Source organism: Oncorhynchus tshawytscha, linkage group LG04 (genome assembly GCF_018296145.1).
Source record: "Oncorhynchus tshawytscha isolate Ot180627B linkage group LG04, Otsh_v2.0, whole genome shotgun sequence".
Lineage (NCBI taxonomy): Eukaryota > Metazoa > Chordata > Actinopteri > Salmoniformes > Salmonidae > Oncorhynchus > Oncorhynchus tshawytscha.
In genome coordinates this window covers 50,061,478-50,205,656 of record NC_056432.1, presented here as the reverse complement: position 1 = coordinate 50,205,656, position 144,179 = coordinate 50,061,478, and the positions used below count along the sequence as shown (strand labels likewise).

Genomic DNA, 144,179 nt, shown 5'->3' with positions numbered 1-144,179 from the left:
GCGCCGGAAGTGATGGCTGCCGTTTTGCGGGCTTCTAACCAGCTGTGCTATTTTGTTAGTTTTTTCACTTCGTCTGTAACTTATTTTTAGACTTATTTTGTACATAATGTTGCCGCTACAGTCTCTTATGACCGAAAAGAGCTTCTGGACATCTGATCAGCAATTACTCACCTCGAACTGGACAACGATTTTTATTCAACGAGTCTGGTTACGCTGATGTGCCAACTTCTGTCTGTAGCGTTCTGAACCGTTTGAGCTACAAACTAATATGACCCCACAATGGAAAAGGGAGGCTATAGTAGTAAAGGCCAAATTCCATATTATATCAAATAATTTTTTATATACAATACTTTTCAAAAGTTTGGGGTCACTTAGAAATGTCCTTGTTTTTGAAAGAAAAGCTATTTTTTTCATCCATTAAAATAACATCAAATTGATCAGAAATACAGTGTAGACATTGTTAATGTTTTACTATTGTAGCAGGAATATCTACATTATGGAATATCTAAAGGCGTACAGAGGCCCATTATCAACAACAATCACTCCTGTGTTCCAATGGCATGTTGTGTTAGCTAAACCCCTTTGCAATTATATTAGCATAGCACCAGCATTTGTGGGTTCGATTACAGTCTCAAAATGACCAGAAACAAATAACTTTATTCTGAAACTGGTCAGTCTATTCTTGTTCTGATAAATTATGGTTATTCCATTCGAGAAATTGCCAAGAAACTGAAAATCTCGCACAACGCTGTGTACTACTCCCTTCACAGAACAGAGCAAACTGTCTCTAACCAGAATAGAAAGAGGAGTGGGAGGCCCCGATGGACAACTGAGCAAGAGGACAAGTACATTAGAGTGTCTAGTTTGAGAAGCAGACGCCTCACAAATCCTCAACTGGCAGTTTCATTATATAGTACCCGCAAAACACCAGTCTCAACGTCAACAGTGAAGAGGTGACTCCAGGATACTGGCCTTTTAGGCAGAGTTGCAAAGAAAAAGCCATATCTCAGACTGGCCAATAAAAAGAAAATATTAAGATGGGCAAAGGAACACAGACACTGGACAGAGGAACAAACATAAGAAACTAAAGAATGACACAAACTGAACGACTAAAAAGCACTATAAGGAAAAGCAAAGCTAAAAATATGTGTTTTAAGATCACATTAGTGCCAGGTGACCTGAGGGACCTACTGGGTACATAACTTAAAAGGCATGTCTGACGTATTGGGGTGCACAATTGTGGATTGATTTAAAAACCAATAGAAGAATCTTCAAATTAAAACTCAGAGTGCAGAGACCTTAAAACTGTAATGTAATGTGTGGGAAGCTGAAATACAGCAAGAAATATCAGTAGAGACATAGCATGACATCTGCTCTGAGGCCCACCTGTTCAAACTACCTGCAGGGAATTTAAATGAAAGAGTATTACAAGATTCTTCAGAACACCACATATAACAGGTAAAATGGGTCCTTCATTCTCTAGGAGGAACAAGTGAACAACTATACAGTGCCTTGCGAAAGTATTCGGCCCCCTTGAACTTTGCGACCTTTTGCCACATTTCAGGCTTCAAACATAAAGATATAAAACTGTATTTTTTTGTGAAGAATCAACAACAAGTGGGACACAATCATGAAGTGGAACGACATTTATTGGATATGGCCGTGCAAAATTATTCAGCCCCTTTACTTTCAGTGCAGCAAACTCTCTCCAGAAGTTCAGTGAGGATCTCTGAATGATCCAATGTTGACCTAAATGACTAATGATGATAAATACCATCCACCTGTGTGTAATCAAGTCTCCGTATAAATGCACCTGCACTGTGATAGTCTCAGAGGTCCGTTAAAAGCGCAGAGAGCATCATGAAGAACAAGGAACACACCAGGCAGGTCCGAGATACTGTTGTGAAGAACTTTAAAGCCGGATTTGGATACAAAAAGATTTCCCAAGCTTTAAACATCCCAAGGAGCACTGTGCAAGCAATAATATTGAAATGGAAGGAGTATCAGACCACTGCAAATCTACCAAGACCTGGCCGTCCCTCTAAACTTTCCGCTCATACAAGGAGAAGACTGATCAGAGATGCAGCCAAGAGGCCCATGATCACTCTGGATGAACTGCAGAGATCTACAGCTGAGGTGGGAGACTCTGTCCATAGGACAACAATCAGTCGTATATTGCACAAATCTGGCCTTTATGGAAGAGTGGCAAGAAGAAAGCCATTTCTTAAAGATATCCATAAAAAGTGTCGTTTAAAGTTTGCCACAAGCCACCTGGGAGACACACCAGACATGTGGAAGAAGGTGCTCTGGTCAGATGAAACCAAAATTGAACTTTTTGGCAACAATGCAAAACGTTATGTTTGGCGTAAAAGCAACACAGCTCATCACCCTGAACACAACATCCCCACTGTCAAACATGGTGGTGGCAGCATCATGGTTTGGGCCTGCTTTTCTTCAGCAAGGACAGGGAAGATGGTTAAAATTGATGGGAAGATGGATGGAGCCAAATACAGGACCATTCTGGAAGAAAACCTGATGGAGTCTGCAAAAGACCTGAGACTGGGACGGAGATTTGTCTTCCAACAAGACAATGATCCAAAACATAAAGCAAAATCTACAATGGAATGGTTCAAAAATAAACATATCCAGGTGTTAGAATGGCCAAGTCAAAGTCCAGACCTGAATCCAATCGAGAATCTGTGGAAAGAACTGAAAACTGCTGTTCACAAATGCTCTCCATCCAACCTCACTGAGCTCGAGCTGTTTTGCAAGGAGGAATGGGAATGTCAGTCTCTCGATGTGCAAAACTGATAGAGACATACCCCAAGCGACTTACAGCTGTAATCGCAGCAAAAGGTGGCGCTACAAAGTATTAACTTAAGGGGGCTGAATAATTTTGCACGCCCAATTTTTCAGTTTTTGATTTGTTAAAAAAGTTTGAAATATCCAATAAATGTCGTTCCACTTCATGATTGTGGCCCACTTGTTGTTGATTCTTCACAAAAAAATACAGTTTTATATCTTTATGTTTGAAGCCTGAAATGTGGCAAAAGGTCGCAAAGTTCAAGGGGGCCGAATACTTTCGCAAGGCACTGTACATTCTGGTCATGTCCAAAGTTGAAAGTGTATTGGGATGATGTTTATACAGCTTTAAATGAGGTGTACCATGTAGAAATACCACAAATAAAATCAAATTGTATAGGTCACATACACATGGTCAACTGTTCTGCCTGCGGCTATTGAACACTGACCTGTTCACCGGACGTGCTACCTGTCCCAGACCTGCTGTTTTCAACTCTCTAGAGACAGCAGGAGTGGTAGAGATACTCTCAATGATCGACTATGAAAACTATGTTCTGTTATAATATCCACCCGGCACAGCCAGAAGAGGACTGGCCACCCCTCATAGCCTGGTTCCTCTCTAGGTTTCTTCCTAGGTTTTGACCTTTCTAGGGAGTTTTTCCTAGCCACCGTACTTCTACACCTGCATTGCTTTTAGTTTGGGGTTTTAGGCTGGGTTTCTGTACAGCACTTTGATATATCAGCTGATGTAAGAAGGGCTATATAAATACAGTTGGGCAAAAAGTATTTAGTCAGCCACCAATTGTGCAAGTTCTCCCACTTAAAAAGATGAGAGGCCTGTAATTTTCATCATAGGTACACTTCAACTATGACAGACAAAATGAGAAAAAAAATCCAGAAAATCACATTGTAGGATATTTTATGAATTTATTTGAATATTATGGTGGAAAATAAGTATTTGATCACCTACAAACAAGCAAGATTTCTGGCTCTCACAGACCTGTAACTTCTTTTTTAAGAGGCTCCTCTGTCCTCCACTCGTTACCTGTATTAATGGCAGCTGTTTGAACTTGTTATCAGTATAAAAGACACCTGTCCACAACCTCAAATAGTCACACTCCAAACTCCACTATGGCCAAGACCAAAGAGCTGTCAAAGGACACCAGAAACAAAATTGTAGACCTGCACCAGGCTAGGAAGACTGAATCTGCAATGGGTAAGCAGCTTGGTTTGAAGAAATAAACTGTGGGAGCAATTATTAGGAAATGGAAGACATACAAGTCTCCCTCGATCTGGGGCTCCACGCAAGATCTCACCCCATGGGGTCAAAATGATCACAAGAATGGTGAGCAAAAATCCCAGAACCACACGGGGGGACCTAGTGAATGACCAGCAGAGAGCTGAGACCAAAGTAACAAAGCCTAACATCAGCAAGGGCATTGAAGATGAAAGATGAAACTTGGCTGGGTCTTTCAGCATGACAATGATCCCAAACACACCACCCGGGCAACGAAGGAGTGGCTTCATAAGACGCATTTCAAGGTCCTGGAGTGGCCTAGCCAGTCTACAGATCTCAACTCCATAGAAAACATTTGGAGGGAGTTGAAAGTCCGTGTTGCCCAGCAACAGCCCCAAAACATCACTGCTCTAGAGGAGATCTGCATGGAAGAATGGGCCAAAATACCAGCAACAGTGTGTGGAAACCTTGTGAAGACTTACAGAAAACATTTGATCTCTGTCATTGCCAACAAAGGGTATATAACAAAGTATTGAGATAAACTTTTGTTATTGACCAAATACTTATTTTCCACCGTAATTTGCAAATAAATTCATTAAAAATCCTACAATGTGATTTTCAGGATTTATTTTCTCGTTTTGTCTGTCATAGTTGAAGTGTACCTATGATGAAAATTACAGGCCTCTCTCATCTTTTTAAGTGGGAGAACTTGCACAATTGGTGGCTGACTAAATACTTTTTTGCCCCACTGTACATGTGATATGGGTACTAAGATATGTAAACATTATTAAAGTGGCATTATTTAAAGTGCCATTGTTAAAAGTGACTAGTGATCCATCTACTAAAGTGTCCAGTGATCGGCTCTTAATGTGGGCAGCAGTCCCTCTGAGTTAGTGATTGCTATTTAGCATTCTGATGGCCTTGAGATAGAAGCTGTTTCTCAATCTCTCAGTCCCAGCTTTGATGCACCTGTACTGACCTCGCCTTTTGGATGATAGAGGTGTGAACAAGCAGTGGCTCAGGTGGTTGTTGTCCTTGTTGTCCTTTTTGGCCTTCCTGTGACATCGGGTGTTGTAGTTGTCATGGAGGGCAGGTAGTTTGCCCCCGGTGATGCGTTGGGCATCACCACCCTCTGGAGAGCCATGCGGTTGATGGCGGTGCAGTTACCGTACCAGGCGGTGATAAAACCCGACAGGATGCTCTCGATTTTGCATCTGGAAAAGTTTGTCAGGGTTTTGGGTGACAAGCCACATTTCTTCAGCCTCCTGAGGTTGAAGAGGTGCTGTTACACCTTCTTCACCACACTGTCTGTGTGGGTGAACCATTACTTTAAGCACACTATGCTTGTCTATTGTTGTGACTTTGATGACCAATTTATGCAGAAATACAGAAATCCACACTGTCTGTGTGGGTGGACCATTTCAGTTTGTCTGTAATGTGTACGCCTAAGAACTTAAAACTTTCCACCTTCTCCACTGCTGACCCTTCAATATATATATATATATATATATAGGGGGTGCTCCCTCTGCTGTTTCCTGAAGTCCTCGATCATCTCCTTTGTTTTGTTGACACCCTGGTGACTCTCCTGTGGAGTCACCAGGCACTTAGTGGGACTGTAATTTCAACAGGACAATGACCCAAAACACACCTCCAGGCTGTGTAAGGGCTATTTGACCAATGTCATGACTGGCCTGTGAGGATCAGGTTACAATGGATCGAGGTTCTATAGAGATATCCCTCCCTCCCGCAGAGGCGAAGAGGTATAGAGGGATTGATGGGGTGGAGGAGTTTATGACCTCACACCCATTGTAAATCATGAGGCAGCAGCCCAAATCCTTCCTAGTCTCTAATGTGAGAGACTGGAATGTGTGTGCCTTATGGAGAATCTACCTCAGAACTGTAACATGCAATAAATGGACATTGGGACATTATATATCATCAGCGAAAACGGTAGTAACAATGATACATGGAATATGAAAATTAATGTCATTTTTGTTATGTTATTAAAAGTTAAATGACAACATTATAACTAAAACATTGTAACTTGAAGAGTTTTCATATGTTCAGGATGTTAATATACTATGCGTTGTATAGAAAATATACAGATTAAAGATAATGGTTTTATAATGATGAACTGTGATTATAGTTGTCTAAACGAGATCATAGTAAGTTCTAATACCTTGTCTTGTAACGAGCTACACCCCAGGGAACCCAGATAAAATGTTATAAAGACGGAAACGCCCCTTTGTGACCCGAAGGTATAAAACATGTGATTTAAGAATTTACATGCAGACTTAGTTTACCACGCGCTGCAGCCGAGGTTTACGACTAGTCGTGACCTCAAAAACGCAACACGAGGTTGAAGACAAAGAAAATGTATGTTTCTAAGAAGGTGAATTCAAGGAGGTCCAACCGGTTATTCTCTTCAAATCATTGGTTGTCTACACGGCCTTCCTACCCAAGCTGGGAGAGTCGACGCGGCTGATTAGCCTCATAAGAAGACTACTCTCACAGAACGAGTGCAAGGAAACAGACAACCAAGATGAAGGACATTGTGACATTGTGTGGACAATCAGAGACTTACACCCGGTAACGAACGAGACACGGCCATCGAAAGAAAAGGGTGTCAGCCAAACCTATCCCACTAAGCGGAACTTGGTCCACGAAGAGATACCCAACGGAGACCTTCAATTCTTAAATACATTCATTATAATTCTGACCCATAAGAGCGGCAGTTCGGGGCAAGGTGTTAGGGCTAAACAAAGCATTGTTTACAAATGTATCCAAGTGTGCTTTTCTCTCGTGCACTTTATCTCTCTCTTTCTTTAAATCACCATCTTGTGTAGCACGTGTCATATTGTGTTGGTCCGCTAGGGGCCTGTTGCCATTGTGTTAAGTCCTAATTATTAGCCTAGACTGTGTGTGTGTTTGTTTATGGGTCTTAATTATTTATATACTAACAAGCTAAATGATAACATAACTCAATTTGTGTGGTACGGAATGATTTAGTGAGACCTGGGTTTGTGCAGATTTACCAATTATGCGATGCTCGGAATGAGACTGATGAAAATAATTCATCAGTGACTGCTATGAAATCAATATTCTTTGAGTTAAATCAGGAAATGGTAAATCATTAAACAAACTTTTCCTGTGGTGCCCCTTACTGAGTTAATGGTTACATGATTAATTTAATCACGTAATTATAAACATAATTAATTATTTGATGAATAGCATGTCATCACATTAACGATAACAACGTCCTGACACCAAGGAGCGTGATGGAGTGCAGCATCAGATGACCTGGCCTCCACAAACACCCAACCTAATTGAGATGTTTTGGGAAGAGTTGGACCATAGAGTGAAGAAAAAGCAGACAAATGCTCAGCATATGTGGGAACGCATTCAAGACTGTTGGAAAAGCATTCCAGGTTAAGCTGGTTGAGAGAATGACAGCTTTGCACACTCTTGGCAAAGGCAAAGGGTAGCTACTTTGAAGAATCTCCCATGTAAAACATATTCTGATTGTTTAACACTTTTTTGGTTACTATATGATTCCATATGTGTTATTTCATAGTTTTGATAAATTCTGGAATGAGTAGACACGTCCAAACTTTTGACTGGTACTGTACATCTATTTCACTCCCTGCTTGGACTAAAGTCATTCATTCATAGCTTTTTTGTCTGTGTTGTGTACCTGTTTCACTCTGTGGTTAAAGGCGGCAGAGCTAGAGTGAGGTTTGTCAGACCATGAGTCATCACGAAAATCCGTCTTCTCATGTAAACGTCTGAAGCATCCGAATGGTTTGACCTACAAACTATCATGACCACTCTCACGAAGGGGAGACTCTCATGAACACGATGTTCTCTGTTTTTCTCTACGACCCACACAAGTGTCACGGGACTTGTTTGAAGGTAACTAGTACCGTTTTTTTTAAACAAAAGGAGGTATGAAGGTAGTTTTGAGCCTACCCCAAAAAAGGGGTTAAATATATATATTTCCTGCGTTTTTTTATATCTCATATATTTAGGACAGACAATTCAGAACCTTGTGTCTCTAGATTTTCTTTTTACTGTCCTTTTAGCCATTTATGCATGTGTTATTCAATGCGTTTCTATGGGCTTTAGTAGTAAAGGCCAAAATCAATACTTCATCAAATAATTTCTTTATGTATTTTTTTTATTCCTAAAGGGGCCCTAAAACTTAAAATCAAATAGCTAAATGATACGTACAGTGGCAAGAAAAAGTATGTGAACCCTTTGGAATTACCTGGATTTCTGCATAAATTGGTCATCAAAGTCACAACAATAGACAAACATAGTGTGTTTAAAGTAATGGTTTCACCCACACAGACAGTGTGGTGAAGAAGGCGGAATAGCACCTCTTCAACCTCAGGAGGCTGAAGAAATTTGGCTTGTCACCTAAAACCCTGACACACTTCTACAGATGCACAATACTGATGTTTACATGTCTTGCACTACTCATCCCAGATGTATATAGTGTATTTTATACCATCTATTGCATCTTGTCTATGCCGGTCGGTCATGGCCCATCCATATATTTATAACATCTGCTAACCATGTCTATGTGACCAATACAATTTGAAGCTCAGTTGTTCAATAGTTATTCCATTCCCGAGCCCAGCTCAAGAGTAGATATGCGTAAATATTTGTAGCTGTTTGAGAGGTGCACCAAAATAGAGCAGGGATGGGAAGATCTGATAACTCAATGTCTATACCTGGCTAATGGAGCTTGGATACCCCCTTCCCCTCAACACACACACTGGTCCCCCATGGAGAACCTTCTTCCATGGCACCTCTGTGCAGTCAGCCCACAGTATTCTGCCCCCTCTCTGATTGCCAGAGTGCGCCCCTGTGTGTCTTAGATGCGTGTGTGTTGGCTGCCAGCCAAAAGTCAAGTGATTCCTCTATGATGTCGGATGCATGCTCTTCCCACAAAGAATGATCCCACTTTAATGTGCGCCCGTCTCCCTTCTGACTCCCATCTTCCTCCATTTTCCCATATCACCATCCCTGTCTGCCATCTCACTACGGTCTTTCTCACTGTCTCCTTTTCCCATCTCCCTCTCCTCTGTTCTCCCTCCTCCCTTGCTTCTCCTGTCTCTCCCATCCCACTACCATCTCTTTCATGTCTCCTTCTTTTCCGATCTCCCTCTCTATCCCCTCTATCTTTTTCCTCTCATCTTCCTCCCTTCCCTATCCTTTTGTCTCACAATTATCTCCATTCCTTGACCTCCCATCTCATCTTCGCTCTCACTTCCCTTACTCCTCTCTCTCTCCCTCCTCCAGTCTGTTGATTCCTTCCCACTCTCAGACAGAGCGGCTGTGACAGGCAGGTGGCGGAGTCTGATTAGATAACCTGTGATGAAAAGTCAGATAAAGCACCATATGCTCAGCTACACTTCATCTGGATTTGGGTGACAACAGAAGAGGAGGAGAATGAAAGGGAGGATGAAGAAAGAAATTGGGTCACACTTCAAGCAATAATGACTTTATAATGCTCTTGCGCAATCTCTACTGCAGCACGGAATAAATCACAGACGCAACACCCTTCAAAGATAATAACTAAATGTCCCCCCACCCCGACCTACCCCGCCTCAACACCCCACACAATAAGGATTTACTTAAAAATGTTTTTTTTGACAAAATAATCTGATACCTAACACTACCGCCCTCCACCCCACCCCTCAATAACATTCAGAATTACTTTACCTCATTGGCGTTCAAACTAAGATTGATCCGTAGAAAATATGTTGTGCGGGAGATTAGGGGATAAGGTTGGGCAAGTTTCCATTACTGGATTCGACTGGTCCTAGTCTCTCATTGCCATACCTCCAAAATGACATCGTTGTCACACATCCCTTGGAGGTCTGGAGAATTTTGTATTGCAAAATTGGTTTGAATGGTCCGCTGGCTCCCAGCAGAAATATTTTGATTGGATGTTACATTTCAAGAACCCTCCCCCACATTCCCGTTGGTGCTATGTATTATGTTTGTCACTGTTTTCAGACCAGGAAAGACACACTTTGCGGAGTTGTTCCGTATGCTAGTTTTCAATATTGCAGAAAACCTGGAGGAAAAACATAATTATGTTTTGCCTGAAGTGTGCTCCACACTCCAAAGGAGTTCTGAGGTTGTCCCCATAGGAGAACCCTTATTTAACCAGGAAAAGACCCTTGGGGTTATAAACCTCTTTTTCGAGGGGGATCTGGCAAGAGGTCAGCAGGAAGCAGTCAGCGAGTACATTAAACACAAGAACACAATACAATACATTAAAAACAATGACAATGGTCAACATTTCTGTGGAGAGGGTTCTACCTGGAAACAAAAATGGTTCTCCTATGGAGACAGATGAAGAAACCTTTTTGGTTGTAGTACCTTTTTTTCTTAGACATACAACAACATACTTTGATGTGGTTTTAATCAGCGATTTCCCGGTCATTCTCACCAAAGACTGTAAAAAGATTAACACTGGGTCTCCACCCCTATTTTGCTATATTTCTGCCATGAATTTCCCCAGGCTCTCTCGTATTAGGGAAGCCTGGTTCTCGACTAGGTCCATTTATAAGGATAAGTTATTAATGGGCAACCAACGTGGTGGTGGTGGTGTGTGGATGCATGAGAGTGTGTGAGTGTGACAAACAAGGAATAGAAGGTCATCCATCATGACTGTACTCTAGAGCATGGCAGAGGAGAACAGGGAAGATTAATACAGCTCTGAGTACTACCACGGCTCTCCACTATTCAATACAACATCACTAAAGGCATTTCCACACATCCAATATTGTGGTGGTGTGTGTGTGTGTGTGTGTGTGCATGTAAGTGTTTGTGCATGCACAGGAGTGTTGGTGGTGGTGTGTGTGTTTTTAAAAATTTAACCAGGAAAATACCTTTGGTGTTATAAACCTCTTTTTCGAGGGTGATCTGGCAAGAGGTCAGCAGGAGGCAGTCAGCGTGTGCATTAAACACAACACAATACATTAAAAACAATCACAATGGTCAACATTTCCCTCTATCAGAGCTTTAAACTCAAGTGATACCCTCTCCTCCAGTTTTAAAGTATTTTGCAGCTTGTTTCAAGACCAAGGATATACTGTATAAGTGAGGAGCACAGAAAAGTAGGCAATAGTCCAAGCACTGCATTGTATGCCAAGATGTATCAATGTTTTGGCCTTCTTGTAGGAAGGGAGGGGCACTTCACCATGTCGTATAGATCACAATGTTGAGTGAGTGGTCTTGCATTTGTTAAAAATCTATGCGCCCCGTGATATACAGTGTTAAGTATCTTAAGGGCCCTGGCTGTAAGGGCGCTGGCATGTAAACAAAGTCACCATAATCAAGCACAGATTTTTTTTTTAATCTCTTGGACAAGGTCTTTCCTGACTGACAGAGAAACAGTATTTATTCCTGAATTAAAAACCCAACTTAAATATCAGCTTTTTGGATATCGACAGCTTTAAATATCAACTGGTTTGGGGATAGAACACAATTATTTTAGAGAAAGTCTTTCAGCTGGGAATTCACCAGGTTCTCCAGAACTTTAACATGCACATGAAGTTTAGATATAGGATGGTGATTATTCAACTAGGGACAGATCTCCAGCTTTATGCAGAGGTGTGACGTATGCGGCTTTCCAGATTTTTGGATGCCATTTGATTTAGAATTTTAAAACCACTTGAAGTATCAAAAAGAATATGTAAAACATGTATTTGATGAAAAATGTGTTTTGGCCTTACCGCTATTAGCCCATACAAATGCATAACTGAATAACTGATTCACTACATGGAACAACAAATAGTCCCAAAATAGCATCAAAAGGAAGTTTGTCTGTCCTATATCTGAGAGTTATATGAATGATGAAGCATTCTTTTTTTTATTTCTTTTTTTACATGTATTCAACCCCTTATTTTTGGCAATAAACAGTCTCCATATACATACATTTCAATTTCAACTGGTACTGGGGGACCTTCAGACAAATCTTGTGAGGCCTGTGGCAAAACAACTGACATGTATGTGTTGCTGAGAGCCTCTTCCCATAGAGGGGTAATAAATATCACCAATATCACACAGACCCAGGCAGTATAGGAGCATCATGGCAAAAACTTATATCATTTCTACCCTCAGACCACGAGGCTATTGAATCGCCACCACTAGTCAGCTACCTGACCCCCCTTACCTTACCTGTTACTCCCCCTATGGACCTTCTTCTTCCCCTATGGACTTTACTCTGCCCCCACATTCATCACTGTTGCAGTTGTTAATGTATATTATTACTTTTTGGTTATATCACCAAATGATCATGCTGCTGCTCTCCCTATGGACATTCCACCACACCCCCTCAACAGTCTTCTCTGCATCCACCCCTATTGAAATGTATTTATTCATCACTGCCACGGTTACTATTATGTATATAGTGCTATTTCTATTTCTATTGTTTTATTACCATTTTCATTATTTTATTTCACGAGTCCTGCTTGTTGGAGCTCAAAGCCTAACATTTTCGCTATAACATGCAATCAAACCTGCAACCCTGTATATGCGATAATTAAAATCTGAATCTCTGAATATGAAAAAACCTTTAGGAAGCCAGTGCGATATATCAGTTCCGAAAGTAATACCTTACAGGAGCAGTATTATTTAATGAAAAGGCTCATTGTGTCACGACTTCTACCGAAGTCGATGCCTCTCCTTGTTCGGGTGGTGCTCGGCGGTCAAAGCCATCGGTCTTCCAGCCATCATTGATCCATTATCCATTTTTCATTGGTTTTGTCTTGTCTTCCTACACACCTGGTTTCAATCCTATTCATTACCTGTTGTGTATTTAACCCTCTGTTTCCCATCATGTCTTTGTCAGAGTGTTTCTTGTTTCAGTTTTGTGTTGTTTGTATTTGGTGAGCGAAGGGTCCTCGTACCCAATTTGTATTTATGGTTTTGTTGTTTATTAAATTACTCCATTTACCGAGGTTATTCTCCTGCGCCTGACTTCCCTGCCACCTACACACACACACGTTTTTCCGGCGCCGACAGAGATGGCTGCCTCGCTTCGCGTTCCTAGGAAACTATGCAGTTTTTTGTCTTTTTACGTGTTATTTCTTACATTAGTACCCCAGGTCATCTTAGGTTTCATTACATACAGTCGAGAAGAACTACTGAACATAAGATCAGCGTCAACTCACCATCAGTACGACCAAGAATATGATTTTCACGAAGCGGATCCTGTGTTCTGCCTTTCTACCAGGACAACGGAATGGATCCCAGCCGGCGACCCAAAAAAACGACTCCGTAAAAGAGGGAAACGAGGCGGTCTTCTGGTCAGACTCCGGAGACGGGCACATCGTGCACCTCTCTCTAGCATTCTTCTCGCCAATGTCCAGTCTCTTGACAACAAGGTTGATGAAATCCAAGCAAGGGTAGCATTCCAGAGGGACATCAGAGACTAACATTCTTTGCTTCATGGAAACATGGCTCACTGGAGAGACGCTATCGGAGGCGGTGCAGCCAGCGGGTTTCTCCACGCATCGCGCCGACAGAAACAAACATCTTTCTGGTAAGAAGAGGGGCGGGGGCGTATGCCTTATGGCTAACGAGACGTGGTGTGATCACAGAAATATACAGGAAGTCAAATCCTTCTGTTCACCTGATTTAGAATTCCTCACAATCAAATGTCGACCGCATTATCTACCAAGAGAATTCTCTTCGATTATAATCACAGCCGTATATATTCCCCCCCAAGCAGACACATCGATGGCTCTGAACGAACTTTATTTGACTCTTTGCAAACTGGAATCTATACATCTTGAGGCTGCATTCATTGTAACTGGGGATTTTAACAAGGCTAATCTGAAAACAAGACTCCCTAAATTGTATCAGCATATCGATTGCGCAACTAGGGCTGAAAAAACCTTGGATCATTGTTACTCTAACTTCCGTGACGCATATAAGGCCCTGCCCCGCCCTCCTTTCGGAAAAGCTGACCACGACTCCATTTTGCTGATCCCTGCCTACAGACAGAAACTAAAACAAGAAGCTCCCACGCTGAGGTCTGTCCAACGCTGGTCTGACCAAGCTGATTCCAAGACTGCTTCCATCACGTGGACTGGGATATGTTTCGTATTGCGTCAGATAACAACATTGACGAATACGCTGATTCGGTGTGCGAGTTCATTAGAACGTGCATTGAAGATGTCATTCCCATAGCAACGATTAAAACATTCCCTAACCAGAAACCGTGGATTGATGGCAGCATTCGCATGAAACTGAAAGGGCGAACCACTACTTTTAATCAGGGCATGGTGACTGGTAACATGACCGAATACAAACTGTGCAGCTATTCCCTCCGCAAGGCTATCAAACAAGCTAAGCGTCAGTATAGAGACAAAGTAGAATCTCAATTCAACGGCTCAGACGCAAGAGGTATGTGGCAGGGTCTACAGTCAATCACGGACTACAAGAAGAAAACCAGCCCAGTCACGGACCAGGATGTCTTACTCCCAGGTAGACTAAATAACTTTTTTGCCCGCTTTGAGGACAATACAGTGCCACTGACACGGCCTGCAACGAAAACATGCGGACTCTCCTTCACTGCAGCCGAGGTGAGTAAAACATTTAAACGTGTTAACCCTCGCAAGGCTGCAGGCCCAGACGGCATCCCCAGCCGCGCCCTCAGAGCATGCGCAGACCAGCTGGCCGGTGTGTTCACGGACATATTCAATCAATCCCTATACCAGTCTGCTGTTCCCACATGCTTCAAGAGGGCCACCATTGTTCCTGTTCCCAAGAAAGCTAAGGTAACTGAGCTAAACGACTACCGCCCCGTAGTACTCACTTCCGTCATCATGAAGTGCTTTGAGAGACTAGTCAAGGACCATATCACCTCCACCCTACCCGACACCCTAGACCCACTCCAATTTGCTTACCGCCCAAATAGGTCCACAGACGATGCAATCTCAACCACACTGCACACTGCCCTAACCCATCTGGACAAGAGGAATACCTACGTGAGAATGCTGTTCATCGACTACAGCTCGGCATTCAACACCATAGTACCCTCCAAGCTCGTCATCAAGCTCGAGACCCTGGGTCTCGACCCCGCCCTGTGCAACTGGGTACTGGACTTCCTGACGGGCCGCCCCCAGGTGGTGAGGGTAGGCAACAACATCTCCTCCCCGCTGATCCTCAACACTGGGGCCCCACAAGGGTGCGTTCTGAGCCCTCTCCTGTACTCCCTGTTCACCCACGACTGCGTGGCCACGCACGCCTCCAACTCAATCATCAAGTTTGCGGACGACACAACAGTGGTAGGCTTGATTACCAACAACGACGAGACGGCCTACAGGGAGGAGGTGAGGGCCCTCGGAGTGTGGTGTCAGGAAAATAACCTCACACTCAACGTCAACAAAACTAAGGAGATGATTGTGGACTTCAGGAAACAGCAGAGGGAACACCCCCCTATCCACATCGATGGAACAGTAGTGGAGAGGGTAGCAAGTTTTAAGTTCCTCGGCATACACATCACAGACAAACTGAATTGGTCCACTCACACAGACAGCATCGTGAAGAAGGCGCAGCAGCGCCTCTTCAACCTCAGGAGGCTGAAGAAATTCGGCTTGTCACCAAAAGCACTCAAACTTCTACAGATGCACAATCGAGAGCATCCTGGCGGGCTGTATCACCGCCTGGTACGGCAACTGCTCCGCCCACAACCGTAAGGCTCTCCAGAGGGTAGTGAGGTCTGCACAACGCATCACCGGGGCAAACTACCTGCCCTCCAGGACACCTACACCACCCGATGCTACAGGAAGGCCATAAAGATCATCAAGGACAACAACCACCCGAGCCACTGCCTGTTCACCCCTATCATCCAGAAGGCGAGGTCAGTACAGGTGCATCAAAGCTGGGACCGAGAGACTGAAAAACAGCTTCTATCTCAAGGCCATCAGACTGTTAAACAGCCACCACTAACATTGAGTGGCTGCTGCCAACACACTGACTCAACTCCAGCCACTTTAATAATGGGAATTGATGGGAAATGTAAAATATATCACTAGCCACTTTAAACAATGCTACCTAATATAATGTTACATACCCTACATTATTCATCTCATATGTATACGTATATACTGTACTCTATATCATCTACTGCATCCTTATGTAATACATGTATCACTAGCTACTTTAACTATGCCACTTTGTTTACATACTCATCTCATATGTATATACTGTACTCGATACCATCTACTGTATCTTGCCTAAGCTGCTCTGTACCATCACTCATTCATATATCTTTATGTACATATTCTTTATCCCCTTACACTGTGTATAAGACAGTAGTTTTTTTTTTGGAATTGTTAGATTACTTGTTGGATTATTACTGCATTGTCGGAACTAGAAGCACAAGCATTTCGCTACACTCGCATTAACATCTGCTAACCATGTGTATGTGACAAATAAAATTTGATTTGATTTTGATTTGAATCTCTGACCACCAATGAAGTCAGCAGGAGAAGGTACCCCTACCATGGAGGTGGAGGAGCGCGTCATGGAACATACGGCGATGATTTCCAAACTGAGCGTCGCCATGGATTGCGTTGTCCAGAATATGGACCGCTGGGAGACACAGGGAGTTTTCCCAGCACCTCCACCAGCAAAACCGGGGTCTCCCCTGAATGCCCCTTTTCCACCTGAACCTAACAGGATCCAGCTATCCATGCCACAAGGATACGACGATACAGCTTCCGGCTGCCAGGGTTTCCTTCTCCAACTAAGCCTGTACCTGGCCACGGTCCACCCAGCTCCATCGGACCGTGAGACGAGTTTCGCCCTCGTCTCATGCCTTGCTGGGAAAGTCCTGGAGTGGGCCAGCGCTGTGTGTGGAGGTGCAGCATTGGAAGATTTTGAGGAGTTCACCCGCTGTTTCCAGACAGTATTCGACCACCCACCTGAGGGCAGAGCGGCGGGTGAGCACCTCTACCATCTGAGGCAGGAGAAGTGGAGTGCCCAGGAGTTTGCACTGGAGTTTAGGACCCTGGCTGCCGGAGCTGGATGGAGCAACCGGGCCTTAATCGACCATTACTACTGTAGTCTACGTGAGGACGTCCGTCGGGAGCTGGCTTTAAAAGACACCACCCTCACCTTCGACCAGCTGGTGGCCCTGTCCATCCCTGGACAACCTGCTGGCTACTCGCGGACATCCAGATCGGGGGTCTGGTTGTTCCTTCCTCCCGCACACCCTCTCCGATATCTATGGAGCTGGGAGGTGCAGTGCACAGGGAGAACGGAGGGGTTTCCCCCTCGTGCACCATATGTGGCCACAGAGGTCACACTGCTGGTCGGCGCCGGGTTGGTTCCTCTGGGTATCGAGGCGACAGGCAGGGCACTCTGGCGTCACCCCAGGTGAGTAGGCACCATTCTCATCCAGAGCCCTCTGTTGCACATATGTTTGTCTCTGTTACCGCATTCCCAGCATAAGGCGCTAGTAGATTCAGGCGCGGCTGGGAATTTCATTAATAAAGGATTAGCTCATAGTTTAGGGATTCCCATTTTTCCTGTAAATATGCCTTAGTCGACCATTAGGGTCAGGGTTTATCTATCAGGGAGGCCACAGCTCCCTGGAATATGGTAACGCAGGGGGGGTCACAGGGAAAAGATTTGTCTTTTTCTCATTGATTTTCCTGCATATTCTGTGGTGCTGGGCCTACTCTGGTTAGCTTGTCATAACCCTACTGTTTCGTGGCCACAGAGGGCTCTTACGGGGTGGTCCCGAGAGTGTTCAGGTAGGTGTTTAGGGGTTTCCGTTGGTGCTGCTACGGTGGAAAGTCCAGACCAGGTTTCCACCGTGCACATCCCCTAGAATATGCCGATTTGGCTCTCGTCTTCTGTAAAAAGATGGCAACTCAATTACCACCCCATCGACGGGGGGATTGTGCGATAGATCTCCTGGTAGACGCTGCACTTCCCAGGAGTCCGTGTATCCCCTGACGCAAGCGGAGACGGTGGCTATGGAGAAATATGTCTCCGAATCCATGTGTCAGGGGTACATTTAGCCCTCCATTTCTCCCGTCTCCTCGAGTTTCTTTTTTGTGAAGAAGGATGGAGGTTTGCGCCCGTGCATTGATTATCGAGGTCTCAATAAAATCAAGGTGAGGTATAGTTACCCGCTACCTCTTATCGTTACGGTGATTGAGTCAATGCACAGGGTGCGCTTCTTCACTAAACTGGATCTCAGGAGTGCGTACAATCTGGTGCGTATTAAGAAGGGAGACGAGTGGAAGACGGAATCTAGTACCACCTCAGGGCATTATGAGTACCTAGTCATGCCGTATGGGTTGATGAATGCTCCATCAGTCTTCCAATCATTTGTGGACGAGATTTTCAGAGACCTGCACGGGCAGGGTGTAGTGGTGTATATCGATGACATTCTGATATACTCCGCTACACGTGCCAAGCATGTGTCCCTGGTGCGCAAAGTGCTTGTTCGCCTGTTGGAGCATGACCTGTACTTCAAGGCTGAGAAATGCTTGTTCTTCCAAGTCTGTCTCCTTCCTGGGGCATCGGATTTCCACGTCAGGGGTGGAGATCTAGAGTGATCGCATTGCAGCCGTGCGTAATTGGCCGACTCCCACCACGGTAAAGGAGGTGCAGCGATTCTTAGGGTTTGCCAACTACTACTGGAGATTTATCCGGGGTTTTGTTCCGGTTACTGCTCCCACTACCTCACTGCTAAAGGGGGGCCAGGTGCGCTTGCAGTGGTCAGCTGAGGCGAACAGGGAACCTGAAGGCTCTGTTTACCTCGGTTCCTGTGTTGGCTCATCCGGATCCCTCTTTGCCGTTCATAGTGGAGGTAGACGCATCCAAAGCTGGGATAGGAGTAGGGCTTTCTCAGCGCTCAGGTACGCCACTGACGCTCCGCCCCTGTGCCTTCTTTTCGAAGAAGCTCAGCCCGGCGGAACGAAACTATGATGTGGGGGACCGGGAGCTGTTGGCTGTTGTCAGGGCCTTGAAGGCGTGGAGACATTGGCGTGAGGGGGCTAAACACCCTTTTCTCATCTGGACTGACCATCGCAATCTGGAGTACATCCTGGAGGTGAGGAGTCTGAATCCTCGCCAGGCAATGTGGGCCATGTTTTTCACCCGTTTTGTGTTTACCCTCTCTTGCAGACCAGGCTCCCAGAACGTGAAGGCAGACGCATTGTCCAGGCTGTATGACACAGAGGAGCGGTCCATGGATCCCACTCCCATACTCCCAGCCTCTTGTTTGGTGGCGCCGGTAGTGTGGGAGCTGGACGCGGACAATGAGCGGGCGTCACGTGCTGAGCCCTCTCCCCGTGTCCAGCTGGGCGTCTGTACGTTCCGTCTGCTGTCCGCGACCGACTGATCTATTGGGCCCACACGTCACCCTCCTCTGGTCATCCTGGGATAGGTCGGAGGGTGAGCTGTCTTGATGGGAGGTACTGGTGGCCCACTTTAGCTAAGGACGTGAGGATTTATGTTTCCTCCTGCTCAGTGTGCAACCAGAGCAAGGCTCCTAGACACCTGCCCAGAGGTAAGTTACAACCCTTACCCGTTCCACAACGGCCATGGTCACACCTATCGGTGGATTTCTTAACTGATCTTCCGCCTTCACAGGGTAACACCACGATCCTGGTCGTTGTGGATCGTTTTTCTAAGTCCTGTCGTCTTACTATGTAATTACTATGTATAATTAATCACATCAAGGGTGAGCTCACCGTTGATCAAAATAATCGAGTAAAACACTTTCTAGAAATCGAAAGTAATCCGACATGATTAGTTTCAGTGCGCAGCCATGCTTTTTTCCCTTACAAAAACCAAAGATAACAAGAGAAGACAAGATGTTTGGTCTTTTTATAGTATGTATGTTGAAGGGGTGTGTCGTCTACCATCGTTGACATCCCACCATTCACTTCCTGAAGTTCTCAAAAAAACGAGTGAACCCTTACTCACCTCATTTTGTTATAGCATCTTTGGTCCGACAGATGGTTACGTGAAACCCAGAATGCATTGTATGTCAACAAACATGGCTCCACACACAGCTGTAATTAGCTTAGCTCATGATAATCAGTACAACCTTCAAAAAAAGTATTTTACACACAATGTCCCCATTACAATCTATGCAATAATCGGAATGCATGATTTATTACAGGAAATTGAAAAACATGAGAATACAGTAAATATCAATAATTACCACAAAACATTTTCTGATAGTGATTTATTGATACAAATGGCATGTGCAGGCAGTCAATCACGTAACCTCTCACTGCCACTCTGAGCCATTAAGTGTTGTTTATGTATGGAGCTAGTGAACTAAGCTGTAGCATTAGTAATGTCTTTCAAAAGGAGACAACTCACAAGTGCGCACATTCTGGAGGTTTACAAAAAATTATGACAATGAGTCTGAAAGTCAGAAATCAGATTCTGACAGTGAGGAGCTGCCCCCCAGCCATTGAGAACACTGAATCTGAGGACCCCTTGACCACTGACAAAGTCCCAGATGCTGGTGATGGAGGCAGACTGACAATGGAAGGAATACAGGAGTTCTGTGGTTGCTGGGAGGCTGCCAGCCATTTCACCCCTCCTGGCCCTGCTGTTTGCCTTGATGAGTCCCAGTCTGGAGTGCAACACCCCTTGCCATTTCCATCTGAGGCAGAGTGCTTCAAGTTCTTTCTGACAGGAGGTGGTGGGAGACATAGCAGAGACCAATCACTATGCCTTGGAGCTACAGGAGAAGAGAGCCAGGAGTCGGGGGACAACCATGTATACCTTCCTGGTGACAGTCTTTCTCATGGGGATAGTAAAGAAGAACTCCCTAGGAGAATACTGGAGCACAGATCCTGTGTTTGCAACTCCCTTCTTTGTCACCCTCTTTTCCCAAGACTGCATTTCATGAACAATGCTAGTAGTGCCATCCGAAATTACCCATTATACAAAATAAGAAATGTTAACAGCTGGCAGTAAAGTGGCATGACAAACGAGATATCCATGTCCTCTCCGCTGTCCATACAGCAACCATGTCGGCCACAGGGAAGGTGGACCACCTGACGGGAGAGAGAAAAATCAAACCAGACTGCATGCTTGACTATAACCTCAAAATGGGGGCAGTGGATAAGGCGGACATAATAAACAGCTTTGTGGAATGCACTCAGAAAACAACCAAGTGGTATAAGAAGATTTTTTTTTTTTTAATCCAGGGTAGCTTCAAAATGCAACAAGCCAATACTTCTGACGCAACTAGCATTGTTTTACAGAGCTAATAGAAGAATGTAACTAGCTACATAAGCACATTTGAATATAACACCATAAAGGTCAGGAAATTAGGAACGTTGCCTTGGTTACGTCCGTGGTTATAAGGAATATACACAAATATATTATGCTCCATACACACAGTGAGCTACAGTAGAAACGGTATAACACGACATACAGAAAGTATAACGTAATAAGGCACTTACTTTGATAGAAACAGTCTGGATTTGAACATGGGTGTCTGTAGTGACGTCTTTAGCACTGAGACGCTGTGCCCCTTGGGAGTCATAAGGCCAGGGTAGCTTCAAAATACAACACATGCTAATACTTCTCTGATGCAATTAGCATTGTTTTCCAGAGCTAATAGAAGAATGTAACTAGCTACCTAAGCATTGTGTATAACACCATAAAGGTTATGAAATGAGTAGCATTACCTCTCGTGTCTGCAGTTATAAGGAATATACACAACAATGTTATGCTACAGTAGAAACGATATAACACGACATGCAGAAAGTATTTTAACGTAATAAGGCACTTACTTTGATAGAAACGCACACATCTCCCAAGTTATTATTGGTAACGAAAACAACTATGACTGTGATGCAGGCAACAGACGGAAAATGTGAACACGTGTGTGCAGGACGGGAGATGAGCAAATGTCTGCAGACTTGAACTGCACTAACAATTGGGAAGTGTTTGGGAATTTTGTCCGGGTCAGAAATGTCAAAACAATTAATTGGTCCGCAAAAGTAAAAATGACTAGTTTTATGTGAATGAATAAGGCGGATCACACCTCATTTCAAAATGTTATTAGATAATAAAAAACTTGTTAGAAAATAATTTGAAATTTACAAATTGAAAACAGCCTATAAATAAAAACAGGCTGCGTGCCTTGGTTTGAAGGCAGCGCAGATTAAATGTACGGTTGCGTAACCATCACATTCTGGAATGAAGAGAATGTTCCTACATCCCCATAGAGACTGCCAGAGGACTGGACAACAGGCCCTCCAATTTTCATACTGAACTCTGTCTGAGCTTTCCAATCTTTGGGGATCTCAGACGATATGAGAGGTTGTGCAGGCTAGTAATAAGGGTTGCAACAATTTCGGCGGATAATTTAGAACGAGAGGGTCCAGGTTGTCTAGCCCAGCTGATTTTTAGGATCCGGATTTTGCAGCACCTTTCAGAACATCAGCTGTCTAGATTTGGGTGAAGGGGGGAGCTTGGGCAAGTTGCTGCAGGAGGTGCAGAGCTGTTGGCCTGGTGGGGGTAGCCAGGTGGAAAGCATAGCAAGCCGTAGAAAAATGCTTATTGAAATTGTCATAGATTAATAGGTGGTGACAGTGTTTCCTAGCCTCAGTGAAGTGGGCAGCTGGGAGGAGGAGCTCTTATTCTCCATGGACTTGTGTCCCAAAACGTTTTGGAATTAGTGCTGCAAATTTCTGTTTGAAAAAGCTAGCCCTAGCTTTCCTAACTGACTGTGTATTGGTTCCCGACTTCACTGAAAAGTTGCATATCGCGGGGGGCTATTCGATGCTAATGCAGAACGCCACAGGATGTTTTTGTGCTGGTCAAGGGCAGTCAATTCTGTGGTGAACCAAGGGCTATACCTGTTATTAGTTCTACATTTTTGAATGGGGCATGCTTGTTTAAGATGGTGAGGAAAGCACTTTTAAAGAGCAACCAGGCATCCTCTACTGGCGGGATGAGGTCAATATCCTTCCAGGATACCCGAACCAGGTCGATTAGAAAGGCCTGCTCGCTGAAGTGTTTTAGGGAGCGTTTGACAGTAGAGGGGTGGTCATTTGACAGCAGACCAATTAAGCACACAGGCAATGAGGCAGTGATCGCTGAGATCCTTGTTGAAAACAGCAGAGGTGTATTTGGAGGGCAAGTTGATTAGGATGATATCTATGAGGATGCCCGTGTTTACGGATTTGGGGTTGTACCTGGTAGGTTCATTGATCATTTGTGTGAGATTGAAGGCATCAAGCTTAGATTGTAAGATGACTGGGGTGTTAAGCATGTCCCAGTTTAGGACACCTAGCAGCATGAGCTCTGAAGATAGATGGGGGCAATCAATTCACGGGCACAGCTGGGGGCAGAGGGAAGTCTATAGCAAGCGGCAACAGTGAGAGACTTGTTTCTGGAAAGGTGGATTTTTAAAAGTAGAAGCTCAAATTGTTTGGGTACAGATCTGGATAGTAAGACAGAACTCTGCAACTCCGCCCCCTTTGGCAGTTCTATCTTGTCGGAAAATCTTATAGTTAGGGATGGAAACTATAACAGGGTCTTCCTAAGCCAGAATTCAGACACGGCGAGGACAGAGTGTGCTAAACAGTGAATAAAACAAACTTAGGGAGGAGGCTTCTAATGTTAACATGCATGAAACCAAGGCTTTTTTGGTTACAGAAATCAACAAATGAGAGCACCCGGGGAATAGGAGTGGAGCTATGCACTGCAGGGCCTGGATTAACCTCTACATCACCATAGGAACAGAGGAGAAGTAGGATAAAGGTATGGCTAAAGGCTATAAGAACTGGTCGTCTAGTACGTTCGGCACAAAGAGTAAAAGGAGCAGGTTACTGGGCGCAATAGCATAGATTCAATGCATAATGTACAGACAAAAAGGTATGTCAGGATGTGAATACATTGGAGGAAAACCTAGGCATTGTGTGATGATGAGAGAGATATATCTCTAGAAACATTTCAACCAGCTGATGTCACTGCATGTGAGGGAGGTGGAACTAACGGGTTGGCTAAGCCATATTGAGCAGGGCTAGAGGCTCTACAGTGAAATAAGACAATCACTAACCAGAACAGCAATGGACAAGGCATATTGACATTAGGGAGAGGCATGTGTAGCCGAGTGGTCATAGGAGTCCAGTGAGTAGTTAAGCTGGCTGGAGACACGGCGATGCAGACAGCCAGCAGGCCGGGGCCAGCAAGCTAGCAGAAGGGCCTTAGAGAGACATCGCGACGGAGGAAATTCTCCTGGCAACAGGGGTTTTCTGCATCACATATTTTCATTATACACAGAAAATTGTAGGGAAGCCCTACAGTAACTTACACAATGTTGAAGTTCACTCCAACATGCACTAGTCAATCCATCCAAAACTCTGAACTTATTATAACCAGATCAAAAACAGCTATCACCCAGAACCCTGTCATCTCTCACCCACCTTCAGGGGGGTCAATCTTAACCAGATGTATCCGGTTCTCAGGGGAAATTGAAAGAGCCTGTGACCCGACTGAGGCTTTTGGACGTTAAGGCAACACTCCATCTTAACTCCTCCTCCACATTTACTGGAGTGGTTGAACAGTGCAGAATAAAACCTCCAGGCAGCTTTTTTCTATGTTCAGGAACAGAAAAACACTGCTCAGGCGTTTCTTTTACACCTGCTATGTTAGACTCTCTCACCTAACAAGCTGACCACACCACTCACGCTCCAAAATAAATGTACACATACATGTTATTCAATCATTTAATCTGAACTGCTCGTACATCCACAAGAGTCTGACTAGCCAGGCGTTAAAATACAAATTGCTCCTATTTTTGACGCATGACACGCTGCAAGTCCTGCCTCTCCCATCTCCTCATTGGTTTTTAGGAGGGCGACCTACAGGCACAAAATGTACTCGGCAGCAACTGAAGATGAAATATACTTAAATCAGGTAAGGTATGATTTCATTACAAGCAATGGTGATGTTGTTTAGCCTACCCTACCAAATTAAACAGCATTCCGTGGTTACATTCAACATGTGATATATTTAAGTACTTAGAAAAATGTCAGTTTTTGTGCATAGAAAATTTCACAAGCACAAAAAGTAACATTTTCAGCCATCCCAACACCGCCAGTATTTAATATTGTCTATTTGAAAGTAACCTCTAAATGCATTTATACATACAAGACCTCCATTATAGCCAATAGAAAAAAGGCTGAGTGCTGAAAAACAGGTGGGGGGGGTCCACCACCACACAGAGGCTGAAGAGATGGCCCTCAGTCAAAACAGTGGGCGACCTATTGCTGAAGGCATCTCTGGAGGAAGCGCACGAGTGGCCAGAAAAAGGCCATTGCTTCAAGGAAAAAATAAGCAAACACGTTTTGTATTTACCAAAAGGCATGTGGGAGACTCCCCAAACATATGGAAGAAGGAACTCTGGTCAGATGACTAAAATAGAGCATTTTTGCCATCAAGGAAAACGCTATGTCTGGCGTAAACCCAACACCCCGAGAACATCATCCCCACAGTGAAGCATGGTGGTGGCAGCATCATGCTGTGGGGATGTTTTTTATCTGCAGGGACTGGGAAACTGGTCAGAAGGATGGCGCTAAATACAGGAAATACAGGAAAATTGAGGGAAACCAGTTTGTCTTCCAGAGATTTTAGACTGGGACGGAGGTTCGCCTTCCAGCAGGACAATGACCCTAAACATACTGCTAAAGCAACACTTGAGTGGTTTAAGAGGAAACATTTAAATGTCTTGGAATGGCCTTGTCAAAGCCCAGACCTTAATCCAACTGAGAATATGTGGTATGACTGCTGTACAGTGGAACCCATCCAACTTGAAGCTGGAGCAGTTTCACCTTGAAGAATAGGCAAAAATCCCAGTGGCTAGATGTGCCAAGCTTAAAGAGACATACCCCAAGAGACTTGCAGCTGTAATTGCTGCAAAAGGTGGCTCTACAAAGTATTGACTTTGGGGAGGTGAATAGTTGTGCACGCTCTAGTTCTTTGCCTTTCATGTTTGTTTCACAATAAAACCTATTTTGCATCTTCAAAGTGGTAGGCATGTTGTGTAAATCAAATTATAAACCCTGCAAAAAGCCATTTTAATTCCAGGTTGTAAGGGAACAAAATAGGTTAAAATACCAAGGGGGCGAATACTTTCTCAAGCCACTGTATATGTACATTCATCCTTTTGCCAGTGTTACCTCAGTGACGCCCACCCATCCATATTTGACAACTTAGCGCACTGATTTTCTTGTAGCGGTACAATTCTTTGTAATTGACTGCCGTTACTTTTTCAGATTCTTAGGTTGTCCTTCAGACATTATTTGAAGGTGACTCGGTTATATATTTTAAAAAATGAGGACTTCACACTTGTAAAAAGCAAATTCAAATTAGGTGGGGCACTTTCTGGGTAAAGTTATACATTTATCTGTCTAATCCTCATCTACCAGTTACTGATGGTGTAATCTGTCTGGTGAAACCTGCCATAACAGACCTCCATGCAGTTGTAAGTACACTTAATACTCCAGATTTTTCATAATGGGTTAGAGTAGAACACAAATTGTTAATTTTCATTACAGGAGGATGAAGACACCTTGTCAGCTGCCACAGAGGGAAGATCGAGTCCTATTGAGGTTTACACCTTAAAAAACATGTAACAGTTGACGATAGTGTTGTACCATAATAAAACTTGCACCTTTTACTAACAGAGCAATGCTGGAAATTACAATCAGGAAGAGGGTCCACCCACCTCCACAGCACAACTTACCTCAGTAGGATGTTGTTCAGCATTGGCCCATGACTTAATGAAATTAAGTAGACCTGGCACTGTGTTTCTATAGTTCCATGTGAAACAGCTGTACAAGGTGTACTTGGATAAATAAATTGAAAAATTATATTTAGAAATTGACCACAAGGCTACAGATGCAAAATATAAAAACTGTTGGAACAGCAGTTAAAAAGGTGGGTGATGTGCCCACAGGTGGATGATTTTACTTTTTTGAACATAAATATTAACTACTGTACTGCATGTGTGTACTTGCAGGAAATGAGGACGACTTCCTAAAAAGCAAGGCAGTCTATTTGACACTGGGGAGGTGATGGGCCAATCAGAAATGACGGTAGCATATCGTCTTTGACTGCTCTTCCATCTCGTGCATCAGCGGGGTGGTCAGGATCGTTCACTGGTTGAGTAGGACATTGTTCTCCAATTGTGGGAATGTTGTGGAGAACCACACATGCCAATGTCACATGCCCTTTCTGGGGTGACCTTGAGCCTACGAAGGCACTGGAACCGAGCTTTGAGCATCCCAATGGTCATCGCTACCCTGGCTTGTGTCCTGCAGTGAGCCAAGTTATGTTGCTGCGGGCCAGGCTCAGGATCAGGGGTCAGCAAATAGGACTGGCAGGGGTACCCGGTCACTGAGCAGGTAACCATCAAACTATGATAATACAGTGTAGTTTGTTGCAATAGCAGGAAACAAAATTGATTATAATAGGATAGCTATTTAAACTCACCACGGGAAAATCTAGCTCTCTGTACACTCGTGAAAAACTTGCGAGTCATGCAGACCCAGGCCACATTGCTTCCATGTTGCTGATGTGGGCTGCATCACATCACACAGATCTTCAGTGCAGAACAGTAATTAGCTGTACTGTTTAGTATCTTTCATTTGGAATGCTAAAGGCTACTATTTAGGCCTACCTGCACATTAATGCTGTGGAAAGACTTCCTATTCACAATCTCCATTTACTGAAGGAGGGTCTGTCTGACTTGGGAACACCACAAAAATGTACAGTAAATGTTTCAGTGGAAGAGTCACATTTCTGACAGCCCAACAGACGGTTGCCTTGGAAATATGCTTAGCGTCACCGATGTTATATAAACTCCCGCTGGCCAAAAAAGTGCAACAAAGAATTTGTTCCCGAACTGAGTTCATGTCCACGATGTGTCATATGAACGTTATGAGGGCTGAGAATATTGTTCAGATGAATGAATCGATTGTGCAGAAAAACAGAAATACTCAAACAGATAATCAGGGAATAAAACATCCAAGCGGGGTCTGATCACTCTCTCCTGATGGTGATTTCGTGCTTCAATATCAACTGGCTCTTCAAGAAAAGGACACGCCATGTCTGACACCTTCAGTCTGCAGCCTATTGCTAAAGAGGAGAAACTCTGCATTAGTTGAAAACCTGCCAGCGAGCAGGTTAGCTTCACGGAATATGTTGCCATAGTAACCGACTCAGAGTTAAGCTGAACTGGCTTTGCGAAACCAAAAACCCAGAGTTCACTTCAACTGAGTTTTCACTAAACCCGCTTTCTGAAACAGGGCCCTGGTTGCCATTCCTGCAGTCAGTATGCCAATTGCACGTTCTCTCAACTTGGAACATGTGTGGCATTGTGTTGTGACAAAACTGCACATTTTAGTGCCATTTTGTCCCCAGCACAAGGTGTATCTGTAATGATCATGCCATTTAATCAGTTTATTGATATGCCACTCCTGTCAGGTGGATTGATGATCATGGCAAAGGATAACTGCTCACTAACTGGGATGGAAACATTTATCCACAAAATCTAAGAAATAAGCTTTTAGTGCATATTGTAATGAAGTGCTATTTCCTATGCAAATGACCAGCTTACTGCTATTGCATTGCTATAATTGAGACAACACATAGCAACGTATTTTCACAGTAAAACATGTTAGGCCTCATAACAGGATATCTCTCACAGACACACTCACTTTAACCATCCACAACACTGTCAAAACAGGAGACATCCTAGCCACAGGTGCTAGCCTGCAAGGACACACAGACTTGCCAAGATAAGAACGCACACACATTACACACACTCACTGCGAGGACACACAGACTTGACTTGCCAAGACAAGAACGCACACACATTACACACACTCATTCCCTCTCCTCTGGATGGGCTCCAAAGACAAAGAACTCTGTCGAGAACCAATGGGATACTGACACCAGGCTGGAGGAGACTGTCTATCATCTACGAACAACCTACTAGGAGCCAGGACTACTAGGAGCCAGGACTACCAGAATCTACCTACGTCATTTCAATGTATAAAATGAACTGTACGATTGTGACCTGTCTCTCTTTTTTCCAATGGTTCGTTTGAGAACTTGACGAAACGGAGCCGTGCACGTAATTGCCAGATATCATTACTTTGAATAAACGGCCTTTACTATACCGTATCCGCCTTGTCCAGCGTCTCGACTTGGTCTCGTTTCTCATATACCTATTCATCAACAATATGGAACATTTCTAGGATCTTTTATTTCAGCTCATGAAACCAACACTTCACGTTGCATTTATATTTTTCAGTGTACAATCTGGTCCGGTTGCAGCCACTAGACCTTATTTACATGCCAAGCAAAACGTCTTAAAGCACGCTTTACAAGTGTCACAAACGGCTGCTCCAATAAGCCCCTTCTGGTGAACGAGAGGCTTGAACATTATTTGAAGTTCAGTTCATTGCGCATTATGTACTCTAATTAAATGAGCCTAAAGACTTGTTCTTTTGACTGAACGAGTCAAAGATCCGAGTCAGTAAAACAAGCCGAACTTCCCATCACTACTGGGCAGGGGAACACCACCAACATGTACTTACTGTATAGCAAAACCCTGACTGATACACAAACCCCACTATTGCGTAAAGGCTGATCATTTGTCCATCGCCCAAGTTGATCCTTTCACAACAAAAATTTATACATTCACATAATTATTCCTTCTCACATAATTATTTTGGAATTGCCCACTGATAGGGATTAAAGAACTATAAGAATGTGGTCAAATACGGCTGAAAATGTAAGATCTCTTGCTACAAGGAGTAAAACATTTAAACGGTCACTCGGTTGGACCTTCACCCCTACCTTTTTCAGCCTTGAACATGAAGAACAATTCAAGATATTTGTCAAACTTTATTTATAAAACAAAAAGACATAATCCATACAAACATTCACCACACACCTCACCTTCATTGGCAATGACGGATTGCATACACCTCTCAAACACTCCATTTGTGCATTTGTCCTTTACGCCACCAGCATCCCTTAAGAGAGCAGACGTCTTTTGACGATTGCACCCTTATTGAACTATTTCGTCATTGTCAAGCCAAACGTGATGTTTGGCATGACAATTTCATAAGGAGTTGGCAAGAGCAGAAACAGACTGGCACTCAGGCTAGTTTATTGTTGGTTGCCCTTGATCTTCTGTAGTCTCTTCATGAGGTCAGCTAGGTTGCCTGTGGAGCCGGAGTCAGCGGGCCGGGTGGGGCTCTGTGGGCGACGCTGGTCTTGTGATTGGCGGTTGTGGAGGATCTGGGACATCTTGCTCTGGAGCACATCCATAGAGGGGGCCACGGGGGGCTTGGAGAGAAGAGTGGCGCACTCGTCCTCACCCTCCCTCTGCTGAGGCTACACGAAAGGGGGAATAGGAGAGAAATCCACTCACTATTTACAATAACAGCAACAATCAAACTACTAGAACAGAAAATGTTTTAGTAACCACATTTCCATCCACAGTTCATGTGAGTGAAGTGATATTGTACATACAATTTTAATAAAATCACAGATGGGGTGGAAACAGGAAGTTTGTATAAAAAATATATTTAAAAAAGACAGTATTTGTTCGTCATGGTGGGGTCTGTGTGTCAGTAAAATGTATTATGCGGGAAATGGCAGTGGAAATGCCTTTATGTGCAAATATTGATAAAATAACCATATCGAGGTACATTTGGAGTCACACGATGATATGGTGTGTGGTCCACCCACTACGACTCAGAAAACCATGCAGTTAAAATTAAGCTAAGGATGAAATAAATTATGATTAAATACATTTCACAGGGTGGTGAAAGTTCAGTGATGAGCTTGATGCTGCTTTCCAATAAATCGAGGGTCTTATTTTGGTGACATGATCGATGCTTGACAAATAAAATTCTCACTCTTATCCATAATCTCATGTTGACTAGCCAATCCGCACAGCCCACCCACACTACCCGTTGGGTAGAACATAGGTGCCAAGACCAGAGTAGGCACGTGCTATTTAACGCAACAGTTTGTAACAATTTTCTCTTTTTTCTTTAAACGTTTATTTTTTAATCGGTAGAGTTGAAAATGTGATGGAAATGCATTGAACTTCAAATTTTTTAGTCTGTACTTGAAAACTTAAGTAAAAAAGTACATTGTGTGCACTAACATCACTGATTTTTATCTGCAACAAACCCATTTGGTGGGAAAATGCTGATATTTTCTTTGAGGATTATAGATTATTCACATGAAAATCTGTCACCAATTGGTCAGATGTTGCTTGCAAATAGGGATGTTAATTGTTGACTGTAAACCATCTGAATACATGTAATCGATCATGTTTGTCACATAGGTGACTTTGAATAATGTAGTCAAATTAAATAAGAGTGTTAATTCGCTATAAAAATCCTAATTATCAAACACCCACCGCATACAGAGCATTAATTAACTGGAACATCACCTGTCGGCAGCGAGAGCTCGCAGCTCCTCAACTGCTTGCTGCGTGGAGCAAAATGCATTCCTTTAAGCCTGGTCCTTGTGCAACATTTCTAAATGCAATCTAGTGTGAAAACAGTTGATGGTTATCATTTAAAAAGTGGGATCCCGTTCCATTGTTACTATATTTATTTCTCAACTTGTAATATCAAGCAAATTGCACTGTTTTATAACCTGAGTAGCTTATCTGGCATGGTTAAAATTAAAATGGAACCACGGGGGGGGCACCCTCTAGTCAGCATATCAGTGCAAAGGCAATACGGTGGGGTATCAGACAGACAACGTGGTCACTGAAAATAACTCAACCCCCCGTTACATTAATTTGTTTTATGCTACAATATTTTTTCCAGTTGGAAAAGCTGATTATGTACAATTTGCCAATAGGCTAAAGTTCTATGGGATAACCTACTACTGTAAGCGAGCAATTTAAAATGTTTTACATTGGCCATTTCATTTGAGTAGTTGAATGTTCAATAATTGCTTCTTGACTGTGATATTGATTTTGTCAAGTTTCAGCTCTATGAAAAATGGCAGTGCCTTGTACGCACGCATTTGTATTTTCTGAGGGTCATGTAATTTTACTATTTGGTTGTTAACCCACTAGAGTTGATTGAATAAAATAAAAAAACATCAAAATCCGTAAGTGTATCTGCGGTGAAAAGTGACGAAGCAAGAGCGGTGTTTGTCAGACCATGAGACATCCCGAAAAATTCTTCTTGCAAAAGTCTTATTGCAAAAACTTCTGTCGCGTCCGAACGGTTTGAGCTAAAACTTATGACCAATTTGGAAAGGGGAGATTCTCACAAACATGGGGTTCTCAGTTTTGATCTAAAACTCCTACAAGTGTCATGGGACTAGTATGAATGTAACCGATAACCGTAAAAAAAAAAAAAAAAGGTTTTAAGTACGACTACCCAAAAAAGGGGGTCAAATGTGTAAAAATATACATTTCCTGAGTTAAAAAAAAAAATATATCCTAGATTTACAAATGTGTTATTCAAATGATTTCTATGGGCTTTAACTTCTTGGATATAGGGGGCGCTCTTTTAATTTATGGATAAAAAAACGTGCCCGTTTTAAGCACAATATTTTGTCACAAAAAGATGCTCGACTATGGATATAATTGACAGCTTTGGAAAGAAAACACTGACGTTTCCAAAACTGCAAAGATATTATCTGTGAGTGCCACAGAACTCATGCTACAGGCGAAACCAAGATGAAACTTCAACCAGGAAATGGGCAGAATTTTTGAGGCTCTGTTTTCCATTGTCTCCTTATATGGCTGTGAATGCGCCGGGAATGAGCCTGCCCTTTCTATCGTGTCTGCAGCATTGTGACGTATTTGTAGGCATATCATTGGAAGATTGGCCATAAGAGACTACATTTACCAGGGGTCCGCCCGGTGTCCTTTGTCTAAATTGGTGCGTAATCTACAAGCTGCACACAGTCATCCAGTGATTGAGAGGAGAGAGGAGGCTTCCACGAATGATATATCATGAAGAGATGTGAAAAAAACCTTGAGGATTGATTCTAAACAACGTTTACCATGTTTCAGTCGATATTATGGAGTTAATTTGGAAAAAAGTTCGGCATTTTGATGACTGAATTTTCTGGGTTTTTTTGGTAGCCAAACGTGACGCACCAAACTGAGCGATTTCTCCTAAACAAATAATCTTTCAGGAAAAACTGAGCATTTGCTATCTAACTGAGAGTCTCCTCATTGAAAACATCCGAAGCTCTTCAAAGGTAAATGATTTATTTGAATGCTTTTCTGGTTTTTGTGAAAATGTTGCCTGCTGATGCTAACGCTAAATGCTCCGCTAGCTGTTACACAAATGCTTGTTTTGCTATGGTTGAGAAGCATATTTTGAAAATCTGAGATGACAGTGTTGTTAACAAAAGGCTAAGCTTGAGAGCTAGCATATTAATTTCATTTCATTTGCGATTTTCAAGAATAGTTAACGTTGTGTTATGCTAATGAGCTGCGGGGATAATTACACTCCTGGATACAGGTTTTTTTCGTAGCTCAACGCGATGAACAAAAGAGCGATTTGTCCTAAACAAATAATATTTTTGGAAAAACTGAACATTTGCTATCTGAGAGTCTCCTCATTGAAAACATCTGAAGTTCTTCAAAGGTAAATTATTTTATTTGAATGCTTTTCTTGTTTTTGTGAAAATGTTGCATGCTGAATGCTACGCTAAATGCTACGCTAGCTATCAATAATCTTACACAAATGCTTGTTTTGCTATGGTTGAAAAGCATATTTTGAAAATCTGAGATGACAGTATTGTTCACAAAAGGCTAAGCTTTCATTTCATTTGCGATTTTCATGAATAGTTAACGTTGCGTTATGGTAATGAGCTTGAGGCTGTATTCACGATCCCGGATCTGGGATGGCTAGAATCAAGAGTAGTAAAGGCTGAAACCAATATTCCATCAAATGTTTTTTTATTTTTTTTATACCTACAGTGCCTTGCGAAAGTATTCGGCCCCCTTGAACTTTGCGACCTTTTGCCACATTTCAGGCTTCAAACATAAAGATATAAAACTGTATTTTTTTGTGAAGAATCAACAACAAGTGGGACACAATCATGAAGTGGAACGACATTTATTGGATATTTTAAACTTTTTAACAAATCAAAAACTGAAAAATTGGGCGTGCAAAATTATTCAGCCCCTTTACTTTCAGTGCAGCAAACTCTCTCCAGAAGTTCAGTGAGGATCTCTGAATGATCCAATGTTGACCTAAATGACTAATGATGATAAATACAATCCACCTGTGTGTAATCAAGTCTCCGTATAAATGCACCTGCACTGTGATAGTCTCAGAGGTCCGTTAAAAGCGCAGAGAGCATCATGAAGAACAAGGAACACACCAGGCAGGTCCGAGATACTGTTGTGAAGAAGTTTAAAGCTGGATTTGGATACAAAAAGATTTCCCAAGCTTTAAACATCCCAAGGAGCACTGTGCAAGCGATAATATTGAAATGGAAGGAGTATCAGACCACTGCAAATCTACCAAGACCTGGCCGTCCCTCTAAACTTTCAGCTCATACAAGGAGAAGACTGATCAGAGATGCAGCCAAGAGGCCCATGATCACTCTGGATGAACTGCAGAGATCTACAGCTGAGGTGGGAGACTCTGTCCATAGGACAACAATCAGTCGTATATTGCACAAATCTGGCCTTTATGGAAGAGTGGCAAGAAGAAAGCCATTTCTTAAAGATATAAAAGTGTCGTTTAAAGTTTGCCACAAGCCGCCTGGGAGACACACCAAACATGTGGAAGAAGGTGCTCTGGTCAGATGAAACCAAAATGGAACTTTTTGGCAACAATGCAAAACGTTATGTTTGGCGTAAAAGCAACACAGCTCATCACCCTGAACACACCATCCCCACTGTCAAACATGGTGGTGGCAGCATCATGGTTTGGGCCTGCTTTTCTTCAGCAGGGACAGGGAAGATGGTTAAAATTGATGGGAAGATGGATGGAGCCAAATACAGGACCATTCTGGAAGAAAACCTGATGGAGTCTGCAAAAGACCTGAGACTGGGACGGAGATTTGTCTTCCAACAAGACAATGATCCAAAACATAAAGCAAAATCTACAATGGAATGGTTCAAAAATAAACATATCCAGGTGTTAGAATGGCCAAGTCAAAGTCCAGACCTGAATCCAATCGAGAATCTGTGGAAAGAACTGAAAACTGCTGTTCACAAATGCTCTCCATCCAACCTCACTGAGCACGAGCTGTTTTGCAAGGAGGAATGGGAAAAAATTTCAGTCTCTCGATGTGCAAAACTGATACATACCCCAAGCGACTTACAGCTGTAATCGCAGCAAAAGGTGGCGCTACAAAGTATTAACTTAAGGGGGCTGAATAATTTTGCACGCTAAATGTCGTTCCACTTCATGATTGTGTCCCACTTGTTGATTCTTCACAAAAAAATACAGTTTTATATCTTTATGTTTGAAGCCTGAAATGTGGCAAAAGGTCGCAAAGTTCAAGGGGGCCGAATAATTTCACAAGGCACTGTAAAGGGGTCTTACAATTCAAAACTCAAATCGCTAAATGATCCATAGTACAGCCATCTTAAAATAATTCCATATGCAGTTTAGAACCCCCCCTCTCCCCATATTACACTAAAGAATTCACAGGTTAATGGGGGTCGGTTAGTCAGCAGCAAAATTTACCGGAATTTGCATCCCTTCTTGCAAATACTGTACCTTGTTGTTGTTCTCCAGGCCATGCAGCTGTCGGAGTATCTTGAGTCGCTCCTGGTAGACTGAGGGTCTGAGCTCGTCTCTGCCAGGAGTAGGCTCCAGACCAACACCTAATGAGGATAAATAATAGGTTAGAACAGGTTGTGTTGAGAAGCATGTGTGTGGACCTGTGGTGAGGGGCTATATCCTCTATGCCTACCCTCTCTGTTGTGTGTACCTGTGGTGGGGTATGGTGTCCTGGCCTTGTCTCCTCTCTCTGTGCAGAGTGTGTTCAGGCTATGCTCTACAAAGGTCTGAAATGTCTGTGGGAGCTTCTTCAGGTGGGAGGCAAGGTCCACCTCAGGGTGTCTCTGCTTAAACTCCCACAGCTTAGACACACCCTATATACACAATTAAAGAGAGTCATGCTGTCAGGGAAACACTATGGCAGAGCATAGAAAAACACAGACCAATCACACTGGGTAGGAAGTCTCGCTCTCTCACACACACACACACACACGGCTGATGCCAAACCAATCATCCCTAACCTAAGGCCTATATTTTGTAGATAACGTTCTTGGCAAGTTTGCCATTGGGTTACATTGTCTGACAGTAATTACATGGGAATCTGAACCTCACCTCTTTGCTGTTCTCCTTGGAAGAGATCTTTTTGAAGATCTCCCCCAACACCTCTGCATCCTTTGATTTGGGAACCTTTTAAGAGACGACAAATAGAAGATATGAGGCTATATACTCAGGAACAAGCAGCATTCAGAGTATCCTTGATGGAAATGTAAAACCATCTGTCATGAGGGAAAGAGAGCCCGTGAACAAACTAGATGTGTAGGAGTGTACCATGTGTGCAGTCTCTGTGTCTGTCTTGGCAGACTTGACAACCCTCTTCAGATGAGCCTCCAATTCAGACTCACTCTTGTCCTCAATCAGTGACAGGTGATCCAGGATCTGTTCATGGAAAAGACAAACATTCAACACAAACAAACATCAAAACTATTGGGATAAATGTTGAAATCAAATTTTTGTAAAGGTATCGCGCATGTAATCATGACATAATTGGGCAATCACGAAGGCCAACAACCTGAGTAAATTGTCTGCATGTGCACCATCACGTTTATGTTTATTTTGTCCATCTACGATAATGACAGATTAAAATACCTGTGAATCAATTATATTAATTTGGGGGCAGGTGGAAACACACATGAAACATTAAAATGGACACTTAGCTAGTTTGTGTCCTGGGAGAAACATTGTGGTGTTATTTTACCTGAAATGCATTTGGTCCTTTGTAGAATTTTGACTCAGTCATACAAAAACAAACAATTAAGCCACATAAGGGGAAACCTAGTTAGTCATCTTTGATTAATCTCCTCGTTCATCTTCCAAGCATCCACGTGAACACCAATGAGTAGATGGGACAGGCGGGACTTGCAGTGCTCCGAGTGTCTCAAATAGCACCAAGATATATTTCTGTTTTGCAACAGGTGGTTGCTGACACGCGCAAGCAATGTACATGCAATGAATAACATGTACACGTTAAATTGTGGTTAGGGTGTAAGGCACAGAAATTTAAATAAGCAAATTATGAGGATCCAATGGTGTTTATAAAAGCAAATTACTGTACATGTCCAAAAGTATGTGCTCGAACATATCATTCTAAAATCATGGGCTTTAATATGGAGTTGGTCCCCCCTTTGCTGCTATAACAGCCTCCACTATTCTGGGAAGTCAAATTCTGACACCGATCTTGACAAACCATTTCTGTATGGACCTTGCTTTGTGCACAGGGGCATTCTCATGCTGAAACAGGAAAGTGCCTTCCCCAAACTGTTGCCACAAAGTTGGACGCACAGACACGTCTAGACTGTCAATGTGCTGTAGCTTTAAGATTTCCCTTCACTGGAACTAAGTGGCCTAGCCCGAACCATGAAAAACAACCGCAGACCATTGTTCCTCCATCAAACTTTATAGTTTGTCAGACTGCCAGATAGATAGTGAAGCACGATTCATCACGCCAGAGAATGTGTTTCCACTGTGCCACAGACCAGTGGTGGTGACCTTCACATCACTCCAGCCGCCGCTTGGCTGTGTGCGGCTACTTGGCCATGGAAACCCATTTCATGAAGCTCCCAATGAACAGTTCTTATGCTGACTTTTTTTCCCCAGAGGGAGTTTGGAACTCTGTAGTGAGTGTTGCAACCGAGGACAGACGATTTTTACCACTACAGCGTCCCTGTTCTGTGAACCACCACTTTGCGGTTGAGCCGTTGTTGCACCTAGACGTTTCCACTTCACAACAGCAGCACTTAGTTGACCAGGGCAGCTCTAGCTGGGCAGAAATTCGATGAACTGATTTGTTTGAAAGGTGGCATTCTATGACGGTGCCACATTGAAAGTCACTGAGCTCTTCAGTAAGGCCATTCTGCTGCCAATGGTTGTCTATGGAGATTGCATGGCTGTGCGCTAGATTTTATACACCTTTAAGCAACAGGTGGCTGAAATAGACGAACCCACATACACTATATAAACAAAAGTATGAAGATGCAAAGGGGAATCTAATAGTGTGTGTGCCAACCGTGGGCCCTGCCAGGCGGCAGAGTGTGTGTAGCAGAGTTTGGAGCGTGCGGTGGGGCATGTCAGTCTTGAGCTTCCGCAGGCGGTCTTTGGGGAAGAGCTTCATGAAGTTGTGCACATCCAGCAGGATCTTGTCCAGAGTAAGACTGCTTATGGTGTCTGGTAGGAACTTGATCATACGCCATAGACACTACACACACAGAGAGAGGGGTTTAGATTACATACACAAAATCATACACAGGTCCTTGATGGCTTGGAGCTCGAACTCAGTGATGTACTTGGTGGTGCAGACACCCAAGCACATCACTGAGACTGAGCTCCCTGCCATCCAGGACCTCTCAGGCAGTGTGAAAGGAAGGCCCAGAAAATTGTTAAAAACTCCAGCCAGCCTGTTCTCCCAAATTCCGCACAGCAAGCAGTACTGGAGAATCAAGTCTAACACCAACAGACCCCTGAACAGCTTCAATACCCAAGTCATAAGACTGCCAAATAGCAACAAAAAAAAACACGTAATTTGCTTACACACAATCTATGCTGCTGTTACTCGAACATACACTGAGTATACAAAACATTAAGAACACCTTCCGAATAATGAATTTAGCTTTGCGCAACACCTCCCTTTTGCCCTCAGAAAAGCCTAAATTTGTCATGGCATGGACTCTGCAAGGGGTCGAAAGCATTCCACAGGGAATGTTGACGACAAAGCTTCCCACAGTTAAGTTGGCTGGACGTCTTTTGGGTGGGTGGACCATTCTTGATACATGGAAATTGTTAAGTGTGATAAAGGCCAGCTGCATTGCAATTCTTGACAGTCAAACCTGAGAGCTGATTGTCCTATATCGTGGAATTGAATGCTTTAGCAGGATTCTCTTCACAATTGGCTGTGACAATTGCAGCTCAAATGGGTGCAACTTTTGCTGACAATTCAATACATTTAGGAAACAAGACACATTTTAGAAGGATGGGATCCACCCAAATCATTTGGGTTCCTGGATCCTTTCACAGCATTAAGGCTGCATTAATCCCTACCATTGTGTCGCTGAGTCATCAATGATTTAGCAAATGTATTATACCAGGGGCATTGGTAGACGATGTGAGTAACCTAATTTATGTCCCTCTAACTTCCCTAAATGCCTCTGCTGATCCTACAGCTATTGTATGGAGCAATCATGCGTCTACAATCATGTGCCCTAGTAGGAAGGGCAAGTCACCTTCCACTAACAGAAATAACATGAGAATATCTACTTCTGCTAAGCTTCCCAATAAAGCAATGAAAACAAGCAAGCATCCAAGAAAAGTTCTCAAAATAGCCCACATGAACACATGTAGCTTAATAAGTTAAGAAACAAGGTTCACAAAATCAATAACTTGCTAGTAATAGATGACTGATATTCTGACCATCACTGAAACTCACTTAGACAATACCTAGCAAAAAAGTTACTAATAAGAATGCACCCATTAAGAAAACGACTAAAAACTTAAATCCTCTGGGATTTAAACATTTTATGGTTGAGAGGGATGAGGCAAAAGGAACGGTAAATAAGTCTGACTGCACATCCCATTAGCAAACATACTGAAAATGGAGAACTCGTGATTAAACTTAATAAAAATAATAAACTACCCGATGAAACAAAGAACTTATATTTTGGGAAAAAAGGCAAACTCAGCTCCATTAAATTAGAAGGCTCCTTCATTACAAAACCGACTGATATTGTAAACTAGTTTTATTTTTTTCCCATTGGCAAGATTAGCAAACTTCCGCATGGCAGCAACAAACGCTGACATTACACATCCAAGTATTTCAGACCAAATTATGAAAAGACAAGAAACGTAATTTTGAATTCCATAAAGTGAGTGTGATAGAGGTGAAGAAATGATTGTCTATCAACAATGACAAGCCACCAGGTTGACAACTTGGATGGAAAATTACTGAGGAAATAATTGCCACTCCTATTTGCCATATCTTCAATTTAAGCCAACTAGAAAGTGCCCCCTCAAGCCTGGAGGGAAGCACAAGTCACTACGCTAACTAATAGTAAATCCCCTTTACTGGCTCAAATAGCCGACCAATCAGATTGTTACTAAACCTTGGTAAAGTTATGGGAAAAATTGTGTTTGACCAGAAACAATGCTATTTTACAGTAAACAAATTGACAGACTTTCATCATGCTTATTGGGATGGACAATCAACAAGGAGAGCACTTACACAAATGACTGATTGGTTGAGAGAAATTAATAAAAAGATTGTGGGGGCTGTTTTGTTAGACTTCAGTGCAGCTTTCGACATTATCCAGAATCGTCTGCTGCTGGAAAAACGTGTGCGTTGGCTTTACGAGCCCAAACCAGCTGTGCGCGTGCGCCATCGTGCATACATTTATTTTGTCCCCCCACACCAAACGCGATCACGACACGCAGGTTAAAATATCAAAACAAACAACCAATTACATTAATTTGGGGACATGTCAAAAAGCATTAAACATTTATGGCAATTTAGGTAGCTAGTTTGCACTTGCTAGCGCTAGCTAATTTGTCCTGGGATATAAACAATGAGTTGTTATTTTACCTGAAATGCACAAGGTCCTCCACTTCACCAATTAATCCACACATAAAAAGGTCAACCAAATAGTTTCTAGTCATCTCTCCTCCTTCCAGGCCTTTTTTCTCCAGACTTTATTTAACTTTATTGATATTGGCAACTTTCATAAATTAGGTGCATTACCGCCACTGACCTCGTTCGTCTTTCAGTCACCAACGTGGGTATAACAAATGAGGAGATGGACCGTGAGTATCGACTTCTTTAAACCAATGAGGAGATGGGAGAGGCTGGACTTGCAGCGCGATCTGAGTCACAAATAGAACGGACTATGTTAGCCCTTGGCAACGCAGACGCTCGTTGGCACGCGCAAGCAGTGTGGGTGCAATAACTGAATACAGATTACTCAATTTATTTTGCAACGCTCGCGCACGCGACACGAGCGGTGTAGCCAGCCTGTTATATTGTCGATTAAACAGAGGGTGTTCTTTAATAAATCCTCTTAAGGAGGCTGCGAATTTTCGCAGCTTTTTGTTAAAAATCGCGCAACATTTCAGCGCCCTGCTACTCATGCCAGGAATATAGTATATGCATATGATTAGTGTGTGTGTGTATAGAAAACTCTGAAGTCTCTAAAACTGGTTAAATCGTGTCTGTGGCTATAACAGAACGTGTTTAGGAGTCAAAACCCTTCGAAAAACTGGTCACAAAAAAAAAAAAAATATCCATCCGCCAGTCATTGTGTTGCCTAAGGCTAAGGAAAATACTTATCAAGCCCCTGTAAACGCCTACAGCTTCCACACGATGTCGCCAATGCTGTCATTTTGGGCCTACTTTATCCTTGGTTTGGAAACGTGACGCGTTTCCTTTCTTTGGGCTCACTCCACAGGATGTTTTGAAAGTGAAAACATGGACGACGATTTCAAGACTTGCTGCTATCGAATACAGATCGCCCCGTGATCAATCTAATAGACTATTAACGTTTATTAATACCTAAAGTTGGTTTAGAAAAGCAATTTGAAGTGATTTGTAAAAGTTTATAGGTAACTTTTGTAATTTTAAAAGTGACGTTGCGTCGTGTAAAGGTGCATTTTTCTGGATCAGACCGGTCGTCAGCAAATCACATTTTGGGTATACAATGACGGATTTAATCGGGAAAAAGACCCAATTGTGATGTTTATGTGACATATAGGAGTGCCAAGAAAGAAGCTCGTCAAAGGTAATGAATGTTTTATATTTTATTTCTGCGTTTTGGGTAGCGCCGGCTACCGCTAAATCTGTTTTGTTGACGGTCTGGTATTGGGGGGGGGGTGCATGCTATCACATATTCGCTTCTCATGCTTTCGCCGAAAAGCATTTTACAAATCTGACTCGGTGGCTAGATTCACAAAGAGTGTAGCTTTAATTCACTACCTTGCATTTGTGTTTTAATGAAAGTTTGAGTTTTATCGAAAACGATCAGTGGCGCTCTAAAATATCCGCTGATTACCCGCTGATTTGATCCCACCGAGGGAACATCCTCCCTAAGCCTCTCCAACAATCCAGGAAGATTGAAAAAAGTAATCTTTATTAACGACATGCCACTGGCTCTGAGTAAAGCCATTGTGACCATGTATGCAGATGACTCAACACTATACGAGTCAGCTACTACAGCAACTGAAATGACTGCAACACTACATAGATCTGGACTTAGTTTCAGAATGTGTGGCAAGGAATAAGTTAGTCCTAAATATTTCCAAAACTAAAAGGCATTGTATTTGGGACAAATCATTCACAAAACCCTACACCTAAACTAAATATTGTAATGAATAATGTGGAAAATGAGCACGTTGAGGTGAATAAACTGCTTGCTTGGAGTAACCCTGGATTGTAAACGGTCATGGTCAAAACATTGATACAACAGTAACTAAGATGGCGAAAAGTCTGTCCATAATAAACTGCTGCTCTACCTTAACAGTACTAACAAGGCAGGTCCTACAGGCCCTAGTTTTGTGGCACCTTGACTACTGTTCAGTCATGTGGTCAGGTGCCACAAAGAGAGGCTTAGGAAAATTGCAATTGGCTTAGAACAGGATAGCAGAGCTGGCCCTCGGATGTACACAGAAAGCTAACAATAATATACATGACAATCTCTCCTGGCTAAAAGTGGAGAGATTGACTTGATCACTAGTTATATTTGTGAGAGGTATTGAAACACTTAAAAAGCACCGAGCTGTGTGTTTAAATGACTGGCACACAGCTCAGACACCCATGCAGAGCCCGCAAGACATGCCACCAGAGCTCTTTTCACAGTCCAAGTCCAGAACAGACTATGGGAGGTACACAGTACGACATAGAGCCATGACTACATGACACTCTATTCCACATCAGATAACAGATGCAAGCAGTAGAAACAGATGTAAAAATAAACCTTATGGAAAAGCGGGGACTGTGAAGCAACAAACATAAGTGCATACGCACTAAAATATATAAACTCAGCAAAAAAATAATAATATCCTCACTGTCAACTGCGTTTATTTTCAGCAAAATTAACATGTAAATATTTGTATGACCATAACAAGATTGAACAAGATCCACAGATATGTGACTAACAGAAATTGAATAATGGGGGGGTCAAAATCAAAAGTAACAGTCAGTATCTGATGTGGCCACCAGCTGTACTAAGTACTGCAGTGCATCTCCTTCATGGACTATTTGCCAGTTCTTGCTGTGAGATGTTACCCCACTCTTCCACCAAGGCACCTGCAAGTTCCCGAACATTTCTGGGGGGGCATAGCCCTCACCTGCCGATCCAACAGGTCCCAGACATGCTCAATGGGATTGCTGGCCATGGCAGAACACTGACATTCCTGTCTTGCAGGAGATCACACACAGAACGAGCAGTATGGCTGGTGGCATTGTCATGCTGGAGGGTCATGTCAGGATGAGCCTGCAGGAAGGGTACCACATGAGGGAGGAGGATGTCTTCCCTGTAACGCACAGCGTTGAGATTGCCTGCAATGACAACAAGCTCAGTCCGATGATGCCGTGACACAATGCCCCAGACTATGACGGACTCTCCACCTCCAAATCGATCCCGCTCCAGAGTACAGGCCTTGGTGTAACGCTCATTCCTTTGACGATAAACGCGAATCCGACCACCCCGGTGAGATAAAAATGCGACTAGTCAATGAAGAGCACTTTTTGCCAGTCCTGTCTGGTCCAGCGATGGCGGGTTTGTGCCCATACGCGATGTTGCCGGTGATGTCTGGTGAGGACCTGCCTTTACAACAGGCCTACAAGCCCTCAGTCCAGCCTATTGTGGACAGTCTGAGCACTGATGGAGGGATTGTGCGTTCCTGGTGTAACTCAGGCAGTTGTTGTTGCAATCCTGCACCTGTCCCGCAGGTGTGATGTTCGGATGTACCGATCCTGTGCAGGTGTTACACGTGTTCTGCCACTGCGAGGATGATCAGCTGTCCATCCTGTTTCCCTGTAGCGCTGTCTTAGGCGTCTCACACTACGGACATTGCAATTTATTGCCCTGGCCACCTACGCAGCATGCCTAAGGCATGTTCACGAAGATAGATCCTGGGCATCTTTCTTTTGGGGGTTTTCCAGAGTCAGTAGAAAGGCCTCTTTGGTGTCCTAGTTTTCATAACTGTGACCTTAATTGCCCACTGTCTAAGCTGTTAGTGTCTTAACGGCCGTTCCACAGGTGCATGTTCATTAATTGTTTATGGTTCATTGAACAAGCATTGGAAACCCTTTACAATGAAGATCTGTGAAGTTTTGGATTTTTACGAATTATCTTTGAAAGACAGGGTCCTGAAAAAGAGCCGTTTCTTTTTTTGCTTAGTGAATATACAAACCTTTATTTAACTAGGCAAGTCAGTTAAGAACAAATTCTTATTTACAATTACGGCCTACCCCAGAAGACGCTGGGCCAATTCTGCGCTGCCATATGTGACTCCCAATCACGGTCAGATGTGAAACAGCCTTTATTCGAACCAGGGACTGTAAATGATGCCTCTTGCGCTGAGATGCAGTGCCTTAGGCCGCTGCGCGACAGACATCGATTTTGTGTTGTAGATATGTGGTAGTGGAGCACGGGCCTGAGGGTGCACACTTAGTGTGCTGTGAATTCTGTTATGAAAGTATTGTTTAAAAAAAAAATCTGTAACTACCTTAATATTGTAGGACCCCAGGAAGAGTAGCTGCTACCGTGGCATAATAAATACAAACCAGTGCACCTGGCACCTACTACCACACCCCGTTCAAAGGTACTTAAATATTTTGTCTTTCACTCTCTGAATGGGACACACACAATCCATGGCTCAATTGTCTCAAGGGTTAAAAATCCTTCTTAAACCTGTCTTCACTGATTGAAGTGGATTTAACAGGTGACATCAATAAGGGATCATAGCTTTCACCTGGATTCATTTTGTTAGTCGATGTCAAGGAAAGAGCAGGTGTTCATAATGTTTTGTACAGTGTATACCCTGATGCCTAGTCACTTTACACCTATACATATCTACCCTACCACTCCAGTATGCCTGCACATTGAAAATATTGTATTGGCACTGACCCTGTATTTAGCTTACTTTGTGCTTTGTTGTTATTTCTTGTGTGTTTTTGTTCTACCAGACTATTTTTTATAAAAGAACTGAAATGTGATTACCACATTGTCGGGAAAGAGCAAGAAAGGGATTTCAATGAACTAGTCCACATGACAACTAAAAAAATAATAAAAAATAAATAAATAAACAGAACAGAGGAGAAAAAGGAAGCAATATAAAGTTGACAAATAGGTACAGTTGAAGTTGGAAGATTACATTACACTTACACTTACGTTGGAGTCATTAAAACTCGTATTTCAAACACTCCACAAATGTCTTGTTAAAGTATAGTTTTGGCAAGTCAGTTAGGACATCTACTTTGTTCATGACAAGTAACTTTTGGAACAATTGTTTACAGAATTGTTTATTTCACTGCATCACAATTCCAGTGGGTCAGAAGTTTACATACACTTACTTGACTGTGCCTTTAAAGAGCTTGGAAAATTCCAGAAAATTGTCACATCTTCAGAAGATTCTAACAGGCTAATTGACATCATTTGAGTCAATTGGAGGTGTATTTCAAGGTCTACCTTCAAACTCAGTGCCTCTTTGCTTGACATCATAGGAAAACCAAAAGAAATCAGCCAAGACCTCAAAAATAATTGTAGACCTCCACAAGTCTGGTTCATCTGAGGGAACAATTTCTAAACGCCTGAAGACAACACGTTCATCCGTACAAACAATAGTACGCAAGTATAAACACCATGGGACCACGCAGACGTCATACCGCTCAGGAAGGAGATGCGTTCTGTCTCCTAGAGATGAATGTACTTTGGTGCTTAAAGTGCAAATCAATCCCAGAACAGCAAAGGACCTTGTGAAGATGCTGAAGGAAACAGGTACAAAAGTATCTACACTTCTCAAAAAAATAAAGGGAACACTTAAACAACACAATGTAACTCCAAGTCAATCACATTTCTGTGAAATCAAACTGTCCACTTAGGAAGCAAGACTGATTGACAATAAATTTCACATGCTGTTGTGCAAATGGAATAGACAACAGGTGGAAATGATAGGCAATTAGCAAGACACCCCCAATAAAGGAGTGGTTCTGCAAGTGGTAACCACAGACCATTTCTCAGTTCCTATGCTTCCTGGCTGATGTTTTAGTCACTTTTGAATGCTGGCAGTGCTTTCACTCTAGTGGTAGCATGAGACGGAGTCTACAACCCACACAAGTGGCTCAGGTAGTGCAGCTCATCCAGGATGGCACATCAATGCGAGCTGTGACAAGGTTTGCTGTGTCTGTCAGAGTAGTGTCCAGAGCATGGAGGCGCTACCAGGAGACAGGCCAGTACATCAGGAGACGTGGAGGAGGCCGTACGAGGGCAACAACCCAGCAGCAGGAGTGCTCCCTCGCCTTTGTGCAAGGAGGAGCAGGAGGAGCACTGCCAGAGCCCTGCAAAATGACCTCCAGCAGGCCACAAATGTGCATGTGTCTGCTCAAACGGTCAGAAACAGATTCCATGAGGGTGGTATGAGGGCCCGACGTCCACAGGTGGGGGTTGTGCTTACAGCACAACACCGTGCAGGACGTTTTTCATTTGCCAGAGAACACCAAGCTTGGCAAATTACCCACTGGCGCCCTGTGCTCTTCACAGATGAAAGCAGGTTCACACTGAGCACACGTGACAGTCTGGAGACGCCGTGGAGAACGTTCTGCTGCCTGCAACATCCTCCAGCATGACCAGTTTGGCGATGGGTCAGTCATGGTGTGGGGTGGCATTTCTTTGGGGGGCCGCACAGCCCACCATGTGCTTGCCAGAGGTAGCCTGACTGCCATTAGGTACTGAGATGAGATCCTCAGACCCCTTGTGAGACCATATGCTGATGCGGTTGGCCCTGGGTTCCTCCTAATGCAAGACAATGCTAGACCTCATGTGGCTAGAGTGTGTCAGCAGTTCCTGCAAGAGGAAGGCATTGATGCTATGGACTGGCCCGCCCGTTCCCCAGACCTGAATCTAATTGAACACATCTGGGACATCATGTCTCGCCCCATCCACCAACGCCACGTTGCACCAGACGGTCCAGGAGTTGGCGGATGCTTTAGTCCAGGTCTGGGAGGAGATCCCTCAGGAGATCATTCGCCACCTCATCAGGAGCATGCCCAGGCGATGTAGGGAGGTCATACAGGCACATGGAGGCCACACACACTACTGACCCTCATTTTGACTTGTTTTAAGGACATTACAGGCTGATCCAACTTTGATGTAGTGTGGTTTTCCACTTTAATTTTGAGTGTGACTCCAAATCCAGACCTCCATGGGTTGATAAATTTGACTTCCATTGATAATTTGTGTGATTTTGTTGTCAGCACAATCAACTATGTAAAGAAAAAAGTATTTAATAAGAATATTTCATTCATTCAGATCTAGGATGTGTTATTTTAGTGTTCCCTTTATTTTTTTGAGCAGTGTATATCCAAATAACCTGAAAGGCCGCTCAGCAAGGAAGAAGCCACTGCTCCAAAACCACCATAAGAAAAGCCAGACTTCGGTTTGCAACTGCACATGGGGTAAAGATCGTACTTTTTGAAGAAATGTCCTCTGGTCTGATGAAACAAAAATACAAACTGTTATGCCATAATGACCAGCATTATGTTTGGAGGAAAAAGGGGGAGGCTTGCAAGCAGAAGAACACCATCCCAACCGTGAAGCACGGGGGTGGCAGCATCATGTTGTGGGGCTGCAGTTCAAAATAGATGGCATCATGAGGTAGGAAAATTATGTGGATATATTAAAGCAATATCAAGACAGTCAGGAAGTTAAAGCTTGGTCACAATTGGGTCTTCCAAATGGACAATGACCCCAAGCATACTTCCAAAGTTGTGGCAAAATGGCTTAAGGACAACAAAGTCAAGGTACTGGAGTGGTCATCAAAAGACATTTGTGGGCAGAACTGAAAAAGCGTGTGCGAGCAAGGAGGCCTACAAACCTGACTCAGTTACACCAGCTCTGTCAGGAGGAATGGGCCAAAATTCACCCAACTTATTGTGGGAAGCTTGTGGAAGGCCGCCCGAAACGTTTGACCCAAGTCAAACAATTTAAAGGCAATGCTACCAAAAACTAATTGTGTAGGTAAACTTCTGACCCACTGGGAATGTGATGAAAGAAAAGCTGAAATAAATAATTCTCTACGATTATTCTGACATTTCACATTCTTAAAACAAAGTGGTGACCCTAACTGACCTAAAACAGGGACTTTTTACTCGGTTTAAATGTCAGGAATTGTGAAAAACTGAGTTTAAATGTACTTGGCTAAGGTGCATGTAAACTTCCGACTTCAACTGTATGTTTTTCACAAATTGGAACACACAGTTCTACCTTCATGATGAGTTCAGAGAATTTGGGGGAGCCAGCAGAGGACAGGAGGCTGTCCTGCAGTAGCACCAGAAGAGCACTGGAGAGAAAGAGGTGACAGCACATTCATAAACATAACAGTAACTGCCAGAAGACCATCTGATCAGTCTTCTTCAATTCTGCATCCTACAAGTGAATACATGAATACAATTAGATTGTTACAGGTCCGTTTTATCCAGTGTGCAGTAAACCACACAGGGGGGGACCATGGCCTTATTTCTATTACAGCACATTGGATGTGTTATAACGTAGGTGCACAGGTCGAGAGAAATGTAAGTAGTTAAGGTGACTGACAGTGACACATGCAATACCGCCTTGCACACAAGCCTGCATCTAGCTGATCTGAGGTGTAATCATTATTCCCAACAGTGGCAAATACACTTTCTATTGGACAAATTTAGGTCGGTCCCTCCACGTTTTTGATTCCTTCCGTTTAGCAACTGAATCGGCGGAATGAATACACCTGTGATCACCCGCACACACAGTTCACTTCCATAGCAGCCAAATACAGCATCACTTTACGTCTTGAATCTAAGCGCTTTCCTCTTCTCACCTTTTCCCTTGGTCTTCAGTGCACAACACAACAGTCTGTGAGCAAGCGCAAAAACCAATCCAAGCGAAGCCTTCATACCATAGTGGCTAACCAGCCTACATTGTCACCATATTAATCTTAGTCAACAAACTAGAATTAAACCGCGTTAGTAAACCCACAATCCAATCCATGTGTACAATCATGCAGTAGTGTACAGCAAGCAGTTACACTGGCCGGCCCTGGTAATAATAAATTAATAAAACCAGAAGCTTATCTTGACCTGGAAGTTGCAGTGTTTGATAGCTAACAAATATAATTTCTGAGTCAGGTTGTTGAGTTGGACAAATTAGCTGCATTAGATAAGTGCTGCTGCTTGTCCTAAGTTTTTCCCGGAAGTCATTATAAAATCACTAAGTCAATGGAAGGGGGTGAGAACCATGAGCCGCCAAGGTTTTGTATTGAAGTCAATGTACCCAGAGGACAGACACAAGTTGTCCTGCGGCTACACCATGGTGCTACCCTAGAGGGTGCTGTTGAGGCTACTGTAGAGCTTCACTGCAAAACAGTGTTTTAATCAGTTATTTGGTGACGTTAATATATTTAGTAGAGTTATCTAAAAAAAGGGAACATTTAATGTTTCACTATTTTAATTTCAAAACCAGAAGAATTCTCCTCCCGACACACACCTGAGTATGTTGGTCTGGTCTGAGGCCTCGAAGAGTCGTCTCAGCAGCATGTTAACAGAGCGGATGAGCTGCTGTCCCTCCTGGCTCTCCTCTATCCGGGGGTCCAGCAGAACTGTCACCAGACCCTGGACAAGGTCCTTAAGCACCCCCATGGAGGCTTCCCTTGCCAGCCGCGCCACACCAAACAACTAGGGAGAGATGGTATAATGTACACTATTATTATTAGTAGACCCTGATGGAAATAATGTGCAAATGTTGTTTTTGTCTTACACTCAATCATCTTAAAATGCAGTGTATTCATTTCTGTGGCTGAACAAAGCCCAATGTATTCAACTACAATCTCTATCACATAAGTCTATATGAAAGATCTAACAGGCCAAATCTTAAATATGAACAAAAATAAATAAAAACAGGAATGGGAAATGATTTAATTAAATAGCTACAACCATGTTTGTGATATTAATTGCGGTCTGTTACAGTTTAATAAAAATGTATTGAGAAACACTGGCTGCGGTTTTTATTTTATAAAAAAAATATATATATTTTTTTACATAACTACTGCTCACTTAACTACAATATCTAAGTCTAAACCATGCTTGAAACTCCAGTTCTAACTGAATTTGTAAAACAATGCCACTCGCACAATTGGAGTAAATAAGTCGGCAATGGAAAACGGACCCCCCACTAACAAAATCCAAAACAGCTTTTAAGTTCTCACGATTTCATTAAGAATCACTTCCCCTGACAGCTTTTCAGAATAAATATTTCCCTACCTATGGCTCTCGCAACTTGAATGAAAAACACAAGCCGACTAGGTATGTAGGTTAACTATTCTACTGTAGGGTTGTCTGATTTTGTTTTAATAACATTGCAACAATGGAACTGGAAAGTTGCAAAGGCTTTGAATGACTTTGCCAGCAGCTACAGTAGGCTACACATCGCTGTCGGCGTTGGGAATACAATTCGTAGAACATGGCTCAAACCAGCCCCCACCCTTGAGATTTTCATTGCGGATCTACACTGGTCTCAAAAACAACCACCTGAATCCATGACGGAAAGCCATCGCAGTGACGGAGAACTTTAACCCCTGAGTATTGCAAACATAAGCACGACACAGGCAGTCTTCTTAGCTGCTAAGTTGTATGCAGATATTTAGGCAAGCATATCAAACAAGCAGTCAAAATAGCAATGTAATGCTACTTTCTCATCATTTGAGAGCATTGGCTCGTTCTCTTTTCAGCAACTCACTACGATATGGCAGCATACTATGGAGATAATCAAATAGTACACAGTCTAAAGCAGTAGTTGACAAATGACATAGTGAATAATAGTGCACAAGGCTATGCAAAACGAACTCGCCCATTATCAGACTGCTTATTGTTCCGGATACATGTTTGGCTGCCCAGAGGTGGAACAGCTAGGTAGCCTACTTATTGAGAAGAGAAATAGCAGTTAGTTGGGCCTGTGGAGGGTTAAAACAGTTCTTTGCCACAACGCAGAACTCAAGTGGGGAGTTACATACAGCCATCTAGGAATGATCTAAAACAAGAGAGACAGACATTAAGTTTAATGTCTTTTTATCATCATTGCAACCATTGGCTAAGCACTAGGCTTGTTCATTTTTCAGGATCTCTGGCTAGTGGCTACGATATGGCAGCAACTAAAGATTAGCCTACACCACACAAAACACTGGCTGTTTTTGCTCCAATGCAATGTGAAGGGAAGGTCCTGCTTGTGCAACTGCAATATCCATTAGACTGGTTGTATAGCCTTCATAATATAATTGATCTAGCCATCTACAGTGGGGGGAACAAGTATTTGATACACTGCCGATTTTGCAGGTTTTCCTACTTAAAAAGCATGTAGAGGCCTGTAATTTTTATCATAGGTACACTTCAACTGTGAGAGACGGTATCTAAAACAAAAATCCAGAAAATCAGTGTATGTTTTAAGAAATTAATTAGCATTTTATTGCATGACATAAGTATTTGATCACCTACCAACCATTAAGAATTCCAGCCTTCACAGACCTGTTAGTTTTTCTTTAGGAATCCCTCCTGTTCTCCACTCATTACCTGTATTAACTGCACCGGTCTGAACTCGTTACCTGTATAAAAGACACCTGTCCACACACAATCAAACAGACTCAAACCTCTCCACAATGGCCAAGACCAGAGAGCCTTGTAAGGACATCAGGGATAAAATTGTCGACCTGCACAAGGCTGGGATGGGCTACAGGACATTAGGCAAGCAACTTGGTGAGAACTGTTGGCGCAATTATTAGAAAATGGAAGAAATTCAAGATGACGGTCAATCACCCTCGGTCTGGGGCTCCATGCAAGATCCCACCTCGTGGGGCATCAATGATCATGAGGAAGGTGAGGGGATCAGCCCAGAACTACACGGCAGGACCTGGTCAATGACCTGAAGAGAGCTGGGACCACAGTCTCAAAGAAAACCATTAGTAACACACTACGCCGTCATGTATTAAAATCCTGCAGCGCACGCAAGGTTCCCCTGCTCAAGCCAACGCATGTCCAGGCCCATCTGAAGTTTGCCAATGACCATCTGGATAATCCAGAGGAGGAATGGGAAAAGGTCATGTGGTCTGATGAGACAAAAATAGAGCTTTTTGGTCTAAACTCCACTCGCCGTGTTTGGAGGAAGAAGAAGGATGAGTACAACCCCAAGAACACCATCCCAACCGTGAAGCATGGAGGTGGAAACATCATTCTTTGGGGATGCTTTTCTGCAAAGGGGACAGGACAACTGCACCGTATTGAGGGGAGGATGGATGGGGACATGTATCACGAGATCTTGGCCAACAACCTCCTTCCCTCAGTAAGAGCATTGAAATGGGTCGTGGCTGGGTCTTCCAGCATGACAACGACCCAAAACACACAGCCAGGGCAACTAAGGAGTGGCTCCGTAAGAAGCATCAAGGTCCCGGAGTGGCCTAGCCAGTCTACAGACCTGAACCCAATAGAAAATCTTTGGAGGGAGCTGAAAGTCCGTATTGCCGAGTGACAGCCCCGAAAAATGAAGGACCTGGAGAAGGTCTGTATGGAGGAGTGGGCCAAAATCCCTGCTGAAGTGTGCAAACCTGGTCAAGAACTACAGGAAACGTATGATCCCTGTAATTGCAAACAAAGTTTCTGTACCAAATATTAAGTTCTGCTTTTCTGATGTATCAAATACTTATGTCATGCAATAAAATGCAAATTACTTACTTACAAATCATTCAATGTGATTTTCTTGATTTTTGTTTTAGATTCCGTCTCTCACAGTTAAAGTGTACCCATGATAAAAATTAGACCTCTACATGCTTTGTAAGTAGAAAAACCTGCAAGATCGGCAGTGTATCAAATACTTGTTCTCCCCACTGTATACATTGGAAAGCTTGTTCAAATCGTCATAGGGTTTTTATTTCAGCCGTTCAGAAATAGGAGGTAGAGACACAGGCTACATTATTATGGTTCAGAAGGGGGTGAGTAAAGAGAAACAAAATAGGTTTCCAGAGGGGCGTGAGCGAAAACTCTATTCCCAGTCACGGCCTTAGAAAAGATACAATAGACGTGCCCTTTTTTCCTGGTAATTTGTAAGCAATTACAGCAATGACAATGAACAAATCAGAACTGATCCTTGCATAAATGTTTATACTAAAAAAAAAAAGTATAATTCCAGTTAGTCTTAAAGACACAGCATCCCAGTAAGAGTAATTGCAGCTTTTGCAGTGCACAACACTACGCAGTCAAAGCAGTACATTAAATAAAATGGTATTAGTGCTCTAACTCTTCAGTTATCTTAGGTCAACAATGCACAGCAGGATAGCAAGCAAACATGGGGTGTGCCTAACTGATGTGGACGTGTGAAGGCTGGATAAGTGGAGCAGCCAGGACCCTTGTAGTGATGCAAGGCTTCAGTAAATCACTAATCCCCCCCATGTGCAAAATTAGAGCTCCCCTACCCCGTAACGAGACGGAGAGGCCTCCTCTAACTCCAACCTTTTAGGCAAATGATTCCAATTGGAGTACAGCTTGTAATTATTACAAGTTGGAAAAAATGGATAACCTATAATAGCTGTATTACATTTTCTATCAGACCTGGCTGAGATGTCTTAGAATACAGTTTATTTTATTTTCTTCCACTATAATAAAAATACATTACCAAGGATATGTGGACACCTGCTCGAACATCTCATTCCAAAAGCATGGACATTAATTTGGAGTTGGTCCCCCCTTTGCAGCTATAACAGCTGCCCCTCTTCTGGGAAGGGATTCCACTAGATGTTAGAACATTGCTGCGGGGACTTGATTCCATTCAGCCACGAGAGCTTTATTGAGGTCGGGGACTTAAGTTGGGCAATTAGACCTAGCTCGCAGTCAGCTTTGTAAGTCATTCCAAAGCTGTTCGATGGGGTTGAGGTTAGGGCTCTGCAGGTCATTCAAGTTATCCCACAATGAGCGACATAATTATCTTACTGTTTTCGTGACATCCAAATTGGTAGTTATATTCTTGTCCCATCGCTGCAACTCCCATACAGAAGTGAAGGTCGAGAGCCACACGTCGCATGAAACAAGACCCTGCCAAGCCGCACTGCTTCTTGACACAGCTCGCTTAACCCGGGAGCCAGACGCATCAATGTGTCAGAGGAAACGCAGTAAAACTGGCAAGTGCCCGGCCCGCCACAGGAGTCGCTAGAGCACGATGCCAGGCAAACCCTACTCTAACGACGGTGAGCCAATTGTGCTCTGCCTCATGGGTCTCCCGGTCGCAGCCGGCTGCGCCACAGCCCATGATCGTACCTGGATGTGTAGTGTTGTGATGCCTCAAGCACTGCCTAAGACCTCTGCACCCTCTGCACAGTTTGGAGAGGCCCTGACAAACCATTTCTATATGGCCCTCACTTTGTGCATGATTTCAGCATGAAAATGCCCCAGGGAAGGGCCTTCCCCAAACTGTTGCCACAAAGTTGTAAGCACAGAATCTAGAATGTCATTGTATGCTGTAACATTAGGATTTCCCTTCACTGGAATTAAGGGGCCTAGCCCGAACCATGTAAAAATGGCCCCAGACAATTATTCGTCCACCAAACTTTATATTTGGTACGATGCAGTCAGGCAGGTTTATTTTTTATTTATTATTTTATTTTACCTTTATTTAACTAGGCAAGTCAGTTAAGAACAAATTCTTATTTTCAATGACGGCCTAGGAACAGTGGGTTAACTGCCTGTTCAGGGGCAGAACGACAGATTTGTACCTTGTCAGCTCGGGGGTTTGAACTTGCAACCTTCCAGTCCAACGCTCTAACCACTAGGCTGCCATGTTGTTGTCATGGCATCCGCCAAACCCAGAGTCATCCATTGGATTGCCAGATGGTGAAGCGTGATTCATCACTCCAGAGGACGCGTTTCCACTGCTCCACAGTCCAATGGCGGCAAGCTTTACAACACCCCAGCCGACGCTTGGCATTGCCCATGGTGATCTTAGGCTTGTATGCAGCTGTCGACGAACAGTTCTTGTGCAGATGTTGCTTCCAGCGGCAGTTTGGAATTCTGTACTGAGTGTTGCAACTGAGGACAGATTTTATGCCCTACGCTCTTCAGCACATGGCAGTCCCGTTCTGTGAGCTTGTGTGGCCTACCACTTTGCGGCTGAGCAGTTGTTGCTCCTAGACGTTTCCACTTCACAATAACAGCACTTAATTGACTGGTTCCGCTCTAGCAGGGCAGAAATTTTATGAACTACTTGATGGAATGGTGGCATCTAATGGCGATGCCATGTTGAGTCACTGAGCGCTTCAGTAAAGCCATTCTACTGCCAAAGTTTGTCTATGGAGATCACGCACACAGCCATGCTATTATACACCAACAAGTGTGGCTGAAATTGCCAAATCCACCCATTTGAAGAGGTTTCCACATACGCTATATATATATATATATATATAGTACCTACAACTCAATTAAATATTTGTTTAAAACCCCTTTGGGCTAGGGGGCAGTATTTTGACATCTGGTTGAAAAGGATGCCCAAAGTAAACTGCCTGTTTCTCAGGCCCAGAAGCTAGGATATGCATATAATTGGTAGATTTGGATAGAAAGACAACAATTCTCCAGCTTACATGTTACCATTTATTTACATATTAGGGTACCTGAGGTTTGATTATAAACATTGTTAAATAAACACAAGTTATAAACACAAGTTTGGGATTCATTTTGATGGAGGGAAATCGGTGGATTGTTGAATGAAGTGCGCCAGCTAAACTGAGTTTTTGGGGATATAAAGGACTATATCAAACAAAAGGACCATTTGTGATGTAGCTGTGACCTTTTGGAGTTCCAACAGAAGATCTAAGATTTATTTTATCGCTATTTCTGACTTTCGTGGTGCACCTGCCTGGTTGAAATATGTTTTTCATGGTATTGTATGTGGGGCGCTGTACTCAGATAATCGCACGGTGTGCTTTTGCAGTAAAGCCCTTTTGAAATCTGACAGAGGCTGGATTAACAAGAAGTTAAGCTTTTTTTTCTGATGTATGACACCTGTATTTTCATGAATGTTAAATATTTATATTTCTGTCATTTGAATTTGGTGCTCTGCAATTTCACCAGATGTTGTCGAGGTGGGTCGCTAGCGGAACGCCAGAAAGGTTAATTGAAACGGCTTCAATTAGGGCCACATATGAACAACCTCAATTTAAAATTTCTCAATTACAGCAAATCATGCTATTAACACAATTCATTTATTTATTTTATGACAGCCCTAACACACACACCTTTCGTCCCATACTCACTGTAAGCATGTTTCCAATGGCACAGCTGTAGAGTTTGAAGATGTCCTCCCTGGGAAGGCGTGTGTCAGCCATGTGTGTGCTGTGGGCCAGACGGAGCTGGAGGGAGGTAGCAATGAGGAACTGATCTGTGTGGCCAACCATCACCTCCGCAATGCTTTCCTGACGAAGCACCTCGTCTATCTACAGGGGGAGAGGAGAGAAGGTAATGGAAATACAACTGTAAGTGAGGGTGAGAGAAAGAAGATATATGGGTGAGCATGTGGGTGCATTAATGTGTGTATAGCCGCATCCAGGCGCACGCGCACACACAATAGCACATCTATGTACACAAATAAACTAAACCTTTGGATTTGTAGCAGAAAGATTGTGTGTGTACCTGTGCAAGGGCCTTCATGCTAGTGTTAATATCACCAGAGGCCACCTGAGAGATAACCAGGTTGATGGTGGAGGAGGGACCTGCGTGCAGCTCATCAAAGTGGGTGGGAACTGGGCGAAGCCTGTGGAGGAAGGACACCGTCACAGAGGCACAGGACGACAAGTGTAGTGCAGTGCTTGGGCTCTGACATGTAGTGGGTGAATGGGTGAGAGCGTATGTAACTTAGTTGGGCAAGAGTTGCTTGCTGAGTTGCAGCGTTTGTCAATTCAGACCTGGGTTATGAGATACTTTTGATAATGTAGTGTTGGTAATGTATGTAGACACCTGCTCATTTAACATCTCATACCAAAATCATGGGCATTAATATGGAGTTGGTCCCCTCTTTGCTGCTATAATAGCCTTCACTCTTCGGGGAAGGCTTTCCACTAGATGTTGGAACATTTCTGCTGGGACTTGCTTACATTCAGCCACAGGAGCATTAGTGAGGTTGGACACAGGGTGAAAGCCTTATCCACTCATTTAAAGGAGTGTCCACATACTTTTGTATATATAGTGTAACTGTTTGATGCACCAGGTCAGGCAGCTTACTGACAAAGGGGTGTGTAGTAAACTCTTACTTGGGCTCTGGGATGATAACAGGGTCTAGCAAGTCCCCTAGTTTGTGTTTAACCAGATCAGGCAGCACAACAGACGTTTGGTCACTCTCCAGCTGCTCCAGCAGATCCAGGTCCAGATGGAACTCCCCAACAGGGCAAACATGGGAGGGCTCAGCCTGCTGGGACTGGACCAGAGCATTCAGACGGATCTGACTGGAAGGGGGAGGAGAACATAAGCGCAGACAAAAAAAGCTAAACATTTGAAATCACGTCTGTGCCAGTATTACTTAAATGAACCCACAAAGCTTTCATCTTTTTGTGAAAATATTTCAATGTCAAAGGAACACAGTCAAATAAGGTAGTAGAAAACATAAGTGAAAAGGTGAGTGAAGAGAATACAGCTCGAGATACAAGTAATGTATTCTCGGTACAGATTAATTGAGGGGAAGGTTGCATACCTGAGTTTTATAGGGGGTTGCGCTCTGTTGGAGGGCTTCTGTGGGAGGCTGGCATTGGGTTGAGTGGGCAGAGCCTTCTCTTCCCCCTGTTTGGGGGTAGGGGCTGTGGAGGCTAGGGTCTTCTTTGCTGAGCGTTTGATCCTCTCCTCCAACATGCTCATGTCCTTCTCCGACAGCTAAAGAGGACGAAGCGCAGTCGGACTGATCGACAATGGCTACACAGCAGTTGGACTGCGCAGAAACATTGACAAATCACAACTCTGTGCAGAGCCCTACATCAACCAATCCCCAGAAACACTTAGGATATGACACCAACACTTGTAAGCACATCATTTGAATTAGAGATGTGACAAATGGACAACTTTGTGTGAGGTTTAAACCGCCATAAAATCCCATGTCAATTCACAATGCAGAATGGTCCCATTTCGTATATGACCACCAGGGCTAGGCAATTAAATCTACCGCAGTCATATACCCTTGAAAGTGCCTTGGCTACGGCATGTTTGTCTGCAAGGGTACACTGCAGCTTTTTAAATGACAACAAATTCCCGCTTCAGAAGCGACAGTAACGTACATCACTAGGCGACCAGAATTGTCAATCAAATAATCGAGCTGCTTGCGCACAGACCACTCTGTCCTAAGAAAGTACTTTAAAGTAAGTTAAATACTGTGACTTAACACATTTAGTATAAAGAAAACATCTGCTGGGAATAAACTAAGAATCAGTATTTTTGGAACAAGAGAAAAATGATTAGTACTTCCAACACAGAACACTTGCATCTTTCATAGTAAGGGCAAGGGCAATGTGGAGGCAGGTTAGCCACCAGGCAGAAGCCTGCACTAGGCTCATTTAAATAAACAATCAAAAGCTGTCTCGCAATTGAATGCTGTATTAACAATTTCTTGGCTTGGAATGTCCCGCAACTTCAGTAAAGGAAGGCTTATCATCAATGAATAGGATAAGATATTTTACATACAACAGACCTAACTCACACAGAAGAGAAAGCACAGGCAAGCCCAGTTGCACTGATTAACAGAATTTTCTTATATATACACAGTTGAAGTCAGAAGTTTACATACACCTTAGGAATTGTGAAAAACTTAAAATGTATTTGGCTAACATTTAATCCATGTAAAAATTCCCAGTCTTCAGTCAGTTTAGGATCACCACTTTATTTTAAGAATGTGAAATCTAAAAAAGAGAATTATTTCTTTCAGCTTTTATTTCTTTCATCACATTCCCAGTGGGTCAGAAGTTTACATACACTCAATTAGTATTTGGTAGCATTGCCTTTAAATTGTTTGACTTAGGACGTTTTGGGTAGCCTTCCACAAGCGTCCCACAACAAGTTGGGTGAAATTTGGACCATTCCTCTGACAGCTGGTTTAACTGAGTCAGGTTTGTAGGCCTCCTTGCTCACCCACGCTTTTTCAGTTCTGCCCACAAAGTTTATGGGATTGAGGTTAGGGCTTTGTGATGGCCACTAATACTTAGACTTTGTTGCCCTTAAGCCATTTTGCCACAACTTGGAAGTATGCTTGAGGTCATTGTCCATTTGGAAGACCCATTTGCAACCAAGCTTTAACTTCCTGACTGATGTCTTGAGATGTTCCTAGGCCGTCATTGAAAATAAGAATTTGTTCTTAACTGACTTGCCTGGTTAAATAAAAGTAAAATAAATAAAATGTTGCTTCAATATATCCACAATGTTCCTTTCCTCATGAAGCCATCTATTTTGTGAAGTGCACCAGTCCCTCCTGCAGCAAAGCACCTCCACAACATGATGCTGCCACCCCCGTGCTTCGGATGATGTTCTTCGGCTTGCAAGCCTCCCCCTTTTTCCTCCAAACATAATGATGGTCATTATGGACAAACAGTTGAATTTTTGTTTCATCAGACCAGAGGACATTTCTCCAAAAAGTACGATCTTCGTCCCCATGCAGTTGCAAACCGTAGTCTGGCTTTTTTATGGCGGTTTTGGAGCAGTGTCTTCTTCCTTGCTGAGCGGCCTTTCAGGTTATGTGGATATAGGACTCATTTTACTGTGGATACTTTTGTACCCGTTTCTTCCAGCATCTTCACAAGGTCCTGTTGTTCTGGGATTGATTTGCACTTTTTGCACCAAAGTACGTTCATCTCAAGGAGACAGAACGCGTTTCCATCCTGAGCGGTATGATGGCTGCGTGGTCCTATGGTGTTTATACTTGCGTACTATTGTTTGTACAGATGAACATGGTACCTTCAGGCTTTTGGAAATTGCTCCCAAGGATGAACCAGACTTGGAGGTCTACAATTATTTTTCTGAAGTATTGGCTGATTTATTTTGGTTTTCCCATGATGTCAAGCAAAGAGCAGCATTTCTTGAGTTTGACTTGCCAAAACTATAGTTTGTTAACCAGAAATTTGTGGAGTGGTTCAAAAACAAGTTAATGACTTCAACCTCAGTGTTTGTAAACTTCTGACTTCAACTGTATATTCTTTTTCCATTAGGGAATTTTCTTCACATTAAGGATGCAGATTTCATTTTGACATTCACATCCCTAATTTGAATAGCAAGCAGTTTCATCGGGATACAAAATATGAACACAAGAACATAAAATGGACAGCGTTAACAATGTTGGCATGTATTTGTTAGCACATACAAGGGAGAGACAGTTAAGTCAGGCTGGAGGAGTGCTGTTATTTTCAAAGCAAGGACCTCAAAATTGCTTACATTTCCTCACCATCAAGTTGCCAAAAAATAATCCTCTCTCCATCGTTCTTGGAATTTTATGCTCCCCGACTGTCTAGCTTTCATTTTGGTGATTGTTAGCAAGCAGAACCTACATATGTTTATTTATTTTACTCAATCCACCAACATGCTGCATTGAAACGACTTGTGGCCGCGGGCCTCATCTTTAACACCATTGCACGAACATGACAAGTCTATCGGATGGTGGATGGCGGGTCAGATGGCCCGTGTACATACAGAACTAGCGCAGCTCTTATGCCGTTTATAGACGTTATAGATGTTGCTGGAAGTGACAATGTGTATGTTTGTGTTGTCTCACATCCATAGATTAACTCGTAATGTGGGTGTAGTTTAAGAGTGAGACTGCGGAGTGAAACCTACATGGCCGATGAGTTTGTAGACTTGCTCGCCGCAGACGTTGTAGACCGTCACCACGGTATTGAGGGCTGTGTTGCGGACGGACGTGTCTCGGTCTCCAATGTGTATAGCAATCTCTTTCAGGGACTTGGCGGCAGTCGGCTGGCAGACAGACATGCCGTAAAATCCAATGAGACAACCCAGCTCCTCCAAGCACTCTGAGGACGGGAGAGACAATTCCAGGGAGTTAGTTTGATAATAAAATGAGCCAACATTGCCTTTGAATATGAACATTGTGGTATGTAGTCCTGGGGTAGGTTAAGGCATTTAAAGTCATTTTTAATAGTATGACAACAAAAAAATCCCTGTTTAAGACTGAGTCACATGGGTGTCCCCCCAGAGAGTATACAGGACACTAATTTAGTAGCTAGTTAGCTATCTAGCGAAGTGGTTAGCTTCTTCCAAAAATGAAGCATTTGCTTACAGATACAGAAGATGTCAACAGTACAGTCAAGTGGTTACATAAATATTTATAATTATTAGATGAGGCTTACCAACACAATTGTCTAAACTGATGGGTGATGGCAAGGAAATGCTATAACCACATCTAGCTAAGTGGATGGGTCATTATTGTCTAGACATGTACACATGTTCATGAAATATAATAGGTCGTAATCACCTGACACACGTGGCTAATTTGATGGGTCATGTAATAATCCGGCCAAAGTGGAGTCTTGTTTAGACATGTAAATAATAAACCGGCATAATCCCAACTCATATAATACCAATTTAATTTACCAATACAAACGGTCATAGCTGTAGTATGAATCTGGAGGTAGCTAAAGCTAACAAACTAGGTTCAATGTTAGCCAGCTAACATTAGGCTGTAATTAGCAATGCAAATGGCTTTCTGATTAGAATATTACTACACAGATCATACACAACGTTAGCAAGCAAGTTGGAGGCGTGCATGGCCATGAAGTCATAGGTGAACAGGGAGTAAAGGAGGGGGCTGAGCACACACCCTTGTGGGGCCCGTGTTGAGGATCAGTGAATTGGTGCTGTTGTTTCCTACCTTCACTACTTGGGGGCGGCCCTGTCGAGAAGTTCAGAACCCATTTGCACAGGGCAGGGTTCAGCACCCAGGGCCCCGAGCTTAATAAGCTTGGAGTGTATGAATGGTGTTGAAGACTGCGCTCTAGTCAATGAACAGCAATCTTTGATAGGTATTCCTCTTGGTCAGATTGGGATCAGGCAGTGTGCAGTGCAATGGCGATTGCATCGGCTGTGGATCTATTGGGGCGGTATGCAAACTGAAGTGGGTCTAGGGAACAATGGTTGACATCTTGAAGCAAGTGGGGACAGCAGACTTGGATAGGGAGAGATTGAATATACCCGTGAATACTCCAGCCAGCTGGTCTGTCCACGCTCTGAGGACGCGGCTAGGGATGCAGTCTGGGCCGGCAGCCTTGTGATGTCTTACTGACGTCGGCCACAAAGAACCACAGAAAACCGGCCACGTTGGTGGCACTGTGTTATCCTTAAAACAGAGGATGGTGTTCAGCTTGTCCGGGAGCAAAACGGTGTCCGCGACGTGGCTTGTTTTCCCTTTGTAGTCCGTCTCGTGTCTGAGCCGCTGAATTGCGACTCCACTGTCTCTGTACTGACATTTTGCCTGTGATTACCTTGAGGGAAAACACACTATTGAACCATATTCCCAGTTACCTTGCCATGGAAAAATGCGGTGGTTCACGCTGTCAATTTTGCACGAATGCCGCCATCTATCCACATTTTCTGGTTGGGTAGGTGTTAGCCACAGTGGGATCACCACCACCAACACTTCCTGATATACTCAATCACCATGTCTGTGTAAACGTCAATGTTATTGACGAGGACACTTGGAACATAACCCAGTCCAAGTGATCAAAGTTAGCATGGATTCCAATTGGTCAAGCCAGCATTTAATAGCACGAGTACTTCCTTTTTGAGTTTCTGCCTTTAGAATGACAGCAGCAAAATAGAGTCATGATCTGACTTGCCAAAGGAAGAGCAGAGGAGGGCCTTGTAGGTCAACCCAGAGCAAGTACTACAGTCAATGTGTTGGTAGAAAGCGATAGCGCTTTTTGCAAATTTGCTTTGTTTAAAATCCCCAGCTACAATAAATGCGGCCTCGGGTTATGTGGTTTCCAGTTTGCACAAAGTACAGAGTAGTTCCTTGAGGGCCGTCATGGTATCGGCTTGAGGGAATATACACGGCTGACTATAACCGAAGATAATTCTCTTGGGAGGTATTACGGTCGGCATTTCATTGTGAGGTATTCTAGGTCGGGTGAACAAAAGGACTTGAGTTTCTGTATGTTATCACAATCACACCATGAGTAGTTAATCATTAAACATACACCACCACCACCTTTCTTCTTCCTGGAGAGTTTATTTTACCTTTCTGCGCAATGTACTGAGAACTCAGCTGGCTGTATGGACATGGACAGTTCATCCTGAGAGAGCCATGTTTCAGTGAAAGAGTATGTTACAATCCCTGATGTCTCTCTGGAAGGAGATCCTCGCCCTGAGCTCATCTACTTTATTGTGCAGAGACTGAACATTAGCGAGTAACATACTCAGAAGCGGTGGATGTGTGCATGCCTCGAGTCAGACTAGAAGTCAACTCCGAATACCTCTTCTCCACAGATTTCGTCTTGGAGCAACCTCTGGTATAATTTCAATTGCCTCGGGGGGTACGAACAAAGGATCCAATTAAGGAAAGTCATATTCCTGGTTGTAATGCTGGTGAGTTACCACCACTCAGATCTCAAAAAGATCTTTCCGTCTGTATGTAATAACAAAACATTTCCTGGGCTAGTAATGTAATAAAACAAAATCCTGCTTAGAAGCAAAGCTGCCATGTCTGTCAGCGCATAAACTACAGACAAACACAATTGCACTTTCTATCCATGGAAATTTGAATGCACAGAGATACCATGAGATCCTGAGGCCCATTGTAAGTAGAGGTCGACCGATTAATTAGGGCCGATTTCAGGTTTTCATAACAATCGGTATTTTTGGGCGCTGTGTTTTTTTTTTTACACCTTTATTTAACCAGTTGGATTTAGGGGGCGCTATTTTAATTTTATGAAGAAAAACGTTCGTTTTAAACAAGATATTTTGTCACGAAAAGATGCACGACTATGCATATAATTGACAGCTTTGGAAAGAAAGCTTCCAAAACTGCAAAGATATTGTCTGTGAGTGCCACAGAACTGATGTTACAGGTGAAACCAAGATAAAAATCCAACCAGGAAGTTGCAGCATTTTTTGAAACCGCCTCATGTCAATGACTCCTTATATGGCTGTGAATGAGCTACGAATGAGCTTACTTTTTCCCCAAGGTGTCCACAGCATTGTGATGTCTTTTTAGGCACTTCCCTTGAAGAATGGCTGTAAGAGACCATATATGGCATGTGGTCACATGGTGTCTCCCGCAGAAAACCTTGAGTAAAATACTGAGGTAGCCATTTTTCCAATCGCTTCTTATGAGAAACCAACTGCCTCGGCAGATATATTATAGAATATATTTGTTAAAAACACCTTGATGGATCCTAAACAACGTTTGCTGTGTTTGTCGATATTATGTAGCTAATTTTGAAAAAAGTTTGGCGTTATAGTTGTAGCATTTTTCGGTCGATTTCTCAGCCAAGCATGGTGAAGAAACGGGAGCTTTCCCGCTTACAAAAATAATATTTTGGGAAAAAAGGAACATTTGCTATCTAACTGGGAGTCTCCTGAGTGAAAGCATCTGAAGTTCTTCAAAGGTAAATGATTTAATTTGGTTGCTTTTCTTATTTTCGCGAAAATGTTGCCTGCTGCCAGCAGAGCATTATGCCATGATAAACTTACACAAATGCTTGTCTAGCGTTGGCTGTAATGCATATTTTGAAAATCTGAGATGAGAGTTTTATCAAAAGGCTAAGCTTGTGTTTGAATATATTTATTTCATTTCATTTGCGATTTTCATGAATAGAAAAAGTTTATAGGGGTATTTAAGTCCGTTGTGTTATGCTAATGCGTTTGAGGCTATGATTACGCTCCCGGATACGGGTTTGCTCGTCGCAACTGGTTAACTAGGCAAGTCAGTTAACTTCTTGACGCTACCCATCCCGTTAAAGGGATCATTTGTCAGCAACCGCTGAATAGCATAGCGCCACAGTCAAATAATATTTCTAAAGAATATTAATATTCATGAAATCACAAGCGCAATATTGCAAAACACAGTTTAGCCTTTTGTTAATCCACCTGTCGTCTCAGATTTTGAAATGATGCTTTACAGCGAAAGCAATCCAAGCGTTTGTGTAAATTTATCGATAGCACAGCACAACATTATGTACACTAAGCATTAAGTAGCTAGGTCACGAAAATCAGAAAAGCAATCAAATTGTGTTTTCACTCACGAGACTCCCAGTTACACAACAAATGTTTCCTTTGTTCCATAAAGATTATTTTTATACCCAAAAAAACACTGTTTGTTTGTCACGTTATGTTCAGAAATCCACAGGAAAGAGCGGTCACGACAACGCAGACGTATATTCCAAATAATATCCATAATGTCCACAGAAACAAGTCAAACATTTTTTTTATAATCAATCCTCAGGTTGTTTTTAAAATATATATTCGATAATATATCAACTGGGTGTGTAGGTTTTTCAGTAACACCGGAAGAAACGATGGCCGCTTTACTCTGTAGCACAAAACTTTGAGCCCCCCACCTATCCACTTAAGCAATGTGATCTTTCACGCTCATTATTAAAAATAAAAGCCTGAAACTATGTCTAAAGACTGTTGACACCTTAGGGAAACCATAAAAAAGGAATCTGGTTGATATCCCTTTAAATGGATAGGCATGCATAGGAACAGAGGTTTCAAAATAAGAGGCATTTCCTGATTGGATTTTCCTCAGGTTTTCGCCTGCAATATGAATTGTAACTCACTAAAATATTTGAAATGGTTGCATATTGCATTTATTTTTGTTCAGTATACATCAGAAAGTTTTAAAAAACTAATTTGAGATTCAAGCTGCAAAAATATTCTGTAGCCATTAGCCACCCTCCCCACAGTGAGCCACCAGGCCAGTTGTTATCGACACAATCAATTAGGTCATGAAAGCATGCGGATTGATGAGCAAGGTACTAAAGATATTCAATCACAACCTGTAACTGGAAATAAAACTGCACATGTCCAAAGAAGTTCCATAAGGTTTAACCCAGTGGTTTAAGCCAGATTAACCCAGTGTGTCTTAATACATTTTAGAAAGACTTACAAGACCAAAATACAGATAAAGCTAGAGAAACATTCTAATACAAGGGGTAATGATGCCTAGAGTATTATGTCTTCTCACCGGCTCTCTGTTTGGAGTTCTTGGATTTGGTTCCCTCCATGAGAAAAGGGAACATCCTGCTGGCAGGGTAGACCTTACACAGCATGCCCATGATGGCTCGCACGTCCTTCCTAACCACGTCTTTAGACTCCCCCACCTGAAGGGGAGGGGGGCAACAGAGCAAACAAATAAGTAAACACTCAGGAGGGTTAGAGATGAAGACCAGTCAGGGCAGTTCAACTGCAATCTGTGACTGTTTCCCCCTCTCCTCTTTAACTAGGCAAGTCAGTTAAGAACAAATTCTTATTTACATTGAGTCTACACCGGTCAAACCCGGACGACATTGGGCCAATTGTGTGCCGCAGTATTGTAGGAATACTTGTCAGATTAGAGTTGATTGACTTTGAATATTTTTTTGGGTGGTGGCGGGGGTGAGTCAGATGGCCCCTTTGCAAATTTGGGATGTAGCCTTGATACCCCAGTGACGGACCTTGAGGACGAGGTAGGGGATGAAGGAGTTGGCCTCCTGCTCACTGAGGTGGTAGTTATGCTTGCTGAGGCTGAGGAAAAGGAGCTTCAGGTACTCCAGGGCCTTCATCAGCACACTGGTGTTTGTGTCAAAGAAGCGCAGCGTGTACCACTTCAGGACCAGGTCTAGGCAGGCCACCATTGCCTCGTGTTCTTCCTCCAGACACTGCCCAAGGGATGATGAGAGGAGAGAGAAGAGGGTTAACGTTATTCATTCATACATGTAGGATTGCTTCCAAAATGAAGGTAGGGTCACCATGGTGTTTATACTGGTTATTTCCTACTATTCATCAAGTACTATGGAAATCATAGTTGGTAAAACAGGGCACTTGTACCAGGGTGGTGAGTTAGATTCCACAGGGGACCAGTATGAAAGGTATGCTCTCACTACTGTAAGTCACTTTGGATAAAATTTCCTGCTAAATGGCATATTTTAGTATTAGAAGGGATAGCTATGCCTCCTGAGTGGCACAGTAGTCTAAGGCACTGCCATTAGAGATTCTGGGTTTGACTCCAGGCTCTGTCGCAGCAGCCGCGACCAGGAGACCCATGGAGCGGTGCACAATTGGCCCAGCGTTGTCCGGGTTAGGGGAGGATTTGGCCGGCAGGCATGTCCTTGTTCCATTGCGCACTAGCGATTCCTGTTGCAGGCCGGGCGCAGTGCACGCTGACACAGTTGCCAGGTGTACGGTGTTTCCTACAACACATTGGTACGGCTGGTTTACGGGCATTGTGTCCAGAAACAGTGTGGCTTGGTTCGGTTTCGTAGGACGCACGGCTCTCGACCGTCACCTCTCCCGAATTCGTATGGGGGTCACAGCGATGAGACAAGACTAACTACCGATTGGATATGACGAAATTGGAAAAAAATTATAATTGAAACGGGCTAGCTATGGGATTCTGCTTTTATTGCCAGAGATGTCCATCTCACCTTGTACACATCGAGTATGGTTACAAGCACAAAATGTGATTGTGGATAGTTAGAATAATTAGTTAAGAATAATTTGATTAAAAAGTTTACATGCTTTGCAAGAAGAAAGATTACCCTAATCATCGTACTTACATGGACACACTGAAATTAGGCTACCTGATGGCACACTGATGAATGCAGAAAATAACCAAATCAAAATAAATGTTCTACCCCAATGTCTGATTCGGAGTTTGGACAAAGATTGTGAAAACTACTTCTAAGACGCATACATTCAGTTGTTCCGAACGAACGTCACTTGTGCTAAAGAGGGAGGCTCACACGGCTGGTGCTAGCATATGTGCAGATCAAATACACAGCTGGAATGCCGTTTAAGGTATATGTCCTAATAATAGGAAAGAGTGCTCAGAAAACCAGCCGTTTTAATCTGCATATTCTAATTTAGATTGCTTGTCTTAATCAGAGTAAAGTCTGAGTAAGGTGTCAACATGACTGTTGCATAATCTACCTACTATCATAAATGTAATATCAAATTTCTACTGTGCATGAGGGTTGGGCAGTATCCAGATTTTTATACCATTTCTGTAAAATACCTGGGAATATGGTATTACCGGAAGTGGACACAAGGGGCGCTATTTAGAAGACAAACAGGGATCTTGATCCAGGAGGGGATTCAATGTCTAGTCTGGGTACCAGTCTTTTTTAGCGAACATCCCACTTCATGTGGGTTCACAGCTCCAATCCAGATGTTGGTCATTGCCCTAAACTCTCTCCTGACCCCTTTACACTAAGTCAGAATTTGTCCTGCTTGGTGACCAAAACTGGGACATGCTTAAACCACCTGACCAAGTCCTAAATCTCTCAGATTATTACCAATCCCACAAGGTACGACTCCAAACACCCAGAAAAGGCTACTCTCCTTGATGTTATCCTTACAAATAACCCAGATGCGTATCAGTCGTGTTTTCTATAATGAGCTGCGTGATCGCTGTTTTACAGCCTGTGTTCGTAATGGCTGCTCAGTGAAATGACCTGTCCTGATTGGTCAAAAGCTTGCTAAAAAAAAATTATGACCAAGCCTTCCTTCATGACCTGGCCTCTAAATTGGTATAGAATCAGCTTGACCCCCTCTGTCGAAAAATCTTGGACCTTTCTTTGAAGTCTTCAGTGATATTTTTAACATGCCCCATTAAAGAAAATTTGAATTAAAAACGGGTTCAGCCCCTGGTTCGACCATGATCTTGCAGAGTAACTCCACCTCAATAATTGCATTTGTCAAAAGTATACGTGTGCCGAGCCTCAAACTGACTGGCTCTTGTTCAGGCAAATGAGAAATAAGTGCACTCAGGCTATCTGGAAGGCCAAAGTGAGTTACTTTAAGGACATGGAGAATAAACTATCCTCCTCACAGCTGCCCATGTCCCTTAAATGTTGTGGTTGTTACTGACAAGAAGCACATGGCTGAGCTCATTAAATCACCCCTTCTTTAAGTCAGGATTACCATTTGACTCAGCCATGCCTCCTTGCCCGTCCAACATTTCCTCATCTCCCACACCTTCTAAACTTAAACTTCACCCCCCCAAGAAAGTACCCCAAGACTTGATCCTAGGCACCACACTCTTCTCAATTGACATCAACATAGCTCAGGCAGTAGGAAGCTCTCATCCATTAAAATGCAGATGATACTCAGCTGTAACCAAGAAGCATGATCTTAACATCTAGCCCCTTAGCTAGCAAAACAAAAGCAAAGCTGGAGCGGCATATAATTTGACACCTTCGATGTCTTAGTTATACATGCGTCATAGTTAAAAGCAGTGGCGTTACACTACATTTGTTTTAAACATTATATTGAAAATGATATCGCTGGCATTTCGAAATACACATGACCAAAAGTATGTGGACACCTGCTGGTCAAACATGCCATTCCAAAATCATAGGTATTAATATGGAGTTGGTCCCCGCTTTGCTGCTATAACAGCCTCCACTCTTCTGGGAAGGTCTTCCACTATATGTTGAAACATTGCTGCGGGGACTTGCTTCCATTCAGCCACAAGAGCATTAGTGAGGCCAGACACATCCAAAAGGTGGTTCGCATCCCAAAGGTGATCGAACCACAAACAGCCCCAGACCATTATTCCGCCACCAAACTTTACAGTTGCCACTATGCATTCGGGCAGGTAGCGTTCTCCTGGCATCTGCCAAAACCAGATTCGTCCAGACTGCCAGATGGTGAATTGTGATTCATCACTCTAGAGAATGTGTTTCCACTGCTCCAGAGTACAATAGTGGCGAGCTATACACCACTCCAGCCGACACTTGACATTGCGCATGTTGATCTTAGGCTTGTGTGCGGCTGCTTGGCCATGGAAACCCATTTCATGAAGCTTCCGAGGAACCGTTCTGGTGCTGACGTTGCTTCCAGAGGCAGTTTGGACAGGCAATTTTATGCACTTCAGCGGTCCCGTTCTGTGAGCTTGTGTGGCCTACCACTGAGGAAGAAATTTTACAAACTGACTTGTTGGAAAGGTGGCATACTATGACGGTGTCATATTGATATTCACTGAGCTCTTCAGTATTGGCCATTCTACTGCCAACATTTGGAGATTGTATGGCTGTGTGCTTGATTTTATACACCTGTCAGCAAAGAGTGTGGCTGATATAGCCAAATCCACTAATTTGAAGAGGTGTCCAGATACTTTTGTATGCATAGTGTGCCCTGGTATATTACAAGCATACAATGCATGTAATTGCACTCATTGATTGATTTATCATGATGCGTGAGTACGTCTGTGTGTGTTTTGGTGGTGGTGTGTGTGTATGTTGGGGTGAGCCAGACAGCCCATGTGCACATTGGTGTCCCACCTGTGCCCCTGCTACCAGCCACCTGACTAAGGGTGCAACTCATCACTCACAAATTCTACTATATCTGGGTCAGTATGTAGCTCACCTGTTATGGCTGTGAAAGCTCAGAGTTGGTACTAGAAGTCTATGTATGCATATGGTCTCACCTCTATCATGGAGTTGATGGCCTTGATGTGGTGCTGGAAGTCATGGTGGAAGAGTTCCTCCTGAAGCCACTTGGCCACACAGGGAGCCATCTGAACTTTAAGCTGCTCCACATACTCATCGCGAGGAGAACCAAAGTTCCACTTTAGCGTCTACAACACACAGGGGGTAGATTTCACTCAAATGGCAAATGTGAACTACACTTCTGAATATTCACCACCAAGCACTTTTGCCCATAGATGCGCACACACTAGGACTGACCCAATTTAATTGACGGGCATTGGAAATATTTATTTTAGGCACACGACACCATTCTGAGTTGCGCCTGTCTCAGCCAACTGAATAATCCATTGCAGAAGACAGGGATGGCACACCAAGACATGTGCTAATGAAATTGTATATGGTTATATTATGTAAGAACAAAGGTGCAAATCTAATAAGTATATTATTTTAGAAATGTGTTTTCAGAATTGTATGGTTTACTATACTGAACAAAAATAAAACACAAATATTAAGATTCTACAAAGTTAAGTTCATAAGGAAATCCGTCAATACAAATTAATTCATTGGGCTCTAATCTATGGATTTCACAACTTGGAATATAGATATGCATCTGGTTATAGACACTTATAAAAAAAATATTTTAAAAAAGGGCATCACACTGTAGCTCTGGATCGTGTCACGGTATCTCCGCATTCAAATTGCCCTAGATGTTAGTTGACCACAGTTTATGCCTGCCCATAACAAAACCCTACCGCAGGGCACTCAGTTCACAATGGTGACATCAGCAAACCACTCGCCCACACAACGCCATACAAGTGGCCTACGGTTGTTAGGCAGGTTGGACGCAATTCCAAATTTTCTAAAACGGAGGCGGCGGCATAATGTAGAGAAATTGACATTCAATCCACTGGATATACCTGCAGTCAGCATGCCAATTGCACATTCCCTTAAAATATCTGTGGCATTATGTTGTGTGACAACTGCACATTTTAGAGTGGCTTTTTATTGCCCCCAGCACAAGGTGCACCTATGAAATTACCGTGCTGTTTAAATCAGCTTCTTGAAATGCCACACCCGTCAGGTCGATGGATTATCTTGGCAATGGAATGCGAGAAATAAGCTCATGAAACCAAGACTTTACATGTTGCGTTTATATTTTTGTACAGTGTATTAACATTAATGCACAACATTCAATTTCATTTAAAAGGCACTCAGCGATATGACGTAGATGCAGAAAGTAAACAGCATAGTGGGCACGATGATCAACTTCTGCTGTTTTGGTGCCCTGGCTAACCAAGCTGTGAATGACAGAGCGAATTCTTGTATCTCGCTTTGGCTCACTCGAGTCATTTGTGTCTTAATTATTTCAAACAAGCTCAGTACATATAGTTTATTATTAAAAACACAGGGTGTGTCTCTGAAAAATGTTTTTAAAAATTGACCAAATCGATTGGTTGAAAGAACAGGCGACTCTCCGTCGACCAAGATCTTTTTTGAGGTCGGGGACAGCCCTATGACATACACACCTTCAAGCTCTTCTCGTCTTTGACACGTAGATCCTTGCCGTTGGGCACCATGGTGAAGATGGGACCAGACTTGTCCTCCTCTTCTTTACCCTTACTCAAGGGCTTCTTCCCAGCAGCAGCCTGGAGAGACATGGGGGATATAGGTTCAAAGGAGCATCAAAGCAGAGCGATGGGGGCCTGGAAACTGACCCTTAAAGGAATTGGGGGGGGGGGCGTAAGAACAGTTGACTAATAGGCAAGAACGCACCAAATAAGCACAGTTGTGAGTCTAGCTCTAACACTGTGTGCCTAGAGAAAGAGAGATGATCGTGGTGGAGATTTGTGCACGATTCCATTAATGGCAGTGTGTGTGCCATAAAAAGAAAACCATGTCCCCGTTCGAAAAGAAACATGCATGTCATCAACAGTAGCAGATAGTACGAGTACCCTTTCAAGTGCATTTCCTTTCAGGCAGAGGCCTGAGGTACCTGCTGTTTACAGTTACTCCCCCAGGCTGAGCCTTTAGCTTGACTGGCACTAGGTTCCTTGTTCAGACTGGTGTTAATGCTCCCGTTGGAGCTCCTGCTGCTGTTTAGGGTGGAGTTCAACTCCTGAGACCTCCACTAGCCACACAAAACACCAGGGTCGTGTTCATTTGGCATGAAATGGAACATAACTGATAAAAAACGGAGAGTACCTGGACATGTAGTACAACAAATGCTAGATTTGCTACAGCGTGCCCTAATAAAATAAAACCCTCCATTCTGGATGACCACAGTCTTAAGTGACTGATTCTTCAAAAATAAATAGTTGATTAATACTTATATGATCAATATAAAACAAGCACACTGCCTAGGTGGCCATCATCCAAGGAAGAATTAAAGTGCAACTTTGGCATGTTCTAGCATCATGAGCAAACTCAGACATGAGGTACAGTACATGAAACACAAATATGGATATTGGTGACGCTCCTAAAATGGTGAACACGAGAACAGCTTTGACTCACTCACCTTTCCTTTGGCCGGTAGTGCCCCTGGCTTGGCTTTCTTTGGGTCGACAACTGCATATTCTTCAATGGGAGCCTGGGTTTTGCTCAAAGCTAAGGGGATGCGAGGGAGAGAAATTTAAAGAAGAGGCTGATAGCACAAAAAAATTGCAATTTTGTTAGAGATGCCTATGGGTCAGTAGAAGTTGTTTTGCTTTTAGTGATAGCTGTATTTGAGGTCTGGATTGAAGGAAAGAAAGCTAATCAATTTCTACTCATTGCTCAGGGATGGCCAACATCAAGGATCGAGGGCCACATTAGTTCTTCAAAATGAAACACTAAGGCAGGATAAAGAAATGTAACAGTCACGTAATTCACCACGACCTCATTCCGTCCGCCTTTTGCCCTTCCCTGGATTATATGATTCCTTTAGTGCTGTATGTGAACCCACCTGCAAGGGCTTTGGCTGGGTGGACGCTGGATACAGGCTTGGTGGGGGCAGCTTTAGCAGGACCAGCTGATTTAGCAGGCATCACATCCCTGGCCTTGTCCAGCATGGCAACCACTTGGTCCTTAGAGGCAGGCTAGACAAGAAATGTATTAAATCATCAATTAACTTCAAGACAGTGTTAATTGCAAGCATATTGGGAGTAGATTTAAAGATACAGGTAACTGCCAAAATAAAGGAAATGCCAACACTGTCATCCTGACAGGGTGTTGTGCCACCACAAGCCACCAGAACAGCTTCAATGCGCCTTGGCTTAGATTCTACAAGTGTCAATCTCCATGAGAAATTCCATAATTTGGTGTTTTGTTGATGGTGGTGGAAAACGCTGTTTTAAGACTGAGCGACATGGCCTAAAAATAATTTTGATTTTAAATCAACTTATGTGATTCAGAATATACAGTATCATTCAAGGGTTTCTTTATTTTTTTTAACTATTTTCGACATTATAGCATAGTGAAGACAACAAAACTACGAACACATGGAATCAAGTAGTACCCAAATAATTTTATATTTTATATACATTTTTTTTTTTTTTTAAATATTTCATATTTGAGATTCTTCAAAGTAGCCACCTTTTGCATTGATGAAAGATTGGCATTTTCTCAACCAGCTTCACCTGGAATGCTTTTCCAACAGTCTTGAAGGAGTTCCCACATATGCTGAGCACTTGTTGGCTGCTTTTCCTTCACTCAACTCATCCCAAACCATCTCAATTGGGTTGAGGTCAAGTGATCGTAGCGGCCAGGTCATCTGATACAGCACTTCATCATGCCTTGGTAAAATAGCAGCCTGGAGGTGTGTTGGGTCATTGTCCAAAACAAATTATAGTGGGACTAAGCGCAAACCAGATGGGATGGCGTATCGCTACAGAATGGTGTGGTAGCCATGCTGGTTAAGTGTCTCTAGAATTCTAAATAAATCAAACAATGTCACCAGCAAAGCACCGACACCATCACACCGCCATGCTTCAGTGGGAACCACACGTGCGGAGATCCGTTCACTTAACTAAGTCTCAAAGACACGGCAGTTGGAACCAAAAATCTCACATTTGGACTCAGACCAAAGGACAGCTTTCCACCGGTCTAATGTCCATTGCTCGTGTTTCTTGGCCCAAGCAAGTCTCCTCTTCGTACTGGTGTCCTTTAGTAGAAATTTGTTTGGAGCCATTGGACCATGAAGGCCTGATTCACAGTCTCCTCTGAACAGTTGATGTTGAGAGCTGTCTTACTTGAGCCCTGTGAAACACTTATTTGGGCTGCAATTTGAGGCTGGTAACTAATGAACTTATCCACTGCAGCACAGGTAACTCTGGGTCTTCCTTTCCTGTGGCAGTCCTCATGAGGCAGTATCATTGCGCTTGGTTTTTGCAATTGCACTTGAAGAAACTTAAAAAGTACTTAATATTTTACAGATTAATTGACATTCATTTCACTTTGCTTATTTGAGCTGCTCTTGCCATAATATGGACTTGGTCTTGTACCAAATATGGCCATCTTCTGTATACCACCCCTACCTAACTGATTAGCATAAATGCATTAAGGAAAGAGATGCCACAAATGAACTTTAAGGCACACCTGTTAATTGAAATGCATTGCAGGTGACGATGTCATGAATCTGTTTGATAAAAGGTCAAGAGTGTGCAAAGCAGTCGTCAAGGGTGGCTACTTTGAAGAACCTCAAATACAAATTATATTTTTATTTGGTTACTACATGATTCCATGTGTCATTTCATAGTTGTCTTCACTATTATTCTACAATGTAGAAAATATAACGTTAGAAGGAGACAAACGCTCATAAAAAATTATCCTTGCGATACAAGCATTTGGAATATCGCGTAAAAACATTACTTCAAAATATCAAATTTTGTCACGTGCCAAACAGGTGTAGAGCATAGTGAAACGCTTACTTATGAGCCCCTAACCAAAAATGCAGTGAAACATTTAAAAATATGAATAAGAAATAAAAAAGTAACAAGCAATTAAAGAGCAGCAGTAAATTTAAAATAGCAAGACTATATGCAGGGGGGTACCGGTACAGTCCATGTGCGAGGGCACCGGTTAGTCGAGGTAATATGTACAAGTAGTGTAAAAGAGGGGGGAGGCAACGCGGGTAGTCATTTGATTAGATGTTCACCAGTGATGTACTGGGCCCCGTACGCACTACCCTCTGTAATGCACTGCGTTCGGAGGACGAGCAGTGATGCCTTCAGGATGCTTTTGATGGTTTAGCTGTACAACCTTTTGAGGATCCATGACAAATTTCTCCTGAGGGGGAATAGGTTGCCCTCTTCACGACTGTCTTGGTGTGCTTGGACCATGTTAGTTTGTTGGTAATGTGGACACCAAAGAACTTTAAGCTCTCAAACTGATCTTCTACAGCCTTGTCGAGGAGAATGGGGGTGTGCTCGGTTCTCTTTTTCCTGTAGTCCACAATCATCTCCTTTGTCTTGATCACACTGAGGGAGAGGTTGTCCTGGCACCACACGGCCAGGTCTGACCTCTTTCCAATAAGCTGTCTCCTCGTTGATCAGGCCTACCACTTGTGTCATCGGCAAACATGGAGGTGTTGGAGTCGTGACTGGCCGTGCAGTCACGGGTGAACAGGGAGTACAGAATGGGACTGAGCACGCACCCGAGGGGCCCGTTTTAAGGATGAGCGTTGCGGATGGGTTACCTACCCTTAACACCTGGGGGGGCGGCCCGTCAGGAAGTCCAGGATCCAGTAGCAGAGCGAGGTGTTTAGTCCCAGGGTACTTAGCTTAGTGATGAGCTTTGAGGGCACTATGACGTAGAACGCTGAACTGCAGTCAATGAATAACACTGACACAGGTGTTCCTTTTGTACAGCTGGGACAGCGGAGTGAAATAGAGATTGCATTATCTGTGGATTTGTTTGGGCAGTATGCAAATTGGAGTGGGTCAAGGGTTTCTGGGATAAGTGTTGTGATCCATGAACAGCCTTTCAAAGAACTTCATGGCTAGACGTGAGTGCTACGCGTCACAAAGCATCCTTCACTCATGCTGCCAAACATACCCTAGTAAAACTGACCATCCTACCAATCCTCGACTTCGGCGATGTCATGTACAAAATAGCCTCCAACACGCTACTCAACAAATTGGATGCAGTCTATCACAGTGCCATCCATTTTGTCAACAAAGCCCCCAAAACTACCCACTACTGTGACCTGTACGCTCTTATTGGCTGGCCCACGCTTCATACTCGTATCCAAACCCACTGGCTCCAGGTCATCTACAAGTATATGCTAGGTAAAGCCCTGCCTTCTCAGCTCACTGGTCACCATAGCTCACTGGTCACCATAGCAGCACCCACAAGTAGCACGCGCTCCAGCAGGTATATTTCACTGGTCACCTCCAAAGCCAATTCCACCTTTCCTTCCACTTTTCTGCTGCCAATGACTAGAACGAACTGCAATGTATTTTTTATATATATATATTTTTTTAAATCACTGAAGCTGGAGACATCTCCCTTACTAGCTTTAAGCACCAGCTCACAGATCACTGCACATAGCCCATCCAACTACCTCATCCCCATACTATATTAATTTATCTTGCTCCTTTGCACTCCAGTATCTCTACTTGCACGTTCATCTTCTGCACATCTATCACACCAGTGTTTAATTGGTAAATTGTAATTACTTCACCACAATGGCCCATTTACTGCCTTACCTCCCTTATCTTACCTCATTTGCACACACTGTATATATACTTTTTCTACCATATTATTGACTGTTTATTCCATGTGTAACAATGTGTTGTGTGTGTCGAACTGCTTTTCTTTATCTTGGCCAGGTCGCAGTTGTAAATGAGAACTTGTTCTCATAGGGAGAGGTTAAAAATGTCAGTGACGACACTTGCCATTTGGTCAGCCCATGTGCACAGTACACGTCCTGGTAATCCGTCTGGCCCTGCAGCCTTGTGAATGTTGACCTGTTCGAAGGTCTTAAATCGGCTGTGGAGAGCGTGATCAGTCTTCCGGAACAGCTGGTGCCCTCATGCACATTTCAGTGTTATTTGCCTCGAGGCGAGCATAGGATTACTTTAGCTCGTCTGGTAGGCTTGTGTCACTGGGCAGCTCTTGGCTGTGCTTCCCTTTGTAGTCTAATGGTTTGCAAGCCCTGCCACATCCGACGAGCGTCAGAGCCGGTGTAATACGATTCCATCTTACACGGAACCCAAACCGTCTGCGCTCGTGCGCCATTGTGAGCTATCGTGCATAAAATTATTTTGTCCCCCTACACCAAACGCGATCACAACACGCAGGTTAAAATATCAAAACAAACTCTGAACCAATGACATTAACTTGGGGACAGGTCGAAAAGCATTAAACATGTATGGCAATTTAGCTAGTTAGCTTGCACATGCTAGATAAATTTGTCCTATTTAGCTAGCTTGCTGTTGCTAGGTAATTTTTCCTAGGATATAACCAATGAGTTGTTATTTTACCTGAAATGCACAAGGTCCTCTACTCCGACAATTAATCCACACATAAAATGGACATCCAAATCGTTTCTAGTCATCTCTCATCCTTCCAGGCTTTTTCATCTTTGAACTTATATGGTGATCGGCATCTAAACTTTAATAGTAATACTACGACGACCGGCAAAACAGTTAGTCTTTCAGTCACCCACGTGGGTATAACCAATGAAGAGATGGCACGTGGGTACCTGCTTCTATAAACCCATGAGGAGATGGGAGAGGCAGGACTTTCAGCGCGATCTGCATCAGAAATAGAAAGGAGTTCTATTTTAGTCCTTGGCATTGCAGACGCTCGTTGGCACGCACAAGCAGTGTGGGTGCAATAATTGAATAACATGGATTTTGAAATGCTCGCGCACGCGACGTGTCCGGTCTGGTCAGCATGTAAGTCCTGTATTGACGCGTTACCCGTTTGATGGGTCGTAGGACATAGAGGGATTTCTTATAAGCTTTGGGGTTAGAGTCCCGCTCCTTGAAAGCGGCAGCTCTACCCTTTAGCTCAGTGCAGATTTTGCCTGTAATCCATGGCTTCTGGTTGGGGTATGTACATACGGGGATCACTGTGGGGATGACGTCATCGATGCACTTATTGATGAAGCCAATGACTGATGTGGTGTACTCCTCAACGGCATCGGAAGAATCCCGGAACATATTCTAGTCTGTGCTAGCGAAACAGTCCTATAGCTTAGCATCTGCTTCACCTGACCACTTTTTTATTTTATTGATCGAGTCACAGGTGCTTCCTGCTTTAAGTTTTGCTTGTAAGCAGGAATCTGAAGCATAAAATTGTCAGATTAACCCAATGGAGGGCAAGGGAGAGCGTTGTATGCTTCTCTGTGTGTGGAGTAAAGGTGGTCTAGACTTATTTTGCCCTCTGGTTGCACATTTAACATGCCGATAGAAATGAGTTAAACCAGATTTGAGTTCCTGCATTTAAGTCGCCGGCCACTAGGAGCGCCGGCTCTGGGTGAGCGTTACTGTTTGCTTATGGTGGAATACAGCTCATTGAGTGCGGTCTTAGTGCCTGCTTCAGTCTATGGTGGTATAATAGACAGAGGTCGACCGATTAGGATTTTTCAACACCGATACCGATTATTGGAGGATCAAAAAAAAAAAGATGCCGATTTGTATTTATTTGTAATAATGACAATTACAACAATACTGAATGAACACTAATTTTAATTTAATATAATCCATCAATAAAATCAATTTAGCCTCAAATAAATAATGAAATCAATTGTTTAAATAATGCAGAAACAAGTGTTGGAGAAGAAAGGAAAAGTGCAATGTGTGCTATCTAAAAAAAGCTAACGTTTAAGTTCCTTGCTCAGAACATGAGAACATACGAAAGCTGGTGGTTCCTTTTAACATGAGTCTTCAATATTCCCAGGTAAGAAGTTTTAGGTTGTAGTTAGAGGAATTATAAGACTATTTCTCTCTATACTATTTCTATTTCATGTACCTTTGACTATTGGATGTTCTTATAGACACTTTATAGTATTGTCAGTGTACCAGTATAGCTTCCGTCCTCCTCCTCGCTCCTCCCTGGAACTCGAACCAGCAACACAACGACAACAGCAGCGTTACCCATGCAGAGCAAGGGGAACAACTACTAGAAGGCTCAGAGAGAGTGATGTTTGAAATGCTATTCGCGCCGCTAACTAGCCAGCCATTTCACTTCGGTAACACCAGCCTCATCTCGGGAGTTGATAGGCTTGAAGTCAGAAACAGCACAATGCTTGACGCACAACGAAGAGCTGCTGGCAAAACGCCCGAAAGTGCTGTTTGAATGAATGTTTACGTGCCTGCTTCTGCCCATCACCGCTCAGTCAGATACTTAGATACTTGTATGCTCAGTCAGATTATATGCAACACAGGACACGCTACATAATATCTAGTGATATCAACCATGTGTAGTTAACCAGTGATTATGATTGATTGTTTTTTACAAGATAAGTTTAATGCTAGCTAGCAACTTACCTTGGCTTACTGCATTTACGTAACAGGCAGTCTCCTTGTGGAGTGCAACGAGAGAGAGGCAGGTCGTTATTGCGTTGGACTAGTTAACTGTAAGGTTGCAAGATTGGATCCCCCAAGCTGACAAGGTGAAAATATGTCTTTCTGCCCCTGAACAAGGCAGTTAACCCACCGTTCCTAGGCCGTCATTGAAAATAAGAATGTGACTTGCCTAGTTAAATAAATAAATCAAAAACTGCAAAATCGGTGCCCAAAAATACAGATTTCCGAATGTTATGAAAACTTGAAATCGGCCCTAATTAAAATAGGTCGACCTCTAGTAGACAGCAATGAAAAGTACAGATGAAAACTAGGTACATCATGTGGTCTACAGCTGATGATACTACCCCAGCTGAGAAATAACGAGACTTTCTTAGATATTGTGCACCAGCTGTTATATAGAAAAATAACTACTCCGCTGCCCTTAGTCTTACCACACACCGCTGTTCTATCATGCCGGCGCATCATATAACCATCCAGCTACATGTTGATAGTGTCGTCGTTCAGACATGACTCAGTGAAGCATAGATATTACAGTTTTAAATGACCAGTTGGTAATTTAATCTTCCGTGTGGGTCATCAAATTTATTTTCCAAAGATACCACTAGCAAACGTGCAATGGAAGGCAGTAGGGATTTATTTGATCCCCTGCGGCCACTTGTTCTCCACCTTCTCTTCACACAAATGACAGGGATCTGGGCCTGTTCCCGGGAAAGAACTGTCATACACATCGGGCTCATTAAAGGAAAAATAGGATTCTGCCAGATCGTGCTGAGTGATCGCATTTCTGATGTCGAGAAGTTATTTTCGGTCGGTAGCAGCAACATTATGTCCAAAATAAGTTTGAAAAAGTTAAACGCAAAGAAACAAAGAAAAAAAAAACTATTGGATAGGAACACTTAAAACGTCAGCCTTTTTCTCCGGCGCCGTCTTAATGGTGTGCATATTGCCCAGCCCTACGCTGTTTCAGGTGCCGCTGCAGAATGTACAATTGTGTTAAGATCTGGTGAGACTGCCATGGCATATGGTATATATCATTTGTGTGCTCGTCAAACCAGTCAGTGAGCACTCGTGCCATGTAGATGGGGGCATTTTCATCCTGGAAGAGAACCCTCCCAACAGGATAGAAAATTATTCACCATAGGTTGAGTTGAAGGTGATCACTCACAATATCTGTATTTATTGGCATTTACACTGCCTTCTAGGGGTTAAGTGGACCTAAACCATGACAGGAAATTACATCCCATACTTTGTATCTCCTTAACCAGGAAGTGATAACGCAGATCACACCAATGGAGAGAAGAACTGAATGTACTTAAAATATGTCAGAGCCCAAAGAATTTGTCCAAAATCAATGGTCAGTATTGCACATCCACATAGAGTGCTATCAGAAAGCAATATGTTTCCCACATTTTTACATTACAGCCTTATTCTAAAATTGCTTAAATCTACACACAATACCCCATAATGACAAAGTAAAAACAGGTTATTTTACTGATACCTGAAATATCACATTGTTTGAAGCACCTTCGGCAGCGATTACAGCCTCAAGTCTTCTTGGGTATGACACAGGTGAGGAAAAACTTGTAGCATTTGGGGAGTTTCTCCCATTCTTCTCTGCAGAGCCTCTCAAGCTGTGTCAGGTTGGACGTGGAGCGTCACTGCACAGCTATTTTCAGGTCTCTCCAGAGATGTACCTGCTCGAACAAGTCCGGGCTTTGGCTCGGCAAATCGAGATTGAGACATTTCCCGAAGCCACTCCTATGTTCTCGTGGCTGTGTGATTTGGGTCGTTGTCCTGTTGGAAGGTGAACCTTTGCCCCAGTCTGAGGTCCTGAGCGCTCTGGAGCACGGTTTCATCAAGGACTTCCGTACGTTGCTCCTTTCATATTTCCCTCGATCCAGACTTGTCTACCAGTCCCTGCTGCTGAAAAACATCCCCACAGCACAATGCCACCACCATGCAACACCGTAGGGATGGTGTCAGGTTTCTTGGCATTCAGGCCAAAGAGTTCAATCTTGGTTTCATCAGGCGAGAGGATCGTTGCCATTGGTCTGAGTCTTTAGGTGACTTTTGGAAAACGCCAAGCGGGCTCTCATGTGCCTTTTCCTGAAGAGTGGCTGCCGTCTGGCCACTATCATAAAGGCCTGGTTGGTGGAGTGCTGCAGAGATGTCTGTCATTCTGGAATGTTCTCCCATCTCCACAGAGGAACTCTGGAGCTCTGTCAGTGACCATTGGGTTCTTGGTCACCTCCCTGACAAGGCCCTTCTCCCCCTGATTGCTCAGTTTGGTCAGGCAGCCAGCTCTATGAAGAGTCTTGGTTGTTCCAAATGTCTTCCATTTAAGAATGGAGGCCACTGTATTCTTGGGGACATTCAATGTTGCAGACATTTTTGCTACCCTCCCCCAGATCTGTGCCTTGACAACATCCAGTCTCGAAGCTCTACAGACAATTCCTTCAACCTAATGGCTTGGTTTTTGCTCTGACAAGCACTGTCAACTGTGGGACACTATATAGAAAGGTGTGCCTTTCCAAATCATGTCCAATCAATTGAATTTAGCCCAGGTGGACTCCAATCAAGATGTAAAAACATTGATGATCAATGGAAACAGGATGCACCTGATCTCCATTTCAATAAGGTATTTATTTTATTTGCAAATGTCTAAAAACCTGTTTTTGCTTTCTCATTATGGGGTAGTGTGTGTAAAAAGCAATTTATTCAATTTAAAGTAAGTGAAGGGGTCTGAATACTTTCCAAATGCACTGTACATACAGTAGAATAAAAACAAGACATGCACAGTTGCTCTCCTTAGTCCCCTACCTTCAGTTTGCCTGTGGCCTTGTTCATCTTGTCGAAGCCCAGGTGCATCATGAAGACAGGCAGGACATCCTGGGCTCGCTTCCTTACGTCAACGTTGCGGTCCTCCAGGCAGCCGAACAGGGGGGGGACACACAGCATGAGATCGGAGGGCACTGAGCGCATGGTGGGCAGATGCACTGCCAGCCAGCCAAGCACCTGAGGAAGGAAGGAGCGGGAGATTGAATCAGGTGTCACTCAAGCTTTAAAATTAAAGTTTGGCCAATTTTTTTAACAGACTGTTTTAGAGGGCGCCTCTGACCATTCCCTTTGAAATGTCCTGCTGCAAATAAGAAACACAGGGCAACAAATGTAACAGCTGTTATAGTGACATGTGTACTAAAATCTTCAAATCACAAACCCTATCCATAACACCTATCCTTCCCCCACACTCACCTCCTGTCTGAGGAAAGGATTCTCCCTCTTCAGCTCTTCAGACAGCTCTTCCCCTTCCAGCCACTCCTTCATACCAGTCTGCTCCACCCAGGAGTTCAGGGTGGCCATGGCCGCAGCACGAACTGTGTTCTGGGGAAAGACAATGAGAAGTGTGGGTTTGACCATACTTGTGTGCGCATTTCAGTCTGTGATAGAGAGAAGGGGTGTTTGTGACATGTGTGTACCTTAATATCCCCCAGCACAGTGATGACTGGTATGCCCAGGGTCTTGACATGCTGTTTGAGGGCAGGGCCCATGGCAGTGGCTATCTGCTGCATGATCGACAGGGTCTGCTGGACCTGAAACAGAAAGACTGGTCACATGATGATCCCGTCAAGGCAATAATGACGAAGCACTGATTATGTATTTTAAATTCATGTCAATTCTGGAGACATGGAAATGAAACTCCCAGCAGTAGTCCCCCACACACTTCTGACATGCAATTTATACTGTGAGATCAATGATCATCCGCAGCACTCACCAACATAAAGTCCCAGCACATTGTGCAACAAGATTCTCCTGGAGAATCAGATAGAAGGGAAACTACATGTGGTCCGACTGCTCTAAACTAATTCACATGTAGGCCTAAGCGACGGTACGGTTGTGGTCCCACATCTCTGCAATGTAAACCCATTTAAACACTCCCATCTAGAGAAACACTCAGGATGTAACACTCACCAGGATCTTGTTGGAGTCACTGAGGCGTCCCTTCAGTGTGATGGGCAGGTCTCCCAAGCTGGGCTTGATGAACTTGGCCTCAGAGAGAACTGCAGCCACCTCATTCAAACCCTCCTTACGGATAGTCCAGTTCTTATCGCCCACCTTGGACACCATGTCCTCTGTGATCTTATCACTACAGAGAAAGAGAACATATCAGAAGAGCCATTTCTTTGACCGTGATGAAATGCACCCAGTTCTTTCAGTTCTCATCTAAGAACTATTTGTGAAAGCAATAAGGTATAAATGCCACCACATTACTTTAACCTTAAAACAATGGCTGCCTGAAGGACAATACCTCTGACAGTCTTGGAACCATTCTACCCGGGGCTTTTTAATTTAAAAAAAATAATAAATAAAATAATAATAATAATAATAATAATAATAAAAATAATAAATAAAATACCACCTAATTTTAGATGGGGCGTCTGGTGTGATGCTAACCCATACAGTTAAATTAATGGTGCTACTCACGCACACACAGAAGCAGCTTTTGCAACGATAGAGAAATTCTTTAGTACAGTGTTTCCTAACCCTCTTATCAGGGACCACCAGATGTTACACATTTTTGTTGCAGCCTTAAACTGGCACACCTGATTCAATTAGTCCACGATTGATCAACCCCTTGGCTAATTGAAATTGGGTGTGCAAGTTTAGGGCTAAAACAAAAAAGGTCTGGTGGTCCGAGATTAAGGTTGTTAGTATTGCTCTAGTACATCGATGTGCTAACCTGATGTCAGTGCGAGGCAGGAGGTCCATGATGTCACCTGCAACCCCTTCTTCCTTGCACTCTTCTCCCTCCTCCTGCCCCCCTGTCCTTTTGATGGCGCCTCTAGTGGGGGCAGGAGGAGTCTGGCCCTGCATCTGACACAGCAGAACCAAGATGAATCAATCACAGAGCCAATATGGAAACAATGTAAAATAAACAAGTAGGCATTCTTGCACTGATAATATTTAATGTGAAAATATTTTAGGCATTTAAGAGGCTATAATTCAATTTCACAATAACAAAAGTATGTGATAGAAAGGGACATTATTTGGTAGATACATTTAAGGATAGATAAAACATACCAGGTACTCCAAGTGTCAAGTAAGCTAGAGATATTTATGATGTGTCAACTAAAATACTACCTTCTCAAACTCTGCGTCGATTTGAGCGAGCAGTGCTGCCTTCTCGTCCTCAAAGAACATACGCAGTGAGGCGCCCATGTACAGGTACATCACCCCCAGCAGAGAGATAGCTGCTGCTCGTATAGCCTGCGACAAGTTAAAAAGGCAGTCGTTTCACCGTTTTTAAATACCTTAATTGTGAACCAATCCATCTACCAGAGCTCTATAAGATCAAGGAATAAGGACCCAAAAATATAAATCTAAGGAAATGTTAAAGTAAAAATGTTTTGAACCATAATCCATACAAACTGATTGACTGCTTCCAAATAGCAGCAGACAAATAAAGCAAGACAGACTCAAACAGAAATCAGCAGTAACACTCACAGGATTGGAGGCACCCAAAGCAGTCTTGACATGGTTGATAAAAGCTTTCACATTGATTCTGTAAAAGGAGGACATGCCTGATTGATTCAATACCATGAATGAGACACAAAAACACTGACAACACTCCAATGGAATATAAGACCTGGGTGATAACTTACCCTGTGAAGCCAAATTCCTTCATGGCATTGGCCAGCCAGTTCAGTGTCTCAGCTTGGTTTTTCGGGTTCTTCTGGGCAAAAGCCAATGACACAACCTAGAGTAGAGGTCGAGCGATTAATCAGCAGGACCGATTTCAAGTTCATAAGACTTTTTGGACGCCGATTACATTGCAATCCACAAGGAAACTGCGTGGCAGGCTGACCACCTGTTACACAAGTGCAGCTTGTGGCTGCAAGGAGCCAAGGTAAGTTGCTAGCTAGCATTAAACTTGACTTATTAAACACAATCACCACAGTCACTAGTTAACTAAACATGGTTGATATTACTAGGTTACCTAGCTTGTCCTGCGTTGCCTATAATCAATGCGGTGCCTGCTAATTTATCATTGAATCACAGCCTACTTCAACGTCACCAAACAGGTGAGGATTTAATAAAAGCACATTTGAAAAAGCACAATCGTACCTAACCATAAACAATGCCTTTCTTAAAAGCAATACACCGAAGTATATATATTTTTTACCTGCATATTTAGTTAAGGAATGCATGTTAGCAGGCAATATTAACTTGGGAAATTGTGTCACTTCTCTAGCATTCTGTGCAAGAAGAGTCCGGGTATATGCAGCAGTTTGGGCCGCCTGGCTCGTTGCGAACTGTGTGAAGACCATTTCTTCCTAACAAAGACCGTAATTACCCAGAATTTCACATAATTATGACATAACATTGAAGGTTGTGCAATGTAACAGCAATATTTACACTTAGGGATGCCACCCGTTTGATAAAATACGTAAAGGTTCCATATTTCATTGAAAGAGTAAAGGTTTTGTTTTCGAAATTTGACCATATTCCGGATTTGACCATATTAAAAGGCTTGTAATTTCTGTGTGTTTATTATAATTAAGTCTGATTTGACAGAGCAGTCTGAGCGGTGGTAAGCAGCAGCAGGCTCGAAAGCATTCATTCAAACAGCACCTTGCTGAGTTTTCCAGCAGCTCTAAGCAATGCTTGATGCAAAACTCTGTTTATGAGTTCAAGCCCATCAACTCCCAAGATTAGGCTGGCAATACTAAAGTGCCTATAATAACACCAAATAGTCAAAAGTATATGAAATACAAATGTATAGAGAAATAGTCCTATAAAACTACAACCTAAAACTTCTTAACTAGGAATACTGAACCACCAGCTTTCATATGTTCTCGTGTTCTGAGCAAGGAACTTAAACTTTGGCTTTTTTTTACATGGCACATATTGCACTTTTTCTTCTCCAACACTTTTTGCATTATTTAAACAAAATTGAACAGGTTTCATTATTTAGAGACCAGAAAGATTTTATTTATGTATTACTTTAAAATAAGTGTTCATTGTTCAATCAGCATTGTTGTAATTGTCATTACATATTTAACATTTTAAAAAATAAAACACTTTTTTTTTTTAATTGTCCGATTGCTCGGTTTCGGCTTTTTTTGGTCCTCCAATAATCTGTGTCGGTGTTTAAAAAAATCATAAACGGTCGACCTCTAACCTGGAGTGGTCAGAGGGGTTAGTGGATTTGTCTGCAGTTTGGTTAAAAATAAATCAATGGTGTCAGTTAATATCAGTGAGAGAAAAAACAAACTGCATCAGTGGGTAACAGTTTGTTCACCCGAATCCTTCCCTCCTTTCTTGAAATAATCACTGACCAAAACAAAAACACATTGAAGCAAGCCATTGGCTCCAGTTAAACTACTTGGCATTCACAGACCTGGACAATACATTCATTTTCCTTTATAGTTAAAACTTTTTTTTTGTTGTGTTCCCTAATGAACATTACCCTGCCCATGTTCAGTATATCCAGTCTATTACCTGTTCAGCAATCCAGGAGAGAGAGCAGGCCTCTCCTATGGCCGTTAGGGCATCCTTGGCCTTCCCTCCACACTTGACGTCTCCCACCTTCTCCACCAGGGCATCCAGCACCACAGAGGCAGACGTCTTAGAGAACCTGCCCCTCTGGGCCACCACTGCCACCACCTGGAGCTTTAGCTGCAACACCTGGAAGCATGTCACAAGACTGAACATTTTGTAGCCTGTTTTAGCGCACATGAACAAACTCATTTTAAATCCAGTATGGAGGTGAAATCATCCTGTTGCCATGTTTGGACAGTTGATATTGTGAATCTACTATAAAATAGATAGTTTTGATCACCTGCAGTGGGTCTTATCACTAGCCAATTACTATACCATTAAATATCATCTTGCATTGGCAAGAGACACGGTAAACGATTATAGAGATCCAAAACCTTTAGGCAAAAATCTACTGTCTATGGACAACCCCCAGTTGAGTGTGGTAGGTTTGTTAGGTACCTGGAAGTTAGTCTCCTTCCAGCCAGGTTTCTTGGTCAGCATGCGGACCAGAGCCTGACATGGCATCGCACCGATGTCCATCTGCTCCGCAAGCTGGAGGGGAGAAGTCAGAACAGAGGGGTTAGCATTCACTTATAAAAGATGTCTTTGAATGTGTAACGCCTGGTGTGGCTCTCAATTAAGCATTAAGACCAGCAGGGTTGTGGTATATGGCCAATATACTGTACACCACGGCTAAGGGCTGTTCTTGTACCAACTCAGTGGCCTTCTAGGTAGTGTCCGCCCTGATATTAGAAGGTTAGGAGTTCAATCCAGAGTCATAGCAAATACTGTAAAACCTACAAACCTACTAATTTCCCAGGATAAATGGGGAATCATGAACATCATGACATGAAATGGAACTTAAAATGTTATGCTGGCTTCTATAGCCTTCTCTCTATTTGCATGATTAATCACAATGCATCTCATGACAAACAAAACATTTACTATTGTGACAGGTAGGTCTACATTTGCTGCAGCATTGCTTATGCTACCAAATTCATATAGACGTGAGTTATAGATCTGTCACTCATTTAAAACAAGTCTAAGAGGGGGTAGATGTGTTCTGTGTGCTATTTCAGTACAAATGTGTGTCTTACTTTCGGTTTTGTACACCAGCTTCAAAACAGCTGAAAATACAATATTTCACATCGGTTTAGATTGACAAACTATGAATTTTGCAACGAGGAAATGGCAGAGCGATTTCTGCATTGTGCATCTTTAAACTGCAGATGCAGTTAAGCTGACATATGGAATTGTTTTAAGGTCATACCATGGATCATTTAGCGATTTGATTTTGTATTTTAGGACCCCTCCACAAATCAAAAATGTTTTGGGATAAAATATTGAATTTGGCCTCTACTACTGTAGCCCATAGAAACAGATTAAATAGCACATTCAAAAATGGCAACAAAAAAAAAAAAAAGTGAAATGGGGAAAAAAATATATACTTATTGGGCCTAGGACAGACTTCAAAACCATATTCCTTAGTGTCTTTTTTGCCATTTATTCATGCATCTGTCCTAGGCCCAAGTATTATTCATTTTACACATTTAACCCCTTATTTTTGTTGGCATAAAACTACCTTCATACAATTCCCATGACACTTGTGGGGGTCGTAGAGCAAAACGCAGTACACGATCGTGTTTGTGAGAATCTCCCCTATTGTGGTAGGCCAAACCGGTCGAACGTCGCACAGCCATTGAAGAGGAGTGGGACACAACCTGCCACAGCCCACAATCAGCCTGATCAACTCTATACGAAGGAGATGTGTCGCGCTGCATGAGTCAAATGGTGGTACCACCTAGGGCTGTTACAGTGACTGTATTACTACCACACCGGCAGTCAAGACTCCTGACTACAGTCAAATTCCACATGACTGTTTAGTCACGGTAACTACGCTCTCCAAGCTCTGATGGTCATTAGTAGCCTACCAAACTTGCCTGGTCGTCAGCACTCCATTGTCCCTCTAAATCACTGACAACACACGTTATCGATACTCAAAACACTTCATGAGAGCTCAAGAGCTAATGTTAGGCAACATTTCTATATGCTATGCAATTGAGTGAGAAAATATTTTTGTTGGCTTCTATTTAAAGAGGATCTTATCAAATTTCTATAGGCTAGGCCTACCACATTTATTTCTGAACTTGCCTAATATTAAGCACATTACTCCTCTTTACAACAGGACTAAAGCGTATCTGGCCGGCATGAAAATGAACTACGGGAAAAGCGTTCATTCACTATTTAAGTGCATAGATGACATGCATTTCCACCCCTGCCCAGAGACAGCGGCATAATAGTCAATTCTAAATGAAAACTGATTTCACACATTTAGTATGTAAATGTAAAGATTAAAATCAAGCATAGTCTGATGTGACAATATTAGCCTATCACTTGAGAATGATGACCAGCTTGTATGCATTAAGGCAAAAAACGACAAAGCATTACATGCATAACCGCATTGGCGGTCCCTTGAGAATGGTGTTTGCCCACATTGCTGCACTTTATTTGAAGAAATGGCCAAATAGTTTGTCAACATTTTAAGCTAAAACAGTCTGATCTGTTGCATCAGCGTAATTTCTTAAGGTTTTGATAATTGGTTGTATTCACTCAGGATCTATAGCATTCCAAAAGTATGTTTGGAATATTTATTTCTCATACAGGACAAAGGACCTAACTCGTAGCTACAAAATGTAAAGAAAGCAATCCAATGTCATTTGTTACCTAGACTTTACTGTAAATGACAACAAAAAAATACACTAATATTGCAGTTAGCCGTGACAGCCTTTATAATAGAATGCTTGTGACCACAATCTAAATATTGCACTTGGGGGGGGGGGGAAATCTTTAAGTAGAAACGGAATGAAACAGGCATTCTATTTTTGCTTTTTTATAGTAGACATTAAGCAAGTGCACAAGGATGCGTGTGCAAAAATAACATTCACCGAGTAAAACATTTAATAATGCCCCCGCACGTGTTACTGTCAAGTTAACAAACAATATTTGGGCTACACTGCACATTATTACATTGTACATTTTCTGCCTGTGGACATATGTTCTACCATGTGTCAGCAGAACACGATACCCTTTGTTGGCATAATCTCAATCAGGCAGAGTACACCTGGCATACCCTTTTTTTATCCACTGTATTGAAAAACTGAGAAAGGGGTAAGGGGAAAGGGGTGTTTCTTTCAACTCTATAGTAGGCTGGACAATAGAACGAGTCCAAATTCACCAAAGGCTGAAAAAACGGCAATAGAGCGTTGGCTAAACTGGAACACAAGTGCGAGCCCAAAGCAAATTAATCGAACGGTTCTCAGAGCCAATTTTGACGAGAATTATGCTTAGAAATCCATTTTGCCCAAAAAGGCACAAAAAAAAAATGTATCCCTTTTTATAGTACCACTACAATTTGTTCTAAGGACAAAACTGAAGAAAAAAAAATACTTGTATAGAAAGTAAACATACACACCTCTATGGTGTCAAATGCGCTTATGTCTGCATAAGGAGGATGTAGGTTAGGACTATTTGTTTCTAGCGATCGATGACAACGAGATACACTGCCCAGCCTTACATAATTAGAAATGTAATTGTTTAATTGTTATGCTGTAAATATTTTATTTTGATTGTAATTGATTAAATGAACTAGCAAATATGTTATATTAAGCATTTGAGGAATTACCATTTCAGTAAGTATATACACTTTATTCAGTGACCGTAGGTATATAAAGGTTGATAGTATGAGCCAATTTTTTTTTTAAACAAATGAACTGCAGTAACTAAAATCAACCCAATAGATAGGAGCATAAGACCACAAATGACATTTAAGATCAGTTCTCCCTGCATGTACAACTTCCCCAAACCCTCACAGAAAAACTCCCGACGCACACTTTCCTGTCCCTTTCCACACTGCTAATAAGCAAGCCGAAACATCATTAACAGATGATCAAATTACTATGATTCAAGAGCATTATTTTCATGTTTTGAAATTATACTTTATTACTATTCCAACAACTACTATCAATAATCCTGAACATTAATTCAGTCACCTCTGGTCGAGAAACGTATTTTCCTATTACATTCACTGTCAAATTCATCAACCATGATCTAGCCGCTCTGCCATCTCGCACAAGTAGCCAGCTCCAAACGTTCCCTTTTCAGGACCCTTTCTGCTGAGTACACAGCAATATGGCATAGCCAGTTAATTTTGTCACATGCGCCGAATACAACGTGTAGACCTTAGTGAAATGCTTACTTACAAGCCCTTATCAAACAATGCAGTTAAGAAAAAAATAAACAAATCATTAAAGAGCAGCAGTAAAATAACAATAGCGAGGCTATATACAGTGATTCCTCTAAAAGTTGTGAGCTTATGCTGCAGTACTTAGAGGTAATTTGTGGTTTAGTACGGTACCCTGCGTCACCACTTCATTGCTCCAGACCAGCGCAAGGGGGAGTTAAAGCACTGATTACGCTTTTGGGTCCTACTGTCTCTGACAATGAATGGGTGACATACCTAAATAGAAACTGAATTATGCACGACTTCAGTATTACTTACTAAAACTGTTGTTACAGTAAGGTTATTATTTCTTTTGGGAATATTTTGCTCTTACTGTAGGCCACTCCTGACCGGTCATGTTAGACCAATGCGCCACTCAGGCGCTGTACAAGACACTGCATAGCAGTTCAAGCTGTTGCTACAGATGCTGGTTCAATACCGAATCTAAAACAATGTAACTAAGTGGCATCTTTATGCGTTCATTAATAAAATAATCTTTAAAAATGCCAACGTTTATTTAGTTATGATTTATAACTAATTACTATGGGAATAAATGATCCTCCAATCCTCTAATTATTGGCAGAGAGTAATTTCATATTTCGATATACTGTAGGCAACATGAGTCTCAAGTGTTGAGTAATGTGCTGTTAAGTGGTGATGGTCAGTTAAGAGCAAATTCTTATTTATTTACAAGGACAGCCTACTCCTTCCTCCCCATTGGGGAATTGAACCCCGGTCTCCAACGTGCCCGCATCCTCTAGTACAGCCATTATTGAAGGCTATCAGATACTTCTCAAAAGATGCCCTATGGGTGGTCAAACTAGCATTACTGGTACCAGTGGATCACACTTAAATAACATGCAATAGAATTCTGCAGCAACATGCAAGCTTAACCGAAGTACGCTGCAACTTTTAAAGGACCAACCACTGTACAGGGGGTACCGGTTAGTTGAGGTAATATATACACTACCACTACACTAATGTACTTGTCCTCTTACTCAGTTGTGCATATGGGCCTCCCATTCCTCTTTCTATTCTGGTTAGAGACAGTTTGCGCTGTTCTGTGAAGGGAGTAGTACACAGCGTTGTTTCTTGGCAATTTCCTGCATGGAATAGCCTCCATTTCTCAGAACAAGAATAGACTGACGAGTTTCAGAAGTTAGTTAATGTGTCTGTCCATTTAGAGCCTGCAATCAAACCCACAAATGCTGATGCTCAACTACTCTAAAGGCCCATTGTATTAAAAATAAAATAAAAATCAGCCGTTTTAATTTGTGCTAACATAATTGCAAAAGGGTTTCCTAATGATCAATTAGCTTTTTAAAATGATAAACTTGGATTAGCTAACAACATGCCATTAGAACACAGGAGTGACGGTTAAAAATACTTTAAAAACCTGCAGTTTCCAGCTACAATAGTCATTTAGAACATTAACAATGTCTAAGCTGTATTTCTGATCAATTTGATGTTATTTTAAATGGACAAAATTATTATTTCAAAATCAAGGACATTTGAGAAGTGTTGGCAAACTTTTGACCGGTAGTGTACATGTAGGTAGAGTTAAAGTGAATATGCATTGATAACAGTAGCAGCAGTGTAAAATAGAGGGGTGGGGGCAATACAAATAGTCTAGGTAGCCATTTGATTAGATGTTCAGGAGTCTTTTGACGTGGGGGTAGAAGCCGTTTAGAAGCCTCTTGGACATAGACGTGGCGCTCCGGTACCGCTTGCCTTGCAGTAGCAGAGAGAACAGTCTATGACTAGGGTGGCTGGAGTCTATTAGGGCCTTCCTCTGACACCACTTGGTGTAGAGGTCCTGGGTGGCAGGAAGCTTTGCTCCAGTGATGTACTGGGTCGTACGTACTACCCTCTGTAGTGCCTTGGTGTCGGAGGATGGGCAGTTGCCATACCAGGCAGTGAAACAACCAGTCAGGATGCTCTTGATAGCGCAGCTGTAGAACCTTTTGAGGATCTGAGGACCCATGCCAAATCTTTTCAGTCTCCTGGGGGAATAGGCTTTGTCGTGCCCTCTTCACGACTGTCTTGTGTGCTTATACCATGTTAGTTTGTTGGTGTTGTGTACGCCAAGGAACTTGAAGCTCTCAACCTGCTTCACTGCAGCCCTGTCGATGAGAATGGGGGTGTGCTCGCTCCTCTTTTTCTTGTTCACAATCTCCTTAGTCTTGATCATGTTGAGGAAGCGGTTGTCCTGGCACCACACGGCCAGTTCTCAGACCTCCTCCCTATAGGCTGTCTCATCGTTGTCGGTGAGCAGGCCTACCACTTATGTCATCTGCAAACTTGGTGTTGGAGTCGTGCAGTCATGAGTGAACAGGGAGTACAGGAGGGGACTGAGCATGCACCCGTGTTGAGGATGAGCGTGGCGGATGTGTTGCTACCTACCCTCACCACCTAGGGGCAGCCCGTTAGGGAGTCCAGGATCCATTTGCAGAGTGAGGTGCTTAGTCCCACGGTCCTTAGTTTAGTGATGAGCTCAGGGCACTATGGTGTTAAATGCTGAGCTATAGTCAAAGAATAGCATTCTCGCATAAGTATTGCTTTTGTCCAGCTGGGAAAGGGCAGAGTGGAGATCAATAGAGATTGCATCATCTGTGGATCTGTTGGGGCGGTATGCAAATTGGAATGGTCTAGGGTTTCTGGGATAAATTGTTTGTTCTGTATATTTATATGCTTTAGAATGACACTTCTAGCCTGGTGGGAAATACCGGGTTACCTGGGAGAAAGATTTATTCTCAAGAAGGAATATTTTTAAAATATTCAACCCTAGATCTGATGAGTCTGCCTGGCACTCAGCATTTAGGAGATGGATTGGGGGTGATAGATTAGCGTCCTGTCAAGGAGGTGTACTCTTACGTCTAGCTGCCTCACGATACAGAAACAGGCGATATGCTCCTATTAGCCATTACTACTCACACAAGCCAAAGCTGGGCAAGGCTACTCAAGAGACTTACACTGCAAGAACAAATGTTGTAATAGAGTACAGGGAGAAACAAAGAGAACTTGAAAACATAAATGCTGCTGACCTGGTAAAATTCCTCCATGCTGGCCAGCCTCTCCTTCCAGTTGGAGCTGTCCAGCATCTTTACACAGGAGGCAGGCAGCACCGCTGCAGCCAGCTCATCACACACCTCCACCTAAGAACAGTCCATATGTACTTTTGACTAGAGCCCAGTTTCAAATTGCACCCTGTTCCAGAGCTAAATATTAGTGCACCATAGGGGGGGTGCTGTCATTTGCAACTTGTATCTATTTAATATTGAGTAATTTATTGAGGACTATTTGATACTTCAAAATCAGTAAGATGTGAGTACTCACTGAGAGCTCAGTCTCCACGATCTCTTTTGTTTCAGCAGGCTTCTTACTCTTGGCTCCACCTTCTGCTCCAGGCTTCCCTTTCTTAGCAACGCCAACATCCTAGACAACACATCAAATCAGATTTTAGAATAAACAGACAATTGTATTTTTACAAACAGGAAATAACACATTAGGGAAACATTTAAAAAGTACATTGAGAGCAATTTAAAAGAAGAATCCATCCTTGAGCAATGACCAAACACTGGCTGCAACACACCATTTAGGAGCAACTGCTGTGGAATAGAACAGCATAGATGACCACTGTCAACAGAGATGACATTATCCCACACTGTATTCATTGCTCTACTATTACCAGCAGGTTGTCCATAAGTCCAGCTTCAACATTAAACTACCCACACCTTTCATGGTTTTGACCACAGCCTTATATTGAAGCTCTCTGCTTAGCAAAAAAAGAAACTGTCCCTGGGGCTCTGGGTACTAGGTAGTCACTGGTTTAGTGGATCACACAAGAACGCTTCAATGTAAATACCTCCTAGCATCTTTCCCATGGCTTTGACTGGTTTTCAAGCTCTATTGGTTAGAGTGTGTCGTGGAAGATTCAGAATTTGTTGGTAACATTTGTAAGATGTTTTATATTCATCAAATGTGTGTAAGTTACTTCTCATCAGAATGGTATTATTGTATAATACTGTGGCGAGGTTGCAGTTATCTGTTCTATGTCAAAACTAAGTTGCATGGGCCGCAGAGAGGGGAGAGGTCAAAGCGTCATCATGTGTAAACATATCTTTTACTCCCTACCTTTCCCAGTGGGGAAAGGAGGGTGGCAGTGTCTGGAATCATTCTATGCTCCCTCTAATGTTGTTTATATCTTAACCTATAGCCTCATTCTCCTCTCCGTGAGTTTGTATTTAGAGTGGGTTGTATCTAAATGACAATTTGATATATGCCTGTTGATATGGAGGATTGGTTTATGGTTCTGGGGTTTGAGAAAGGAGACAAAGCTGAACGATGAATTATGTCTATGCTGTCTGACTGTGTGTTCTTTGCTATTAAAGGATCTCAGTTGCATTGTAAGGGGGCTCTCAGAAAATTCATTGAGAGACACTAAATTTATCTGAGAGTCACAGAAAATGCTATAGAGCGTATATAATTAAAGATGGACTTTGATAACTAACTGACTTGTGTGTGGTTTGCTGCCATGATTTGGTAAATAGAGGAAATTTCCACAACAAGTGAAAAACAAGCTCCTCTACTGTAGTTTATATTGTCCAAATGATTAAAGTTCAATTCAACCCTTCTAAAAGACACCTTCAAACATTTTGTGCAACAAACCTGACAAGGAGCACCATGACATGCAAACCCACTACGGAGACATGAAACATGAAGAGCTAGGTCATGCCGGCTCACCTTATACAAAGGGGCATTTTTGGGGGGCCCTGCGGGTTTGGCTGGGGCCTCAGACTGTGCCTTGGTGCCAGGTTTCCCTTTCTCCGCTCCTCCTCCCTTCTTTCCTCCTGCCAGCTCCACATTGGACGCAATCGCTTTAATCTTTGAGAGGAAAATAGCATTAAGAGAACACACTTGGAAATTACCAATCTGAGCAACAGGATGGCCCAAGGACAACAACAATGACATATCTAAAACAAAGAACTGATTTATGTAAACACACATTTTCACAAACTGGCTCTGAAAACAGTGCAACAGCTATTTTATTTGAAGTTGACCAAAAGCAGGGCTCCAAAGTGATTATTTTGCATCCATTCACTTGGGACACAATTTTTTTTAATTGATTGCATCAGTGCGAGCTGCAAATTCTAGTTTGTCATTTAATTCAAAGCTTTATATTTTTGGGGTGCAAATCAGAATATATTCATCATGCATTCCTGCTTGTAGTCAGGAGGTTAAAGGAGGCCTACAACCCTGACTCAGGTACACCAGCTCTGTCAGGAGGAATGGGTCAAAATTCACCCAACTTATTGTGGGAAGCTTGTGGAAGGCTACCCAAAATGTTTGACCGAAGTTAAACAATTTAAAGGCAATGCTACCAAATACACTCAATTAGTATGTAAACTTCTGACCCACTGGAATGTGATGAAGAGAAATAAAAGCTGAAATAAATAATTCTCTACTATTATTCTGACATTTCACATTCTTAAAATAAAGTGGTGATCCTGGCCTAAAACAGGGTATTTTTACATGGATTAAATGTCAGGAATTGTGAAAAACTGAGTATAAATGTATTTGGCTAAGGTGTACGTAAACTTCAGACTTCAACTGTACGCATGTACACACACACACACACACACACACACACACACCTCACCTTGTCAACCTTGAGTTTGTCGAGGTCTGCTAGGAAGGGGTTAACCGCTTTCTCTCCCGCCACCTTCATGGCCGTGCCTAGAGCCATGATCGCAGCATCTCTCACCTCTGGAGCAGGGTCATTCACTTGCTGCCATGAAGAAACAACCCACAATATGTCAAACATCAAGACAGAGCCATATTCAAATGGGGATTTATAGAAATAAGTGTGGGGTTAGGGCTGGGCAGTATACCGTATTTTACAATATACCGGAATTGGGTTTAAACTAGAGGCCGATTAATTAGAGCCGATTTCAAGTTATGACAATCAGAAATCTGTATTTTTGGACACCGATTAGGCAACAAAATTTTTTTTTTTATGGACACCTTTATTTAATCTTTATTTAACTAGGCAAGTCAGTTAACACATTCTTATTTTCTATGACGACCTAGGAACGGTGGTTCAACTGCCTCGTTCAGAGGCAGAATGACAGATTTTTACCTTGTCAGCTCGGGGATTCAATCTTGCAACCTTACAGTTAACTAGTCCAACGCTCTAACCACCTGCCTCTCATTGCACTCAACGAGGAGACTGCCTGTTACGCGAATGCAGTAAGAAGCCACGGTAAGTTGCTAGCTAGCATTGAACATAACTTATAAAAAACGATCATAATCACTAGTTAACTACACATGGATGATATTACTATTACTAGCTCTTACTACGGTGCGTATTCGGAAAAAGGACCATCGTTGTTCCAATGTGTACCTCACCATAAACATCAATGCCTTTCTTAAAATCAATACACAAGTACATATTTTAAACCTGCATATTTAGCTAAAAGAAATCCAGGTTAGCAGGCAATATTAACCAGGTGAAATTGTGTCACTTCTCTTGCGTTCATTGCACGCAGAGTCAGTGTATATGTAACAGTTTGGGCCACTTAATTTCCCAGAATTTCTTGACCCAAGGCTCATATTTCTGTGTGTTATTATGCTAACTAAGTCTATGATTTGATAGAGCAGTCTGACTGAGCGGTGGTAGGCAGGAGCAAGCATTCATTCAAACAGCACTTTCGTGCGTTTTGCCAGCAGCTCTTCGTTGTGCATCAAGCATTGCGCTGTTTATGACTTCAAGCCTATCAACTCCTGAGATTAGGCTCGTGCAACCAATGTGAAATGGCTAGCTAGTTAGCGGGGTGCACACTAATAGCATTTCAATCGGTGACGTCACTCGCTCTGAGATTTGGAGTGGTTGTTTCCCTTGCTCTGCATGAGTAACGCTGCTTCGAGGGTGGCTGTTGTCGATGTGTTTCTGGTTCGAGCAGAGGTGGGAGCGAGGAGAGGGACGGAAGCTATACTGTTACACTGGCAATACTAAAGTGACTACAAGAACATCCAATAGGCAAAGGTTACTGAAATACAAATGGTAGAGAGAGAAATAGTCCTGTAATTCCTACAACCTAAAACTTCTTACCTGGGAACATTGAAGATGTTCTGAGCAAGGAACTGAAATGTTAGCTTTCTTACATGGCACATATTGCACTTTTACTTTTCTCCAACACTTCTTTCTGCATTATTTAAACAATTGATTTCATTATTTATTAAAAATAGATTGTTCACCCATATCATGCAGCCCAACATAGCAGTGTGTAAATTCTCAAATGAGTGTAGGAATTGATAAATTATTTTGGGTTGAAGTAGAATTAAACAGTATAAATCAATCAGAATGGAGAAAGACCATTGAATGCATGTGTTGCCACCCTAGGGTCACGAACTCCTCAAACCAAATTTAGAACTTGTAGTATTCAAAAACATAAAATACATATTATATTTTGGCCATATTGCCCAGCCCTATGTTGGGGGTGTATAATACTTCACCCGACCAACCAATAACCTTTGGTTAACATTTGTAACAACCTAACATTTGTGAAGTTTAACTCTGAACATTTCATGTTAACATAATATTTTCCCCCAGTGGACATGTACAGTTAGAGACCTACAGGATGGGTGAGACCAACCTTGAGCAGGGCAGCACAGAGGGGTTTGAGCAGGCTCTTGGGCAGGGTGGAAGGGGTAGAAAGACAGATACTCCTGGTCAGGAACAGAGAGGCCTGCTGCTTGATGGACGGGTTCTTGTTGTCCATCACAGCCAGCATGTCCTCGCTCAGGTTCTGGAGAGTGGTCTGAAGAGAACAATCAGACCATTACCCTGTTTTTCTATTTCACTTCTTTTTTTTTTACCCTTCAACAATTTGTAGGTAAAGTGATATGAAAGATGTGCTGGCTTGCCTGTTATCTTGGAAACTTCAGACCCATGCAAAAAGCAAATAGCTTAACTCTTACCAATTAACATAGATCAAGGTGGGATTTGCTCCTCTAATGGAGTCTTAATTACATTTGACTAATTAAACATTGATCCACATTAAAAAGCTAGAGTAAATTCTAAGTGAAGGAAATGATGTAATAGGTGTGCATGCCCACAGAGAATCACATGCATTGACCATCTAGACAAGCATACTGCTTCTCAAATGACAACTATAGAAAGAAAACAATTACTGTTGATTAGCACAAGGACAAGCCTACACAAAGGACCGGAGAGACCAGCTACATAAACAGATTTCACATTAACAGTCAACTATACTTTGTGTTGAGATCTATGGCCCAAGAGATACTGGTGCAGATCCTTCAATAACACAGGCTCACACAGCATTGACCGATTTAAAGTGCATAGTAAGCTATGAACCAAAAGGATAATCAGTTGGAATAATCTGCCTACTCACCGTCAGGAAGACTGCGTCGATGGCCTCTTGCAGGGACTGGACCACAGCAGGTTTCTTCTCCTTAAATTTGTCCAAAATAGTTGGCACCACCTTGAGGAAAATAAACATTTTAAAATAACCAAATCAGTCAAAATTGGAGATTAGCAAACCGTTTCCGGTGAAGAGTCTTACACAGTAAAGCAATATCTTAAGCATCTCTAGTTTCTCAGTAACTGTCTAAAAGGGAGAACTTACATTGCCTGCATACGTCCCAAAGTTCTTCCTGAGTCCGAAGGCCAATCCAGCCAGGCATTTTGCAGCGAGCGACACCAGAATGACATTGGTGTCTTTACCAATGACCTACAAATAGACAAACAATTGAGAGTTTAAGTGGGTAGTCAGTGCACTGTATACATACTGCAACTTCACTCACTCAGAGTTGCCTACCCTTTTGAGTGCTCGAACCACATCGCCATAGTCGCCATTATCCAGTTTGGGGTGTTTAGCCAGCGTCGCCAAGGCCTCCAGGGCCTCTTTCCTCTCCTGCCATTTCTTTGCCTCCTACAGTGACAGAGGGAGACTCAGTCACAGGCCCTATACACAACAATGACAAATTGAGTATCAGCTCCACAGCTTTAGTTTGTGTAAGCTTTGCGCAGGTAAGATTTGATTATAAAAGACCAAAATCTGTCTCGCTACTACATTATTTACAATGTACTGTTTAGTAAACATTTATGCAGTATGCAACAAATAACATAGGCTCACCCATACTGCAAATGTGTCAACTAAATGCGCTATTGCGTGTCCGGCTAGTTATTCATATTGATACAGTCCGTCCTTTTATCGGATTATCAGCGGTTGTCAAAAGAAGATTTGGTTCCTCAAGAGCATGGAGTGAATTCATATTAGATGAAAAGCCAAAATGCGTACAACATCCTGGCAAACATTTTGCCCTACTATTTAGGCCACAAGTATGGGAATCCGGACACGACCATTGAGGCTTGGGAATATTTGGTAAAATAGCCACGGGATGGTTTTTCCAACAGTCAAAACTATTTGAAGAGAACTAAAAAGTAATATTTTGTACCTACTTTAAATACCTGCAGTTAAATTTTGCAATATGTTAAATGAAATAATAATATGTTAAATAAATAAATGCAGATTGCGTTCACTTCACCAGTCACATTACGAAGCTTACAATCACGTGTGTTTGTAAATAGCACAATGGGAGAAAGCAGGAGCAGGTGAGTCCAGCTATGTATAGACCAGGGGTCGCATTTTACATTGAAAGCCAAGTGCTTTTTTGCATCAATAGTGATCAGGGACATGCAACTACAGTTTCCCCTTCACAGAAAATATATTAGCACAACACATTAGGCAGAAAAATAGCTGAATTTTCATCAGATGACAACGGAAGTACAACTATTTGGCCGGCAGACACGTAAAATGAGCACACAAGGTCTTTTTTCAAAAACAATGCGTCGCCATCATATCTGTTTATCATAGAAAGAATGTAGTCAGCTACATTTCCTAATGTTTTTCTTAAAGTTAATTTAACATTTACCAGAGAAAAGTAGACTGGCTACACCGAAAATACTTATTCGAGTGGACAAAAGTGCAACAAGCACAAAATTATTCTGATGCCAAGCACAAATTACATGAAGCATTTTATATCTGACTTTACAAAACGCAGCAAGATAAGAGTTTTAAAAAATTCCCTGCGCAATAAGCAGAATAACAACCAAAGTTTGACTTGGTAGCTATCGAAGTGGCTGAATTAATAAGATGGGGCATCATATTGCGTTGGCTTTCTGCCGTGTTTGAGAGGTCAAAGCCCTTTGGATGAGTTCTGCATCTTGATGTCCTTGTGTTTTTTTGGCCTGTCAGCCCATCTGCTCCTCCGCCATCTTCTACGATCAGAGCAAGCAGGCCCGTTGCCCTAGCAACTCAAGAATCCACAAACAGCGTGTACACCAGCTCACATGACCTACAAACGCAAAGGTCAAAAGACTGAGGCTCCTGCCGACAAGTCCTCATTTAATTCAGGGTTACTTCAACTTCTTATACTTTCTAGTTTAAATGTCAGTGGAAAAGTCTAGGGTCAAGAAACATGGGTTTGCACACCAAAATGGCAACTATACGCCAGAGAACTGAAGTTCCCACTGATGCTAGCTTTAGCTGAACAAGACCAGATGGAGGCGGTGGGTACATGTGCAGCAATTCAAGGAGTGAGGGAACAAGTAGTTACCTTGCAAGAAAAGTTAGACACCCACATGGGATCAGTTTGAGCACTAATAGAAAAGGTGCAACACATTCAGACCGAGGCAAGGGGCTTAAAAAGGGATGTGAACCTTTGCACTTTGGAACTTGAGAAGATGCGGTACAAAATGACATCGCTTGAGGATCAAGACAGACATAATAACGTGATGGTCACGGGGATTGCTACAGACCGGGAGGGAGGTGATGCAATTGCTTTCCCGCAAGAAATCCTTCCCAAATGGATTCCATCATTTTGTACTACTTCGATCCAAATGGAAATGGCCCACAGGATCAGCAACCAAAATGCAAACGACAACCCCCAGACCATCGTCTTCAAGGTTCTCAGACACCAAGGGTATTCTACAAGGAACGAGTGAAGCAAGAAATAAAACCCCCATCCAAAATGCCAGGAGAAACATACGCTGCAGGGCAAACCCTCTTTTCTGATCTATCCCGCCACCCTGTGACTTACTTTCAACAGTGCGCAGCTCTCCATCTCGGCAAGAGGGGCAGGAATTTCAGAAAAGTCTGCCCAGTGACACCCCCCATGAAACGGAAGCAACTGGGAGGTAAAGATGAAGTAAACGTTTATTTGACGACACAACTTTTGTTTTGGACGAGAAATTCTAGTACCAGCACCCCAAAAAATTATGTAGGACGCTTTCTTTCACGGTTGGAGATAAGGCTTAATATTAGCTCATTGGCGGAGCTGGTTCAAATCGGTTGATTGGATTTCATCATTTAGTACCGGATTTAAAAAAAAATATGGTTCACTGTTTGAACTCATGGATTTGTAGCAAATCGGGTAACCTAATATTTCAACAACACTGAAATGGAGGCATGTTGAAGTTGGACCGTGATTAGTAGGGGGTTGATGTTGCTAACTTTTGGGGTGATTAGTGTTTATCACCTCATTGTGTATCCATTTCCCTAAACCACTAGCCAGTTTTTGTTTTTTTAAGTTTGGCTGCAAAGCTTCACAAGTGTAATTTCGCTTGGTTATATGGCCTTTGATTTAGGCCCGAGTTCTGGAGACCTACATTTTGTGGATGTTACATTTCTCAGAAACAGAGAGGGTGTCTGGCGGCGGGTGGGTACTTCTCGGTTACATGTCACTGCTTATCGAAGGCAAATCTGAACCACTTAGTTCAACCTATAATTGACAGGTTTGTTTTTGACAATGGTTAAGCTGTCTCCTATGCCTTAATGTCTGGTTTGAATGTGAAAATTAAGAGAACTAAATGTTTAGACTTAATGCCTTTACCCAGGAATGTCATTTGCGAGCAGAAGATATCACTCACTTACAGGATAAGGTGTGTAAGTTGCTGCTTCGACTAGTGGAGCTTCTAAGTCCAAAGGCGCAGTTATTTTTATTAAAAGGAATTTAACTTTAGTTAACAAAAAAACTGGCAAGGACACTTCAGGCCGCTTAGCTTACATTTGCATGTCTATATAGGACAAGAAAGTAGCATGTGTATCTATGCACCTGCTGTTTGAGGACAGCTTTTTCCCTGGGCTTACCAAAGAATTGTTAACACTAAGGGCAAATTGGTCATAAGGGCAGATATGAATGCAGTTTTCAATCTCAAGCTTGATAGATCCACGCAAACGTTTTCACATGCCCAACAATCAGCATCATTAGCGTTGAACGCAATGACGGAACATCTCAATATTGCTGATGAGTGGCGAGTTTAGAATGCGGGCATGTTTTTCCTGCATATCACAAAATCATACTGTTGAATTGATAGTTTTCTATTCAAGCGTACTCTAAGTATGTGCGTCATGCCAATAGAAATATTTCCTGTGACTCTTTCAGATCATAATCCCCTAGTTACCCAAGTGGATGTGAGCTTTGTGAATAAAACATTTGCGTTTTAATAGAACCCTTCCTCAAAACGAATCGTTTGTGGCTGAATTTCAAGCCAAAATAGTTTAATTCTTTTAAAAAAAATAAAGGACTCGGTTGAGTACCCAAGGTTTACATGGATGGCTAACTAAAGGGTTTATCAGAGACTACATAATATTTGGCATCTCACCTCAAAGCCAGGAATCACAGAATCAAGTTATTGGAGAAAAAAAATGTATCACTTGAAAAGATACTGAAAAGGAATTATGCAAATAATGTCAATGATTTGAAGGTGGTTAAATGAACTGAATGATTTGAAAAGAGGAGAGCTGAGCTCATGCATAGAGGTAGAACTATTATTTTAAATGGGAGCAAGCAAAGCAGGCTTCTAGCCTTCATTTAAACAAAGTGAATCTTGTACTTCTATAGACTATTCAATCCCTGTCAAAAGGCTTACTTTCTGTTCCACAGGAAATTAATACAACATTTCAGTGTTTTGCAAGGAGTTATATAACTCTTCTATCCAGTTGGAGCTAGACAAATGCAAGCAGTTTTTACATAATCTTGATTTGTCTGTATTGTATGAGAAGCAGTCTGCGGATCTGAGCCGAGCTCTCCTCATTCGCAGAACTGGAGTCAGCACTGAAAGGTGCAAAAAAAAAAAAAAGGGGTAAGTCACTTGGGACGAATGGCATTCCACCTGAAGTGTTAATACATTTTTGGGGCATTTTAGGAACAATATTATTGGAGACTGCCATTGACAATTCTTTTGGGCTTTTTTCATGAGCACACCAACTCTGCATTAATCTCCATTTATTTAAAGTCAGTTAAGAGAAAATTATTATTTACAATGATTGCCTACCCCGGCTAACGCTGTGCCAATTGTGCATCGCCCTATGGGACTCCCAACCAGACGGCTCTGATACGGCCTGGATTCTAACCAGGGACGCCTCTTGCACTGAGATGCATAGTCTAACACCGCTGTGCCATTCGGGTGCCCTCTACTGCCAAAGAAAGGGAAAGATCAAAGATTGTGCAAATTATCATCCGATATCTTGTATTGGCGTTACAGATGGAAAAGTGTTTGGATAAGTTGATTCAAATGGACCAGTCAGGATGTATGAAACGCCACCTTGCAGTTGACAATGTCAGTTGATTAATGCATGCAATACATTAAAACAAAACAGCAGGACAGTGTGCTGTCTCTAGAAGCCGAGAAGGCTTTTGACAGGCAGTACTTGTGGACTTGGAGAAATTTGTTTGGGAAATAATTTTATCGATATGGTTTGTGTGTTATGCTAACAATGTTGCGATGGATTCTACGAATGGCATACACTCAAGTCCATTCCCTATGTATCCCCAACATTATTCATTTTGTTGCTAAAGCCTTTAACACAACAGAATATAATTGCTTCTCCTATACTGATTAAAATGTTCCTCTCGTATCATATCCCTATAAATGAGTCACAGTTCTATGCTGACAAATCCTCGCTGGACTGTCATTCCGTGTCAAGTGTAACGCCCCCATTGTACTCTCAGGATATTAGTGCCAGAGAAGAGGAACTCTGACTGAAAACACAAGACAATTCATTTGTGCCAGTTTAGACTACCGATAGATCAGCGTTCTAACTCCCCCTTGTGATAGTGTGGTGCAATGACAGAATTTACCACAATCTGCCACCATCTACCAAAAATGGTTGTGGCATAAAGTCTAAACTTCTAAAGTAAGAACCACTGTATATGCAGATGACATTCTGCTATATACACACACAGCCTTCAGAAAGTATTCAGACCCCTTGACTTTCTCCACATTGTTATATGAGAGCCTTAGCCTAAAACAGAGCTTTCCATTATTTTTTAATCAGCAAAATTATTTAATGCAAAACAGGCATAAAGCCCATACTGTGACCCATGTATCCTCAATTCACTTGACATATACAAACATATGCTATGGGATTGTCCTGAGGATTATGAGTTGGAGGAAAGTGTTGTATATTCTCTGACATGACTGTACCACTAGAACCAATTATGCTGTTGCATAACGATTATACAGGTATGCAGCCGAATGAGACAGAGCGAAAAGTTTGGCTGGCTGGGTTGACTGCTGCCAAAAAATGAATAAATAAAAACTTGTTCAGCGCTGGTTGCCACCACATGACCTTCATATAAGTAAATGGCTAGCATACCTTCAGGAGGTAATTATGTCAAAGTTATCCACTGCCGTATGAATAAAGCCAGTCCTAGCACTCATGAAAGATGGAAAATAGCAGCCTCAAATCTCTTACCTGCTGGATGTGATGTAAAATGCTTACTTGAAGGTGTTGTATTAGCAAATTACTTTGCTGTGTATATTCTAGTGTGCATTGGTGCACCCATGTGTACTAAACCGATAATACCGTAAATGCCAGGATGAGAAGGACGGTATGACGATATGAGAATCTGGATACCGCACATCTAACGGCCATGCTCAGTAAGGTGTGTGCTTACAATCTTCACGTAGAAGTCTTTGGGCAGTTTGGAGAGTATCTCCACTGGGTCCTGAAGCTCATAGGGGTCCACCTGAGGAGCAGAGTCTGCTACGTCCTCACAGTCTCCATCGGACCCTGCCACGGCCTGCTGTTCCTCGAACTTGGTCCTCAGGTCCTGCTGGGAGCGTAGGAAACGACTTTGTCTGGGGGCCGACGACGGCACCTTCACCCACTCCTCCTCCAGCTCCTTCAACTGGGGACATGCGGGGAGAGAGACATAGGCTTACATATACACAGGCATTGTGGTGTATGCTTGTTTTTTTTTTAAAAGGGCTCTTATATAAAGACACCACCCACAAGAATTATCAAGTTTATCAAAAGCAAAAGGGCCTTGCACAGTCAATTCCCCAGCATAGTGAGTAACCAAGACAACAACAAAAAAATTGTTTTAAGTGCAATACGCAATCAATCACACCGCTATTTCCTGGTTGCTAAAATACTAAGTTTGCCTAATTTCAGTTTGTGACAAAACAAGCAGTCATTACGTAGAGAATCATTGTACCATCTAAACCGGTGTGAAATCTCTTTTCTATAAAATAAAAAATATTGTATTTTCAGCTGGTATAAAATACCGAAAGTATGAATCAAAAACTATACTTAACGGGAAACAGAAAGTGCACAGAACAGATCTACCGTTTCTTAGACTTGCTTTCAATGAGAATGGCAGATCTATAACCCCCCCCTTTTTTTTTTGCCCTAGCACTACACAGCGGATTCAAATAACCAACTATCAAACAAGCTTTGATTATTTGAATTAGCTGTGTAGTGCTAGGGCAAAAAAAACATTGCATGCACCCAAGGAGGGGCCCCAGGGCTGAGTTTGGGAATCCCTGTCCTATAGCAAAAATGTCCTGGGAGATTCTGTCCAAAACACTGTTCAAAGACATCTTCGTGGAAGACTTTCCAATGCACAGCAACAACGCTGAGCCGTTCTTCACATTCAGGTAATGATGAAATACCATGTTTGGATCAAACCTTAACCCTCACCTGTACAGAGTTGATGTTTTGAAGAGGAGGTCGTAGTGAGTCCCTGATCCACCTGTAGACCTCCACAGCCAGCAGTTTGGCCTCATGTCGGACTGCCTTTTCTCTGGACTCAAAGAGCTTTGGCAACACTTTAATTATGGGCTTTAGGGTAACAGTCTTTGATCCAAATTCACTAAGGAAGGAAACAAGCACATTAATGAAGTTTCATTGTTGTTTTGCGTTACATTTAATCAAAGCAGGTGGTACATGCAAAACATGAGCATGACTTAATCCCAAAATTGGGCGTGTGTAGTCTTTGGTAAAAGATCCAAAATGTCAAGTCTCATCAATCACCAGTATTTAAAAGTACCAGTATTTAGTGCTTATCCAGGATAAGAACACATTCCTTCTCTACTGCTCCAGTGCTGTGTCTCACCAGAGTGCCCTGCGTATGGTCTCCACACAAGCGACGACTACTTTAGGGTTCTTGTTCTCTAATCCTTTGATGAGCTCCTCCTGTACAATGTCGGCTTTCTCAATCTCTATGTACATGAGGCAGATGTCTGAGGCCAGCTCTTTGGCCCGCGCCTTAGGCTGGTTGAATACCTTACACACCACACCTGACAACACCTCACCCACCGTCCTGTAGAGCAACAATATATAGGTTAAAACAAAAATAGTCAATCTATTTTGCAAGAACTAGGATCCAGGAGTTCTACCTGACCAGAAAGAAATAATCCAGGACATAGCCATAGTTGGTCAGGAAAAACTCCCTGGGCCGTACCCACAAAACATCTCAGAGTAGAATATTGGTCCCAAGAAGGGGCATTTTACTCTTAGTCTTATGGGTAAAAATAAAGGCTATGCATGAAGCCTCTTTTGTCATGAGTTCTAGTCGACAGATAAACCAGTTAGTAACTAGCAGATGTCTTGATAATAGAAAAAGGCAGCGAGTCAGCGCTTCCCACACCATACACCATTGCTTTGGAGATGTTCAAAGTGATATTTCTGTATGATTAATTCATAATAATCTAGTCCTACAAAATATTTCGTATTTTTTCATCCCCTTACCTAGAAGCCATGTGTGCGTTCTCTACATAAGCCAGAACAGCCTCCAGTCCTTTGAGCTGGGCCACTGAGTTTGAGTCCGTCACAAACTTCTTGATGATTCCCTGGTACTTGGCCCATTCTGGACTCGCATCATCAATCCTCTGGAAGAGCTTCAGGGCCTCTTCATACCCATTCAGCCTGGCCTTCCATACCTGGGACAGCAAGGAGGGACAATAAGGGGTTAGTGGAACGGTGCTAGAGTAACGTTAGCTATAAAGCCGAGTTAATGTTTTGAATTTGCTTTTATGGTGCATTACCCACAACCAACTGAAATCCAACCTTCAACCTGTATCACAAAAGGGACCATAAAGGAGCAGAACATGCTGAAGAATAACTGATGAGTCACCTTGTGTTCACATTTCTGATCGACTGGTAACTTCATCCAGTCACTGTCGTCTCCCATGATGATTTGTGTGGATTCACTTCAAAATGATAACCTAGTTGATACTGTTGGAAAGGAGAAAACACTTGCACATATTCATTGCAACAAAAACAATTGTAAGGGTCTTAGCTGGAATAGTTAGTCAGAAATATGAATTTCTCTGACATACCTAGTATGAAGACATATCATACTAGTTTGCATGCATTTTGTCGTTTGACAAAAACAAACCAGATTCGAACACTGGCCAACAGTTGTAGGCAGGGCAAACCCGCTTTGATGATTTCTGGTATATCAAAGTCAAATCACATTTTTGGAGACATTCAGCAGTTACCTGATTAAGTACAATGCCATTGTAAATGAATGTTGAATGTAGGCTTGGGTGGTATGCAGATTTTCACATTGTCATAACATCCTTCTCGCATCCCAGGATTTACAGTATTAACAGCATATCACACAAGGGGGCACAAAGGAAAAGCCCATAGGGCCTTTTATTACCATAATGCAAAAAAATATATAAAAAAATAAGTGTTTAAATAACAAAATCACACTTAGCTAAATGTTAACAAACAAAATGCAAAGAACGGCACACCCAGCTCATAATACAAGCATAGTTATAAGCTACCGAAAGTAAATATCGGTGAGTGGGGACATTTACAAGCAAAAGTGAATGAGAGAAATTGTAATGCATCCTTTTCTGCGACAGGGACTGGAAGACTAGTCAGGATAGAGGCAAAGATTAATGGAGCGAAGTAAAGAGATCCTTATGAAAACCTGCTCCAGAGCACTCAGGACCTCAGACTGGGGCAAAGGTTCACCTTTTAACATGACAATGACTTTAAGAATGCAGCCACTCCTGCGTTATCTTGGCTTCGGGACAAGTCTCAGAATGTTCTTGAGTGGCCCAGCCAGAGGCCAGACTTGATCCCGATCAAACATCTCTGGAGAGATCTGAAAAAAAGTTTTGCAGCAAAGCTCCACATCCAACCTGACAGAAGTTGAAAGTATCTGCAGAGAAGAATGGGAGAAACTGCCGAAATACAGGTGTGCCAAGAATGTAGTGTTATACCCAAGAAGACTTGAGGGTGTAGTTGCTGTCAAATGTACTAACAAAGTATTGAGTAAAGGGTCTAAATATTTACATTTAAAATAGTTTAGTACATTTACAATTTAATCAATTTTAGGACAAGACTGTAAAGTAAACATTTCAAAAAAGTCAAGGAGTCTGTAAACTTTCCAAATGCAATGCATGTTCAGAGTAATTTCCAATGGCATTGTACTTGATCAGAAAGAGATTACAAGACGTGCTGCGATTGATTAATTTTGATAGCAAAAAATACCAAAACCAGTTTGCCCTGCTTAAAAACGGCCAACGGGTTAGCCCTGCTTAATAAAAATAACCAATCGTTTTGCCCTGCTTAATAAAAATAGCCTAATTTACAATGCTGACTAGATAAGAGTAAACAGAGGTCGTATCTAGTAAATCATCAGTGGAATAATTGTCAGAGTAGAGGACCTTGGTGTTGTGCCGAACCCCCCCCGACAGAATTATCCCCCTCCAATTTCCTGGCACAGTCAAATACGTTCTATAGAACAATCTTCGTCAGGATAGGCAACCGAAATGAGTGTGTTTTATATAAAAACAGAGTGAGTAAAATGTTAGCATGCAATACACATTTCAGAACTACTATGGCTGAATTTGTATCCTTACACTTTCAAAAATACTAGTCGAATAAGAAATGGGAGAGATGACGAATTTTGGCAGAGAGATTTATTTATAGATTAATACAAAAATCAGTGTTGGATTTAGGTACTGGCGACATAGGCAGCGGCACGGGGCGCCCCCGATTGCGCGGAGGGGTCCAGACAAGCTAGAACCGCCACATACACTTGAAACAATTGGCCAAACAGAAAAAAACGCTTTCTAAGATCAGTGAAATGTAGGCTAAACGGACAACGGAGTGAACAGCAGAAATCAACTAACAAGCAAGTCGCAGCAATGAAGAACGCGAACGGGTGGGGGGTTCTGACCCGGTGGGGGAAGATTTTCGGCACAACACCGGAGTTAAGAACTTTAGTCAACGGTAACTGTGCTGCTGTTAAATAACGTTACGTTAGATATGTAACTAATTAACTTAGGTAACCTGCTAACGTTAGGCAGCAGTAGTGCTAGCTCGCAAGTTGTGTATTGTAACATTACGACACTTCACAGCTACTGTAGTCTTATAACCTAGCTTCTGTTAGCTAACGTAAACTATCGGCTCGACTTTACCAGGCTAGTAAAATGCATAATGAAACACAAACCTAAAACTAGGGACGTTAATTCAAGCAATGCCAATCTTACCTCACTCGTCTCTGCAATATGTAGCTAATCGTTTGCGAAATGAAAGGCAATGGGGGGAGATTTTTTTTTTTTTTTTTCTGCACGACAGCTACCCTGCCTGAACACCCACCACAGTGCAGACAAATTCTCTCATTTGAAAATGTCAGTTTCACAAAGCTTACCCGTGATTGGTTGTGAAAGTGCAAACGTGAAACGCGCTCGATTATTGGATGATTTAAACGCGCTTTTATGCGGGTCAGTGCTACTGGCTCACGTTTTTTATTGCCCTGTGTACTTCTTCTTCTATGAAATTTAACGACGGTTGGCATCCAATTTGTTGCATTACCGCCACCCACTAAGACTGGAGTACAACTCCCTTACAGTGGGGAGAACAAGTATTTGAAACACTGCCGATTTTGCAGGTTTTCCAACTTACAAAGCAGGTAAAGGTCTGTAATTTTTATCATAGGTACACTTCAACTATGAGAGACGGAATCTAAAACAAAAATCCAGAAAATCACAATGTATGATTTTCAAGTAATTAATTTGCATTTTATTGCATGACATAACTATTTTATACATCAGAAAAGCAAAACTTAATATTTGGTACAGAAACCTTTGTTTGCAATTCCAGAGATCATACGTTTCCTGTAGTTCTTGACCAGGTTTGCACACTGCAGCAGGGATTTTGGCCCACTCCTCCATACAGACCTTCTCCAGATAATTCAGGTTTCGGGGCTGTCGCTGGGCAATATGGACTTTCAGCACCCTCCAAAGATTTTCTATTGGGTTCAGATCTGTAGACTGGCTAGGCCACTCCAGGACCTTGAGATGCTTTTTACGGAGCCACTCCTTAGTTGCCCTGGCTGTGTGTTTCGGGTCGTTGTCATGCTGGAAGACCCAGCCACGACCCATCTTCAATGCTCTTACTGATGGAAGGAGGTTGTTGGCCAAGACCTCACGATACATGGCCCCATCCATCCTCCCCTCAATACGGTGCAGTCGTCCTGTCCCCTTTGTAGAAAAGCATCCCCAAACAATGATGTTTCCACCTCCATGCTTCATGGTTGGGATGGTGTTCTTGGGGTTGTACTTATCATTTTTCTTCCTCCAAACACAGCAAGTGGAGTTTAGACCAAAAAGCAATATTTTTGTCTCATCAGACCACATGACCTTCTCCCATTCCTCCTATGGATCATCCAGATGGTCATTGGCAAACTTCAGACGGGCCTGGACATGTGCTGGCTTGCGTGCGCTGCAGGATTATAATCCATGACGGCGTAGTGTGTTACTAATGGTTTTCTTTGAGACTGTGGTCCCAGCTCTCTTCAGGTCATTGACCAGGTCCTGCCATGTAGTTCTGGGCTGATCCCTCACCTTCCTCATAATCATTGATGCCCCACGAGGTGAGATCTTGCATGGAGCCCCAGAGCGAGGGTGATTGACCATCATCTTGAACTTCTTACATTTTCTAATAATTGCGCCAACAGTTGTTGCCTTCTCACCAAGCTGCTTGCCTATGGTCTTGTAGCCCATCCCAGCCTTGTGCAGGTCTACAATTTTATCCCTGATGTCCTTACACAGCTCTCTGGTCTTGGCCATTGTGGAGAGGTTGGAGTCTGTTTGATTGTGTGTGTGGACAGGTGTCTTTTATACAGGTAACAATTTCAAACAGGTGCAGTTAATACAGGTAATGAGTGGAGAACACCTTCTTAAAGAAAAATCAACAGGTCTGTGAGAGCCGTAATTCTTACTGGTTGAATGGTGATCAAATACTTATGTCATGCAATACAATGCAAATTAATGAATAAAAAATCATACAATGTGATTTTCTGGATTTTTGTTTTATATTCCGTCTCTCACAGTTGAAGTGTACCTATGATAAAAAATACAGACCTCTACGGGCTTTGTAAGTAGGAAAACCTGCAAAATCGGCAGTGTATCAAATACTTGTTCTCCCCACTGTATACTTTGCTTGAAAAATAAAAATGTACAAAATAAATACCTTACCATCTAACACTACACTCACTCATTTCAAAATTATATAAAATAAAATGAACATCACCCTACTCCACTAATTAAATGTATTTACTCTACCTCATGCCATCACCTTGTAACTCTTCTGATGTCAAGTCTCGCACACCCAAATACTTCTCTGCAGCTGCCACCCCAACCTTAATTTTCGGAGACTTCCGATCCATCCCTGCAGTACAATTGATAACCATTGCTACAAATGCTAAAAATCCAATCTTACTGCAACTTATGTAACTTTTTGGCCTATCCCTCTATACTGGTATGTCTCTATTACTCTCACCACTCCTCCCCCTTAATAACCCATCTTCCTCTAGTTTCTTCACTGCCTCAGCATATGACAACTTATGCACTACTCTAACCCTGGAAACCTCAACCTGCCTCTCTCGCACAGGACATTGCTGATCTCCAGCTCCATGGACACCCCTACAACACATTCCAGTACATTCCCCAATACTACAGTGGTTCCTCCTTTAAAAGTTGTGATCTTATACCGCAGGACACAGAGGTACCCAGCGTCACCAAGTTAAAGCTTGGTTGCAAATAGGTCTTCCAAATGGACAATGACCCCAAGCATACTTCCAAAGTTGTGGAAAAATGGCTTAAGAACAACAAAGTCAAGGTATTAGAGTGGCCATCACAAAGCCCTGACCTCAATCCCATGGACATGTGTGGGCAGAACTGAAAAAGCGTGTGAGAGCAAGGAGGCCTACAAACCTGACTCAGTTACACTAGCTCTGTCAGGAGGAATGGGCCACAATTCACACAACTTATTGTGGGATGCTTGTGGAAGGCTAGCCGAAACATTTGACCCAAGTTAAATAATTGAAAGGCAATGTTGCCAAATACTAATTGAGTGTATGTAAACCTCTGATCCACTTGGAATGTGATGAAAGAAATAAAAGCTGAAATAAATAATTCTCTCTACTATTATTCTGACATTTCACATTCTTAAAATAAAGTGGTGATCCTAACTAACCTAAGAAAGGGAATTTTTACTGTGTATGTATGTAAACTTCAGACTTCAACTGTACATGTACTGTAGTTATTACCACTGTTGGATTCTGGGTTCAACTTTGAACATTGCTATACTAGAGACATGATAGACCAGAAGTAATACTATAGTATCTGAGGGGCGATAGAGAATAGTTGTTACATCAGAAGTTGATAGTTATCTGTAGGAGACAGATGGCTTTGGAATGTGCTGGGTGGACGGGAGGAAGTCACAGGAGTGCAAAAGGTGATATGGGTGGAGAGCTTTGGAATAGACATCAAGGGTGGTTGAGGTCAGGTCACCTTAAGACAGAACAGTTTATTACTCTATCATTTCGTCTTCCTGTAAGACCATAAAATATGTAAGGATTGGAGATGAGGAGTGTCTAAATTGGAGTATATATACCTGTGGTGGTGGAAACATGTGTTATCTGAATCCAGCTGTATCAATCCTTTGGGTAAAATTAAACTTGGTTAAGCTTTTCTAGTGTCCGTTGAGTCATTTACTCTGAAAATTAGAACCTAACACCACGCATGAGATCCCCACATTGTAGCCTGTACATTGAATATATTCATTGATCATGTACTCTTCCTTGCCAAAGAAAGGTGCGGATCAGGTATGAATCTCTGTGAGACATTCTTTTTCAGTCATATCCAATACCAGGTGTATCAAACTCCATTATTTGAATGATGCTGTGTCTGCATGTATGTATTACAATTATACACTTCAACAGTGTTTACCACTCCTGCTCCTGGAACATCGATGATTGCACATTGTAACTATGCAATATACTAGAAACATGATTTAAGTAAAGGATGATTTGTAATTCATATATACAGAAAAAACTCTAAAACACTACACTTCCTATGCATATCTAATAGATTTAGGTGTAGTATTTCAATTACATACTTAATTTCAACCAGTGGAGAATGTGAAATGCTTTATTGAAAGTTTATTATCCGGGTGTTATAAATACATAATCCATGCATTATATATATTATAATTGTAATATTATATTATAAATACTGTCATGCCCTGGTCTTAGTATTTTGTGTTTTCTATTTATTTGGTCAGGCCAGGGTGTGACATGGGTTTATTTTGTGTTGTGTTTTTGTATTGGGGTTTTAGTAGGTATTGGGATTGTGGCTGAGTAGGGGTGTCTAGCATAGTCTATGGCTGCCTGAGGCGGTTCTCAATCAGAGTCAGGTGATTCTCATTGTCTCTGATTGGGAACCATATTTAGGTAGCCTGGGTTTCACTGTGGGTTTTGTGGGTGATTGTTCCTGTCTCTGTGTTAGTTGTCACCAGACAGGCTGTATTAGGTTTTCACATTTCCGTTTGTTGTTTTTGTATGTTTCGTATTTATCGTCATTAAAGATGTCTCGATTTAACCACGCTGCATTTTGGTCCGACTCTCCTTCGACGGAAGAAAGCCATAACAAATACAAGTTCAAGCTCTACTTCAATGCACATATGGTGTGCATTTTGAAAAAAGAGAAGGTGGGGAGACAGGTGTAGAAGACAGAAAAGGACAGAGATAAATAGAGGAGCAGGGAAGACAACATGTGATTAATGAATTACAGTGCTACCCTAATAATCGCTGAGTTCATCACAATTAAATAGTGTCTCTAGCAGTGTCTCCTAACCAGCCTTTGGCTCCCAGTTGGCCCGAAGGTTATCTTAAGAGCAGTTGAGGTGGCGATGATGGGACTGGCGTCCTCTTTCACAACAATACATACCTGCAGACGAGAGACAGATTGATAGAGAGAGATCCTGATTAAGCTTTGTTTTTTTTATTCTAACATTGTCAGTCATCATAATCATCAGGAGGTGAAATGCAAAACTGACCTTGGATCATTAACTCTGGGACTACGACATCTCTGTCACGCGGGACTAGGTGGGTGCAGGAATCAGATGCAGAGAGAGAGTAACGGAGTAAAGTGCTTTACTTTTGCACACCAAAATGATAAGCCCAACACAATACAGGGCGCAGGACACTATACTAGACAACCCAAAACCACAGGGTGTCAAGTAAAGAAAAGAAAATACACCACGACCAAACATGCAGACACGTAACAAAAAGACAATCCCGCACAAAACAAGGTCGGGTCAACCTACTACATACAGGGAAGCTAATTAAACCAAAATACACACAGGTGAAACTAATAAGACAAAACCAACAGACAAACGAAAAAGGGATCGGTAGCGGCTAGTAGGACGGCGACGACGACCGCCGAGCACCGCCCGAACAGGCAGGGGAGCCAACTTTGGCGGAAGTCATGACAATCTCTATCTGTATTTCAATGTAAAGCATCTCTTTAATAATACTCTCACCTATGACCATGCTGTGCTTTTTTCTGTTTCAGCCAGTTCAGATGCGGGAGGGGTTCACCAACACAGCTGATATAACCTAGAGGATTTAGGGAGAAGGAGGAGAGGGATGAAGTGAAGGAGAGAGACTGTTATTGAGAAAATAAAAGAGTTAAAGAGACTGTGTTCAACAGGAATCTCTGTGTGTGTAGTCTCACCTGGTGGCTACAGAGAACTTCATGCTGAAAAACAGACACATGAGGACAAACAATATAAGGCAACAGCTGGTGAGGTGTCAGGTTCACCTCTGTATTTAATGCAGGAAACTTAAATCAGTTTTACCAAATTTCCATCAACATGTTAAATGTGCAACCAGAGGGAAAAAAATTCTAGATCACCTGTATTCCACACACAGAGACGCATACAAAGCTCTCCCTCGCCCTCCATTTGGTAAATACGACCACAACTATCCTCATGAGTCCTGCTTACAAGCAAAAATTTAAGTGGGAGCACCAGTGACTCGGTCTATAAAAAATTGGTCTGATGAAGCAGATGCTAAACTACAGGACTGTTTTGCAAGCACAGACTGGAACATGTTCCGGGATTCTTCCGATGGCATTGAGGAGTACATCACATCAGTCATTGGCTTAAGTGCATCGAGGACGTCGTCCTCACAGTGACTGTACGTACATACCCCAACCAGAAGCCATGGATTACAGGCAACATTCGCACTGAGCTAAAGGGAAGAGCTGCCGCTTTCAAGGTGCGGGACTCTAACCCGGAAGCTTACAAGAAATCCTGCTATGCCCTGCGACGAACCATCAAACAGGCAAAGCGTCAATAAAGGCCTAAGATTGAAACATACTACACCGGCTCCGACACTCGTCTTATGTGGCAGGGCTTGCAAACTACTACAGACTACAAAGGGAAGCACAGCCGCGAGCTGCCCAGTGACACGAGCCTACCAGATGAGCTAAATCACTTCTATGCTCGCTTCGAGGCAAGCAACACTGAGGCATGTATGAGAGCATCAGCTGTTCCGGACGACTGTGTGATCACGCTCTCCGTAGCCGAGGTGAGTAAGACCTTTAAACAGGTCAACATACACAAGGCTGCGGGGCCAGACGGATTACCAGGACATGTGCTCTGGGCATGTGCTGACCAACTGGCAGGTGTCTTCACTGACATTTTCAACATGTCCCTGATTGAGTCTGTAATACCAACGTGTTTCAAGCAGACCACCATAGTCCCTGTGCCCAAGAACACAAAGGCAACCTGCCTAAATGACTACAGACCCATAGCACTCACGTCCGTAGCCATGAAGTGCTTTGAAAGGTTGGTTATGGCTCACATCAACATCATTATCACAGAAACTCTAGACCCACTCCAATTTGCATACCGCCGAAACAGATCCACAGATGATGCAATCTCTATTGCACTCCACACTGCCCTTTCCCACCTGGACAAAAGGAACACTTGTGTGAGAATGATATTCATTGACTACAGCTCAGCGTTCAACACCATAGTGCCATCAAAGTTCATCACTAAGCTAAGGATCCTGGGACTAAACTCCTCCCTCTGCAACTGGATCCTGGACTTCCTGACGGGCCACCCCCAGGTGGTGAGGGTAGGTAGCAACACATCTGCCACGCTGATCCTCAACACTGGAGCTCCCCAGGGGTGCATGCTCAGTCCCCTCCTGTACTCCCTGTTCACCCACAACTGCATGGCCAGGCACGACTCCAACACCATCATTAGGTTTGCAGACGACACAACAGTGATAGGCCTGATCAACGACAACGATGAGACAGCCTATAGAGAGGAGGTCAGAGACCTGGCCCGGTGATGCTAGAATAACAACCTATCCCTCAATGTAACCAAGACCGAGCATGCCCCCGTTCTCATCGACAGGGCTCTAGTGGAGCAGGTTGAGAGCTTCAAGTTCCTTGGTGTCCACATCAACAACAAACTAGAATGTTCCAATCACACCAAGACAGTTGTGAAGAGGGTACAACAGCTTATTCCCCTTCAGGAAACTAAAAAGATTTGGCATGGGTCCTGAGATCCTCAAAACGTTCTACAGCTGCAACATCGAGAGCATCCTGACTGGTTGCATCACTGCCTGGTACGGCAATTGCTCAGCATTTGACCGCAAGGCACTACAGTAGGTAGTGAGTACGGCCCATTACATGTCTGGGGCTAAGCTGCCTGCCATCCAGGACCTCTACACCAGGCGGTGTCAGAGGAAGGCCCTAAAAATTGTTAAAGACCCCAGCCACCCCAGTCATAGACTGTTCTCTCTACTACCGCATGGCAAGCGGTACCGGAGTGCCAAGTCTAGGACAAAAAGGCTTCTCAACAGTTTTTACCCCCAAGCCACAAGACTCCTGAACAGGTAATCTAATGGCTACCTGGACTGTTTGCATTGTGTGCCCCCCCAACTCCTCTTTCTACGCTGCTGCTACTCTCTGTTGATCATATATGCTTTCACTTTAACTATACATTAATGCACACACTACCTCAATTGGGCCGACCAACCAGTGCTCCCGCACATTGGCTATCCGGGCTATCTGCATTGTGTCCCGACACCCACCACCTGCCAACCCCTATTTTACGCTACTGCTACTCTCTGTTCATCATATATGCATAGTCACTTTAACCATATCTACATGTACATACTACATCAATCAGCCTGACTAACCAGTGTCCGTATGTAGCCTCGCTACTTTTATAGACTCGCTACTGTATATAGCCTGTCTTTTTACTGTTGTTTTATTTCTTTACTTACCTATTGTTCACCTAATACCCTTTTTGCACTATTGGTTAGAGCCTGTAAGTAAGCATTTCACTGTAAGATCTACACCTTTTGTATTCAGCAGACGTGACAAATAAACTTTGATTTGATTTGATGTTGTAGATAGAAAAAAAAGCATTGGAATTAAAAGTGAAATGTTTAACCTATTAACCTGCTTCATCATTTATGTATTACCAGTTGATGAAGAACAACTCCAATTTCATACATCATTGAAAATTTGTCTACAAAAAAGTAATACAATTACTTCTTAGATTTGATGGAGACATTTTACATCTTAGTACCTTATCAATTTATGATTTGTATCAATGTGGATGAGAGACAGGGAAGCAGGAACAGTGTATTTTTTCCGAGCAATGCAAAAAAGCTGAATCATTCTGGCAATGATACATGGCCCTGACTTTCTGGTCTAACTCTTCAACTGACATATCAGAATAGCATTCCCTGACAGACATATTGTGTTCTTTCATCCTTCTGTAAAAAACAGCTAAACGTTACACTGTCATGAAATATGATTATATATATTGACTATGAAACAAATAGGGCATGGCCTGCTCATGAGTTGCCATGAAAGAAAGTTTGTTGAATTCAACTGAAAATGGCGCTAACAGGCGTTTGTAGCTAAATGTTTTTAGTTAGCTTGAGAATAATAATTGCATGATTTATCCTACTTATCCTATGTATGTAATGTAGTAGAATGTTATGAACCGACACTGAATCGTAGGAGCTAACTACTAGCTATGTAGAAGTTGGACGGAAGAACGCCCAGTGCTGTTTACCTGAGATGCCATCATCACACAGTCCTTCTGTCACGTCCTGAACTTCGTGCCCTTTTTTATGTCTCTGTTTAAGTTAATCAGGGCGTGAGTTGGGGTGTTCTATGTTGTGTAGTCTAGGTTTTGTATTTCTGTGTTTGGCCTGTTATGGTTCCCAATCAGAGGCAGCTGTCGATCGTTGTCTCTGATTGAGAACCATACTTAGGCAGCCTGTTTTCCCGCTATGATTGGTGGGTAGTTTGTTTTCTGTGTCTGTGTTTTACCATACAGAACTGTTTCGGTTTTCATTTATTTCTCTTGTTCTTTTGTATTCTATGTTCGGTTATTTCATTAAAATATGGACACAACACGCTGCGCATTGATCCGATCTTTCCTACTCCTCGTCAGAAGAGGAGGATAACCATTACACCTTCTTCATAGTTGTCCGCTATGACTTCCTTTTTGTCTGAAAGAAAGGCTGAATAGTATTGGTTGAAGCCAAACTGACACAAAAAAATGTATTTTGATTTCAAATACATTTTTTGTTCTCAAAATATTTTTCGGGAATAAAATGCATAAAGTTTTGCGTTCTATTACAAAATATTTGATTGCAATTTTTTGTTTACGTTGAAGCCTCACTTTTGCTTTCTGAGTGGCACGCCCACAAGCGAGCCACTCAGGCAGAGAATGATGAGTGGAAGAGGGCGAGGAACGAGATGGGACAATTTGTTGCAAGTTGGGGAGAGGGGATAATAGCTAATAGCTAAACAATAGACTATTCAACCTTTACTAAATAATAGTCTAATAGCCGAGCTGGGTGTGAAAACCCCCCTCCTATCACAGACTAGATTTTCCCTAACGACCAAGGGGGAGTACTGATTATGCTTTTGGGTCCCAATGCACTACTGTGTCTCTAATTGACAACGAATGGGCAATATAAACCAAATAATAAACTGATAATTGTGCATGACTTCAAAAGAAACAAGCAGGGAGAAGGTTTCGAACCCTCAACCTTCTTGCCCAAAGTCCAGCGCACTTTCGACTGTGCACCAAAAGCATGCTCAAGCCGCAGAGTCGATAGAGCGCATCCTCGCGGTAGCTTGTTACTCAATGTAATAAAGTAATAGCTTTTCAAATAAGTTACCTTACATATTATGTTGGCTGACAATTTGTTAGATAACCTGTCCTTACGAACCACATAGCATATCATTACAGCAGTATGTACCGGTTAGCTATCTACGTTAGCAGTTAACATTAGCAGTTATACATCAATCTTGCCAGTATATTAACTATAAGCTATCTAACTACCCAATGTTTATTGACTAGATTATTCCCGGCATTCTTAGCTTAACTAATTGGTGTAGTTGTTGTGTGTACTCAATGGACATTCAGGTGCTATCGTAAATTCGCTCTGGCTATCTACTCCCGATTTCAGATCACTCTCGTCTTAGTGTGCCAGAGCGCAGAATAACTGATTAATTTTTGAATGCTCAACACCCGTTAAATATGGCCGGCGTCAGTAAACGTCTGCAAAAAAAGCGTAATTAAATTGTTTCCAGCAGCACAGTTACAGTCACCAACGCTCTGGTTAACACGAAAACTGCCTAACCAGCTCTGCTAGGGCAAGTAAAATGGTCAGAGTGGTCTCATTTGTGTCTGGAAGTAGCCATCAAGCTAGCCAATGTTAGCTTGGGTACTTAACAGCCGTTGTAAGGCCAGAACACTCAAATCAACCCTACTCCTCGGCCCGAACGTCCAATGTTCGCTCCGAGAGCGAAACGGTCTGAATTTACAAACTGAATTTATTAATTTATGAGCGCAGGCACTCCAGATTGAATTTAAGAACACACCCAAAGTCACACCAAACTAGTCATTTGTTATGCTAACTAGCTAGCAAGTGGATGCATAAAAACAGCATCAACTTCCAGGAGAGAAGTAGAGAAGACAAAGAGCAAGTATGCCCAACTGAAAGTTTGGTTATACTACAATTAGGGTGTGGAAATCTTATGCCCCTTAGATATTAATTTTTTTAATCCTCCAATCCTCTTATGCTTTAGCCTACTCCCAACCGTCACATTGTACAGCGCCATATTTTCCATTCCATCCTAATTGAAACCCTGAGGGATTCATTTCTGTTTTTCTCGGAATAGAAACACCATAATATTAATCAAATTAATTAAGCCATATACTATGTTATTACAAAAAGGTTTTAAATTCTCTGGTAATACCAATATGGAAGACTATCAAATGCTTCTCAAAGATTCCCTCTGGTGGTCAGACTAGCACTAACTTGCCAGAGAATGCTGCAGCAGCCCGCAAGGTGTGTTGCAGTATGACGCAACTTTTAAAGGAGGAACCACTGTACACATTCCTTTGTCTCATGCCATTCTGCACATTTCACACACCTTGGACACTCCCCCCTACACACTGCTGCCACATACCCATAAGCTTGACACCTGCAACATCCTGTAACAACATACGCTCGTGCAGGATAATTTATATATCCTAACTTCACTTTGTCGGGCAGGGACTCCACTCTTCTCTTTCCCCACTCCCTCCACCCTGTCTGCGTCGCATCAAACGACGAGCATCACATACACCGGGAACCTTTCCCCTCAGCTGGTCAACTTTTATATTTACTGCTACCCCAGTTATCACTCCTTTCATTGGTTCCCTTTTCTTGAGAATGAAACAATTCACTTTTCTTGCCCCCATTCATTTTACTCAGAGCACATTCTCCCTCTGCCCAACAGAAACACAAACAATTATCACTAGACCACTTCTGGTTACCCTCGCTGATTCCACATGACCCAACTCTTTTTTCACCCACCGTGAAACCACAAATGGATCAGTCAAAAGGCAAGAGTCAACTTTTTACATCAACTTTACTCCTACTGTCATACTCTTCTTTTTCCTGATCCTAGGTCTCTGATAACTTCAGCGCACCTACCACCTCCGATACTTCACCCTCATTCACTGCCATTTCTCCTTCTGTCTTCAGCTCCCTCTGCTTTCACCATTTCCACCATTCTTCTTTAACAAACCATCTCCCCTTTTTCCACCATTTTTATCTCAAGCTCACCCTCTTCTTCCCTCTCCCTCTTAGACCTCTTCTTACTCACTCTTTTTCCCTCCATTCCTCCTCAATTTTCCAAGTATTCAAGTAAGCATATACATTTTGAAAATGTAATGAAATTATGTGATATTAGCTAACTAGCTACAGTGCAGGAAAATTGCTTTTTTCACTCGATCTGTCCAACTTATCACCTTATCACCTCTAAAATGTAAATAAAACACTATGAAGAGTTTATATAATGTGTCATTACATACTTATTTGAAGGTTTGTGTCGAAGTTTTTAGGGCGGTGCTAAGGTAATCTTAGAAGTAAACAGCGGCTTTGAGAATGATGATCGCATGCAATGATGACAAAAAAAATGATTAGGTATCCCCCTTTACCCCCGTCACTGTCCATTTCTTGTTTTTAAACGATGAGAGAAGTGCTACACCTGGTGGAGAGAGATTGTAAGACAGAAATAGTTGCTTTATGCGTGCTGTACGTTACGACATGACACGTCAATATGTAACGGAGGGTCAATTTTTTCAACTTTTCTCCAATACTATAGAGCCATTACCATGTCAATCAACGATTTTGATTTTGAAGTCAACACAGTCGCTACAGTCCCATTAGTTTTCTTTGTAGCCTCATTTGAATGTTGCGGTTACGCACAGTTGTACGGAATGGGGTGAGTTTACGTTAGGCCTGGTTATTAAATTGGTAAATAGTAATATGCTCTAAAACACTCTGGTGACAAACAAACTTTGCTGCCCTGTTCACAATTGTCCACATGGCTGGAAGAACCTATTCAAGTAAGTATATACATTTTGAAAATGTAAAGAAATTATGTGATATTAGCTAACTAGCTACAGTGCAGGCTAACTCAAATGAGCTGCTAAATGAACTAGCTAGTTGGCTACTGTATAGATAGCTGGCTAAGTAGTTAAATATCACCAGCTAACTAACTTCATATTAGCTAGCTATATTGATATATTTATCACTGTAAAAAAAAAACTCCAAATGCATTTGTAGGTAGCTAGCTAACAGCCATAGAGGAGGGGGAAAGGATAATGTTAGCAGCTCCAACGGTCTCTGTGAGAGAGTAGGCTATTCTGGATAGGGCAGGAACTTTTGCGTAGTTCCAGTCCCTAGAGGTGAGGACTGAGATAATAGTAACATAATATTCAGTGCCATGTAATTTGAGTATAATGAAGTCTGTTTCTTGTGAGGTTTTCTGTCCTCAGATAAAGAAAGATATGAAAGCCTGTCTACAGATGAAGAGGTCCCAATGAAGAGCAGTGGTTCTCAGTCCTGGGGACTCAAAGGGGTGCACATTTTTGTTTTTGCCTCAGCACTGCACAGCCGCTTCAAATGATCAACTCATCATCAAGCTTCAAGTGGTATTTATGTATTCATTTGTGATGCTATCCTTGATATGATTCTGTTATTGACACATGCTACACATGCATGTGTGTGCACATGCATCTATCAATTCAATGTTATCATGGTTTGTTATAAGGGATATTATACTTTAGTAATCCACAATTACCTGGTGATGTAAAAGTCTAATAATGACACTATCTTCCATATTCCTACAGATACCTTGTAACTGGAGATTCTTTTCAAAACGATTGGCTACAGTTACCGTGTAGGGCACTGCAAGGTTGGGTGACCAGGGCCATCTGGGACGGCCTCCTGGAGGAATCCAGGCGTGTGAAGGCTACTTGTGTCCTGCATAACTTCATGAGGATGGACGTGAGGAACAGGAGGGGATCTGCAGCTCGCCGCTGTGTGCCAGAGGAGAAAGTCTGGTGCTCAGCAGGATGTCAAGGATGGGGTCCAACAACGCAGCAAGAGAGGCAATCCGTGTGCGTGAGATCTTCACCTCCTACTTCTTTGAAGAGGGTGCTGTTCCCTGGCAACGCCTTAGACTACACTATGCACAACCAAAGGCTTTTTTAAGAGCCATCCACATTGCAATTAGAGTATTCTTCCATTTACTTAGCTATGTCAACTGCAGTTATTCAATTCCCAGTGTTCTACTTCTCAGGTGAGGGTGCTGTTTAGGTAAGGGTGTCTGCACAAAAACAAAACAGGCTATTTTAAGTCACCCATATTGAAAAAAATGGAACAATTAGACATAACCCACACCTATAGCCCACACCTACACACTTGTGTATCAATCTGATTGATGGATTGTGTTGTGCAGTAAGCAGGCTCAGGTGTATAACTGTGGCTACTTCCACCTTCAAAGAATAGGCAAGAGGGCCAACCATGGAGAATAGTAAAACACTTCATTATTTCTATAACTATGCTATATTGTTTGTCCTTGTGTGTCTGTGCATGTATTTCATTATAAAGTACCCTCCAGTCACTTTGATTGGACACCAGGTGAGGTCACACACACAGATTCCTGTTGAAGACTGTCTTTTTAACTACCTTTTTTTCACTTCATCCCTCTCTCCCCTTCTCCCTAAGTCCTCTAGGTTATCAGCTGTGTCGGTGAATCGCTCCCGCATCTGAACTGGCTACAGAGGGCACAGCATGATCAGAGGTGAGAGGTCACTTGGTCAGGCCAACAGGAAGTATTATTAAAGAAATGCTTTACATTAAAATACAGACAGAAATGCAGTAGTCACAGAGTTAATGATCCAAGGTCAGTTTTGCATTTCACCTCCTGATTATGATGACGGACAGTTTTATACATTTTTTTTAAACACAAGGCTTAAACATGCGCTCTCTCTCTCTCTCTATCTGTCTCTCGTCTGCAGGAATGTTTTGATATAAGAGAGGATGCCATCCCCCAGTCCTGTCATCGCCACCTTACCCGCTCTTAAGATAACCTTCGGGCTGATGAGAGACACTATTATGTAACTGTGATGAACTGAGATCATATTAGGGTAGCACTGTGACTCATTAATCATATTCTGCCTTCCCTGCTCTGTTCTTTCCCTTTGTGTCCTCTACAACTCTCTCGCCACCTCTTTCTACCTGTTTTTATAATGCACAACAGCTGTGCATTGAAGTAAAGATTGAACTTGCATTTATAATATATTACAATTATGATATTTATAATGCGCGTATTTATAACACTATTGAACTTCTTTCAATAAAAAGTTTTACCTTCTCTACTAGTTGAAATTAAGTCTCATTTGATGAAATACTACACCTATCCTGTGTTTATCAGATCAATTGTCACGACTCTCCTTGTTCGGGTGGCGTTCGGCGTTTGGCGTCACCGGTCTTCTAGTCATCGTCGATCCACTTTCATTTTCCATTTGTTTTGTCTTGTTTTCCTACACACCTGGTTCTCATTTCCCTCATTAAGTGTTGTATATTTAACTTTCTGTTCCCCCCCATATCTTTGTGCACATGGTTACTAGTGCGCGTCGGGTTTTGTACCCATGTTGGTATTTTCTTTATGCCGTTGGTTTTGAAATTAAACTGCTCCTGGCTATTACCTAGTTCTATATTAAATGTACAGACTACAATGTGGGGATCTCATGCATGGTAATTTATACATGTACAGTATTAGTTCAGAACCTAGCTATGAACATCAGCTATCATAGCCAGTTGTATCAACTTCAAAACAGTCTGAATGACATTAATGAAACCAATGGTTGAGTAGAGTATAATATAACTTTGTGCCAAGGATGCAAGTCATATATACATGTAGATATTATGCATGAGATCCCCACATTGTAGCCTGTACATTTAATATATTCACTGATCATGTATTCTACCTTGGCAAATAAAGGTGCAGTTTAGGTATGAATATCTTAGATTATTATTCAGTCATATCCAATACCAGGAGTATCAAATTCCAGTCTTGGAATTATGCTGTGTCTGCATGTATGAATTAGAATTATACACTTCAACAGTGTTTACCAATTTTGGTCCTGGGACATCAATGGTTACACATTGTAACTATGCAATCTACTAGAAACATGATTAAACTAGTTAAAGGCTGATTAGTAATTCATATATACAGAAATAGAATTTAAGACAGAGTACAAATCAAATTCAAATAAAATACAATTTTATTGGTCAAATACACATGGTTAGCAGATGTTAAAGCGAGTGTTGCGATATGCTTGTGCAGTAATATCTAACAAGCAAACCGAACAATTCCACAACAACTACCTTATATACAGTTGAAATCTGAAGTTTACATACAGCTTAGCCAAATACCTTTAAGTTTTTCACAATCCCTGACATTTAATCCAAGTAAGAATTCCCTGTTTTAGGCCAGTTAGGATCACCACTTTATTTTAAGAATGTGAAATGTCAGAATAATAGTTGAGAGAACAATTTATTTCAGCTTTTATTTCTTTCGTTGGTCAGAGGTTTGCATACACTCAATTAGTATTTGGTAGCATTGCCTTTAAATGGTTTAACTTAGGTCAAATGCTTCGGGTAGCCTTCCTCAAGCTTCCCACAATAAGTTGGGTGACATTTGGCCCATTCCTCCTGACAGAGCTTTTTCCAACTCGTTTAGAAGCCAACTGTCACATACTTCAGACCTGGCCCAAAATTCACAGCCCTTTCTGTTCAAACCATAATAAAAACGTAAAACACTTAGTTACGTTCTAGCTGCGTGTCCAGTTTTGACATTATGTGTAGGCCTAGCTGAGGCGACCCCGAATCCCAAGTTTCGGCTCGATAGGTCCTTTGGTGCCCGAGCTAGACCTTAATTGGTGCTGAAAATCCACTTTTTTCCATGCCTTGCTACGGGGTCCTTGAATGAGCTATCGGACAGAAATGTTGGGGTCCGTCTCTATGGGCGGAGCCGGTTTCAATGCACCTAGTCTTGCGACTCTGGGACTTTTCTAAATGTCATCATTTTCATAATAGTCAAAATGAATTGAAGTCATTGCAAATGTACAAGGCTGTTTCTCGGTCCAAGAGCCACATAACTCACCACGCACTATCGACCTGAGCTCTAGAACAGGTTTCTAAAGTTTCAGAACTCTAGGTCTGACGGTTCTTTAATAGTTCGAACAAAGTTAACTATTGCAGGCACTGTCTGTCTCTACGCACCCCAATGTGTCCCTCCTTCCAAGCTGTGTGTGTGTGTGTGATTTAGTTTTTCTTGGAAATTTTATGGGAGACATGACTGATTTACAGTTCATGAGGGTTGCCTAATCCTACATATGAAGTGTTGGAAAGATCAGACTTTTTTAACCCTTCGAAACAGCCCCTGTGACACCAATTATGGTTGGCACAGGAAGCTAAAAGTAAAGACATATCCTCATTGGGGTATGGTTTTACAGAATCCTGAGTTTTAAGTCTTTACGTTAAGAACTGACTGATTTACACAGGGTTGAATGCACTATTTCTATCAAACTGCAGGTTGAGTATGGAAAAACACTTTTAGGGTGATTTTAACCACTTCCGGTTGCTTCAGGAAGCTTAGAATCAACACAGGTAGACCTAATAGTGGCCTGATGGATTGTCATCGAAGACAGGTTCATAAGGCATTCATAACCCACATAGGCTTCAGGTTGACTTTAGAGGAGCAGGCAATGTATACCTGAGGTCGAATTGTGCTTCTCACCCTAATGGTTCTCTCACTGTCACCCAAAAGCAAATGACATTTAGGGCCAGGCTTCATTTTGGGCCTTCTTTTTTTCACGGTCGCTACACTCAGAGCGAGATACGGTCAAGCGGGACATCTCGTTGAACTCGGCACGGCCTTGAGAATATGGAAATTCCATTGTAGGCTCTGTGTGTCTTTGAGCACCGCACTTTGTCACTCCATCCTTTCTGTGTGTGTGTGTGAGTGTGTGTGTGTGAGAGAGCTTTTCTTTGACATCTGTTGAGAAAAATGACTGATTTACCGTTCATGAGGGTTGCCTAATCACACATATGAAGTTTAAAAAAGATCTGACCTTTTTAACCCTTCGAAACAGCACCTATGACACCATTTTAAGGCACTTCTGGTCGGCACAGGAAGCTATAAGTAAACACATATCTTGATTGGGGTACGCTCTTACAGAATCCTGAGTTTTAAGCCTTTATGTTAAGAATTGACTGATCTACAGAGGGTTGAATGCAGTGATTTTCATAATTGCAGGTTATGTGTTTCAAAACACTTTTAGGGTGAATTGAATCACTTCCGGTTGCTTTAGGAAGCCTAGAATCAACACAGGTAGACCTCATAGTGGCCTGATGGATTGTCATCGAAGACAGGTTCATAAGACATTCATAACCCACATAGGATTCAGGCTGACTTTAGAGGAGCAGGCAATGTGTTCCTATGGGGAGAGATGTCATTGTAATCTGTGAGATCAAAAAACTTTGATTAACTGTTAAAACTTGTTAGGGCTAGGCAGAATACTGCCCCCTTTGGATGAATTGCGTGCCCATAGTAAACTGAAAAAAAATCTGTCCAAAATTGCTAATATATGCATGTAATAATTATTATTGGATAGAAAACACTCTAAAGCTTCTAAAACCGTTTGAATTATGTCTGTAAGTATAGCAGAACTCACAGGGCAGGCAATCTCTCAAACTATTTTTGGGAGCCTGAAACTTGGGGCAACTTTGACGTCATCGCCCCCACCCTTATCAACCAGCTATGGATCTGGAGACACTTTCTATGTCTTCCACTAGATGTCCTCATTCAGTAGAGCGTTTAATTGTGCAAATCCCGCGAGTTTTGACCCTTTGGGAGTTAAAACAATGAGTGTCGCGAGAAAATACATGGTGACGAGAGCACGCTTTTTGGACAGACATTCCTTTGTTCCAGAATGCCTGAGAAGAAGCATGAATGTCGTGAAGCATTCAAGAAGCATGAATTTGAGAATTGTTTTGTACGTTTAGAACATCCTAAAGCTTGATTCTGCACTTAGTTTGACCAGTTTAGTCAACATATAATATGTAATTTTGAAGTTTTGATGCGCAACTGTTCGGGACCAGAAGTAATTTTGGATGCATTTCAGCTGGAACTCATAGCATATGCTACTATAAAGGCACACGAACTGAAACCAAACGTTACATTAGGTAAGTATGACTCCTTCCACTACATTCTGATCGAAGACCATCAAAGGTAAGGGAATATTTATGTTGTAATTTTGTATTTCTGTTGACTCCAACATAGCGGAGAAATATTGCTTACGTCTGAGCGCCGTCTCAGATTATTACATAGTGAACGAATTCTGTAATGTTAAAAATAAATGTGGCACAGCGGTTGCATAAAGAAGCAGTGTATCTTTCTAACTATATGTAGAACATGTATATTTAGTCAAAGTTTATGATGTCTATTTATGTTATCTGGCGGAGCTATCTATAATTTCTCCGGACATTTTTGAGTATTTTCTGAACATGAAGTCAATGTAAACAGAGATTTATGGATATAAATGGCATATTATTGAAAAAAACATAAATGTACTGTGTAACATGTCCTATTACTGTCATCTGACGAAGATTTTCAAAAGGTTAGTGAATGATTTATTTTTTAATCCTGCTTTTATAATTTTATATTTTCTGTGACAAAATGGCTGCCTCCTGTCTTTGTTTCGGTGGTGGTCTAATATAAATATGTGGTGTGTTTTCGCCGTAAAACATTTAAAAAATTTGACATGCTGGGTAGATGAACAAGGTGTTTATCTTTCATTTGAGGTATTGGACTTGTTAATGTGTGGAGGTTAAATATTTTTGCATTGCCTGCGTCACGGTTTCAGCTGAACAGGGGGGGAACAAGTCATACTATTCTAGTACACGTGAAAGATGATACTACAACAATAAAAAACAGAAAATGTATGCTCTTTGTTTCTCTTTTCTTCCACCAGATCTACTGTGTTATATTCTCCTACATTCAATTAACATTTCCACAAACTTCAGAATGTTTCCATTCAAATGATACCAAGAATATCCATATCCTTGCCTCTAGGGCTGATCTACAGGCAGTTAGATTAGGGTATGTCTTCAGGCGGAAATTGAGAACAACTGATGCAGCCATAAGAGGTGTTGGGGATAGGGGGCAGTATTTTCACTTTGTATGAATTGCGTGCCCATAGTGAACTGCATCCTACTCTGTCCTAGATTGCTAATATATGCATAGTATTATTACTATTGGATAGAAAACACTGAAGTTTCTAAAACTTTTTGAATTATGTCTGTGAGTATAACAGAACTCATAGGGCAGGCAATCTTCCAAACAGGAAGTGAAATTCTGAATGCGGGTCTAATTTCAAGTCATCGCCTCTTCACTTCCAAATAAGATATGGATCTGCACTTCCTACGCCTTCCACTAGATGACCTCATTCAGTAGAACGTGGAATGGAGCCTCTGGTGTAAACTTTGACCGAATGGGAGGGGAATGAGTCACTGTCCTGGCAGAATGCAATTTCCCTGTTGCGCATTTGTCTGTTGATCGTTCCATTTGGCTGCAGATGAAAATGTACGCTCCGGTTGGAACGTTATTGGATGTATATGAAAATAACATCCTGAAGATTGATTCTCTACTTAGTTTGACCAGATTATTCGACCTGGAATATATCTTTTTGAAGTTTTCTTCCGAGTTTGCCTGGACCAGCATCAGCTTTTGGGCATGTGAGCTGAAAGTGGTAGCAAATGCAGCTAATTGGACACTAGTATTGGACATTATGGAACAAAACAATGATATATTGTGGAACTAGGACTCCGTGCACTGCATTCTGATGAAATATCATCAAAGGTAAGGGAATTTTTATGATGTAATTTCGTATTCCTGTTGACTCCAACATGGCGGAGAAATTTATTTACGTCTTAGCGCCGTCTCAGATTATTGCATGGTAGGCTTTTTTCGTAACGTTTAAAAAAAATCTGACACAGCGGTTGCATTAAGAACCAGTGTATCTTTAATTGTATGTAGAACATGTATCTTTCGTCAAAGGTTATGATGAGTATTTCTGTTATCTGGCGTAGCTCTCTGTAATTACTCCGGATATCATGGAGGCATTTCTGAACATGGCGTCAATGTAAACTGAGATTTGTGGATATAAATATGCATATTATCAAACAAAACATAAACGTATTGTGTAACATGATGTCATATGAGTGTAATCTAAAGAAGATTATCAAAGGTTAGTGATTAATTGTATCTCTAATTCTGCTTTTGTGACTATCTTTGGCTGGGGAAATTGTTTGTTTTTTTATTTGGTGGTGGTCTAACATAAATATATGTTGTGTTTTCGCTGTAAAACATTTAAAAAATTGGACATGTGGGTAGATTAACAAGATGTTTATCTTTCATTTGCTGCATTGGACTTGTTAACCAGTTATGCATTAGAGGGTTGCTATTAAAAAGGAGCCTCTTAAAGAAGTAAAGGTCTGTGAGAGCCAGAAGTTTTGCTTGTTTGTAGGTAACCAAATACTTATTTTCCACCATAATTTGCAAATAAATTCATTAAAAATCCTACAGTGTGATTTTCTGGATTTTTTTTCCTCATTTTGTCTGTCATAGTTGAAGTGTACCTATGATGAAAATTACAGGCCTCTCTCATCATTTTAAGTGGGAGAACTTGCACAATTGGTGGCTGACTAAATACTTTTTTGCCCCACTGTATATGTTGTATTTTCGCTGTAAAACATTTTTAAAAAAATCAGACACGATGGGTAGATTTACAAGATGTTTCTTTCATTTGCTGTATTGGACTTGTTCATGTGTGAAAGTTAAATATTCCCAAAACATATTTTTGAATTTCCCGCGCTGAATTTCCCGCGCTGCCTGGCTGAAGGACTGGACCATGGTGCAGCATGGTAAGCGTACATTTTCTCTTTATTAAAAATGACGACAACAAAACAAAGAACAAAACCAAACCGTGAGGCTTTGGGCTATGTGCCCTGAACAAAGTCAAAGTTAACTTCCCACAAAACAGGTGGGGGAAAAGGGTACCTAAGTATAGTTCTCAATCAGAGACAACGATAGACAGCTGTCCCTAAATGAGAACCATACCAGGCCAAGACATAGAAATACAAAACATTGAAAAAAGGACATAGAATGCCTAGAATAAAACGCCTCTCTATGGCCAGGGCGTGACAGTCCTAGACAGGTTCATGTGGATGATTCATGATTACGGATAGTCCTGAATGAATCGTGAATAATGATGAGTGAGAAAGTTAGACGCACAAATATCGTACCATCACCAAAATGCTAACCTCCCCTGTTATTGTAATGGTGAAAGGTTAGCATGTCTTGGGGGTATGACATTTCTGTGTCTGTAACTTTGATTTATTCAGGACTATCCGTAATCAAGGTAGCATCCACATTCATTTACAAGTGATAAGTAACATATTATATTGTTATTTAGAATAAAAGTGACTCCAAAATGACACAGTACATTATTTGATATGGATTTCTATTTGGCACAAAATTATATGAAGCACATCTAAAACAAACAGCAAATGCATCCAACAAGTTTATAGAGTCACAAACTTGGTGTAATCATTGCGTGCCAGGAATTTGGGACCAAATACTAAACTTTTGACTATTTTAATACTCACATAAATTAATTTGTCCCAATGCTTTTGGTATCCTGAAATGGGGGACTATGTTCAAAAAGCGCTGTATTTTCTAAATGGTTCGCTCGATATCGATGAAAATATCCTCAAATTAAAGTGACAGTCTGTACTTGACAACAACACCTCATAGTCATTGTATCATTTCAAATCCAAAGTGCTGGAGTACAGAGCCAAAACAGCAAAACAAGGGTCACTGTCCCAATAATTACAGAGGGCACTGTAGTCATCTTTAAAAGGAACCTTTGAATGTGGACCCAACTCTTTTGCCACTTCACCTATTTTGTGGTTCAAGTCATCTTTGCATCCACATTGCTATGTTTAGAAAGGAACCAATATCTTTTCCCCAACATTCACTCAATGCACTCTGGGTTTTTACAATGTGCAGGACAAGCCATTCCATCAGAATGTGTTATTGGACAGCTAGATATATCTACTTGTATTTTGGAAGCTAGTAGATTGCATTTAGTTAAAATATGAGACATAATACTTGTGATCAGAAGATAATATTAAAATGTAAATAATATTGGTAACAGAATAAATAGAACAATAACTGCTGATTAAATCATGTTGTAATTGAAAATTGTACACCCGATGTAGGCTACTGCCCCTTTAAGAGCTATAATTGATTTTCTACCTTAAGTTGTAATTCTCACAAAATATGTTGTCTTCTCAGTGTTTAAACCCCACAATTGAATAAACAGCTTATGAAGACCTCTTAGCCTACAGTATAGATCACATATAGAAAACAAATAATATTGAACTTCTGTTGAATTTCTGTTGAATTTCTGTGCATACTTGACAATCGCTAATCAATGTACAAAAACAGAACTTGTTTTTTTCGAACCTGCACATCATCATCTCTCTTTTGTGGCACCAGCGTGAGGGGTTATGGCAATAATGACAAGCGAACCTGGCTTTGTGTTCACAATGCCCTAAAAAAGAAACCAGATCACGAAATTCAAGCCAACCAGACTCAGACCACCTCTAGAGATGGTCTCAGTTCGGTTCACTTTGTGGAGGTGGACATGGTAGCTGGTGAGGTGGACATGGTAGATGGGGATGTGGACATGCTTGCAATGAGATTTATGAAACAGCCTAAAAGGCAGCATCCTGATTTTTCATCCTCTGAGGCTGCTGTTGAATCTGATCAGCCTGTCCGGAATGACCCATTCTGTAAACGTAACTACTTCGACAAAATTATCCCTTATAATTATACACACATAAGTTATGCAAGCTAATAACCTGCATATATAGCTAACTGACTTGGAAGCTAACATAACAAGACTACCTAGCTGGCTAACTAAACTCTTTGCCAGTGTGTGCTCCCCTTCCCGAAGCTTAGGCTACTGTTGCTTACAGACATTACAAGCATGTTTCAGAAATGATTTTATTAAAGAAGAATGGATACACTTTTTCAATGCTAGTAACAGATACTATAGTTATCGCTTTTCACATTGGATTTATTAACTACAAAACGGACATGTTTTAAAATTCTAGTGCCGCTCTGCACACACAAGCTTCGCTCTGGTCCAACTCTCAGAAGTTCAGACATTCAAAGTTCCGCAAAAGAAACCGGTGCTTTTTTAGCATTTAAAACCAGTTCAGAACTTTATTTTGCCGGTCGGAAAAGTGGAACTGAACAAAGAAATGTATTGTTCTGTACAGAAAAAAATGATTGGAAAATAAACTTCAGTTCCAACCCATTTCTTATCCATTAGTACAATGTACTATGTACATTAGTACAATGTACTACATCATTTACTATAACATGCAGCAGCTAGACGGATGAGCATTTTGAATACAGTTTGTAGATAAGAAAGATAGTTGCTAAGAATTTATCAAGGATTCTTATATTTTTGCTAACACCTGAGAAATCATAATTTGTTAAAAGCACCAGAAAGAATGCTGCTTGTTATCTGATGCATCCCGTTGTATCATGACAGATCTACAGTACCATTTATGTTTACGCAGTCTGTCCACGAGAGTTGAAGGGTCACCTCCAGAGTCAGAGATAGAGCTTGAAAAGTATCTTAATTGACTCCCCCCTCACCTCCAGGTATCCCTGTCAGGCCCTCAATGTGTAGTACTGAGTGATGAAACAACAGGGGGTGAAGACAGGGAGACAAAATAGGGGAGACAGGTTGAGGGCAGAGCACCAATAATCACAGCTCACCCCCGGGAACCACACCACACAACGTTTAACACTCAGCAGCAGCCAGCTGTGTCTTTCATCTGACCTCGGATCAGCCAGGTCCTGTCTGAATGTAGACAGTCTTGCATTATTCATACACCTTCACCATCTGGTCCTATCAGAGCAGGCTGCCATCTCACCATCCCTGCTTTACCTATGTATGAGGGAGACACTGAGGTTTCTCATCTGAGCAGGCACTTAAAGATAGTATTTCCCCCCAAAATCAAGTTTGTCTGATGCATGCATCAAACAACAGATGGCGTGTAATATGGACCCAACTTGACTAAAAGGACTCTTATTACATATGAAACCATGGCCAAAACATGTATTTTATAACAAGGTGTAAAGAATGTTTGATTAATTATTGGGGGGATTCTAATAAGTGTGTTCCATGTTTAAAATCCACACAAGAGGATCACATCATTCTTTCACCACTTGAGGACACTAGTCCCCTTAGTCAAGTACACAAGCCAGCTGTCCACTGTCCACTCTTTCCCCTCAATCAAAGGTAATATTCTACAACATATCTATCATATTGATTTAACCTGTATTTTAACAGGCAGTCATATTGAGACCCAGGTCTCTTTTACAAATTAGCCCTGCATGCAAAAATACACATTAAATATGAAATGTAATCAATCAATAATAATACAATCAAACAGTATCCCCAACAGTTTCCCCATCCCATCAAGACAGAAGTCAATTACAAAAAACACGTACACTCAAATTTGAACAGGTCTCCCACCAATGCCCCCGAGTGACCGAAAGGCACTATCTCTCAGAATATCCTGAAATTCATACAATGTACTGAACAAAAATATAAATGCAACATGCAACAATTTCAACGATTTTGCTAGGTTACAGATCATAGGAAATAAGTAAATTGAAATAAATTCATTAGGCCCTAATCTATGGATTTCACATGACTGGGCAGGGGTGCAGCCATGGGTGGGCCTGGGAGGGCATAGGCCAATAAAAATGAGTTTTTCCCCACAAAAGGGATTTAATACAGACAAAAGTACTTCTCAGTTTCATCAGCTGTCAGGGTGGCTGGACCCAGACGATCCCGCAGGTGAAGAAGTCAGATGGAGGTCCTGGGCTGGCGTGGCAACAGCTCTGGTGGACATTCCTGCAGTCAGCAAGCTCACTCTAAACTTGAGACATCTGTGGCATTGTGTTGTGTGACAAAGCGCATTTTAGAGTTTTATTGTCCCCAGCACGGGTGCACCTGTGTAATGATCATGCCTTTTAATCGTCTTCTTGATATGCCACACCTGTCAGGTAGATGGATTATCTTGGTAAAAGGGAAATGATCACTAACAGGGATATAAACAAATTTGGGTACAAAAAATATATTTTATTAAACTTTACATGTTGCGTTTATATTTTTGTTCAGTATATGTTGCGCATAACAACTAAAGGCTGTTTTACCTAGATCAGTAGCGAAAAAAGGAATTTGAAGAATGAGCTATTCCTGGGAGCCAGTGAGGTATTTCGTACTTCTGTATGTCAGGAGCAATGTGAGGTAACGTGGTTGTTTATGCACAAGTGCTTTGTAAATTAACAGAAGGCAATGCTGTGTTCTCCGCGTTGCCAGGGACCACAAGCCCACTTTCTGATACAGATCAATGCTTGCGAAAACGGACACCTATAATAAAGTGGAGCGTGCTATGACAAACTGCATCCAGAGTAGTGGACGCTGCGTTCATATAGATTATTTAACATAGTACCCTCCAGTGTATAACCCTAGCCGCCTCAATTTTTTTCCCAGTACATTCATATTTTTATTTTAGTCCCTGTTAAAGTCCCTGGCTACTTTGAAGAATTTAAAATCTTAAATATAGTTAGAAAAAAACTTTTTTGGTGACTACTTGATTGGATATGTGTTATATCATAGTTTTCATGTGTTCACTATTATTCTACAATGTAGAAAATAGTAAAAATGAAGAAAAAACATTGAAGGAGTAGGTGTGTCCAAATGTTTGACTGGTACTGTATATTGAAAGAGTTTATTAGCCAAGGACCTAATTTAGTATCATTGAATTCCACACTTTTATAATTTTAAAGGCGCTAAGGATTGAGCAAGGTGCAGTCAGATAGAACAATGCAAAATCTGCACACAATGTACACTTTTTGATTTATAATTTGTGTTTATTATGAATATGTGTTTCTTTGCGCTTTCCCACCACCAAATACAGAAATCTCAAATCTACAAACAGCATTATCGGGAGGTTTCGACACTCAGTGGGCACTTCAAACAAAACAATTGAGATTGTCTTTCTGCTACACTTAACTAATGGTACCGAAACTGCTTTAAGGGTAAATTGACATGTTGGTTTTCTGTCTCATTCACTCTCCTATTCTGTTTATGTCACAGAGCCTGGGAATCCGGGTGCTAAAGTGTTGATGCAATGGAAGCACTCAGGGCTATTCCCACTACCTACAACTAACCCTTATTATATGATAACTGAGACTGACCCTTTCAAACCAGCTTGAGTTGGTATTTGAGGAACTCATTATTTTGATGATTAGGCCTATATCATTTGACATATGCAAGAACAAAAATGCTGTAGGACATAGGATATGCCTAATAGGAGTCTTATTTAGTCTTGAGCTGTGATTCAGTAAAAAAATAATGCCTGTGATTCTCAATGTCATAACACAAGACCATTTGTTGTCCAACACCACCACCCATTATAAACTTCTGACTGACTTTCACAAAATTGTCAAACACCAAATTGTTAACTTTGACTGTTTTTACTGTAACTGTTAGCTCCTTAAACATTCTTAGCAGGAAATGAACCTGAAACACACAACATTAAGATATAATTGTTTAAACATGTTTTATTTGACATTTATTTTAACAGGGAAGACAGAGACATCAAATCAAATGTATTTATTTATAAAGCCATTCTTACATCAGCTGATATCTCAAAGTGCTGTACAGAAACCCAGCCTAAAACCCCAAACAGCAAGCAATGCCGGTGTAGAAGCATGGTGGCTAGAAACAACTCCCCAGAAAGGACAAAACTTAGGAAGAAACCTAGACTGGGTGGCCAGTCCTCTTCTGGCTGTGCCGGGTGGAGTTTATAACAGAACATGGCCAAGATGTTCAAATGTTCATAAATGACCAGAAGGGTCAAATAATAATAATCACAGTGGTTGTCGAGGATGCAACAGGTCAGCACCTCAGGAGTAAATGTCAGTTGGCTTTTCATAGTCAATCATTCAGAGTATCTCTACTGCTCCTGCTGTCTCTAGAGAGTTGAAAACAGCAGGTCTGGGACAGTGTTACGGATACAGTTATCCTGTGTGTGTGTGTATCCTGTGTGTGTGTTTCTTTTCTCTCCTTCTCCCCTCACAGGTGAAAATCATCACTCCCCAATCAGTCAACAATCAATCATCAATCAGAAGACACACCTCCTCCTATTTCCTACCATATCACAGTTCCTTCCCCATGGTTTAAAAACCCCATCATTTGTTTGCTCTAGAGCTCAATTCTCTCTGTAAATGCCATGTCTGTAGGTCTCTGTGTTTCACTCTCGCTTTGTGTCTTAACCTCTCTTTTGTTTGAGCACCTCCATAGCACTTTGTCATCACCTGTGAGTATTGTTTATGGTTATGGTGTTTGTTTGTTGCTGGTGGGAAAAGGGGGAAACCAAGACAAGTCGCCCATGGGCATACACTACCCGTAGGTGAACTTTGTTAAATACACTAGTTAGAACTGGGCGGACCACCCACTGTATTTTTGGTTAGTTAGTTAGCTGTTGTTAAAGTAGGCTAGTCTAGCTTAGGGGTGTTTTTGTATATTTATTGTTTCTTTCCTTGGGTCCAGCTCAGCCCCTTTTCCTGCTCCCCCCATTACCGTGTGTTTATAAATAAACCTGGAGTTTGATGGTAGATTTCTGTTGTCGTGGTTATTTCGTTCACACTTTTACTTTGTCACAATAATAATTTGCATGAGTTATGTTATGGGTCTCATTACCATCCCCCCCTAGACTGTTGGGCCAAAAGGGATTCGTAACAGACAGGTAGCACAACCGGTGAACAGGTCAGGGTTCCATAGCCGCAGGCAGAACAGTTGAAACTGGAGCAGCGTGCGGCCAGGTAGACTGGGGACAGCAAGGAGTCAACAGGCCAGGTAGTCTCTTTTACAAATGTGCCCTTATAATATAAAAAACTCAATACACACATTTTATTATAAATTTATATAAATAACACACACACACACACACACAGTTGAAGTCGGAAGTCCACATACACCTTACCCAAATACATTGAAACTCAATTCCTGACATTTAATCCTGGTAAAAATTCCCTGTCTTAGGTCAGTTAGGACCAACACTTTATTTTAAGAATGTGAAATGTCAGAATAATAGTAGAGAGCATGATTTATTCCAGCTTTTATTTCTCTTCATCACATTCTCAGTGGGTCAGAAGTTTACATACACTCAATTAGTATTTGGTAGCATTGCCTTTAAATTGTGTAACTTGGGTCAAACCTTTCGAGTAGCCTTCCACAAGCATCCCACAATAAGTTGGGTGAATTTTGGCCCATTCCTCCAGACAGAGCTGGTGTAACTGAGTCAGGTTTGTAGGCCTCCTTGATCGCACACGCTTTTTCAGTCTTTTGTCGCGCGAGGTTGAGGGAGCCCGCTTACTAATTTTACTCTCTTATTGAACATACTACTTTCCGTAATAAATATTATAGTTTATTTACATTTTAGAGTACATGAGGATTAAATAGAAACATCGTTTGATTTGTTTGGACGAAGTTTAGTGGTAGCTTTTTGGACTCCTTTGTCTGCATGTTGAACGATTGGATTACTGAAATCGATGGCACCAACTAAACAGAATTTTTGGGATATAAAGAAGGATTTCATCTAACAAAGCAACCATTCGTGTTGTAGCTGGGACCCCTGGGATTGCAACCAGGGGAAGATCTTCAAAAGTGAGTGATTTATTTAATCGCTATTTGTAATTTTGTTAAGCCTTTGCTGGTTGAAAAATATGTTGATGTGTGGCATGGTATGCTTTCGCCATAAAGCCTCTTTGAAATCTGACAACTGTAACGGTTTTGACTTGAGGTTATTATTTATAGGGGTGCCAGGTAGGTTGTGCCTACCAGAGAAAACATTGGTTTCTCCTTTTAGTTTGGGTGGGAATGAGTCCCATCTGGTCCGTCAAGTCTACACCAATACAAAGGACTTATGTAAAAGTCAGGATGGAAATAAACTTTTCATAAACCCTTAAAACATTGGAAAGAACTTCAAAAACAACTATATTCTTTTGCGTGGGTTGTATTAGCAACAACAATGATTACACACACACACACACACATATATATAATAATATCACAATGAGTTCTGGTTCCTCCAGAAATGTCCTGTACCTCGGGCCTAAAAAGAGTCCAGCCCGGTGAAGGAGTTCAGTGAACTCAAGTGACTTTTGTCACGCAATGTTTGTCCGTTCATTCCGTGTAGCGTAAACCCAGTATTAAACATACAATCAATATAACAATTATTTTACCACAGAACTTTAAAGCGTATCAACTCTTACTAAGTCCTCAACTACAACTAACTACATAAATCACAGTATACATCACATCAAAACAAATGAAATACCGTATACAAAAAGGTGGTAGTCAGTCGGTCAGTCAGACAATCCAATCCGCCAATAGATCTCCAGCGGAGAAAGGCCACGAAGAACGAAGAGGTGTAGTCCACGGACGCAAAGAGTGGATCCGATCCTGGGTAAACTCTATTAGGCTACAAAACACACGTTTAACGGCAACAAAACAAACGGAATAGAGAAGCTACGGAACTGAGGGTTGAACACGTCCTCATTCACGTCTCCATCACAACCCCACTTTTGCACAGCTGATGCTGGCTATTTAATTGGGAATTAAAGGGAAAGCGCCCTATTGGAAGGAGCTGCACTGAGACGGTTCAGAATAATTCAGGGCCGTCACACAACGCAGTTAGATTAACAAGAATTCAAGCTTTTAAATTATATAAGACACTTGTATGTACATGAATGTTTAAAATTCCGATAATTTATTTGAATTGCTTGCCCTCCAATTTCACCGGATGTTGTCGACTTGTGTCCCGCCAGTGGGACGCCTATCCCTAAGAATCTGTAACTCAAATAATGATGTGTGCGCTAGGCATCACTCTATCCACGTTGTTGTGCTGCCTGGCTGGCTAGCTGCTCAATGGTTTCCTCCAGATATTGCCACCGTTCTCGCTCACACTGCAGTGCACACTGCCACCATCAGCAGTGTGTCTCCGCCAGTTCCAGAAAGTCCACTCCTTGCATACGTACTGTAAATATGATGAATCATAGATTGAAGATAGAGGATTTCCTTGCCACTGTCCAACTGCACTGTCATGGAGCTGGAACCAACAGAAGTGGATGGAGTGGCCTTAAAGCAGTATGCTGCTGTGGTGTCAAACTGCTGCAGAACTTCACTTGGTAGTTTATGCTGGCAACAGGTATCACCAGCCAGCTTCAGTCCAATCAGCACCAGGAGTATGGAGTTGAGAGTGTGCAGTGACATTCTATTTCTGAACTTGACCACACTCATTTGGCTGAACAGCCGTTCAACCTCCGAATTTGAGTGTGGCAAGGAGAGGGCAGCGAGTGCAGCTTTGCACAGTTCTTCAAATGGATTTGACCCGGAAGAGTCCGGGTAGTTATTCACTTCACACCAAAACTCGACTGTATTTTCAGTTGAATCCCACATAAACAGATGGATGTTTCTCCATTGGAACATTTTTAAAGAAATTATTTGGGGCTGGTACCCCAGTAGCTCAGCTACTTTAATAATTTCAGTGGTGCCTTTATTGTGCTTTAGCATTTCCTTAACACTGAAGAAGGCCATGTTTCGCAAGGCTTCTATGTTGTCTGCGAGCCTTTCCTGCAGCACCTTGCTGAAAGCAACAATGTAGTTTCGAATGACCTTTTCGTCCACTGGCGCAAGTGTGAGTTGGCACACCGTGCTCGAAAAGGTACCCACGGTATGGTGATGGACTGAGATATCCATCAATGGTATCCTTCAGGACATCAGTTTTTTCCATAGGGTTGACTACTCTGCTGCAAATTGATGTTAAGAGGTGTACCAGATTGTCCAAAAGCGTGACAGGATCTG

General features: G+C 42.1%; 1 protein-coding gene, 1 long non-coding RNA gene and 1 other non-coding gene across 5 annotated transcripts; all 3 read right to left on the bottom strand.

The window, feature by feature from the left end:
• Positions 1 to 20,231: 20,231 nt before the first annotated feature.
• Positions 20,232 to 21,995, bottom strand: LOC112249732. Its single transcript, XR_002953410.2, has 3 exons — positions 21,853 to 21,995; positions 21,520 to 21,615; positions 20,232 to 21,108 (listed from the first exon to the last, which is right to left on the bottom strand). It is a non-coding gene; the product is annotated as an uncharacterized LOC112249732 (long non-coding RNA).
• Positions 21,996 to 29,973: 7,978 nt separating this feature from the next.
• On the bottom strand, positions 29,974 to 112,621 carry LOC112248955 (cytoskeleton-associated protein 5). 3 transcript variants are annotated; one of them, XM_024418428.2, is made up of 43 exons: positions 112,558 to 112,621; positions 110,020 to 110,120; positions 109,635 to 109,825; positions 109,000 to 109,206; positions 108,585 to 108,756; positions 107,557 to 107,790; positions 101,412 to 101,525; positions 101,220 to 101,324; positions 100,986 to 101,075; positions 100,224 to 100,388; positions 98,228 to 98,356; positions 97,312 to 97,452; positions 95,905 to 96,003; positions 95,613 to 95,723; positions 88,749 to 88,841; positions 88,251 to 88,436; positions 86,411 to 86,505; positions 86,253 to 86,310; positions 85,890 to 86,015; positions 85,489 to 85,622; positions 84,720 to 84,894; positions 84,227 to 84,340; positions 84,003 to 84,131; positions 83,571 to 83,765; positions 74,180 to 74,312; positions 73,754 to 73,842; positions 72,765 to 72,884; positions 71,238 to 71,387; positions 67,264 to 67,467; positions 66,795 to 66,930; positions 61,430 to 61,623; positions 58,317 to 58,492; positions 57,880 to 58,071; positions 57,263 to 57,383; positions 56,887 to 57,066; positions 50,094 to 50,281; positions 48,840 to 48,915; positions 38,387 to 38,575; positions 36,652 to 36,759; positions 36,436 to 36,510; positions 36,017 to 36,197; positions 35,821 to 35,927; positions 29,974 to 30,481 (listed from the first exon to the last, which is right to left on the bottom strand). In XM_024418428.2, the coding sequence occupies exons 2-43, from the start codon at positions 110,074 to 110,076 to the stop codon at positions 30,254 to 30,256; spliced, it is 5,967 nt and encodes a 1,988-aa protein (XP_024274196.1). In that variant the 5' UTR covers positions 110,077 to 110,120; positions 112,558 to 112,621; the 3' UTR covers positions 29,974 to 30,253. The 3 variants fall into 3 exon arrangements, with proteins under 3 accessions (XP_024274196.1, XP_024274195.1, XP_024274197.1); XM_024418427.2 differs by lacking the exon at positions 112,558 to 112,621 and adding an exon at positions 112,397 to 112,541; XM_024418429.2 differs by lacking the exon at positions 112,558 to 112,621 and adding an exon at positions 112,397 to 112,541 and having other exon boundaries at positions 36,035 to 36,197.
• Positions 71,054 to 71,144, bottom strand: LOC112249780. Its single transcript, XR_002953439.1, has one exon. It is a non-coding gene; the product is annotated as a small nucleolar RNA SNORD67 (small nucleolar RNA).
• Positions 112,622 to 144,179: the final 31,558 nt, after the last annotated feature.

What these genes read in the sequence shown, in the direction of transcription:
- LOC112248955 (XM_024418428.2), bottom strand. Translation starts at nt 110,076, where the DNA reads ATGGGAGACGACAGTGACTGGATGAAGTTACCAGTCGATCAGAAATGT. An exon ending in AAGACGAGAAGAGCTTGAAG is followed by an intron (nt 71,388 to 72,764) that starts GTGTGTATGTCA and finishes TGTGTGTTGTAG; the next exon opens with ACGCTAAAGTGGAACTTTGG. An exon ending in AGGTACACACAACAGAGAGG is followed by an intron (nt 35,928 to 36,016) that starts GTAGGCATAGAG and finishes TATCCTCATTAG; the next exon opens with GTGTTGGTCTGGAGCCTACT.